The 117,140-nt window shown below is 40.1% G+C and overlaps 3 protein-coding genes across 3 annotated transcripts; all 3 read right to left on the bottom strand.

Annotated features, from left to right (window-relative positions):
* Positions 1-31,537: 31,537 nt before the first annotated feature.
* On the bottom strand, positions 31,538-55,723 carry LOC115196563 (mucin-5AC-like). The gene is made up of 29 exons (XM_029757398.1): positions 55,570-55,723; positions 55,376-55,438; positions 55,046-55,248; positions 54,778-54,845; positions 54,019-54,133; positions 50,851-50,941; positions 50,531-50,634; positions 50,149-50,365; positions 49,675-49,800; positions 48,338-48,455; positions 47,942-48,080; positions 46,270-46,377; positions 45,843-45,912; positions 45,441-45,578; positions 45,005-45,169; positions 43,336-43,430; positions 42,938-43,064; positions 42,286-42,389; positions 41,737-41,888; positions 41,511-41,560; positions 41,291-41,391; positions 39,030-39,181; positions 38,794-38,932; positions 38,529-38,636; positions 34,907-35,086; positions 34,528-34,767; positions 32,060-32,216; positions 31,773-31,901; positions 31,538-31,615 (listed from the first exon to the last, which is right to left on the bottom strand). The coding sequence occupies exons 1-29, from the start codon at positions 55,637-55,639 to the stop codon at positions 31,602-31,604; spliced, it is 3,543 nt and encodes a 1,180-aa protein (XP_029613258.1). The 5' UTR covers positions 55,640-55,723; the 3' UTR covers positions 31,538-31,601.
* Positions 55,724-71,778: 16,055 nt separating this feature from the next.
* On the bottom strand, positions 71,779-85,459 carry LOC115196556 (mucin-2-like). Its single transcript, XM_029757379.1, is given in 19 exon segments — positions 71,779-71,903; positions 72,226-72,265; positions 72,499-72,627; positions 72,938-73,036; positions 73,172-73,294; positions 73,517-73,557; positions 76,224-76,392; positions 76,824-76,855; positions 76,945-77,087; positions 77,336-77,405; positions 77,677-77,855; positions 78,191-78,398; positions 78,806-78,989; positions 79,661-79,905; positions 80,576-80,747; positions 81,332-81,573; positions 81,678-84,076; positions 84,078-84,795; positions 84,798-85,459. Coding segments are annotated over 19 exon segments (5,901 nt in total). The 5' UTR covers positions 85,381-85,459.
* A 3,618-nt stretch (positions 85,460-89,077) lies between these two features.
* LOC115196566 (mucin-5AC-like) lies at positions 89,078-113,784 on the bottom strand. Its single transcript, XM_029757402.1, has 29 exons — positions 113,658-113,784; positions 113,464-113,526; positions 113,134-113,336; positions 112,866-112,933; positions 112,108-112,222; positions 108,790-108,880; positions 108,470-108,573; positions 108,088-108,304; positions 107,614-107,739; positions 105,847-105,964; positions 105,451-105,589; positions 103,778-103,885; positions 103,351-103,420; positions 102,948-103,085; positions 102,512-102,676; positions 100,840-100,934; positions 100,442-100,568; positions 99,534-99,637; positions 99,005-99,156; positions 98,779-98,828; positions 98,559-98,659; positions 96,584-96,735; positions 96,348-96,486; positions 96,083-96,190; positions 92,451-92,630; positions 92,072-92,311; positions 89,600-89,756; positions 89,313-89,441; positions 89,078-89,155 (listed from the first exon to the last, which is right to left on the bottom strand). Exons 1-29 carry the CDS (start codon positions 113,725-113,727, stop codon positions 89,142-89,144), a joined length of 3,543 nt encoding a protein of 1,180 aa, XP_029613262.1. The 5' UTR covers positions 113,728-113,784; the 3' UTR covers positions 89,078-89,141.
* Between the last annotated feature and the right edge of the window lie 3,356 nt (positions 113,785-117,140).

Genomic DNA, 117,140 nt, shown 5'->3' with positions numbered 1-117,140 from the left:
CCACCACCCAAAGGACATCCAGCCAACTTGACACAACTGTGGGAAGCATTGGGGTCGACATGGGCCAGCATCCCTGTGGAACGCTTTCGACACCTTGTAGAGTACATGGCCTGACGATTTGAGGCTGTTCTGAAAGCAAAAAGGTGGTGTGCAACTATATATTAGGAATGTTTTGTACACTCAGTGTATAGTGCACTACCTTTGAACAGAGTCCTCGTGTATGGTATAGGGTATAGGGTGCCATTTGGGCCCATATTGATTACAGTTAACCCTTATCTAAACTGTGATGAATGGACAGACTCATCAACATTCTACAGAATCTTAGATTTTTTTTCATTAATCTTTAAAGGGCCAGTCTGTGATATTTACAGCCATTTATACCATAGACGTGGTTGAGTGGCAACATTTCTCCAGCCCTATCCCTCAGCTTTAATAGCACAGACTCATCAACATTCTACAGAATCTTAGATTTTTTTCATTAATCTTTAAAGGGCCAGTCTGTGATATTTACAGCCATTTATACCATAGACGTGGTTGAGCGGCTACATTTCTCCAGCCCCATCCCTCAGCTTTAATAGCAAACCAAGTGACGGGGCTGCCGTTTATTTAATTTTCAAATGAAGGAGTGGGCCTTTGTATGACTAATTGATGATGCGCTGTCCATCTGTTTATGCTGATTTTAAGGTTTTACCTGTTTTTTTAATATATTGTATGACATCACATTTTATGTATGTTCTGCATATGTACAAAGATGTTCAAATAAACCTTTAAAACTTCAATTGTGGTTTACTACTTGTCATGTTTCATGACCTGTTCTTGGAAAAAGAGGGATGAAAGTTTGTGTTAGTCTTATTAGGGACACAGCCTGCTTCACAGCCAAGCCTCACCACTGGACCACAAAGTTGTAGGATCAATCCCAAATAGCACCCTACTCACTAGCCCCCATAGTGTTCTGGTCAGAAGTAGTGCACCATATAGGGAAAAGGGTGTCACTTGGGACGCATCATAGATGTCCTACAGTTGTTCAAGCGTTGGGTTGTGTCTACAGATTATTTGTTTTTGGTTGGAGGAAACGTTGTAACATCAACTCAACCGCTCAGTCATTTCTAAGTTCTCAGATCGCTAATGAAGCATTAACAGGACATGACTAAATATTGACTTAGCAACTTATTTACAACTCATCATCAGCTCTTGGTGAACACACTACACAGTCACGCAGTAGAAGATGAGGTGTCAAGCTCAGCTCAATTATAATTCACTGACATATTTCAGAGCTATACTTGTACTAACAGGATGTCTGTTGTGTTAGAACACAGTAGTGATACTTCAGATAGAGCAGAGCAGTACTACTTCAGATAAAATATAGTAATGATACTTCAGATAGAGCAATGACACTTAAAAAAACAGAGTATTTCTACTTCAGATAGAACAGAGTAGTGATACTTCAGATAGAACAGTGATACTTAAAATAGAACAGAGTAGTGATTCTTCAGATATAACAGAGTAGGGGGTACATCTTTTTAAAACGATTCTTTTAAAGACGTTATTTGTGCACTTCTACAGTAAGCCAAACAAGGGGAATAGGTTTTTGAAAGTTGCATTTTAATTAAATAAGCAAGCACAAGTTTCTATATTTCTACATTTTAAATATCAGCCATTTAATCTGTTAGCTAAATAACAGCTCTTCGATGCAGGGTACCAACAACAATTGCTCCCCGGACGTCGATTAAGGACACCAACTCTTTGGTTCTGCATAACGTGCAGAAGACACTTTTTGGTTGAATCCATTCAGTTTTGCTATTGACTAGGTATCCCCTTCCCTTGCACACCCTTATTCATCATCATCACAAAATACCATAAAAAAAATCTGCTATTGTAGGGAAACACATCATTATACATACCATTGGTGTAAAGTACTTATGTAAAAATACTTTATAGTACTAAAGTATTTTGGGGGGGTATCTGTACTTTACTTTAGGATTTATATTTTTTGCAACTTTTGCTTTTACTTCTCTAAATTCTGAAATAAAATTATGTACTTTTTACTGCGTACATTTTCCATGACACCCAAAAGTACTCGTTACATTTTGACGGGAAAATTCTCCAATTCGCACACTTATCAAGAGAACATCCCTGGTCATCCCTACTGCATCTGATCTGGCAGACTCACTATCCACAAATGCTTCATTTGTAAATAATGTCTGAGTTTTGGAGAGTGCCCCTGGCTATCCGTAAATAAATAAAAAATAAAATTGTGCTGTCTGGTTTGCTTAAAATAAGGAATTTGATAAAATATTGTCACGGTTGTCGTCGGTGAATGAGGACCAAAATGCAGCAGGTACGTGTATGCTCATTTTTAGATTTATTAACTTTCAAAATAATACTCCAAAACAAACAAACCACGAAAACGAACGAACAACAAAACAGTCTGGCCAAGCTAAGCTTAACACAGAACAATCACCCACAAATCCCAAACACAAACACACCCTACTATATGAGACTCTCAATCAAAGGCAGATAGACAACACCTGCCTTCAACTGAGAGTCCCAACCCCAATTAACCAAACATAGACATACATTCACTAGACTCCCCATAGAAATACCTAAACATAAACCAACACCCGGAATTACTAAAACAAACACCCTTTTAACAAAACACACCACCCTGAACCACATAAAACAAATACCCTCTGTCACGCCCTGACCAAACTACAAAACAATTAACCTTATATACTGGCCAGGACGTGACAGATATTTTCTTTTAATTTTACTTTTGATACTTAAGTACATTTGAGCAATTACATTTACTTTTGATACTTAAATATTTTTAAAACCAAATACTTTTAGACTTTTACTCAAGCAGTATTTTACAAGGTGACTTTTACTTTTACTTGACTCATTTTCGTTTGAGGTATCTTTACTTTTACTCAAGTATGACAATTTAGTACTTTTTCTACCACTGCAGAAATCCTACCAGGGTAAACCTCCAGAGGGGGACCGCAACGATGATCCACAACCGGGACATCCCGTGGTCACTTTTATTGTGGGTTGCAACTTGCAGAATCCTTCCAAGGTTGAACCCACCAGAGGGGCACTGTCATGACTCTCCTGGGTGAGGATAAAAGGCCTCACATCGGGTTGGTAAAAAGCTGACAACTACCAGACCCTCTTAACAACAGAAGAGGAGAAGGATGGGGCGGTTTTGACACCTTAACCTCCCTGGGCAAGGTGGGACATTTGCGTCCCACCTAGTCAACAGCCAGTGGAATCATGTGGCGCGAAATACAAATACTTCATAAATGCTATAACTTCAATTTCTCAAACATATGACTATTTTACACCATTTTAAAGACAAGACTTTCGTTAATCTAACCACACTGTCCAATTTCAAAAAGGCTTTACAATGAAAGCAAAACATTAGATTATGTCAGGAGAGTACTCTGCCAAAAATAATCACACAGCCATTTTCAAAGCATGCATATATGTCACAAAAACCAAAACCACAGCTAAATTCAGCACTAACCTTTGATGATCTTCATCAGATGACACTCCTAGGACATTATGTTATACAATACATGCATGTTTTGTTCAATCAAGTTCATATTTATATCAAAAACCAGCTTTTTACATTAGCATGTGATGTTCAGAACTAGCATACCCACCGCAAACTTCCGGTGAATTTACTAAATTACTCACGATTAACGTTCACAAAATACATTACAATTATTTTAAGAATTATAGATACAGAACTCCTTTATGCAATCGCTATGTCAGATTTTAAAATAGCTTTTCAGCAAAAGCTCATTTTGCAATATTCTGAGTACATAGCTCAGCCATTACGGCTAGCTATTTTGACACCTGCCAAGTTCGGAGCACACTAAACTCAGAATTAGTATTAGACAAATTGTATTACCTTTGCTGATCTTCGCCAGAATGCATTCCCAGGACTCCTATTTCCACAAGAAATGTTGTTTATGTTCCAAATAATCCATAGTTATGTCCAAATACCTCCGTTTTGTATGTGCGTTCAGGTCAATATCCAAAGGGTAACGCGCGAGCGCATTTTGAGACAAAGAAATTCAAAATGATCCATTACCGTACTTAGAAGCATGTCAAACGCTGTTTAAGATCAATTTTTATGGTATTTTTCTTGTAAAATAGCAATAATATTCCAACCGGACAATAGTGTATTCATTCAAAGAGGAAAAGAAGAAACAGCGTGCTCATGTGACCGCGCATATCCAATCTCTTTGTCACCAGGCAGACCACTGAGAAACTGAGCTACCATACTCTGCCCAGAGACAGAAGATGCCTCATTCCACTTTCTGAAGGCTTTAGAGAGCCAATGGAAGCCTTAGAAACTGCAACGTAACCCCACAGATACTGTAGTTTCGATAGAGAATCAAAAGAAAAATACAAATTCTCAGACAGGCCACTTCCTGCTGGGAATTGTCTCAGGTTTTTGCCTGCCATATGAGTTCTGTTATACTCACAGACACCATTCAAACAGTTTTAGAAACTTCAGAGTGTTTTCTATCAAAATATACTAATATTATGCATATTCTCATTTCTGGGCAAGAGTAGTAAACAAATTAAATCGGGTACGTTTTTTATCCAGCTGTGAAAATACTGCCCCCTAGCCCAGACAGGTTAAAGCAGATAAGACACTTGACAGAGAATTGTTACAGGATAGCCGAGAACAAATGCCCCAGGAAGAATTGGGCATGTGGAAAATGAAAGTTGCAGTCCTACAAGATAAGGTCTGACATAAGGATAATTTACTAATATTATCAAAGACATTGTTTAGATATGCAGCAATATTGATACACAGGCATAGCCATGTATCAACAGGGGGGAATGATGGTAGAGCAGGTGATAGAACAGGTTAGGAAACACTGCAGGTTAGGAAAGAGTGGTGGCCTCGAGGTTAATGGCAGAGAGGATAATTACTTTTTTTTAATTGTAGAATATCCACTCCAACATTTGGAAATGGTCCTTATTGAACTACTCAAAAGAGAAGGGAAGAAGGGGTGTTTAACAATAATTGACTAGTATAGCAAATGGGTAGAAGCGTTCCCAACTTACTTGGTGGACATGATTATGGTAGCTAAAATATTAGGTCAAGATATTATCCCTGGAGTTGGTTTACTAGGATCTATCTCTTTAAATGATGGATGACATTTTAGCTAATCAGGTTGAACAAGTAGAATGCCAGAGTTAGAGAGACCAGAACAGGTAGACATAGAAGCTGAAGAAATACGAGCAGAGCACATGTGAAGACTGTTTGTTAACCAAACCCATATGTCCAAGATTGTGTGTACAACAGGTGAATTGCAGGAGAAGGTGATTCACTCAATCCAACCAGGAGACTGGGTGTGGATCCATTCCCTGAGGAGAAAAGACTGGAAGCAGCCCCATTGGGAAGGCCCATACCAGGTTCTGTTAAACCACTGCCTTTGCCATTAGAAAAGCTGAGAGAGTCACTTGGGTCCACGTTATCCACTGCAAGAAGGTATCTATACATATGAGCACTGCTGATCACACACAGAGTTAGGAGAAGAACCGAGTACTAACAGGGTCCGGGGGTTACCTCCTTAACAAAGAGTCCCTATCCCGACCGTTCATCACTGTGTGTGCTCCTAGAGGTGTGAGTATGGGGCAGTACCTAGTAGATCGACTAAGGGCAGGAGAGGGTTGGCGGTTTTTGGGAAGAGTAGGGACTCTGAGCAAAATCATAGTCTTGGTAACCTTTCTGATATATCCAGATCCACCACCTTCCGATACTAATTATATGACACCGTTGTCATTGAGAAGAAGTAAAAGATAAACTAAATAATACAATGATGAGTGACTTATAGAATAAAGTGTCAAAGAAGATAAGAAGATGTACATTGGGGGGAAAAAGTATTTGATCCCCTGCTGATTTTGTACGTTTGCCCACTGACAAAGAAAGGATCTGTCTATAATTTTAATGGTAGGTTTACTTGAACAGTGAGAGACAGAATAACAACAAAAATATTCAGAAAAACGCATGTCAGAAATGTTATAATTTGATTCACATTTTAATGAGGGAAATAAGTATTTGACCCCCTCTCAATCAGAAAGATTTCTGACTCCCAGGTGTCTTTTATACAGGTAACGAGCTGAGATTAGGAGCACACTCTTAAGACCATCGCCAAGCAAGGACATGCTTCTAAGTACGGTAATGGAATATTTTGATATTTTGTCACGAAATGCGCTGGCGCGTTACCCTTTGGATAGTGACCTGAACGCACGAACAAAACGGAGGTATTTGGATATAACTATGGATTACTTGGAACCAAAAGAACAGTTTTTGTTGAAGTAGAAGTCCTGGGAGTGGATTCTGACGAAGAACAGCAAAGGTAATCCAATTTTTCTAATAGCAATTCTGAGTTTAGGTTGCCCCGACATTGGCGGGTGTCTGAATAGGTAGCTTGTGATGGCTGAGCTATGTACTCAGAATATTGCAAAATGTGCTTTCGCTGAAAAGCTATTTTAAAATCTGACTTAGCGGTTACATAAAGGAGTTCAGTATCTATAGTTCTTAAAATAATTGTTATGTATTTTGGGTATGCTAGTTCTGAACGTCACATGCTAATGTAAAAAGCTGGTTTTTGATATAAATATGAACTTGATTGAACAAAACATGCATGTATTGTATAACATAATGTCCTAGGAGTGTCATCTGATGAAGATCATCAAAGGTTAGTTCTGCATTTAGCTGTGGTTTGGTTTTTGTGACATATATGCATGCTTTGAAAATGGCTGTGTGATTATTTTTGGCAGGGTACTCTCCTGACATAATCTAATGTTTTGCTTTCGCTGTAAAGCCTTTTTGAAATTGGACAATGTGGTTAGATTCATGAGAGTCTTGTCTTTAAAATGGTGTAAAATAGTCATATGTTTAAGAAAATGAAGTTATACCATTTTTGAGGTATTTGTATTTTGCGCCACACGATTCCACTGGCTGTTGAATAGAGTGGGACGCCCTGAGAGGTTAATTCCTGATGAGTACCAGTGTTATAAATACAAGAACGGCACCGAGATTTTAGATGATTTTAATGGCTATAATGCAATCGTTAATTATTCTCCACCTTGATCCTGGTCCTGGACCATTCTCACTGTCTACTGATTATGTTATAATACTGTAATTTCATCAAATGGTTGTTTAATGCAACAGAATAGAGGGTTCTTATAACTCTATTGTGTCTGTGTGAACTGAACGTGGGCCTCTGGGAGATTTAACACTGACAGGAGATTTACGATGTCTTTGGGTGATACCGCAATCCATAGCATCGGTTAATGTTTCTGTACTGGGGTACCAGGGGGAGATGGTTCCAGTATGGAGTTGGGGGGCCAGACCCTGGTCTCTACACAATGAGGAAAGTATTTACAGCAGATACTGTTTACTGTGAATTATTAGTAACCTTGTGGCCCATTCCATACATCTGTTGTTTGTCATGAACATCCAGGAGGATGGACTTTGCTATAAAAATGCTGTGGCAGTGATCACCTCCAGGGGTGATATAAAATTCTATGGCTCAAACCAGCTGGTTGAGTTCTCAGTGATCACCTCCAGGGGTGATATAAAATGCTGTGGCTCAAACCAGCTGGTTGAGTTCTCAGTGATCACCTCCAGGGGTGATATAAAATGCTGTGGCTCAAACCAGCTGATTGAGTTCTCAGTGATCACCTCCAGGGGTGATTACTGACCAGCTCCATTACTGCAGTAATACATAATAAAGTTTGATTGTTTTGAAGAATTCTAAAAGTCTCTTATTTTGTTTACAATAATTCCACCACATTTCTCTACCTTGATCTTGTATCTCCCTGGTCCTGGACCATTCTCACTGTCTTCTCTACCTTGATCCTGGATCTCCCTGGTCTTGGACCACCCTCACTGCCTCCACTCTCAGTTGTTGCACCTCCACTGTCTGCTTCATTGCCTCACACCCACCATACACCCTCCATACACTACACTGTGAACACCCAGACAACTCGACAACATGTTATACTACCCTGCTTGTTCAGGCACGCTTCTCAACACCTTATACCTCCCTATTTTCTTGGCTTCATCCCTCTGTACCATGTCCTTATAGAACACCAGCAAGCTCCCACCTTCCTGCTCCATGTCCTTACATACATCAAGCTCCCATCTCCTAACACTTTAGCATCAACCACTTCCCAATCAATTTTTTTTAGCAGACGTCAACCTAATTGGATTCACAGTTCCAACTGCTCCTACCTCGGTCAATCGTGACAGGGTCAACAGCTCAGCTCGCCTCCGTTAACCTGTTGGGTCTAGGGGGCAGTATTGAGCATTTTGAAAAAAATATGTGCCCATTTTTAACTGCCTCCTACACCAACTCAGAAGCTAGGATATGCATATTACTAGATTTGGATAGAAAACACTCAGAATTTTCTAAAACTGTTTGAATGGTGTCTGTAAGTATAACAGAACTCATATGGCAGTCAAAACCCTGAGACAAATTCTGACAGGAAGTGGATACCTGATTTGTTGAATTACATTTAAGCCTATGCCATTGAAACACACAGGGACTTATTAATCATTGAGCACTTCCTACGCCATCCACTAGATGTCACCAGTCTTTACAAAGTGGTTTGAGTCTTCTACTGTGAAAACTGACCGAACAAGAGACTTGGAACGTTGGTCATAAGCGGATGGCCAATACTACTCTGGCGCGCGAGTGCATGTTTGGTGAAGACAAGTCCAGCGGGCGACATTCATGTTTTTGAGTAGCCTACAGGACGCGCTAACAACACGGAGCTTTTTGGACATAAATTATGAGCTTTTTCGAACAAAACTATATTTGTTATGTACTTGGGATTCCTGGAAGTGCCTTCTGATGAAGATAATCAAAGGTAAGGGAATATTTACATAGTATTTTTGATTTTAGATCTCTCCAACGTGGCGCCTAGTCTGTATCGCCAAGCCTATTTTTCTGAGCGCAGTACTCAGATTATTGCAAAGTGTGATTTCCCAGTAAAGTTATTTTTAAATCTGGCAATGCGGTTGCGTTCACGAGATGTTAATCTATAATTCTTTGAATGACAATATAATATTTTACCAATGGTTTCGTATAGTAATTATTTAATTTGTTGTGCTAATTGACTGGCGGTATTGGAGGGAAAATATTTTCTCAACATCAACGCCATTGTAAAATGCTGTTTTGGATATAAATATGAACTTGATAGAACAAAATATGCATGTGTTGTCTAACATAATGTCCTAGGAGTGTCATCTGATGAAGATTGTCAAAGGTTAGTGCATAATTTTAGCTGGTTTTCTGCTTTTGGTGACGCCTGTCTTTGCATTGACAAAACATTACACACAGCTATTTTCAATGTACTTTCCTAACATAATCTAACTTTATGCTTTCGCCGTAAAGCCTTTTTGAAATCGGACAACGTGGTTAGATTAACCTGTTAGGGCTAGGGGGCAGTATTTACACGGCCGGATTAAAAACGTACCCGATTTAATCTGGTTACTACTCCTACCCAGTAACTAGAATATGCATATAATTATTGGCTTTGGATAGAAAACACCCTAAAGTTTCTAAAACTGTTTGAATGTTGTCTGTGAGTATAACAGAACTCATATGGCAGGCAAAAACCTGAGAAGATTCCTTAAAGGAAGTGCCCTCTCTGACAAGATCTTGTTGTTCTTGTCTCTGTTTATTGAAGACTGAGGATCTTTGCTGTAACGTGACACTTCCTACGGCTCCCATAGGCTCTCAGAGCCCGGGAAAAAGCTGAATGATGGCATTCCAGCCCCAGGCTGAAACACATTTGCGCTTTTGGCAAGTGGCCGATAGGATAATGGGCTTAGGCGCGTGCACAAGTCGATCCCGTGCTTTATTTTCTGTCGTCTATTTACCTAAACGCAGATTCCCGGTCAGAATACTATCACTTTTTTACGAGAAAAATTGCATAAAAATTTATTTTAAACAGCGGTTGACATGCTTCGAAGTACGGTAATGGAATATTTACAATTTTTTTGTCACGAAATGCGCCGTGCTCGTAACCCTTATTTACCATTCGGATAGTGTCTTGAACGCACGAACAAAACGCCTCTGTTTGAACATAACTATGGATTATTTGGGACCAAACCAACATTTGTTATTGAAGTAGAAGTCCTGGGAGTGCATTCTGCCGAAGAACACCAAAGGTAATCAAACTTTTCTAATAGTAAATCGGAGTTTGGTGAAGGCTAAACTTGTTGGGTGTCTAAATAGCTAGCCCTGTGATGCCGGGCTATCTACTTAGAATATTGCAAAATGTGCTTTCACCAAAAAGCTATTTTAAAATCGGACATATCGAGTGCATAGAGGAGTCCTGTATCTATAATTCTTAAAATAATTGTTATGCTTTTTGTGAACGTTTATCGTGAGTAATTTAGTAAATTGTTAGTAAATTCGCCGGAAGTTTGCGGGGGGTATGCTAGTTCTGAACGTCACATGCTAATGTAAAAAGCTGTTTTTTGATATAAATATGAACTTGATTGAACAAAACATGCATGTATTGTATAACATAATGTCCTAGGTGTGTCATCTGATCAAGATCATCAAAGGTTAGTGCTGCATTTAGGTGTCTTCTGGGTTTTTGTGACATTATATGCTAGCTTGAAAAACGGGTGTCTGATTATTTCTGGCTGGGTACTCTGCTTACATAGTCTAATGTTTTGCTTTCGTTGTAAAGCCTTTTTGAAATCGGACAGTGTGGTTAGACTAACGAGAGTCTTGTCTTTAAAATGCTGTAAAATAGTCATATGTTTGAGAAATTGAAGTAATAGCATTTCTAAGGTATTTGAATAACGCGCCACAGGATTCCACTGGCTGTTACGTAGGTGGGACGATTTGGTGCCACCTACCCTAGAGAGGTTAAGGAGATGTTTATCTTTCAAAGGGTGTAAGATAGTTGTATGTTTGAGAAATTTGAATTATGACATTTAATTGTTTTCAAATTTGGCGCCCTTGATTTTTCACCTGCTGTTGATAGGGTGTACCAGGGGTGGGACCATATAGGTTAAATCAAATGTTCAACTTGCTTTAAACTTTCTCTCTGGCTAAAAATATCATCTAAATGTCAATAAGTAAACAAATATTTATGTGAATATTAGCTACATCTTGAAATGACATATACATTCATTGAGATAGAATTAAAAAAGACAGATGTATGTTATTTCTATCAGTGAGAGGATCTCTGGAAATGACAGATAGGTAGCCAGTTTGTTACATTCAATCACATTCATTTAGAAAACAGCTCATGGTAAGTTGTCAGTGACTGCATGCATATTGTGTACCCTAATTGTTTTTCTAATAATATATTACCCACTGAGCACACACTGGTTAATTCAACATAGTTTCCACTATAATGTTGATATCATGGACGGTCAGTCCTTGCATCCATGGCCCTCTCTATGAATTTGAGAGTGGCTACATTTCTCCAGCCCCATCCTTCAGCTTTTTGCCAAAAAAGTGGCAGGTTGGCCACTTTGTTGTTGTTTGAATTGCAGATTGCCCCTTATAATAGTAACAGTTATGTAATGAATGTGTTCTTTATTAAATACTATGTGTACTTTTTACCTAGTCACACATTGATGCACTTGACAATATGAAATAAAACAAGATAATGACTTCATGCTTCTTCATCAGTTTAATAAGTTTGCATAATGTCTATGATAGTGTAGAGAGAAAGGACATACAGTTCATGAAAGTAGCCTATATGATAATTAGACAGCCCCTATTGGTTCCCTTTAGATAAAAGTATTTAATATTCCATGCAGTTAATGTAAATAAGAACAAATCAAAAGACTTCATTCTTCAAGGCCTAATCTACGTGGTTCTTCTTGTCACACTCAGAGTCATGGCAGCCGCACTTATCAATGTAAATGTAGTTCTGCATGATCTTCTTCCCGTCAGGGCAGAGCATCTGCACCTTCCTCTCACTGGTAGACATCTCCTGACAGCAGGAGCAGGAGTGCATCAAGGTGTTTTTCTCTGCAGAGTACCTAGCAAACAGGACACACAAACAACACTGTTAGAAACAGTATTACATTTATTCTGCTATAGGTCAGCTCCCACTGATTTCTCACCCTTCAATCCAATTCCCCAAGTACAAATTTATGCAAGACCCAAATGCATGTTGCATTTGTTTCTATGTGCTTTTTTGGCGTGTGTGTTCTTAGAGTTTATACTCACATAGAAGACGTTCCACAGGATCCCCCGCAGGCTGAGATTTCCACCGGCACAGTAGACCTGCAGTTATTCACCTCTAGGTAGGTGGTGGTGTTAGTCACATCACAGTGACTACGTAAAGTGCCTGTTTAGGTAGACAGAGTTAAGGAGGGAATTTTAAAGTGGTGAGTTTCCCCCTTACTATGTAAAGTGCACAGACTTTGAGCAACTTGAAAAAGTATATCACATCATAACTGTATTCAGTTTCATCGACAGAAACTGAACATTGATTTATTAAGTCATGAGAGGTTATGTTCATAAGAGGTTGTTCATAAGAGGTTATGTTCATAAGAGGTTATGTTCATAAGAGGTTCATAAGAGGTCAGGTTCATAAGAGGTTATATTTGACTAGTAGATCTGATGTATAAACAAAAAATACAACTTCACACAATCATGAATATTTATAAATGAATCAGTATATTGTTTTAACTTACAGGTTGTGCAACATCCATTTGCATCAGTTTTCTCAGTTCCCTGTCAAAAAGAATAGCGTTCAGCTCAATTTGGATATGACTAGTTACAGTCTACTGAGCTAGAGAACACAGTATAGATGTTATAATGGAAAACTATGATCATCTATGAATATGCTACTCGGGTGTAAATTCAATATAACTTAAAAGTTACTATCAAATGAAGCAACCAGTATATTTAGGTATAGTTACTTTACTTCAAACAAACACATTCAACCAGTTTCCTCATCTACTTACAGGGACGCAGTCCTCTGGACGGAACACTGGGCATTCCAATTTGGATTTCACAACGATGAGCTGTTTTTTTGTTTTTGAGCAGTCATACTTCACACAACGGTCACTAGGGGGCGACCAAAACTTCCCAAGCTGTCAAGTAGCAACAAAAGAAATGTTGGTAATTTAATACTGTACATTATAAAAACTTCAATAAATAAGCATTGATAAATCATTTATAAACTTTCAGAAATAATTTCTTCATTATTTGAAAATGTAAACAAGCAGTACAATTCTTAAGTATTTACACCTTTAACATTTATGATCATTTAAGAAGCATTTATGAACATTTGTAAGCATTTAAATGATCTCATTAGTGATATAATTCGTCCCTTTGAGATATCACAAAGATATCTGATATTAAAAATAATCTAATTTGGGTGCATTATCTAATCAACGTCACCTGAATGATGTGAGATGTGGCATCTGGGAGAACTACAACACAGTCCTTCTGGACACACGTTCCACAACATTTCTCAGGTACGACTTCATACTCATAACCCTGGAGGAGAATCAACAAGGTGACATCATTAGTGGATTTCCTTCATATATACCTGGAATATTATACTGTATAGCCTACCATGCAAAATGTTTCACTTATGTTAAACCGAGTTTGCAATTATCCCAAGTACAGTACCGTTTGGCAGGTGGTGGAACAGTTGATTTGGACACAGTCTACAACATACAGCTTGGAAACTGGATCCTTATTAGGGCCACACTTGCACTCCTCACAGGTGCCGCTGGGAACATTTTCACCAAGCTGGAGAGTGCAAGCAAGAGTTAGTATCATGTACTGAAGCAAAAATTAAGCTTGGGGCCACAGTGGCTCTCAGGATTACTTAAAGGGGCAATCTGTGATTGACACATCAATATTTAGGTTTATTTTATACACAATTTACAAATGATTTATTGTAATACTGCTCTGTTCTGCCTGCAAAAATATATTTGTGCAGAGTGATATCAAAAACGTGTTACTTCTCACCATGTATTCAGTATTATTGTAGACACAAACAGGTTTGGGTACTGAGAGAAGACACAATAAAAGAGTCAGACAATGGTTGAGACATAACAGTTGTTGAACAGTTAAGTTAGTCACAATTCCTGCACCACGTTACCATCACGACACCTGCACCATGTTACCATCATGACACCTGCACCACGTTACCATCATGACACCTGCACCATGAAATATTAAGTCACTGTTTTATCACTATACACAGTTTTGAAATTATGGTGCGTGATGGTCTAATGAGATGGTCCAATGACATGGTCCAATGACATGGTCCAATGACATGGTACAATGACATGGTACAATGACATGGTACAATGACATGGTCTAATAACATGGTCCAATAACATGGTCCAATGACATGGTCCAATGAAATGGTCCAATGACATGGTCCAATGACAGGGTCCAATATCATGGTCCAATGACAGGGTCCAATGACAGGGTCCAATGACAGGGTCCAATGACAGGGTCCAATGAAATGGTCCAATGAAATGGTCCAATGAAATGGTACAATGACATGGTACAATGACATGGTCCAATGACATGGTCCAATGACATGGTCCAATGACAGGGTCCAATATCAGGGTCCAATGACAGGGTCCAATGACAGGGTCCAATGACAGGGTCCAATGACATGGTCCAATATCATGGTCCAATGACAGGGTCCAATATCATGGTCCAATGAAATGGTCCAATGACATGGTCCAATGACAGGGTCCAATATCATGGTCCAATATCATGGTCCAATGACAGGGTCCAATGACATGGTCCAATGACATGGTCAGTATAAAGGCTTCATAAACACTACCGAAATGTGTTACAAATCATCTATAACCATATGTCATGCTTTATAAAGGGTTCATAAATGTGACATAACTGTATGACATAACCCACTGTGTCAAATTAGACAAACCTGTGCTTTCTAAACGGTGGCATCAACACTGCTTAATAAAGGCCTTATGAATAATTCAACTGACAACGTATTACCCTGTCATGCATCTAGATAGAGTATTGCAAAACCAGGATATTGTGCCCGATTCCCAGGACCACCCATACGTAAAAATGTATTCATGCTTTGGATAAAAGCATTTGCTAAATTGTATATATTATATTACTCTAAAACATTTCTAGGATGGCCCAAACTATTTCCCTCTTCGCATAGTCAGTATTGAACCTGACCTCAAATTCCCCCAAAATGCTATGCTGCAGTTTTTATTTTTTGCCTACTTCAGAAAAATGCTGTTGTTTTCTTGATTTTGTTTTTCCAGGTATCGGATTTCAATTTTTTTTCTGGTTTACATGAGTTTTTTTTCCTCACCATTTTAATAGAAACATGACTAAATGTGATTTTCTGTGTTCACAACAATGCTTAAACCAAATCAGGGGATGACTTTTGAGGTCTGGGAAAAATCTAAGAAGCTTCAATTTTTTAGCTTAGTTGCCCTTTAATTCAGTGAGCATGCCCTGCACTGTTGATTGGTTAGAGGGTTTTCTGTAGTGCAGTAAGGCACATGTGATGTGAGTCAGCCGCAATGAAATGGAGTAAAAGGCCAGCAATACTCTGAATTATTCAGAGCCCCATGAAATGACTCCATATTTTACGTTCTACATACACTACTGACCCTACTGAGTGTTCTCTACAATATTTTTACTGCTGCACCCAGATTAGTTCTTGCTTTAAGCCAATATATATTCCTTTGGGGGCATTTTCTTTCACCTTGGAAAATGTTTTAAAACCGACATTTTATACAAATGTTCTTAAAAATGTACAAATATGAATCAGTTCATGTTTAAAAAATAATGTATCATATATCATGAATGGTTATTGACCCTTTTCTACTATTAAGTAGGGGACTTTTAATTTGAAATGTATCAATATTGCTTGACCCGGAGGTACTTATTTTTAGTGATGCTGATGAGACGTACTACGCTGATTATGTAATGATTTCGCAAATCAAATTCTTAACTTGTGCTGCTACTGGAGATCGAAAAACAAGTTAGTTAACCTAGATTTATTGTATTATAGTAGTTAAGTGTTGAGTTAGATTTCATATTGTCGCTATCTCAATTGTTATTTCAAATAATTTGCACATCTTTACAACACTGTTCTGTATATAGGCACAATATGACATTTGAAAGGTCTTTATTCTTTTGGAACTTCTATGAGTGTAATGTTTACTGTTCATTTTTATAGTTAATTTCACTTTTGTTTATTATCTACTTCACTTGCTTTGGCAATGTTAACATATGTTTCCCATGCCAATAAAGCCCTTAAATTGAATTGAATTGGTGTGACAAAGGCATTTCCTAACACACCTGCTAAATTTCTTTGTTGTTACTTTTAAGGTTGGAATCAACATGCAGTACCTCCAGCAGAAAGAGAGGTAAGAAACCATTGGTCCACCAGCTCAGGGACAAGCTACACTATTCACAGTCTGGTGATTATGTCACAGAGTTATGCCACATTTATGAACCCTTTATAAAGCATGTTATAGATGCTTTGTAACACATTTATGTAGTGCTTATGAAGGCTTTATGAAGTAGCTAGAATGAAGACCTGTTTTGTGCAAACATTCCACTTCTTGTACTCCTTGTCATATGCCAAACATTTAGCACACACAGACTTGTACCCAGCTAAGCTGCTGGCACGTTAAGGTGCCTCTATCTGGTCTCAACTCAGATCCTGTCTCTACTCACCGCATTTATTTATCTGACAGCAGTCCACCGTCTCGTTGACCAACACCTCACCGTACTTCTTACAGGTAACAATTTCTTGTGGCGGACATTTCACTGGTTCACACTGGACACTCATTATGTCAGCATTACACGTGCACTTCTGGCAGTTACTGTACCACGTCTCACCAAACTGTGTTGGGACAAAAAAACAGTTAGCCTGTTAGGGTATAGGGGGCAGTATTTTCACGGCTGGATAATTTTTTTTACCCGATTTAATCTGGTTACTAATCCTACCCAGTAACTAGAATATGCATATACTTATTATATATGGATAGAAAACACCCTAAAGTTTCTAAAACTGTTTGAATGGTGTCTGTGAGTATAACAGAACTCATTTGGCAGCCAAAACCCTGAGACAGATTCTGACAGGAAGTGGATACCTGATGTGTTGAATTGACTTTAAGCCTATGCCATTGAAAAACAAAGGGGCTGAGGAATGTTTTGGCACTTCCTATGGCTTCCACTAGATGTCACCAGCATTTACAAAGTGTTTTGAGTCTTATACTGTGAGATCTGACCGAATAAGAGACTTGGAACGGTGATGGCCGATTAGACCCCTGGCGTGCGAGTTGATGGTGGGTACTCTCGTTCCGAAACGTTTTAAAAGAGATCCCAATCGTCCGCCTTGAATTTTATTCATGTTCTGGTTAAAAAAGGCACTAATGATTTAAGCTATACAACGTTTGACATGTTTGAACGAATGTAAATATATTTTTTCCGTTCGTGAAGTGAAGTCCGGCTGGCTTAGATCATGTGCTAACAACACAGAGGTTTTTGGACATAAATGATGAGCTTTTTTGAACAAAACTACATTCGTTATGGACCTGGGATTCTTTGGAAGTGACATCTGATGAAGAGAATCAAAGGTAATGGATTATTTACATAGTATTTTCGATTTTAGATCTCTCCAACATGGCGGTTAGTCTGTATCGCAATGCGTATTTTTCTGGGCGCAGTGCTCAGATTATTGCAAAGTGTGATTTCCCAGTAAGGTTAATTTTAAATCTGGCAAGTCGATTGCGTTCAAGAGATGTTAATCTATAATTCTTTGAATGACAATATAATATTTTACCAATGTTTTCTAATATTAATTAATTATTTTGTTGTCATGACTTGACTGCCGGTATTGGAGGGAAACGATTTCCTGAACATCAACGCCATAGTAAAATGCTGTTTTTAGATATAAATATGAACTTGATAGAACTAAAAATGCATGCATTGTCTAACATAATGTCCTAGGAGTGTCATCTGATGGAGATTGTAAAAGGTTAGTGCATAATTTTAGCTGATTGTATGGTTTTGGTGACGCCTGTCTTTGAATCGACAATACATTACACACAGCTATTGTCAATGTACTCTCCTAACATAACCTAACTTTATGCTTTCCCCGTAAAACCTTTTTGAAATCGGACAACGTGGTTAGATTAAGGAGATGTTTATCTTTCAAAGGGTGTAAGTTAGTTGTATGTTGAAGAAATTTGAATTTTGACATTTATTTGGTTTCAAATTTGCCGCTCTTGAAATGCACCTGTTGTTGATAGGGTGCGCCACGGGTGGCACGCTAACGTCCCACATAGCCCCAAGAAGTTAGCAGAAACTTTAAACTTATTTAGACGAGGACTGGCAACCCCTCAGAACCTGGTTCCTCTCTTGGTTTATTGCTAGGTTCCTTCCTTCTAAGGAGTTTTTCCTAGCCACTGTCTTTCTGCCTCTGCATTGCCAGCTCTTTTAGGTTTTAGGCTGGGTATCTGTAAGGCGCTTTGTGACCACTGCTTATGAAAAAGGGCTTTATCAAATACATTTGATTGATTAATAATAACAATAGGGCTCCAGCCTCTTCAGGGCTTGGACCACTAACAAGCCCCAATGAAACTAGTAAACTGCTTAAAATAATTGGGGTTCTATACAGAACCTTTTTGTGGGCTATATTGTGAAGTGAGCTGTTGAACCATTTCTTCTGACAGATTCATTGTGGTATACATCCACATTATTACCTGTTTGGGTTTTCCATCAGGTCCAGTACATCCTTGAATGGAAAATAAGATTTGAAGTCATACATGGTGGTACTTTGAGGCACAGTTAAACAATGTATTCCTCAAACTGACATATCCTTACCACAGTCACGAACACAGGTGTCAGAGAATGTGTTGAACAAGACGGTACCCTCAGGACAGAAACAGCCCTCCATGAATGAGTCACATACAAAGTCACGGGTCATTTGTGCTCCCTGACATGAATGCACATATTTGTCATTGTATCTATGACAAGAGAAAACAATTCATTACAGACTAGAAACGTTTAATATAATGGAAACCTTTAAGAATGTATGTCCATTAGGTCGTGTGGTAAAATAATGAGATGGGAATGAGATGAGATGGGAATGAGATGAGATGGGAATGAGATGAGATGGGAATGAGATGAGATGGGAATGAGATGGGAATGAGATGAGATGGGAATGAGATGGGAATGAGATGAGATGGGAATGAGATGAGATGGGAATGAGATGGGAATGAGATGAGATGAGATGGGAATGAGATGAGATGGGAATGAGATGAGATGAGAATGAGATGGGAATGAGATGAGATGGGAATGAGATGAGATGGGAATGAGATGAGATGAGAATGAGATGAGATGAGATGAGATGAGATGGGAATGAGATGAGAATGAGATGGGAATGAGATGGGAATGAGATGAGATGGGAATGAGATGAGAATGAGATGGGAATGAGATGGGAATGAGATGAGAATGAGATGGGAATGAGATGAGATGAGAATGAGATGAGATGGGAATGAAATGAGATGGGAATGAGATGAGATGGGAATGAAATGAGATGGGAATGAGATGGGAATGAGATGGGAATGAGATGGGAATGAGATGAGATGGGAATGAGATGAGATGAGATGGGAATGAGATGAGAATGAGATGGGAATGAGATGGGAATGAGATGAGATGAGATGGGAATGAGATGAGAATGAGATGGGAATGAGATGAGAATGAGATGAGATGGGAATGAGATGAGAATGAGATGGGAATGAGATGGGAATGAGATGGGAATGAGATGAGATGGGAATGAGAATGAAATGGGAATGAGATGGGAATTAAATGAGAATAAGATGAGATGGAAATGAGTTGAGAATGAGATGGGAATGAGATGGGAATGAGATGGGAATGAGATGAGATGAGAATGAGATGAGAATGAGATGAGATGGGAATGAGATGAGATTGGAATGAGATGGATACCTTGAATTGCATGTTGGCTGGATAGTAGAGCCACATGCCATATAGACTTTGGTCTTAGGGCATGTCAGTTCTGTAATATGGTCAAGATGGAATGAAAGACAAAACAGTAAGAACTCAATTTGTAAATGCAGGTTGACAAAATATAATAATAGAATAATTTAAAACCGTGTTAACATCTTGCCTGAATCCCAATTTGGATCCTATTCCCTACATAGATCACTACTTTTGGCCGCATTCTGGTCAAAAGCAGTGCACTATGTAGGGAATAGTATCCCATTTGGAATACAACCCTTATTTGATATGAAAGTCCTTCCCTACCACATTTTCCATTAGTTGAGTTCCTCCAGTCGATACAGACTCCAGCTGCTGCACACCTCACGGCGTAGGCTTCCAGGCTGGAGCAGCCGATTGAGATATTTGGCATGTGGCAGACATCAAACTTACAGGCCTCGAAGAAGGCTTGTGGTGGGATAGCGTCATGGCATTGCTTAAAGACCCTTCCAAAATAAAGAACCCATTTAAGTTATTATATAGGCCGAACCCAAATGGGGCATATAACATGGCACGACAGATCACTTACAAATATTGATTACTGTATGCCTTATTTGTGAAGCATCTATGAAGTTCTTATGAATATGACATATTTTATATGGCATAACAAGTCTGCAAGATAAGTTTGGTACTAAGTTTTGGAAAAACAACCCATGCCTTTACCGGAAAGTTTACAGACTTGCATGTATACAGTGTCATAGCAACCTCAATCAGACTCCCTTGGTAATATAGCTGTCTCTCTGTGTTATTACAAGGTTGCACGTCTTACGGGCTAAGTATGATGTCACAGATTGATGTCTTTCCTGACGGGCAGGGTGGAGGCGTAGGGGTAGGTGGGGTAGGGGGGGTAGGGCGTTGCAGATCACAGTAGGGTTTTTTATCATCAGGAATCTTCCATTCATGAGCCATCCCAGGACATGATGGATGAATCTGTCCATTCGGTAATCTGCAATCGTTTTTCCTGTTATTGTCACAGGTACCTTTATAAAGGTAAAATAAATATGGGAATGAGAATAAACACAAGTTCTTTGATGTTAGAAACGCTTATAACATTAAGCCTACCTACACTATATTTTAATTGGTTATGCTATCATTGTAACTGTACAGTGAACTCTTTAATGCCATGAAAATACAATAATATTCAACAAAATAACATCAAATCATTGCAACAAATGTTCAGTTTACTCACAGAGTACTACAAGCTGTTCTTCTGATTCATTCTTAAAGTGTTTATTGTCTACATTATGGGTGCATTCCAAATGGAACCCTATTCCCCCTGGTTAAAAGGAGTGCACTACAATGGAACCCTATTCCCCCTGGTTAAAAGGAGTGCACTACATTGGGAACAGCGTACCATTTGGGATGTAGACAATGCCTACATACTTACCACACTGCCCCTCTGTGTTGTTGTGGAATAGGGAGTTTGGCAGGGTTACACTGAACATAAGGGACTTAAACATCACTGTTGCTTTAATGGCAGGGATCTTCAACAGTAACTCTACCCCAGTGCTGGTGATCATGAGGTCTTCATTAGAAAAGGTCGGGAAGATCTGTTTTCCATTGATGTAAACCTTGTGAATGATAAGGAAAAACATGACATAACGAATGAGAATAGAGAACAGAATAACATTACAATACTGTAGATCAGATTTGAACGGTTTCCAGAACTAAATGAAGTCACAACAAGAGTTGGTAGTCAGTCAATCTTTTGTCAATAAAATGAAAATCTTTGAAATGTCATGGGACTGTTTCAGATACCTTGATGATGGTTTTTGAGTTAACGTGATGGCATCATCAAAGTGGTTAACCAATATTTAATGTTGTTAAATAACTATTTGTAACTACTGAAGTGTAGTACTGAAAATTACATTTGTCATAGTCGACAAGATCAGATATTCCTATTAATCAATACCCCCACGTTACAAAAAGTAAATAATACATTTCAAAATATGAAGCTAGATTATTTTAAGTCTTAAAGTGGTATGAGAACGTCTGTATCAAAGAATGTCTATCTCCAAGAATGTCCATCTCCAAGAATGTCTGTATCAAAGAATGTCTGTATCAAAGAATGTCTGTATCAAAGAATGTCTGTATCAAAGAATGTCTGTATCAAAGAATGTCTGTATCAAAGAATGTCTGTATCAAAGAACGTCTGTATCAAAGTGCACTTTTATAAAAGTGTATAAATGTGTACAATAGCACAGTTATAATTACCATATTTGTTGTCACGTTTAATCTCTTCGGAGTAAGAACAATTTTATAGGACTTGTAATAGACAATCAGAGACTGAGGGCAGGTCGCATGTCCAGACGGATCGCAGTTATAGTTGTTGATGTTGACACTGAAGTTCTGTCGAGGAACTATTTCTTTAATCAAAACGTAGGTGCAGTTTTCCTGGAAACTGTAATATTGGCCATCAAATGTGACGTAGTGAGGGTCTCCCCATCCATAGCATATACCTGAGAGATGGAACAGAAAAAGGTAGCAAATAGATAGATCACTCATCAATGCAAGAGTTTAAAGTCCTACTCCAGTCTCTTTTTCACCTCATTTAACACCTGATTTACTGAACACAACAGGTGGTCTAGGTATCCTCATGAAATGGCTCAAGCTGATATCACAATGTCACCATCAGATCAGACCAAGGGTGCAACGTTCACTGGGGATGGGGGGGACGGTGGGTTTACAGGGAGCATGTCGCCCCCACATTCTGAAATTGCATTTTTGTTCCACTCCAAGTTTTATCATTGGAATGTGTTTCAAAACAAGGCAACACTGTGCTTTAGGACCATGCGGATGCCTCTGAGTGGTCGAGTAGGCTGTTTGGTGTGTTTATCCAACTGGATGAAAATAATAATACTTATGTCCCCCCCACTTCTAAAACCAAAGTTGCGCGCCTGGATCAGACCAACTCCTTGAAATTTGCAGTTGTGTCCAAAAGAAAACACAATTTTGTTCAAAACATATTGTATTTCTTTACTGTATTTACACTTGGGATATCACTTTCCAACATGTGTTCAAAAATCACTGGAGGACGTCTTTAAAACAAGTAAACTTGGAGAAATAAGTATTTGTAGAAGGAGAGAAGATAAATAAAAACATTAAGTTTTGAACTTACATTCACATTTGTAGTGATAGCAGCAACCTGATTCGTCATAGACTTTAGCTGGTGGGAATCCATTTTCACACACAGGCTTTTCTGCAGACTCACAGACCACATACGTTGTGGTAATTACACCGCTGTGGCAAGTTTGAGTAGTGCAGTTGTCTGTCTTCCAAGTCTCACCATCCTAAAGTTGAAAATGTATGTTTTAGTCCTGAAAGTAAACACACTACGTACTACACAACACTATGAACTACACAACACTATGAACTACACAACACTATGAACTACACAACACTATGAACTACACAACACTATGAACTACACAACAATATGAACTAAGAAACACAAATATTCTGTTTAATTTATTTCATTACCTTTCTTGGTGGAATGGCATATTCACAGCCCATGTAAGGTGTAGTCGGGGACAATGTAGATGGTGTAGAATGTGTAGCTTCTGTTGTTGCTGAGACAGTGCTGACTGTAGTTGAGACAGTGCTGACTGTAGTTGGGGTCGTAGAGGGACATGGTCTGGCTTGTTTCTCAACAATACAACTTGAGTTACAGTAGGAGGTGAAACACCAGCCTGCCCCGTCAGTCTCATTATATATCAAGGAACCTAAACAAAAACATATTATTAGTAATGAATAGATATTAAATGAAGTGTATGAATGTATTATGTAGTCAGAATTTATCATTTTAATGAAGGAAACTATCACTTACCAGCAGGGAAATGTAGATTTTTGTATGTGCAAAAACATAATGTGGTAGGGGTAGGGGTAGTGGTAGGGGTTGTTGTTGGGGTAGTGGTAGGGGTTGTTGTTGGGGTAATGGTAGGGGTTGTGGCTGGGTTAATGGTAGGGGTTGTGGCTGGGGTAATGGTAGGGGTTGTTGTGGGTATTGTTGATTCAGGACCAGTTGTAATTTCCTCTGTTACTTTTATTGTTGTGGATGGAGTTGTTGACGTAGTTGTGGTTGTTGGACGTTCTGTTGTTTTTGTTGGACTTTCTGTTGTTGTTGTTGTTGTTGGGGTAGTTGTTGTTGTTGGACTTTCTGTTGTTGTTGCTGTTGTTGTTGTTGTTGTTGTTTGGGTAGTTGTTGTTGTGGTTGTTGGGGTAGTTGTTGTTGTTGGTGTTGTTGATTCAGGACCAGTTGTAATTTCCTCTGTTGTTTCACTTGTTGTGGAATATGTTGTTGTCTTAGACGTTACTGTGGTTGATGGACTTTCTGTGGTGGTTGTTGTTGTTGTGGTAGTGGAGGTAGGTGTTGTTGATTCTGGACCAGTTGTAACTTCCTCTGTTATTGTCGTTGTTGTGGATGGAGTTGTTGACATAGTTGTGGTTGTTGGACTTTCTGTTGTTGTTGTTGGACGTTCTGTTGTTGTGGTTGTTGTTGGGGTATTTGTTGTTGTTGGACTTTCTGTTGTTGTTATTGTTGTTGGGAGGGTTGTTGATGTTGGACTTTCTTTTGTTGTTGTTGTTGTTGGGATAGTTGTTGTTGTTGTTGTTGGGGTAGTTGTTGTTGTTGAACTTTCTGTTGTTGTTGTTGTTGTTGGGGTAGTTGTTGTTGTTGGACTTTCTGTTGTTGTTGTTGTTGTTGGGAGGGTTGTTGATGTTGGACTTTCTGTTGTTGTTGTTGTTGCTGTTGTTGGGGTAGTTGTTGTTGTTGAACTTTCTGTTGTTGTTGTTGTTGGTGGTGTAATGGTTGTTGTGGGTGTTGTTGATTCAGGACCAGTTGTAATTTCCTCTGTTGTTTCGCTTGTTGTGGAATATGTTGTTGTCTCAGACGTTACTGTGGTTGATGGACTTCCTGTGGTGGTTGTTGTTGTTGTGGTAGTGGTAGTAGGTGTTGTTGATTCTGGACCAGTTGTAACTTCCTCTGTTACTTGTGTTGTTGTGGATGGAGTTGTTGACTTAATTATGGTTGTTGGACTTTCTGTTGTTGTTGTGGATGGAGTTGTTGACTTAGTTGTGGTTGATGGACTTTCTGGTGTTGTTGTTGGACGTTCTGTTGTTGTTGTTGTTGTTGTTGTTGTTGTTGTTGTTGTTGGGGTAGTAGTTGTTGTTATTGGATGTTCTGTGGTTGTGGTTGTTGTTGTTGGGGTAGTAGTTGTTGTTGTTGGACTTTCTGTTGTTGTTGTTGTTGTTGTTGTTGGACTTTCTGTGGTGGTTGTTGTTGTTGTTGTTGGTGTAATGGTTGTTGTGGGTGTTGTTGATTCAGGACCAGTTGTAATTTCCTCTGTTGTTTCACTTGTTGTGGAATATGTTGTTGTCTTAGACGTTACTGTGGTTGATGGACTTCCTGTGGTGGTTGTTGTTGTTGTGGTAGTGGTAGTAGGTGTTGTTGATTCTGGACCAGTTGTAACTTCCTCTGTTACTTGTGTTGTTGTGGATGGAGTTGTTGACTTAATTATGGTTGTTGGACTTTCTGTTGTTGTTGTGGATGGAGTTGTTGACTTAGTTGTGGTTGATGGACTTTCTGGTGTTGTTGTTGGACGTTCTGTTGTTGTTGTTGTTGTTGTTGTTGTTGTAGTAGTTGTTGTTGGACGTTCTGTTGTTGTTGTTGGGGTAGTAGTTGTTGTTGTTGGATGTTCTGTGGTTGTGGTTGTTGTTGTTGGGGTAGTAGTTGTTGTTGTTGGACTTTCTGTTGTTGTTGTTGTTGTTGTTGGACTTTCTGTGGTGGTTGTTGTTGTTGTTGTTGGTGTAATGGTTGTTGTGGGTGTTGTTGATTCAGGACCAGTTGTAATTTCCTCTGTTGTTTCACTTGTTGTGGAATATGTTGTTGTCTTAGACGTTACTGTGGTTGATGGACTTTCTGTGGTTGTTGTTATTGTTGTTGTGGTAGTGGTGGTAGGTGTTGTTGATTCTGGACCAGTTGTAACTTCCTCTGTTACTTGTGTTGTTGTGGCTGGAGTTGTTGACATAGTTGTGGTTGTTGGACTTTCTGTTGTTGTTTTTGGACTTTCTTTTGTTGTTGTTGTTGTTGGGGTAGTTGTTGTTGTTGGACTTTCTGTTGTTGTTGTTTGGGTAGTAGGTGTTGTTGGACTTTCTGTTGTTGTTGTGGATGGAGTTGTTGACTTAGTTGTGGTTGATGGACTTTCTGGTGTTGTTGTTGGACTTTCTGTTGTTGTTGTTGTTGGGGTAGTAGTTGTTGTTGTTGGACTTTCTGTTGTTGTGGTAGTGGTAGTAGGTGTTGTTGATTCTGGACCAGTTGTAACTTCCTCTGTTACTTGTGTTGTTGTGGATGGAGTTGTTGACTTAATTATGGTTGTTGGACTTTCTGTTGTTGTTGTGGATGGAGTTGTTGACTTAGTTGTGGTTGATGGACTTTCTGGTGTTGTTGTTGGACGTTCTGTTGTTGTTGTTGTTGGGGTAGTTGTTGTTCTTGAACTTTCTGTTGTTGTTGAACTTTCTGTTGTTGGGGTAGTTGTTGTTGTTGGATGTTCTGTTGTTGTGGTTGTTGTTGTTGGGGTAGTAGTTGTTGTTGTTGGACTTTCTGTTGTTGTTGTGGATGGAGTTGTTGGGGTAGTTGTTGTTGTTGGACTTTCTGTTGTTGTGGTTGTTGTTGTTGGTGGTGTAATGGTTGTTGTGGGTGTTGTTGATTCAGGACCAGTTGTAACTTCCTCTGTTACTTGTGTTGTTGTGGATGGAGTTGTTGACGTAGTTGTGGTTGATGGACTTTCTGGTGTTGTTGTTGGACGTTCTGTTGTTGTTGTTGTTGGGGTAGTTGTTGTTCTTGAACTTTCTGTTGTTGTTGTTGTTGGGGTAGTTGTTGTTGTTGTTGGACTTTCTGTTGTTGTGGTTGTTGTTGTTGGGGTAGTTGTTGTTGTTGTTGGACTTTCTGTTGTTGTTGTTGTTGTTGTTGTTGTTGGGGTAGTTGTTGAACTTTCTGTTGTTGTTGTTGTGGTTGTTGTTGTTGGGGTAGTTGTAGTAGTTTTGGGCGTAGTAGTAGGAGTTATTGTTGGGGTAGTTGTAGTAGTTTTTGTGGTAGTGGTAAGTTTTGATGTTGGGGTAGTTGTCGTAGCTGTTGGGGTAGTTGTAGTAGTTTTTGTGGGGGTAGTGGTACGTGTTGTTGTTGGGGTAGTGGTATAAGTTGTAATGGTTGTTGTGGGCCTTTCTGAGGTGGTAGTTGTCTCATTGCTACAAACATCAACACAACATCTGACTCTGATCTCGTAGTTGTAGCATATTGGTGGGATGCCTTGATCCTTGTTGTGGCATATCAGTCCAACTGAGGGATTGCATTCAACATTTTGACCTAGTTCGGCCAAAGGAACATCGATGTTTTCTTTGGATCTGCATTCTACTTCCTTAGGTTGGCTACAAATATCAGTTCTATTTTTCCTTATATTTTCGATGGTTTCATAATCTCCTCCTGTTTCTATAGTAGGATAGTGACTGTCAATCCAGCCTGACCAATCACAGACAGTCTTGATCAGGCAGTGTGGAGTAGTAGTGGGTGAAGTGGTTGTTGGTGAAGTAGGAGTTGTTGTGGGGGTAGTGGTAGGAGTTGTTGTGGGGGTAGTGGTAGGGGTTGTTGTGGGGGTAGTGGTAGGAGTTGTTGTGGGGGTAGTGGTAGGAGTTGTTGTGGGGGTAGTGGTAGGAGTTGTTGTGGGGGTAGTGGTAGGAGTTGTTGTGGGGGTAGTGGTAGGGGTTGTTGTGGGGGTAGTGGTAGGGGTTGTTGTGGGGGTAGTGGTAGGGGTTGTTGTGGGGGTAGTGGTAGGGGTTGTTGTGGGGGTAGTGGTAGGGGTTGTTGTGGGGGGTAGTGGTAGGGGTTGTTGTGGGGGTAGTGGAAGGGGTTGTGGCTGGGGCAATGGTAGGGGTTGTTGTGGGGGTAGTGGTAGGGGTTGTTGTGGGGGTAGTGGTAGGGGTTGTTGTGGGGGTAGTGGTAGGGGTTGTTGTGGGGGTAGTGGTAGGGGTTGTTGTGGGGGTAGTGGTAGGGTTGTTGTGGGGGTAGTGGTAGGGGTTGTTGTGGGGGTAATGGTAGGGGTTGTTGTTGTGGTAGTAGTTGGGGTATTAGTAGGGGTTGTTGTGGGGGTAATGGTAGGGGTTGTTGTGGGGGTAGTGGTAGGGGTTGTTGTGGGGGTAGTAGTAGAGGTTGTTGTGGGGGTAGTGGTAGGGGTTGTTGTGGGGGTAGTGGTAGGGGTTGTTGTGGGGGTAGTGGTAGGGGTTGTTGTGGGGGTAGGGGTTGTTGTGGGGGTAGTGGTAGGAGTTGTTGTGGGTGTTGTTGGTTCTGGACCAGTTGTAATTTCCTCTGTTGTTTCACTTGTTGTGGAATATTTAGTTGACATAGTTGTTGTGGTTGTTGTTGGACTTTCTGTTGTTGTTGTTGTTGTTGAGGTAATGGTAGGGGTTGTTGTTGGGGTACTGGTACTGGTAGGGGTTGTGGTTGGGGTACTGGTACTGGTAGGGGTTGTGGTTGGGGTACTGGTACTGGTAGGGGTTGTGGTTGGGTTTGATGTAGTAGTTTCTTCTGTCTGTATTGTCAAAGTTGAGATTTGCTTTTCAGTTGCTTTTGTGTATGGTTGATTTGTGACAACAGTGAACTCTGTTGTTGTGGTAGATGATTTGGTGGTGGCTGTTGTCGTTTCCTCAGAGGTAGTCCTTGTCTGAGTCGTTGTTGTGGTAGTAGTTGGGGTAGTAGTAGAGGTTGTTGTGGGTATTGTTGATTCAGGACCAGTTGTAATTTCCTCCGTTGTTTCGCTTGTTGTGGAATATGTTGTTGTCTCAGACGTTACTGTGGTTGATGGACTTCCTGTGGTGGTTGTTGTTGTTGTGGTAGTGGTAGTAGGTGTTGTTGATTCTGGACCAGTTGTAACTTCCTCTGTTACTTGTGTTGTTGTGGATGGAGTTGTTGACTTAATTATGGTTGTTGGACTTTCTATTGTTGTTGTTGTTGTTGTTGGACTTTCTGTTGTTGTTGTCGTAGCTGTTGGGGTAGTGGTACGTGTTGTTGTTGGGGTAGTTGTAGTAGTTTTTGGGGTAGTAGTAGGAGTTGTTGTTGGGGTAGCTGTAGTAGTTTTTGTGGTAGTGGTAAGTTTTGATGTTGGGGTAGTTGTCGTAGCTGTTGGGGTAGTTGTAGTAGTTTTTGTGGGGGTAGTGGTACGTGTTGTTGTTGGGGTAGTGGTATAAGTTGTAATGGTTGTTGTGGGCCTTTCTGAGGTGGTAGTTGTCTCATTGCTACAAACATCAACACAACATCTGACTCTGATCTCGTAGTTGTAGCATATTGGTGGGATGCCTTGATCCTTGTTGTGGCATATCAGTCCAACTGAGGGATTGCATTCAACATTTTGACCTAGTTCGGCCAAAGGAACATTGATGTTTTCTTTGGATCTGCATTCTACTTCCTGAGGTTGGCTACAAATATCAATACCAGATTTCCTTATATTTTCTATGGTTTCATAATCTCCTCCTTTTTCTATAGTAGGATAGTAACTGTCAATCCAGTCTGACCAATCACAGACAGTCTTGATCAGGCAGTGTGGAGTAGTAGTGGGTAAAGTGGTTGTTGGTGAAGTAGGAGTTGTTGTGGGGGTAGTGGTAGGGGTTGTTGTGGGGGTAGTGGTAGGGGTTGTTGTGGGGGTAGTGGTAGGGGTTGTTGTGGGGGTAGTGGTAGGGGTTGTTGTGGGGGTAGTGGTAGGGGTTGTTGTGGGGGTAGTGGTAGGGGTTGTTGTGGGGGTAGGGGTTGTTGTGGGGGTAGTGGTAGGGGTTGTTGTGGGGGTAGGGGTAGGGGTTGTTGTGGGGGTAGTGGTAGGGGTTGTTGTGGGGGTAGTGGTAGGAGTTGTTGTGGGGGTAGTGGTAGGGGTTGTTGTGGGGGTAGTGGTAGGGGTTGTTGTGGGGGTAGTGGTAGTGGTTGTTGTGGGGGTAGTGGTAGGGGTTGTTGTGGGGGTAGTGGTAGGGGTTGTTGTGGGGGTAGTGGTAGGGGTTGTTGTGGGGGTAGTGGTAGGGGTTGTTGTGGGGGTAGTGGTAGGGGTTGTTGTGGGGGTAGTGGTAGGGGTTGTTGTGGGGGTAGTAGTAGAGGTTGTTGTGGGGGTAGTGGTAGGGGTTGTTGTGGGGGTAGTGGTAGGGGTTGTTGTGGGGGTAGGGGTTGTTGTGGGGGTAGTGGTAGGGGTTGTTGTGGGGGTAGTGGTTGTTGTGGGGGTAGTGGTAGGGGTTGTTGTGGGGGTAGTGGTTGTTGTGGGGGTAGTGGTAGGGGTTGTTGTGGGGGTAGTGGTTGTTGTGGGGGTAGTGGTAGGGGTTGTTGTGGGGGTAGGGGTAGTTGTTGTGTAGGTGGTAGGGGTTGTTGTGGGGGTAGTGGTAGGGGTTGTTGTGGGGGTAGTGGTAGGGGTTGTTGTGGGGGTAGTGGTAGGGGTTGTTGTGGGGGTAGGGGTTGTTGTGGGGGTAGTGGTAGGGGTTGTTGTGGGGGTAGTGGTAGGGGTTGTGTAGGTGGTAGGGGTTGTTTTGGGGGTAGTGGTAGGAGTTGAGAAAACAAATACTGTTGTGGTCGGTGCTTGAGTGGATATCTGTGTTGTTGTAACACTTGGTGTAGTTGGTGGAGTTGTGGTGCTGGGACAGTGGTTCATAATCCGGACAATGGTTCCGTTCTCTTTGCAGGTGGCAGTAATACAGGTCTCATCACCGTCAGATGTGTGATATATGGTCGCTCCATACGGGTATGTTCTGCCGTCGTATAAACAATAGCAAGCTGCAATAGGATTTTCACAGGGAACACAAGTTATTATCATGTAATCATCTTGTTATGTTACCTTCTTGGTAATAATGTAGGCTAATGTTTCAGTTTGTAGTGGTTTTCCTTACCTTGGACATCATAGCTGCATCTGACCTTAGTTGATGAGCAACGACTAGAAAAAGAAAGAAGGTTACAGTACCTTTCAAAGTCAAATAAAATATTAAGAGCTGTTTGTTATGAAGTACAAAACAATGTTATATGTTATATTCACAATAAGGAATAAACAGGAGAAATCACAACATGGTTTTAACAGGTCAAATCCCAAGAAGGTATTAACAGGTCAAAACACAATAAAGTTTTAACAGGTCAAAACACAATCTTTGAAAAGCAAAATCAATTGAATGGTAGGAAAACCTCTTTGTAGGGGGACTATTGACATTGCCTTATCTCACCAGAAATACAGGCTACCTTGAACTTATACCAACCATATTAAATCCTATGTAATGTAAATACAGTATCTATGTATATATCAAAATGTTGATCTGAAAACATACCATTTCTGACAATTCTCCTTGGAAGGTATAACCTCTCCCTCGCTGTAATGAGTTCCATCTCCATCGTAGCAACCACAGTCCACCATATGGACACACGTCATGGAACTTTCTTCCAAATAAGGCTTGGCCGAAGGACATTTTGGATAGCAACCTTTAAGATATAAACAGTCCATTTAATCCAGAACACCTGCACAGATTAGATCATCCTCATGGTATCTAGTTCACCAAAGCTGTAATGGATATGATATTTCAATATTTGTATTTCGTTTTCAGTATAAATGGACAAGGGAGGGAATTACATATTTTATACTGTACATTTGTTTAACAACTTGGAATGTAAATTGTCAAAATCAAACGACCAAGCTGTTATGAAGGGCTATTAGTTACCTTCCAGTGCAGGGATCTGACTGGAGCATGTTCCTGAGGGATTCTTGCAGGTCTTCATACATGGATATCCACACGGATTATAATGCCACTCACACTCACCAATAGGGTTGTAGAAATCACAGAACAGAGCTGGTGAAATTAAAAACATGTCACATTTTAACCAGGGTCCCAAAAGAGGATTGATTGAAAAGTTACACGTACAAATCATAAATTAGAATTTTGTCCCTATAGCAAAACAATCCCAGCTATCCATCAATCAATTGTCCCACTCAAAGCAAATGACTCACGGCAGATGTCTGGTGTTCTCCACTTGATACAAGCCCCTGCCTCATTACAGGCCTGGGCGTAGGCTGCTACAGCTGTACAGAAACACTCGCAGTCTCCCCCAGTGTCACAGGCACACGAGTCCCTCACACAGGCATCATGGAATGGCGTGGGGTCCACCTTTTAGGAAGATGCATTAAGCCACCATTTATTTATTCAATGCATTTCTCAGCTTGTTAAACAGACTACAGATGAACTATTGACGATGATTATTATTGGGTTGGATGGTTGACTTTATGTTTTGTTTTCTGTTTCAGTACTACTTTTGATGTTGGCTGTTGTCTTTTATGGTGACTGTGTGGACATTCACATGATAATTGACAAACCAATTTTATTAGAAAGATTGTAATTTTTCCATCATGCAACTCTGCTTGTCATTGTGTGGCCTTATAGAAAACCTGTTAGCCCAAGACTGTGCCACAAAATTATCGGTTGTTATAAATTCCACTGTTATTATGACCCTGAAGCTGTGAGGTAAATTAACTCTTGTTGCTGCCTTAACCAATATTCTTGTACTTGCGCACTTCCACTTTGGCTGCGTTTACACAGGCAGTCCAATTCAGATCTTTTACCAATAATTTTCATATTTAATACCTATCTGATCTTGTCCTTAATGTGTAAACAGCAAACAAAAAACACATGGAATCTGATCTTTTGAGGTCTGATTTATACCACTTCCATATGTGGATCTCAATCCTGATTCAAATCCTATTCTCCATGTGATCTCTGTCTGGATGCTCAGATCTGATGCTTTTGCTCTGTGTTTGTTTTGCACATGACCTGCCATTACCATGACAACCTGCCATTACCATGACAACCTGCCACTACCATGACAACCTGCCAGTACCATGACAACCACCCCAAAATGTAAAGGACAGGAAATGAGCATTGCATCGGTATGCTTCTTCAGAGCCTACAAGAGTGTGAATGAACCAATCTGATATGGGCCACATGTAAAACTAAGCGTGGACAGTCAGAAAAAAATATTGGCTATAAAAAGAAAATCAGTATTAGGTTGTTAGGAAATGTAAATAAGGCCTTTAAGGCCTAGATTCAATCCATGTTATAGTGCAATTGAGCCAACAAATGCAGCGTTTACCATGAATGTGGTCTCCACGAACACGGAAATATAGCTTTTTAAAGGTGGATAGCTGAAAAGGGAATCTAGCCCTTTTAGAGTTGAGCCCTCAGTCTCCTGACTCACATCTCAGGTCCATATTTATATTGCAGATGAACTTTTCTACTACCTATACTGCAGTAACGTGCAGAGAGGTCAGTGGCTGGGTAACAACTGGTTATTATCAAAGCCAGATTTACTCACAAATAAACCTTGATGAAGGCCAAGTTCCCCATACAACAGATAGCTCCAACAACCAGAGTGATTTAGGCTATTAATCCTTAAAAAGAGTATATTGACGCACCTGTGTGTCCATCTAATTAACATCATTAAAAAATCCAGATCACAATCTGTCAATTTAAGCTAGAGATATCAGGTTTTTGCCTGGCCTGCTTCTCAATCCTACATCGGCCTTCCACATCTGCGGTGAACGGTGGCTGAGCTATAGACCACGATACGTCCCAAAAATCTGTCTTTTCACAGAAACGTCTGTAGCGCCCAAATGGTTTGGCCTAGAAACTGTTATGAAAGGGGAGACTCCTGTGAACAAGATGGTGGAAGAAACCCATACAAACGAATGGAAGTATGGAGGTAGCTTTGTGGCAACAAAAATAAGGGGTTAAATATGTCCCCCCAAAAAAGTTTATTCCTGAGCTTTCTTAAATCTCCTAGATATACGACAGATACTTTAAAATCATATTCGTTATGATTTATTTTTGACTGTCTTTTTTGCCATTTATGAATGTGTTGTTACGGCCTGTAGTAGTAAATGCCAAATTCAATATTTTAAATGTTTTCTTTCTCATATATGTATTTTTGAAACATAAAGGGGTCCTAAAATTATAAATGAAATATTTAAATTATCAATGGTATCTTAAACAATTCCATATGTAATCCCCCCCAACTACTTAGACTTTTACGAGAAAATTACAATTTTCACCAAACGTAAATACCAATGTACCCAAGATACATAAGCGATAGCCTCTGTTCAGCTTGTTTTAACCTGCCGACTGCATGTATCTGCTGTACTGTCTATTGAATGAACCTGCTGTACTGTCTATTGAATGTATTGGCTGTAGTCTCTATTGAATGTTTCTGCTGTAGTCTCTATTGAATGTATCTGCTGTACTGTCTATTGAATGTATCTGCTCTACTCTCTATTGAATGTGTAGGTTACGCAAATGAAAGTATTTATACGTGTGTCTTTTTGTCTTGGTTTATATCAGCTGCACTACGTCAACTTCCTAACAACGTCGGTTGGTATGGCAATAAAGTATTGAATCTATATTGAATAGTATCTGCTGTGTACTGTACCTGTGAGTGGCAGGCTGAGAAAACCTTACTGGTGATGATGCTGCAGCGTTTCAGAGACCAGGACTGCCTGTATGATCTTAAAGTGCATGGGTTTTTTATGACATCAGCATTGGGGCAACTGGGTGACACTTTCCAGCTGTTCCCAAACTCCAGAGCTTCAACAACCACTTCCTGGTTTCTGGACGTGAAGTCATTCTTTCCATTACCGTCGTAGTTTCCACACAGACCACACACTCTGCCCTGGAAGAAAATTAAACATTTAAAAAGAATAACTTGAAGTAGCTAATAAAACAATTTAAAAAAATGGTATGCCAATGCAATTGCTAAACAAAGATACAGTGCAATCACTGGTTCAAAATGTCCTATTCTAGTCACTCACCTGGAAGGTAGAGCTGAGTTTGATGAACAGGCTATTCTTCTTATCCCACATGAGGATCAGGCCATTTTCAGCCTCAACAACAACATAGAGACCGATAGAGTGGACCTGGTATGGCACGTCTACCCCGTTCTCTTGTTTGATCACTTTTACAGATTCATCTGCTAGTATGATCTCATTTCTCTGAAAGAAAGATACAGAAAGTGTTCATTGCTAATGTAGACAGGTTTACACTGTGGTGGTGCTGGGTTTATACTGTGGTGGTGCTGGGTTTATACTGTGGTGGTGCTGGGTTTATACTGTGGTGGTGCTGGGTTTACACTGTGGTGGTGCTGGGTTTATACTGTGGTGGTGCTGGGTTTACACTGTGGTGGTGCTGGGTTTACACTGTGGTGGTGCTGGGTTTATACTGTGGTGGTGCTGGGTTTACACTGTGGTGGTGCTGGGTTTACACTGTGGTGGTGCTGGGTTTATACTGTGTTGGTGGTGCTGGGTTTACACTGTGGTGGTGCTGGGTTTACACTGTGGTGGTGCTGGGTTTATACTGTGGTGGTGCTGGGTTTACACTGTGGTGGTGCTGGGTTTACACTGTGGTGGTGCTGGGTTTATACTGTGGTGGTGCTGGGTTTATACTGTGGTGGTGCTGGGTTTACACTGTGGTGGTGCTGGGCTTATACTGTGGTGGTGCTGGGTTTATACTGTGGTGGTGCTGGGTTTATACTGTGGTGGTGCTGGGATTTACACTATCCAGGGTTACACTGTGGTGGTGCTGGGATTTACATTATCCAGGGTTACACTATGGTGGTGCTGGGCTTATACTGTTGTGGTGCTGGGTTTATACTGTGGTGGTGCTGGGATTTACACTATCCAGGGTTACACTGTGGTGGTGATGGGTTTTACACTATTCAGTTTGTACAGATACCACATGACGATTTGAAATTCTACTGTCCAAATACATAGCTAACCCTAACCCAAATACATAGCTAACCCTAACCCTAATACATAGCTAACCCTAACCCTAATACATAGCTAACCCTAACCCAAATACATAGCTAACCCTAACCCAAATACATAGCTAACCCTAACACTAATACATAGCTAACACTAACCCAAATACATAGCTAACCCTAACCCTAATACATAGCTAACCCTAACAATAACCCTAATACATAGCTAGCCCTAACCCTAATAAATAGCTAACATTAACCCACAATACATAGCTAACCCTAACCCTAATACATAGCTAACCCTAAACCAAATACATAGCTAACCCTAACCCTAATACATAGCTAACACTAGCCCAAAATACATAGCTAACCCTAACCCAAATACATAGCTAACCCTAACCCAAATACATAGCTAACCCTAACCCTAATACATAGCTAATACTAACCCTAATACATAGCTAACCTTAACCCAAATACATAGCTAACATTAACCCTAATACAAAGCTAACCCTAACCCTAACCCAAATACATAGCTAACCCTAACTCAGATACATAGCTAACCCTAACCCAGTTACATACCTAACCCTAACCCTAATACATAGCTAACCCTAACCCTAATACATAGCTAACCCTAACTCAAATACATAGCTAACCCTAACCCAGTTACATAGCTAACCCTAACCCAAATACATAGCTAACCCTAACACTAACCCAAATACATAGCTAACCCTAACTCAGATACATAGCTAACCCTAACCCTAATACATAGCTAACCCTAACCCTAACCCAAATACATAGCTAACCCTAACCCTAATACATAGCTAACACTAACCCTAATACATAGCTAATCCTAACCCGAATACATAGCTAACACTAACCCTAATACATAGCTAACCCTAGCCCTAATACATAGCTAACCCTAACCCTAACCCAAATACATAGCTAACCCTAACCCTAATACATAGCTAACCCTAAACCAAATACATAGCTAACCCTAACCCTAATACATAGCTAACACTAACCAAAAAACATAGCTCACCCTAATACATAGCTAACCCTAATACATAGCTAACCCTAAGCCTAACCCAAATACATAGCTAACCCTAACCCTAATACATAGCTAACCCTAACCCTAATACATAGCTAACACTAACCCTAATACATAGCTAACCCGAAGCTTATACATAGCCAAACCTAACCCAAATACATAGCTAACACTAACCCAAATACATAGTTAACCCTAACGCTAATATATAGCTAACCCTAACCCTAATACATAGCTAACCCTAACCCAAATACATAGCTAACCATAACCCAAATACATAGCTAACACTAACCCTAATACATAGCTAACACTAACCCAAATACATAGCTAACCCTAACCCTAATACATAGCTAACCCTAACAATAACCCTGATACATAGCTAACCCTAACCCTAATACATAGCTAACACTAACCCACAATACATAGCTAACCCTAACCCTAATACATAGCTAACCCTAACCCAAATACATAGCTAACCCTAACCCTAATACATAGCTAACACTAGCCCAAATTACATAGCTAACCCTAACCCAAATACATATCTAACCCTAACACAAATACATAGCTAACCCTAACCCTAATACAAAGCTAATACTAACCCTAATACATAGCTAACCTTAACCCAAATACATAGCTAACATTAACCCTAATACAAAAATAACCCTAACCCTAACCCAAATACATAGCTAACACTAACCCAAATACATAGCTAACCCTAACCCTAATACATAGCTAACCCTAACAATAACCCTGATACATAGCTAACCCTAACCCTAATACATAGCTAACACTAACCCACAATACATAGCTAACCCTAACCCTAATACATAGCTAACCCTAACCCTAATACATAGCTAACCCTAACTCAAATACATAGCTAACCCTAACCCAGTTACATAGCTAACCCTAACCCAAATACATAGCTAACCCTAACCCTAACCCAAATACATAGCTAACCCTAACTCAGATACATAGCTAACCCTAACCCTAATACATAGCTAACCCTAACCCTAACACATCGCTAACCCTAACCCTAATACATAGCTAACCCTAACCCTAACCCAAATACATAGCTAACCCTAACCCTAATACATAGCTAACCGTTACCCAAATACATAGCTAACCCTAACCCTAATACAGAGCTAACCCTAATACATAGCTAACCCTAATACATAGCTAACCCTAACCCTAATACATAGCTAACCCTAATACATAGCTAACCCTAACCCAAATACATAGCTAACCCTAATACATAGCTAACCCTAACCCAAATACATAGCTAACCCTAATACATAGCTAACCCTAATACATAGCTAACCCTAGCCCTAATACATAGCTAACCCTAACCCTAATACATAGCTAACCCTAACCCTAATACATAGCTAACCCTAATACATAGGGGTGATGTTTGTGCTGCTATTAAATCTGCCCGACAATAATTCTAAGCAGACACTCCGTCAGACAGCCCTGTCAATCTGCTAACAAAACGTATGGGGGGACGAGATAAGTGCATCCAGAGTTCAGCATGCAATTCCCATCACAGTCACCGGTGTCGACATTGTATCAAATGTCCAGACTTGTCCATTGTACCTTTAATGTATTTATGAAGCCGTTTATAACCAGTAGTTCCTACCCCCAAGAAGAGCTTGATGGTCTTGGAACAGGTGGTGCCGGTGGTTCCACAGGGAATGTTCTCTGTGATCACTCTAAAGGTACCGTTTGGATTGTTGCTGCAGTAGTCCTGCAGGATGTATTAAAATACACAGTCAGAAAACCTTGTCCTCTTAGTTGTCTTTACTTCATCTTAATCATAAATAGAAAATTTGTGCATCATACATAAAGTAGGGGTTTTATTAAAATACAAATAAAATCAGAAATACAAATGATTAATGCCCTACCTGAGTAAGAGTGTATTCACAATCTCCATTGAAAGTGAACCTTTTCTCATCAAAAGTGATGAAATGCCCATCTCCATATATGGCACACATCCCATCACACTCCTTATTGGTACACTGCCATTTTCTGCCTTCGCAGGTGCTACAATGATGCAAACATAATCACATGGCAAGATTTTAGAGGGAAGCATTTGACATATCCAAAGAAGAAGAAGAAGAGTGATAGAAGTTGATTTTACCAGGTATTGCAGTCTACTTTGAGCACATGTCCAGGTTGGTAGTAGACTCCATTGTGAGAACAGGGACATAGGTCTTCCTTGATGCATCCTCCGTTTCCATCAGACAGCAGACCATCAGGACATACACAGCCCGACACACACTCTGAACTGATCTATAACACACAATGAAATAGGGAAGGACTGACATGAATTTAAGTTGGGCATTATGTGCCTGTATGTCCCTCCACCCTCCAGGGTATAATATGTGGACATTATGTGCCTGTATGTCCCTCCACCCTCCAGGGTATAAGATGTAGATATTATGTGTCTGTATGTCCCTCCACCCTCCAGGGTATAAGATGTGGATATTATGTGCCTGTATGTCCCTCCACCCTCCAAGGCATAAGATGAAAGTTTGGATCCTGGGCATAGCTATGTCTAAGGTAATAAATCATTTGATCAATCTGACACTGTGTAAAAATAACATTGTCCTTGTATGTTTTTATTGACGTGTTGTAAGGTATGTTTTTATTAAAATGTTGTAAGGCATGTTTTTATTAACGTGTTGTAAGGCATGTTTTTATTGACGTGTTGTAAGGCATGTTTTTATTAACGTGTTGTAAGGCATGTTTTTATTAAAATGTTGTAAGGCATGTTTTTATTAACGTGTTGTAATGCATGTTTTTATTGACGTGTTGTAAGGCATGTTTTTATTAACGTGTTGTAAGGCATGTTTTTATTGACGTGTTGTAAGGCATGTTTTTATTAACGTGTTGTAAGGCATGTTTTTATTAACATGTTGTAAGGCATGTTTTTATTAACGTGTTGTAAGGCATGTTTTTATTAACGTGTTGTAAGGCATGTTTTTATTAACGTGTTGTAATGCATGTTATTATTAACGTGTTGTAAGGCATGTTTTTATTAACGTGTTGTAAGGCATGTTTTTATTAACCTGTCTGGGCTAGGTGGCAGTATTTTCACGGCCGGATGGAAAACGTACGCAATTTAAACAGGTTAGTACTCTGGCCCAGGAACTAGAATATGCATATTATTAGTAGATTTGGATAGAAAACACTCTGAAGTTTCTAAAACTGTTTGAATGGTGTCTGTGAGTATAACAGAACGCATATGGCAGGCAAAAACCTGAGAATAATTCAAGCAGGAAGTGGAAAGTCTGAGAATTGTAGATCTTCTTTTGATTCTCTATCAACACCCCACAGGCATGTTTTAATTAACGTGTTGTAAGGCATGTTTTAATTAACATGAAGTAAGGCATGTTTTTATTAACGTGTTGTAAGGCATGTTTTTATTAACGTGTTGTAAGGCATGTTTTTATTGACGTGTTGTAAGGCATGTTTTTATTGACGTGTTGTAAGGCATGTTTTTATTAACGTGTTGTAAGGCATGTTTTTATTAACGTGTTGTAAGGCATGTTTTTATTAACGTGTTGTAAGGCATGTTTTTATTAACGTGTTGTAATGTATGTTTTTATTAACGTGTTGTAAGGCATGTTTTTATTAACGTGTTGTAAGGCATGTTTTTATTGACGTGTTGTAAGGCATGTTTTTATTAATGTGTTGTAAGGCATGTTTTAATTAACATGTAGTAAGGCATGTTTTTATTAACGTGTTGTAAGGCATGTTTTTATTAACGTGTTGTAAGGCATGTTTTTATTGACGTGTTGTAAGGCATGTTTTTATTGACGTGTTGTAAGGCATGTTTTTATTAACGCGTTGTAAGGCATGTTTTTATTAACGTGTTGTAAGGCATGTTTTTATTAACGTGTTGTAAGGCATGTTTTTATTAACGTGTTGTAATGCATGTTTTTATTAACGTGTTGTAAGGCATGTTTTTATTAGCATGTTGTAAGGCATGTTTTTATTGACGTGTTGTAAGGCATGTTTTTATTAACGTGTTGTAAGGCATGTTTTCATTGACGTGTTGTAAGGCATGTTTTTATTAAAACGTGTTGTAAGGCATGTTTTTATTAGCATGTTGTAAGGCATGTTTTTATTAACGTGTTGTAAGGCATGTTTTCATTAACGTGTTGTAAGGCATGTTTTAATTAACGTGTTGTAAGGCATGTTTTTATTAGCATGTTGTAAGGCATGTTTTTATTAACGTGTTGTAAGGCATGTTTTCATTAACGTGTTGTAAGGCATGTTTTTATTGACGTGTTGTAAGGAATGTTTTTATTAACGTGTTGTAAGGCATGTTTTTATTAGCATGTTGTAAGGCATGTTTTTAACGTGTTGTAAGGCATGTCCCATTTGTAGACTTACACAGTGACTGTCTAGTGTTTGACAGCTCTTCTGACACTCTGAGCCCTTGGCTCCGGGCCCTGCACTTGAACAGTTGAAGAAACCCATTGGTTCTTCACAGGCTGTAGGGAACAAAAGTAGGCTTTATAGGTTTGTAGGGACTAAAGTACAGAGTCTTGGTTGTGAAGTGATTTGCTGTATTTGGCAAATAAAGATGTGTTCTGAATTTCAGAGTACTCACATAATTGTTTTGGTTCTCCAGCACAGCTTAATTTCCCTTGTCTGCAAGAGCTGGGTGGTTAAGAGGGATACAAGAGGAGGGGGTTAAGCATGGTTTAACATGCCTCTTGAAGTAAACCAAGACTTCAGAAGAAGACAGTCGATTTCTAAATATTTTAGTAGACCCACAACAGAGAAAACCATCAGAGTTTCAGAGATTTTCTTTCACATGCCAACCAAGTCCTCACCAAGTAACCCCATAGATCCTTGTGATCTCTCCAGGGGGTACTACTGTGCCTCCATGGTAGCAGGAGCAGCGTGAGGCAGGGACACACTCTCCCTGGTCGTTCAGGTAGGTTCCCTCGGCACAGCCACAGCCGTCCACAGACACATGGTCTAACTGTTCAATTAAATTAAAAATGTTTTATCCATGATGGGAAATTACTTTGGGCTTGCCTCCAACAACAACATCCACAACAACAAGAAGATAAAAGACAACAACAACAACAACAACAACAACAAAGACAACAACAACATCCACAACAACAAGAAGATACAAGACAACAACAACAACAATAACAAAGACAACAACAACATCCACAACAACAAGAAGATACAAGACAACAACAACTACAACATACACAACAGCAACAACAAGACAACAACAACATACGCAACAACAACAAAACAGCAACAACAAGAAAACGACAACAAGACATTAATAAAATGAATAATAATAACAATAATAATATTAAATAAATAATATTAATAGAAATGAGATGTCCATGTAAATGTACCTGGCAGGTAAAGTCTGGCTGGCTCAGTGAACGACAGGTGCGGTCACAGCTGGTCATGGTGTAGTCATAGACCATCGTGTCAGGGCAGCTAGAGGAGTACTTCCCTGTGGAAAACAGTATGGTGATTCAACATTTAATTTACATGTTTGGGGTTTTTTGTTTTTAAATAAGAGGGTAAACCCTGAACACCGTGGGTAAATAGGAGGGTAAACCCTGAACACCATGGGTAAATAGGAGGGTAAACCCTGAACACCGTGGGTAAATAGGAGGGTAAACCCTGGACACCGTGGGTAAATAGGAGGGTAAACCCTGGGCACTGTGGGTAAATAGGAGGGTAAACCCTGGACACCGTGGGTAAATAGGAGGGCAAACCCTGGACACCGTGGGTAAATAGGAGGGTAAACCCTGGATACCGTGGGTTAATAGGAGGGTAAACCCTGGACACCGTGGGTTAATAGGAGGGTAAACCCTGGACACCGTGGGTTAATAGGAGGGTAAACCCTGAACACCGTGGGTTAATAGGAGGGGAAACCCTGGACACCGTAGGTAAATAGGAGGGTAAACCCTGGAGACTGTGGGTTAATAGAAGGGGAAACCCTTCTTTAATTAATAAATAAATAATTAAATTCAGTGTCTCTGATGTTTATCTTACCACAGGTGGTGTTTCTCCATCCACTGAGCAGGACGCCTGCAGCAGCACATGCATGGACGTAGGAGGAGACCGCAGCACACATGCACTCCTCACTCCTCTCACAGTTACAGCTGTCATATAGGCAGATCTATAGGGAGAGAAGAAGAAACAGAAGAAGAAGAAGGTTCAGTTATGAGATGTGTTAATGAAGAAAACTACTGTTTTCTGAAATCACACACAAGCACAGGACAATAGTATTATAGAAATCTGATTAGATGTTTTGAGATAAATTAAATTAATATTATATCATTTTGATATAGAACTTCTTAAATGATTGTTTAAAAATATATATATTCTTAGAGCTTTGGGATAACTCTGTAGTTAAAGAGCATTTGACAAATTAAAATCATCATACTTACTTCCTTGTAGTAATTTGGGTCGATCTCAGTGTGGCATTGGGAAAATATTCCTGCACGATCTGACAGCATCGAGCACCAGTGCTTGGCATATCTCTCTGTAAAACATTTTAGCAACATTTCACAAAGTACAAAGAGTTTTTATCTAGGCTTTACTGTGCATCTCAGTAGACATACGCAAGTGTAATCCCCAATAAGTATTCCAAGGCTCTGATAAAGGCTCTCTATGCCGAAACATTATGAAACAATTTAAATGGTTAGTTAGAAAATAAACTCAGATCTATGAACAGAGTGATCCTTTTTCTATGACTATTTGGATAGAAAACACTGACGTTTCTAAAACTGTTTGAATGATGTCTGTGAGTATAACAGAACTCATATAGCAGGCAAAAACCTGAGAAAAATCCAACCAGGAAGTGTGGAAATCTGAGGCTTGTGGTTTTTCAAGTGATTCCCTATCCAGTACACAGTGACTTAGGGTTCATTTTGTACTTCCTAAGGCTTCCACTAGATGTCAACAGTCTTTAGAACGTTGTTTCATGCTTCTACTGTGAATATGGAGCGAACAAGAGGGCCTGGAGTCAGATGAGCGAGAAATGACATGAGCTCAGAGGTGCACGCTCACGTGAGTGTGAGCTGTGTTCCTTTTCTTTTCTGAAGACATTGGAATTGTCCGGTTGTAATATTACTAAAGATTTATGTTAAAAACGTCCTAAAGATTGATGCTATACATCGTTTGACATATTTCTACGAATGTAAATAGAACTTTTTTGGACTTTTCGTCGTAACATTATCGCGCGCTTCCTGCATTTGGAGTAGTGGACTGAACACGCGAACAAAAAAGAGGGATTTGGACATAAATGATGGACTTTATTGAACAAAACAAACATTTATTGTGGACATGGGATTCCTGAGTGCATTCTGATGAAGATCATCAAAGGTAAGTGAATATTTATAATATTTATAAGTTTTATTGACTCCACAAAATGACGAGTTTGGTTTTGTGTCTGAACGCTGTACTCAGATTATTGCAAAGTGTGCTTTTGCTGTAAAGTTTTTTTGAAATCTGACACAGCGGTTGCATTAAGGAGAAGTGTATCTATAATTCTTTGAATGACAGTTTAATATTTTATCAACGTTTATGATGAGTATTTCTGTAAATTGATGTGCTCATTCATCGGAAGTTTTGGGAGGCAAAACATTTCTGAACATTACACGCCAATGTAAAATGGGGTTTTTGGATATAAATATGAACTTTATCGAGCAAAACATACATGTATTGTGTAACATGAAGTCCTATAAGTGCCATCTGATGAAGATCATCAAAGGTTAGTGATTAATTTTAGCTGTATTTCTGGTTTTTGTGACGCCTCTCCTTGCTTGGAAAATGGCTGTGTGGTTTTTCTTGTCAAGGTGATGTCCTAACATAATCTAATGCTATGCTTTCGCCGTAAAGCCTTTTTGAAATCAGACACTGTGGTTGGATTAACGAGAACATTATCTTTAAAATGGTGTATAGTACTTGTATGTGTGAGAAAATTGAATGATGAGATTTTTGTTGTTTTGAATTTGGCGCCCTGCTATTTCACTGGCTGTTGAATAGTGTGTCCCGCAGGTGGGACGGTCACGTCCCACATACCCCAGAGAGGTTATAAAGAGGTTGAAGGAGTACCATTCTCTACACTCAGACTGCATGGGATCTCAAAGCTCTGTGCCACATCAGGACAGCTTGCTTTGTTCTTCCACGTGTTGGCGAATGTCACAGCGGTTCCTTCCACAAGTCCATTGATGGTTCTGAAGTCATCAGCTTGGACGCTGTTAAAGTCTCCGCAAAGACCTGGATAAGAGATACAAAACATTATAACAGGTGGTTTGAACTAACATTGACTGAAGATGCAATGCATCAAGTATCATTAGTTTATTAATAATTGTTTCAGGTGAGGTCTGACCGAACCCCTCAAACAAGTGGTATAGTGACACACGTTACAATAACAATAGTTTGATAACCAATCAGCTTTTATAATAATAATAATGCATGAGATTATTATTATAGACCCAAAAACGCTTATCTTTTCACAAAGACGTTAAATGAACAGAGAGAAACATACCCTGGGTTTTTTCTTTGTGTGAACTGCTAGCTACGATGTAGACCTGCATTATAGGTGTTATCTGCACCTCTAGTCGGAGCCCATAAGAGGTATGCACGACGATGTAGAACGTAGAGGGCTGAAAGATCTTTACATCCGCTGTGGAAAATATACACAAGTTCTAGTCACAATCTGGTTTAGCATGAACTTTTAGCTCCCACTTCCCTATTGTGGGATGCTTATGGTGTTACATGCTGCTAGACAAGGAAAGAAAGACGATAAAAAGAGACAACTTCTGGTACAGTACGTTCTGCACGGAAGGGTTACAAACATACGTTTATACTGATTATTAACTACCAAAAAATAGACAGATATCACATTTCTGTATCTCTTTTCTCAAGCAGCCATCAATCAGTCACTCACCCATGAAAAGCGGCAACTGAGAAAACATCTTGTCGACAAAAACCCTTCCACTGGCCTCGATGACGATAATCTGCAAGTGACAAATTACAACTTGAATAAAAACGACTCCCCAGGTGATAAGGAGTGTGGAACACGGTTGGAGTCAATTCCAGTCAATTCAGAGAGTAAACCTAATTCCAATTCCAAATGTTCCTCACTGAAAAAACAATGAAGAGCATTGGAATTGGAATTTCAGTGGACTGCCTGAACTGACTGGAATTTAAATGGAATTTACTCCAACCCTGAAGTGGTGATACGAGTCACTGACAGCAGCAGAAGTCTCAACATTGAGTTTTTTTCCCCTGAACATATACAACATGGTTTGATGTTGATATATTTTAATATGACACTATCAGGTGGGTGTGTCACTGCAGAAAGGCTAACTTACCATGGACTCTGGAGTCACCAGGGTTACAGATCTTAGGCAGGTCTCAATGTCTGTCTTCCCACATTTCACTATGTCACCCAGGACTGTGAAAGCAGTCTTGTTGGTTTGCTGGGGACAATTGGTACACGGTATGACAGAAAAAGTTATGGAATGATAGTAAAGTTAAGGCATGACAGTAAGGATAAGGGAACACGTTTTTTGTAACACACTACTTACTACTTGCCTACTTTCGGTTCTAGGGAATTACAGTTCCTTCAGGAAGTATTCACACCCCTTGACTTATTCCACATGTTGTTGTGTTACAGCCTGAATTTAAAATGTATTAAATATATGTTTTTTCACACAATACCCAATAATGACAAAGTGAAAACATGTTTTTAGAAACTTTTGCTAATTTATTGAAAATGAAATACAGAAATATCTTATTTACATTAGTATTCATCCCCTGAGTCAATACATGTTAGAATCACCTTTGGCGGTGATTACAGCTGTGTGTGTTTCTGGGTAAGTTTCTAAGAGATTTGCACTCCTGGATTGTACACTATTTGCAATTATTTATTTTTGTACATTCTTCAAGCTCTGTCAAGTTGGATGTTGATCATTGATAGACAGCGATTTTCAAGTCTTGCCATAGATTTTAAAACTGATTTATGTTCAAACTGTAACTAGGCCACTCAGGAACATTCAATATCATCTTGGTAAGCAACTCCAGTGTATACTTGGCCTTGTGTTTTAGGTTATCGTCCAACTGAATGGTGAATTTGTCTCCCAGTGTCTGATGGAAAGCAGACTGAACTAGGTTTCCTCTAGGATTTTGTCTGTGCTTAACTCCATTCTGTTTATCTTTTATCCTGAAAAGCTCCCCAGTCTTTAACGATTACAAGCATACTCATAACATGAAGCAGCCATAACATGATGCAGCCACCACAATGCTTGAAAATATGAAGAGTGGTACTCAGTAATGTCTTGTATTGTATTTGTGTCACGTCCTGACCAGTATAAGGGGTTATTTGTTAATGTAGTTTGGTCAGGACGTGGCAGGGGTGTTTGTTTAGAGTGTTTCGGGGTTTGTTGGGCTATGTTCATATTTAAGAGGGGTGTTTGTTTAGAGTGTTTCCGGGTTTGTTGGGCTATGTTCTTTGTTAGTCTATTTCTATGTTAGTTCTAGTATGTCTATTTCTATGTGATGTTTATTGGGTGGACCTTCAATAGGAGGCAGCTGCTCCTCGTTGCTTCTAATTGAAGGTCCTATTTAAGAGGGGTGTGGGTAGTTGTTCCTTGTTTAGTGTTTGTTACACAACAAAATGTGGAAAATTTCAAGGGGTGTAAATACCTTCTGAAGGCACTGTACATTATGATTGAACTTGATTGAAAAGTCTGATGTTATTTATGAGATTAATATGGATAGTGATAGCAATGGTATCTATAAGCACCTCCAATGCAAGTGGCTGCCAGCTGTCAGCCGCAACCGATGCTTGATGTGGCCCGTTCGTGGGCCAGTACATGTTCGCTAGCGAGTTAGGAGTTAAGTCTACTAAACATACAGTACGTGTCAGCATGGAGTCATATTACTGCCAACTGACATGGAATCTGAATTGAATCACTGTGAATTTGTATGAAAAAAATCACACTTTTATTCAGTATTTCTCCATACAGTAGGTTAGATCCCTACCTTGGACAGGACATATGAGCAGTCTCCATGGAAGGTGTAGGTTTTCCCATCGTAGGTGGTGATGTGGGAACCTCCCACTATGGAGCAGGTAGCTGGGCAATCTAGATCCACACAACTCCACTGGCCTTGGATACAGGTACTAACGGAGAGAGACAGTCAGTTTAGCTTCAACACACCTGGCTCAACACATCCAGTTTAGCCTCAACACATCCAGCTCAACACAGCCAGTTTAGCCTCAACACATCCAGCTCAACACAGTCAGTTTAGCTTCAACACATCCAGCTCATCACAATGCAGCTCTCAACACATCCAGTTTAGCTTCAACACATCCAGCTCAACACATCCACCTCAACACACACAATAATTCAGTGTATATAAACACAATGCAGCTCTTACCATTCATGGCATGTTCTTGAGAATGATTGTCCAGGCTGGTAAGATTGTCCGTTGTGGAGACAAGAGCACTGGTTCACAGCTACACAGCCTTTATGAGTGATGTCATCAAACACAGTTCCTATGAGAAAGGCATTCAACACATTTAGTCACCTGATCCCGTAAATTACATTCAATACATTACATTTAGTCACCTGATCCCATGAATTACAATTAATACATTACATTTAGTCATCTGATCCCATAAATTACATTAAATATATTTAGTCACCTGATCCCATAAATGACATTCAATGAATTTAGTACTTCCTTATCTCATAAAATACATTGATCCATGTAGTTCAGTATATTAATTACTACGGGACATCTGTTGCAGAACTTTTGTCAAATAATGAAATCTCCAGTCCTACAATAAGGCTACTCTTCCAATCTATGTAACCTTTAACCTGTTACTGGTTTAAAGAGCCACATAACTGATATCAGGGTTTATACAGCCTTCCTGGTTTAAATAGCCACATAACTGATATCAGGGTTTTATACAGCCTTCCTGGTTTAAAGAGCCACATAAGTGATATCAGGGTTTTATACAGTCTTCCTGGTTTAAATAGCCACATAACTGATATCAGGGTTTTATACAGCCTTCCTGGTTTAAACGGCCACATAACTGATATCAGGGTTTTATACAGCCTTCCTGGTTTAAACGGCCACATAACTGATATCAGGGTTTTATACAGTCTTCCTGATTTAAATAGCCACATAACCATTATGAGTTTTAATACAGTCTTCCTGGTTTAAAATCCAGGGATGTGGACTCCAGTCATGTTGCAACTTGAGACTTGACAAAAAGTAAAACACTTCCCACTATACTTTGACTTGAGCATCTATGACTCGTAATTTAACTTGGACTTGAGCTGTATGACTCGATTTGTCATCTTGCGCATGTAAACCTGTCTGGGGGAGGGGGGGGGGGTGCAGTTTGTAAAATGTGGGGCCAAAATCACTGAACTTTACTTGGTACTTACCCACTATTACTTGGGACTTGACTCTTAACTCGAAAAATAAGACTTGAGACTTGCTTAGGACTTGAAAAATTGAGACTTGGTTTCATCTCTGTTAAAATCAGTGAGTGTGCAGTACCGGCAGAGCAGAAGCATCCGTCGGTGAGATTGCATTTGTTTATTTTTAATGCTACTTTAAAATAGTTATATAGCTGACATATGATGTTGTATTCAGCTACTTTAAAATAGTTACACAGCTGACATATGATGTTGTAGTCGGCTACTTTAAAATAGTTACATAGCTGACATATAATGTTGTATTCAGTAAATGAGTACATGTACCAGCAGGGCAGAAGCATCCGTCAGTGCAGTGTTCCTCACAATGCTGGTTCCTCTTTGGGTTGGTGCAGGTATCAGTGCAGGGACTACCACACTCCTGGTACTGCATGCTTAAAGGACACGTCTTCACTGCTCAACACAGACAAATAACCCTGGTCACAAATCTGTTTCTGAGTCTTCATTAGTTCACATTTTCACATATTCTTCTATTGAAATCATTGGAAGACTAAGTGAAAATTGGGATTTGCTCCTCAGTTTTCAGTCACATAAATGTAAATACTAGCATGTCAAAGAAGAAAACACAATAGGTTACCTAAGGCAAAGCATTATTGCATGTCAAAAGTGTTTACTTTGAGTTACAACAAAGCTCTGGCTGAGGATTTTTTTCCCCTCCCACATCAAAACTACCAACAGAGAAATACAAACAAACAATCCAAAATAAAAACAAAAAGGATTAAAAAAAAAAGATTCCCTTACTGCAGAACTGGTCGGTCTTCCACTCTTGGGGTTTCCCCCCTGCGTGAGCACACTGGCGGGAGTACTCTGACATGGTGGGGCAGGCGCAGGCACTGCTGCTGCTGTTGCCACAGTGACACATGTCTTCTGCACAGGCCTTGATGAAGGAGTCTGTGGCAATCAGGTCCTTACAGCTACTGAAGGCAAGACTGGTGAGAAGCTGCTCACAAAGTTCGGTCTGAAAGGATGAAGAACAAGAAGAATTACTAAAGACAACATAGAGGGATTATGTATTGATCAAATGTCAGCCATGATGATGTTGATATTTTAAACTAACAGTCATGTTTAAATGTAATGAATTAGAAATCTTAAATGTTCAGCTCAGATCTAGGCTTGTAAATACCTGTTCTTCACACTGCTCAGTGTGACCAGGGATTTCTGTACAGGTCTCTGTTGGGCCATTCATCTTCCAAATATCACCATAGTCGATTGTCTTCAGATGATCATCTGTAGGAAAATAAACATAGTTTTATCTTACCTGTTATTTCCCCTAACAAACAGTCTCTGTCATCATGTGTTTTGTGTTTTTGATAACCCTTTCTTAAAATGGTACCTTGAAAAATACTTTATAACCCCTTCCTAACCCATAGATTGAACCTATACATTCATAAACAGAACAGGAGCGTAATCCGCCCCTCTAAGACATTTGGTGATTTTGTTTACCATTCCTAATGAACTCGTTGTAAATCTGGACTCCGTTGAAGTCTCCACACAGCCCACAAGTCTGATTCTGGAACTTTGAGTCCAGCTCCACCTATAAAACCAATGGAAGATAACTGAGGGTTAATGCATCGCAAATATGTACATTTCACATACAGCTAGCTGGCCATGCAGCTACAGCAGTTTATATGTACTGAAATTTCACATGCTTCATCTGTTCTAGCCTGGGTACCAGTCTGTTTATGCTAACATTCCAATCCTGGTTCTAGCCTGGGTACCAGTCTGTTTATGCTAACATTCCACTACTTGTTCTAGCCTGGGAACCAGTCTGTTTATGCTAACATTCCACTCCTTGTTCTAGCCTGGGTACCAGTCTGTTTATGCTAACATTCCACTCCTTGTTCTAGCCTGGGTACCAGTCTGTTTATGCTAACATTCCACTACTTGTACCTGTGTTACAAGCATTTCGCTACTTCCACAATAATATCTGTTAAATATGTGTATGCGACCAGTAGGATTTGATTTGATATACCTATGTTTGGCATATGATGCTGAGTACAAGGAGTGGGATGTGAGCACAAAACAGGCATTGTGTTTCAGGTTAGGTATGTACAGATAGAATCAACACAGAGCATTAGGCTACCTAAAACAAATACAAATGTGTGCCCAGGACTTTGCTAATATTGTTTAATGTTTAATGTATTGTATACCCAAGTGGTTATTCATTAAAGTGAATTATGTGGATTAGGGATCATGTCTACAATATATCTACAATAGGAAACCTGTTTCACTGTAGTTTTATTCTGGTCTGACATGAAACGGATAGGATCTAACAACAATACCAAATACATTCACTGTATGAATCTTCCCAACTATTTGTTTCTCCGTTTTAATAATCAGGATTCTACTTTTTGTTGGTTTGTGTTCTATAAACATCTGAAAGGGGAGGTGTCTTACAATCCCCTCTGTTTTTACCTCTCCTGTACATGCACTCTTCCCTTTAAAACCTTTTAAACTCTCATCATGTTGTTAAAACCTTTTAAACTCTCATCATGTTGTTAAAACCTTTTAAACTCTCATCATGTTGTTAAAACCTTTTAAACTCTCATCATGTTGTTAAAACCTTTTAAACTCTCATCATTTGTTAAAACCTTTTAAACTCTCATCATGTTTTGTATTTTCTTGCGTGCATTTAGAATAATAATAAAATGAAGCATCATATTCATGATGTTTTCCTCATTAAATTGAATGTGAGTTGTCTGAAAACTGGTCTGTCTGCTGTGCAAATATGTTTCAGTCTGAGGTTATGATGTTTGAGTACACTGGGATTATTTACATACACACGAAGGGGAACGATGATACCTACAGTATTTACTCACAACAATGTCAATAGATATTGAGACAATATCGTGACTTCTGATCTAATCACACTCTGGAACTGATTAAACTAATACGTTCTTCCATACTGTCCCCACCAAATGGCACCCTATACCCTATATAGTACACGACTTTCAACAAGAGCCTTATGGGCCCTAATCCAAAGTAGTGCACTGTAAAGGGAATAGGGTGCCATTTAGGACAACGCTTTTCTGAGTTTTTTCACTGAAGCCTAGATGATGAAAGGGGTTGGTGGAGGAAGTACATTGTTCCACATCTTTGATTGGAGCAAAGACTATTCTAATATCACTTTACCTGCCAATCTGTGGCCCTACTAAAGAGACCACAACTGTTGGAATGATCATTGATGTTCCCAACAGTTCCTCTAACACTGATGTTCCCAACAGTTCCTCTAACACTGATATTCCCAACAGTTCCTCTAACACTGATGTTCCCAACAGTTCCTCTAACACTGATGTTCCCAACAGTTCCTCTAACACTGATGTTCCCAACAGTTCCTCTATCACTGATGTTCCCAACAGTTCCTCTAACACTGATGTTCCCAACAGTTCCTCTATCACTGATGTTCCCAACAGTTCCTCTAACGCTGATGTTCCCAACAGTTCCTCTATCACTGATGTTCCCAACAGTTCCTCTAACACTGATGTTCCCAACAGTTCCTCTAACACTGATGTTCCCAACAGTTCCTCTAACACTGATGTTCCCAACAGTTCCTCTAACACTGATGTTCCCAACAGTTCCTCTAAAACTGATGTTCCCAACAGTTCCTCTAACACTGATGTTCCCAACAGTTCCTCTAACACTGATATTCCCAACAGTTCCTCTAACACTGATGTTCCCAACAGTTCCTCTAACACTGATGTTCCCAACAGTTCCTCTAACACTGATGTTCCCAACAGTTCCTCTAACACGGATGTTCCCAACAGTTCCTCTATCACTGATGTTCCCAACAGTTCCTCTAACACTGATGTTCCCAACAGTTCCTCTAACACTGATGTTCCCAACAGTTCCTCTAACACTGATGTTCCCAACAGTTCCTCTAACACTGATGTTCCCAACAGTTCCTCTAACACTGATATTCCCAACAGTTCCTCTAACACTGATGTTCCCAACAGTTCCTCTAACACTGATGTTCCCAACAGTTCCTCTAACACTGATGTTCCCAACAGTTCCTCTAACACTGATGTTCCCAACAGTTCCTCTATCACTGATGTTCCCAACAGTTCCTCTAACACTGATGTTCCCAACAGTTCCTCTAACACTGATGTTCCCAACAGTTCCTCTAACACTGATGTTCCCAACAGTTCCTCTAACACTGATGTTCCCAACAGTTCCTCTATCACTGATGTTCCCAACAGTTCCTCTAACACTGATGTTCCCATCAGTTCCACTAACACTGATGTTCCCAACAGTTCCTCTAACACGGATGTTCCCAACAGTTCCTCTAACACTGATGTTCCCAACAGTTCCTCTAACACTGATGTTCCCAACAGTTCCTCTAACACTGATGTTCCCAACAGTTCCTCTAACACTGATGTTCCCAACAGTTCCTCTAACACTGATGTTCTCAACAGTCACTAGCTAACTACAGACCGTTTTCATCAGGACCAGAATATTGCAGAAAAGCATCACATTTACATTTGACATTTAGCAGACACTCTCATCCAGACCGATTTAAAATCAGTGTATTGAACCAAAGCAGGTGAAACAACCACATATCACTGTAGTGTAACAGAAGACATTTGGAAATGAGAAAGCATACTGAACACATACCCAGAGGGAATCATCTTCATTCCACATGACGACTAACCCCAGCTTGGCTGTGATCTTCACATACGAAACAGTCCTCTCAATGAAGATGTTAAACTGACCAAATGGTATGGTGACCCTAGGGGGACAAAACAAAACAATCAGAGAGGAGAGTCGGTATTTCAACAAGGGTCGAAATTGTCCTTTAAAGTATTTTCTTTGTATTTTTCTTCCTCCCCTATTGAGACTGTACTAGGTAAACATGTCTGTATACATTAGGATTTCATCAAATGGAATTTCAGTTTGATAACGTTCATCTGTAAATGCACATCAACTAAACTTCAGAATATGAGTTTTACCTCTGAATGCTGTACAATGAATTATTTTAGATCGCTGATGAACTCACTGTTGCTCGTTGAAACTGACATTATGTAGATTATGTTAAAACAGCAAAAAGTTGATCTCAAGATGAGTTAAATGATGATGCAGCACTGCATCCATTTTTTTTTAATTCTGAATTTTACCTCAAGTCTTCATACAAAAGTAGCAACTGAAGTGAAAAATAAAATACTTTCCATTCTTTTTTCCCCTTACATTTGATAAATGCAAGTGGACAAAACTAAAAAAAGATTGATCTCTGAATAAAATGAATCCCATTGGATGTAGTAAAGTGATAACAAACCCCCGTATCATTTGCTTTCTGTATTACTATTTATTGTACACATCTAAGAGCCAATGGTTTTACACATCTGAGATCCATTGTTGACTAGACTGGGAACTCACTTTAATCCGTTGACGCTGATGTTACCGTTGGCCAGCTCCACGAAGGTTCCATCCAGCTTCAAAGAAACCTTAATAATAACAACAGTAGGACATTTTATTTGACAGACGCCTTTCAGGACCCTCAAGGTCACCTTACATTAAGATCATAGAGCATTAAACACAATTAATCAATAGTGAAATTTAAAACAATTAATCAATAGTGAAATTTAAAAACAATTAATCAACAGTGAAATTTTAAAATAATAAACGACTGATCACAAAGGAATACCTTGGTGATGGTGGGCAGCCCATCTACCTCCCCGCGCTGCAGCTGAATGTTAAAGGCCTCGTAGCCACTGCTGCTCTTACACAACGACGACAGCACGTAGTTACAGGTGTAGGGCAGCTGGAAGAAGTCTCCATCGTAGGTTTTGTAGTGGTAGTTACCCCATGTGCTGCAGACCTGCCCATTATGAGCTGGACTCACTCCTGCTGCATGGGGGGAAATGTACAGTATAGTTGCACCATCCATCTCTGAATATAAGATGTATAATATAACAGCACAGTAGAATATAGATATTTGAATATTAGGTGACATATATTCAACAACACAAATTACCTGATAAGATTTGCAGTTTGGCATCATATAGACTCCCAATGGAAGTCCTATCTGGAATCATAACTGGAAATAGACAGGGAACAAGTCTTATTTTGCTTCTAATCCAGCTCTTCTTTAGTTCCTAAACTATGCTACATGGGTTATCCTAAAGTGATAAATTGTATTTCATCATATCTTGTCTTGTCTTTTTTTACCAGTGTTAGAATGTGCAGCAGATAGTCCGAAGACGAGAGCGATCCACGGCTTCACCCATTGGAGTGCCATGATGGTTCTTCTAACGAGTCCTCCTGGTCCACCTGAACAGGTACTCTTCCTGTTCCTACTGATACTGTGAGGCACCAGTTGCCTGCTTTTAAACTACTACACTCAAGGAAGTACCTTGATGATGCTGGGATAGTTGATTCTGTATCTAAGGAGGGGACTGATCAAACTTTAGGTGTTAGCATTGTTCTGTTTGTCTGTCTGTCAGTGGTAGGATTACCTGTAATTGACATTGTGTAATGTATTAATCATAATAATCCCTAGGTAACTATCGATATTCCTGATAAGTAGGGTACATCCCAAAAGTGTTCCCTATACAATGAGTGTACAGAATATTAAGACTCCTTGTGAAAGCTATGATCCCTGATTGATGTCACCTGTTAAATCCTCTTCCACCAGTGTAGATGAAGGGAAGGAGACAGGTTAAAGAAAGATTTTTAAGCCTTGAGACAATTGAGACATGGATTGTGTATGTGTGCCATTCCGAGGATGAATGGGCAAGACAAAAGATTTAAGTGCCTTTGAACGGGGTATGGTAGTAGGTGCCAGGGCACCGGCTTGTGTCAAGAACTGCAACGCTGCTGGGTTTTTCACACTCAACAGTTTCCCGTGTGTATCAAGAATAATCCACCACCCAAAGGACATCCAGCCAACTTGACACAACTGTGGGAAGCATTGGGGTCGACATGGGCCAGCATCCCTGTGGAACGCTTTCGACACCTTGTAGAGTACATGGCCTGACGATTTGAGGCTGTTCTGAAAGCAAAAAGGTGGTGTGCAACTATATATTAGGAATGTTTTGTACACTCAGTGTATAGTGCACTACCTTTGAACAGAGTCCTCGTGTATGGTATAGGGTATAGGGTGCCATTTGGGCCCATATTGATTACAGTTAACCCTTATCTAAACTGTGATGAATGGACAGACTCATCAACATTCTACAGAATCTTAGATTTTTTTTCATTAATCTTTAAAGGGCCAGTCTGTGATATTTACAGCCATTTATACCATAGACGTGGTTGAGCTGCTACATTTCTCCAGCCCCATCCCTCAGCTTTAATAGCAAACCAAGTGACGGGGCTGCCGTTTATTTAATTTTCAAATGAAGGAGTGGGCCTTTGTATGACTAATTGATGATGCGCTGTCCATCTGTTTATGCTGATTTTAAGGTTTTACCTGTTTTTTTAATATATTGTATGACATCACATTTTATGTATGTTCTGCATATGTACAAAGATGTTCAAATAAACCTTTAAAACTTCAATTGTGGTTTACTACTTGTCATGTTTCATGACCTGTTCTTGGAAAAAGAGGGATGAAAGTTTGTGTTAGTCTTATTAGGGACACAGCCTGCTTCACAGCCAAGCCTCACCACTGGACCACAAAGTTGTAGGATCAATCCCAAATAGCACCCTACTCACTAGCCCCCATAGTGTTCTGGTCAGAAGTAGTGCACCATATAGGGAAAAGGGTGTCACTTGGGACGCATCATAGATGTCCTACAGTTGTTCAAGCGTTGGGTTGTGTCTACAGATTATTTGTTTTTGGTTGGAGGAAACGTTGTAACATCAACTCAACCGCTCAGTCATTTCTAAGTTCTCAGATCGCTAATGAAGCATTAACAGGACATGACTAAATATTGACTTAGCAACTTATTTACAACTCATCATCAGCTCTTGGTGAACACACTACACAGTCACGCAGTAGAAGATGAGGTGTCAAGCTCAGCTCAATTATAATTCACTGACATATTTCAGAGCTATACTTGTACTAACAGGATGTCTGTTGTGTTAGAACACAGTAGTGATACTTCAGATAGAGCAGAGCAGTACTACTTCAGATAAAATATAGTAATGATACTTCAGATAGAGCAATGACACTTAAAAAAACAGAGTATTTCTACTTCAGATAGAACAGAGTAGTGATACTTCAGATAGAACAGTGATACTTAAAATAGAACAGAGTAGTGATTCTTCAGATATAACAGAGTAGGGGGTACATCTTTTTAAAACGATTCTTTTAAAGACGTTATTTGTGCACTTCTACAGTAAGCCAAACAAGGGGAATAGGTTTTTGAAAGTTGCATTTTAATTAAATAAGCAAGCACAAGTTTCTATATTTCTACATTTTAAATATCAGCCATTCAATCTGTTAGCTAAATAACAGCTCTTCGATGCAGGGTACCAACAACAATTGCTCCCCGGACGTCGATTAAGGACACCAACTCTTTGGTTCTGCATAACGTGCAGAAGACACTTTTTGGTTGAATCCATTCAGTTTTGCTATTGACTAGGTATCCCTTTCCCTTGCACACCCTTATTCATCATCATCACAAAATACCATTAAAAAAATCTGCTATTGTAGGGAAACACACCATTATACATACCATTGGTGTAAAGTACTTATGTAAAAATACTTTATAGTACTAAAGTATTTTGGGGGGGTATCTGTACTTTACTTTAGGATTTATATTTTTTGCAACTTTTGCTTTTACTTCTCTACATTCTGAAATAAAATTATGTACTTTTTACTGCGTACATTTTCCCTGACACCCAAAAGTACTCGTTACATTTTGACGGGAAAATTCTCCAATTCGCACACTTATCAAGAGAACATCCCTGGTCATCCCTACTGCATCTGATCTGGCAGACTCACTATCCACAAATGCTTCATTTGTAAATAATGTCTGAGTTTTGGAGAGTGCCCCTGGCTATCCGTAAATAAATAAAAAATAAAATTGTGCTGTCTGGTTTGCTTAAAATAAGGAATTTGATAAGATATTGTCACGGTTGTCGTCGGTGAATGAGGACCAAAATGCAGCAGGTACGTGTATGCTCATTTTTAGATTTATTAACTTTCAAAATAATACTCCAAAACAAACAAACCACGAAAACGAACGAACAACAAAACAGTCTGGCCAAGCTAAGCTTAACACAGAACAATCACCCACAAATCCCAAACACAAACACACCCTACTATATGAGACTCTCAATCAAAGGCAGATAGACAACACCTGCCTTCAACTGAGAGTCCCAACCCCAATTAACCAAACATAGACATACATTCACTAGACTCCCCATAGAAATACCTAAACATAAACCAACACCCGGAATAACTAAAACAAACACCCTTTTAACAAAACACACCACCCTGAACCACATAAAACAAATACCCTCTGTCACGCCCTGACCAAACTACAAAACAATTAACCTTATATACTGGCCAGGACGTGACAGTACCCCCCCCTTAAAGGTGCTACCCCGGAAGCACCTTAAACAAACAAAAAAAAAAAATACCCCCAAACAATACCCAAAAGAAAATTTCCCCCTTACTAAAGGGAGGGAAGGGAGGGTGGCTGCCGTCAACGACGGCACTGTGCTACACCCCCTCTCCCCAACCCACCTATTTTTTGGAGGTGGCTCCGGCTTAGGCCGTTCCAGGCTGTCTGGGCAGTCTGGCAGCTCGGGACAGTCTGGGCAGTCTGGCAACTCGGGACAGTCTGGGCAGTCTGGCAACTCGGGACAGTCTGGGCAGTCTGACCACTCCGGCAGGTCAGGGCAGTCTGGCCACTCCGGCAGGTCAGGGCAGTCTGGCCACTCCGGCAGGTCAGGGCCGTCTGGCCACTCCGGCAGTTCAGGGCCGTCTGGCCACTCCGGCAGTTCAGGGCCGTCTGGCCACTCCGGCAGTTCAGGGCCGTCTGGCCACTCCGGCAGTTCAGGGCAGTCTGGCCACTCCGGCAGTTCAGCGCAGTCTGGCCACTCCGGCAGTTCAGCGCAGTCTGGCCACTCCGGCAGTTCAGCGCAGTCTGGCCACTCCGGCAGTTCAGCGCAGTCTGGCCACTCCGGCAGTTCAGCGCAGTCTGGCCACTCCGGCAGTTCAGCGCAGTCTGACCACTCCGGCGACTGTTGACTGGCGGGCAGCTCCGACGACTGTTGACTGGCGGGCAGCTCCGACGACTGTTGACTGGCGGGCAGCTCCGACGACTGTTGACTGGCGAGGCTGGGTTTACGCACTTGCCGTTTAGTGCGGGGAGCGGGAACAGGACGAGTCGGACTGGGTGGACGCACTTCCAGGTCCGCACGAGAGACAGGAGCTGGAAACCCAGGGCTATGGAGGCGCACAGCCGGTCTAGATCTTACCTCCTGCACAACCCGCCTTGGCTGGATGGAACTAGTAGCCCTGTACGAGCGGAGTGCTCGTACAGGGCAGACGGATGTGCAGGGGCCTGATGGTAGCCGTGCGTAGAGCGGGAGTTGGGTAGCCTGGTCCTCGGAGGCGTACCGGCGACCAGATGCGCTGCGCAGGCATCCTCCTACCAGGCTGGATGCCCGCTCTAGCACGGCACCTGCGAGGGGCTGGAATAACTCGCACCGGACTGTGCGTGCGTATGGGTGAGATAGTGCGCTTCTCAGCAAAACATGGCGCTCCCCACCTCATACGCTCCTCCATATAACCACGGGTAGCTGGCTTCCGGCTCTTCCTTCGCCTAGCCAAACTACCCGTGTGCCCCCCCAAAACAATTTCTTGGGGGTGCCTCTCGTGCTTCTCCCTCAGCGCGTCTCTGGCCTCGTACCACCGCCTCTCTGCCTTGGCTGCTTCTATTTCCCACTGCGGGCGGCGATACTCCCCAGCCTGATGCCAAGGTCCGGCCCCGTCCAGAACTTCTTCCCAAGTCCACTTCTCCCGCCAGTCCAACTCGAACGCCGTCTGCTCCTTCCTCTGCTGCTTGGTCCTTGATTGGTGGGTGATTCTGTCACGGTTGTCGTCGGTGAATGAGGACCAAAATGCAGCAGGTACGTGTATGCTCATTTTTAGATTTATTAACTTTCAAAATAATACTCCAAAACAAACAAACCACGAAAACGAACGAACAACAAAACAGTCTGGCCAAGCTAAGCTTAACACAGAACAATCACCCACAAATCCCAAACACAAACACACCCTACTATATGAGACTCTCAATCAAAGGCAGATAGACAACACCTGCCTTCAACTGAGAGTCCCAACCCCAATTAACCAAACATAGACATACATTCACTAGACTCCCCATAGAAATACCTAAACATAAACCAACACCCGGAATTACTAAAACAAACACCCTTTTAACAAAACACACCACCCTGAACCACATAAAACAAATACCCTCTGTCACACCCTGACCAAACTACAAAACAATTAACCTTATATACTGGCCAGGACGTGACAGATATTTTCTTTTAATTTTACTTTTGATACTTAAGTACATTTGAGCAATTACATTTACTTTTGATACTTAAATATTTTTAAAACCAAATACTTTTAGACTTTTACTCAAGCAGTATTTTACAAGGTGACTTTTACTTTTACTTGACTCATTTTCGTTTGAGGTATCTTTACTTTTACTCAAGTATGACAATTTAGTACTTTTTCTACCACTGCAGAAATCCTACCAGGGTAAACCTCCAGAGGGGGACCGCAACGATGATCCACAACCGGGACATCCCGTGGTCACTTTTATTGTGGGTTGCAACTTGCAGAATCCTTCCAAGGTTGAACCCACCAGAGGGGCACTGTCATGACTCTCCTGGGTGAGGATAAAAGGCCTCACATCGGGTTGGTAAAAAGCTGACAACTACCAGACCCTCTTAACAACAGAAGAGGAGAAGGATGGGGCGGTTTTGACACCTTAACCTCCCTGGGCAAGGTGGGACATTTGCGTCCCACCTAGTCAACAGCCAGTGGAATCATGTGGCGCGAAATACAAATACTTCATAAATGCTATAACTTCAATTTCTCAAACATATGACTATTTTACACCATTTTAAAGACAAGACTTTCGTTAATCTAACCACACTGTCCAATTTCAAAAAGGCTTTACAATGAAAGCAAAACATTAGATTATGTCAGGAGAGTACTCTGCCAAAAATAATCACACAGCCATTTTCAAAGCATGCATATATGTCACAAAAACCAAAACCACAGCTAAATTCAGCACTAACCTTTGATGATCTTCATCAGATGACACTCCTAGGACATTATGTTATACAATACATGCATGTTTTGTTCAATCAAGTTCATATTTATATCAAAAACCAGCTTTTTACATTAGCATGTGATGTTCAGAACTAGCATACCCACCGCAAACTTCCGGTGAATTTACTAAATTACTCACGATTAACGTTCACAAAATACATTACAATTATTTTAAGAATTATAGATACAGAACTCCTTTATGCAATCGCTATGTCAGATTTTAAAATAGCTTTTCAGCAAAAGCTCATTTTGCAATATTCTGAGTACATAGCTCAGCCATTACGGCTAGCTATTTTGACACCTGCCAAGTTCGGAGCACACTAAACTCAGAATTAGTATTAGACAAATTGTATTACCTTTGCTGATCTTCGCCAGAATGCATTCCCAGGACTCCTATTTCCACAAGAAATGTTGTTTATGTTCCAAATAATCCATAGTTATGTCCAAATACCTCCGTTTTGTATGTGCGTTCAGGTCAATATCCAAAGGGTAACGCGCGAGCGCATTTTGAGACAAAGAAATTCAAAATGATCCATTACCGTACTTAGAAGCATGTCAAACGCTGTTTAAGATCAATTTTTATGGTATTTTTCTTGTAAAATAGCAATAATATTCCAACCGGACAATAGTGTATTCATTCAAAGAGGAAAAGAAGAAACAGCGTGCTCATGTGACCGCGCATATCCAATCTCTTTGTCACCAGGCAGACCACTGAGAAACTGAGCTACCATACTCTGCCCAGAGACAGAAGATGCCTCATTCCACTTTCTGAAGGCTTTAGAGAGCCAATGGAAGCCTTAGAAACTGCAACGTAACCCCACAGATACTGTAGTTTCGATAGAGAATCAAAAGAAAAATACAAATTCTCAGACAGGCCACTTCCTGCTGGGAATTGTCTCAGGTTTTTGCCTGCCATATGAGTTCTGTTATACTCACAGACACCATTCAAACAGTTTTAGAAACTTCAGAGTGTTTTCTATCAAAATATACTAATATTATGCATATTCTCTGGGCAAGAGTAGTAAACAAATTAAATCGGGTACGTTTTTTATCCAGCTGTGAAAATACTGCCCCCTAGCCCAGACAGGTTAAAGCAGATAAGACACTTGACAGAGAATTGTTACAGGATAGCCGAGAACAAATGCCCCAGGAAGAATTGGGCATGTGGAAAATGAAAGTTGCAGTCCTACAAGATAAGGTCTGACATAAGGATAATTTACTAATATTATCAAAGACATTGTTTAGATATGCAGCAATATTGATACACAGGCATAGCCATGTATCAACAGGGGGGAATGATGGTAGAGCAGGTGATAGAACAGGTTAGGAAACACTGCAGGTTAGGAAAGAGTGGTGGCCTCGAGGTTAATGGCAGAGAGGATAATTACTTTTTTTTAATTGTAGAATATCCACTCCAACATTTGGAAATGGTCCTTATTGAACTACTCAAAAGAGAAGGGAAGAAGGGGTGTTTAACAATAATTGACTAGTATAGCAAATGGGTAGAAGCGTTCCCAACTTACTTGGTGGACATGATTATGGTAGCTAAAATATTAGGTCAAGATATTATCCCTGGAGTTGGTTTACTAGGATCTATCTCTTTAAATGATGGATGACATTTTAGCTAATCAGGTTGAACAAGTAGAATGCCAGAGTTAGAGAGACCAGAACAGGTAGACATAGAAGCTGAAGAAATACGAGCAGAGCACATGTGAAGACTGTTTGTTAACCAAACCCATATGTCCAAGATTGTGTGTACAACAGGTGAATTGCAGGAGAAGGTGATTCACTCAATCCAACCAGGAGACTGGGTGTGGATCCATTCCCTGAGGAGAAAAGACTGGAAGCAGCCCCATTGGGAAGGCCCATACCAGGTTCTGTTAACCTGTTACATCTAGGGGGCAGTAATTTCACGGCTGGATAAAAAACGTACCCGATTTAATCTGATTATTAGTCCTGCCCAGAAACTGGAATATGCATATAATTATTAGCTTTGGAGAGAAAACACTCCAAAGTTTCTGAAACTGTTTGAATGGTGTCTGTGAGTATAACAGAACTCCTATGGCAGGCAAAAACCTGAGATGCTTCTGTTCAGGAAGTACCCTGTCTGAACATTTCTTGCCCTTCTTTATTATCTCTGTCGTTTACAAAGGATCTCTGCTCTTACGTGACACTTCTCACGTCAACAATGGAGTCTCACAGCCCGGGAAAAACAGGAATGATGTCATTCAAAGCCCTGGCTGAAGCACACGAGAGCAAATGCTGAGTGGTCAGTCAATGGACTAAGCCTTAGGCGCGTGACACGCCCCGCCCCCGGCTTTCGGTTTTTTCCTCAGTTTACAGACAGGCAGATTCCCGGTCGGAATATTATCGCTTCTCTACGAGATAAATTGCATAAATATTGGTTTTAAACAGCGGTTGACATGCTTCGAAGTACGGTAATGGAATATTTCGAAATTTTTTGTCATATTTTGCGTCATGCTCGTGGCCGAGATTTAGCGTTGGGATAGTGTCTAGAACGCACGAACAAAACGTCGCTGTTTGGATATAACGATGGATTATTTGGGACCAAACCTACATTTGTTATTGAAGTAGAAGTCCTGGCAGTGTATTCTGATGAAGAACAAGCAAGGTAAGAACATTTTTCTTATAGGAAATGTGATTTTGGTGAAGGCTACACTGGGTGGGTGTCTAAATAGCTAGCCCTGTAACGCCGGGCTATGTACTTACATTATTGCAAAATGTGCTTCATCCGAAAAGCTATTTTAAAATCGGACATATCGAGTGCATAGAGGAGTTCTGTATCTATAATTCTTAAAATAATTGTTATGCTTTTTGTGAACGTTTATCGTGAGTAATTTAGTAAAATCACCGGAAGTGTTCGGTGGGAATGCTAGTTCTGAACGTCACATGCTAATGTAAAAAGCTGGTTTTTGATATAAATATGAACTTGATTGAACAGACATGCATGTATTGTATAACACAATGTCCTAGGTGTGTCATCTGATGAAGATCATCAAAGGTTAGTGCTGCATTTAGATATGGTTTGGGTTTATGTGACATGATATGCTAGCTTGAAAAATGGCTGTGTGATTATTCCTGGCTGGGTACTCTGCTGACATAATCTAATGTTTTGCTTTCGCTGTAAAGCCTTTTTGAAATCGGACAGTTTGGTTAGATAAAGGAGAGTCTTGTCTTTAAATAGCTGTAACATAGTCATATGTTTGAAAAGTGTAAGTTTTCGGATTTAGAGGAGTTTGAATTTCGCGCCCCGCCCATCATTGGATATTGGAGCAGACGTTCCGCTAGCGGAACGTGTAGATGTAAGAGGTTAAACCACTGCCTTTGCCATTAGAAAAGCTGAGAGAGTCACTTGGGTCCACGTTATCCACTGCAAGAAGGTATCTATACATATGAGCACTGCTGATCACACACAGAGTTAGGAGAAGAACCGAGTACTAACAGGGTCCGGGGGTTACCTCCTTAACAAAGAGTCCCTATCCCGACCGTTCATCACTGTGTGTGCTCCTAGAGGTGTGAGTATGGGGCAGTACCTAGTAGATCGACTAAGGGCAGGAGAGGGTTGGCGGTTTTTGGGAAGAGTAGGGACTCTGAGCAAAATCATAGTCTTGGTAACCTTTCTGATATATCCAGATCCACCACCTTCCGATACTAATTATATGACACCGTTGTCATTGAGAAGAAGTAAAAGATAAACTAAATAATACAATGATGAGTGACTTATAGAATAAAGTGTCAAAGAAGATAAGAAGATGTACATTGGGGGGAAAAAGTATTTGATCCCCTGCTGATTTTGTACGTTTGCCCACTGACAAAGAAAGGATCTGTCTATAATTTTAATGGTAGGTTTACTTGAACAGTGAGAGACAGAATAACAACAAAAATATTCAGAAAAACGCATGTCAGAAATGTTATAATTTGATTTGCATTTTAATGAGGGAAATAAGTATTTGACCCCCTCTCAATCAGAAAGATTTCTGACTCCCAGGTGTCTTTTATACAGGTAACGAGCTGAGATTAGGAGCACACTCTTAAGACCATCGCCAAGCAAGGACATGCTTCTAAGTACGGTAATGGAATATTTTGATATTTTGTCACGAAATGCGCTGGCGCGTTACCCTTTGGATAGTGACCTGAACGCACGAACAAAACGGAGGTATTTGGATATAACTATGGATTACTTGGAACCAAAAGAACAGTTTATGTTGAAGTAGAAGTCCTGGGAGTGGATTCTGACGAAGAACAGCAAAGGTAATCCAATTTTTCTAATAGCAATTCTGAGTTTAGGTTGCCCCGACATTGGCGGGTGTCTGAATAGGTAGCTTGTGATGGCTGAGCTATGTACTCAGAATATTGCAAAATGTGCTTTCGCTGAAAAGCTATTTTAAAATCTGACTTAGCGGTTACATAAAGGAGTTCAGTATCTATAGTTCTTAAAATAATTGTTATGTATTTTGGGTATGCTAGTTCTGAACGTCACATGCTAATGTAAAAAGCTGGTTTTTGATATAAATATGAACTTGATTGAACAAAACATGCATGTATTGTATAACATAATGTCCTAGGAGTGTCATCTGATGAAGATCATCAAAGGTTAGTTCTGCATTTAGCTGTGGTTTGGTTTTTGTGACATATATGCATGCTTTGAAAATGGCTGTGTGATTATTTTTGGCAGGGTACTCTCCTGACATAATCTAATGTTTTGCTTTCGCTGTAAAGCCTTTTTGAAATTGGACAATGTGGTTAGATTCATGAGAGTCTTGTCTTTAAAATGGTGTAAAATAGTCATATGTTTAAGAAAATGAAGTTATACCATTTTTGAGGTATTTGTATTTTGCGCCACACGATTCCACTGGCTGTTGAATAGAGTGGGAAGCCCTGAGAGGTTAATTCCTGATGAGTACCAGTGTTATAAATACAAGAACGGCACCGAGATTTTAGATGATTTTAATGGCTATAATGCAATCGTTAATTATTCTCCACCTTGATCCTGGTCCTGGACCATTCTCACTGTCTACTGATTATGTTATAATACTGTAATTTCATCAAATGGTTGTTTAATGCAACAGAATAGAGGGTTCTTATAACTCTATTGTGTCTGTGTGAACTGAACGTGGGCCTCTGGGAGATTTAACACTGACAGGAGATTTACGATGTCTTTGGGTGATACCGCAATCCATAGCATCGGTTAATGTTTCTGTACTGGGGTACCAGGGGGAGATGGTTCCAGTATGGAGTTGGGGGGCCAGACCCTGGTCTCTACACAATGAGGAAAGTATTTACAGCAGATACTGTTTACTGTGAATTATTAGTAACCTTGTGGCCCATTCCATACATCTGTTGTTTGTCATGAACATCCAGGAGGATGGACTTTGCTATAAAAATGCTGTGGCAGTGATCACCTCCAGGGGTGATATAAAATTATATGGCTCAAACCAGCTGGTTGAGTTCTCAGTGATCACCTCCAGGGGTGATATAAAATGCTGTGGCTCAAACCAGCTGGTTGAGTTCTCAGTGATCACCTCCAGGGGTGATATAAAATGCTGTGGCTCAAACCAGCTGATTGAGTTCTCAGTGATCACCTCCAGGGGTGATTACTGACCAGCTCCATTACTGCAGTAATACATAATAAAGTTTGATTGTTTTGAAGAATTCTAAAAGTCTCTTATTTTGTTTACAATAATTCCACCACATTTCTCTACCTTGATCTTGTATCTCCCTGGTCCTGGACCATTCTCACTGTCTTCTCTACCTTGATCCTGGATCTCCCTGGTCTTGGACCACCCTCACTGCCTCCACTCTCAGTTGTTGCACCTCCACTGTCTGCTTCATTGCCTCACACCCACCATACACCCTCCATACACTACACTGTGAACACCCAGACAACTCGACAACATGTTATACTACCCTGTTTGTTCAGGCACGCTTCTCAACACCTTATACCTCCCTATTTTCTTGGCTTCATCCCTCTGTACCATGTCCTTATAGAACACCAGCAAGCTCCCACCTTCCTGCTCCATGTCCTTACATACATCAAGCTCCCATCTCCTAACACTTTAGCATCAACCACTTCCCAATCAATTTTTTTTAGCAGACGTCAACCTAATTGGATTCACAGTTCCAACTGCTCCTACCTCGGTCAATCGTGACAGGGTCAACAGCTCAGCTCGCCTCCGTTAACCTGTTGGGTCTAGGGGGCAGTATTGAGCATTTTGAAAAAAATATGTGCCCATTTTTAACTGCCTCCTACACCAACTCAGAAGCTAGGATATGCATATTACTAACAGATTTGGATAGAAAACACTCAGAATTTTCTAAAACTGTTTGAATGGTGTCTGTAAGTATAACAGAACTCATATGGCAGTCAAAACCCTGAGACAAATTCTGACAGGAAGTGGATACCTGATTTGTTGAATTACATTTAAGCCTATGCCATTGAAACACACAGGGACTTATTAATCATTGAGCACTTCCTACGCCATCCACTAGATGTCACCAGTCTTTACAAAGTGGTTTGAGTCTTCTACTGTGAAAACTGACCGAACAAGAGACTTGGAACGTTGGTCATAAGCGGATGGCCAATACTACTCTGGCGCGCGAGTGCATGTTTGGTGAAGACAAGTCCAGCGGGCGACATTCATGTTTTTGAGTAGCCTACAGGACGCGCTAACAACACGGAGCTTTTTGGACATAAATTATGAGCTTTTTCGAACAAAACTACATTTGTTATGGACTTGGGATTCCTGGAAGTGCCTTCTGATGAAGATAATCAAAGGTAAGGGAATATTTACATAGTATTTTTGATTTTAGATCTCTCCAACGTGGCGCCTAGTCTGTATCGCCAAGCCTATTTTTCTGAGCGCAGTACTCAGATTATTGCAAAGTGTGATTTCCCAGTAAAGTTATTTTTAAATCTGGCAATGCGGTTGCGTTCACGAGATGTTAATCTATAATTCTTTGAATGACAATATAATATTTTACCAATGGTTTCGTATAGTAATTATTTAATTTGTTGTGCTGATTGACTGGCGGTATTGGAGGGAAAATATTTTCTCAACATCAACGCCATTGTAAAATGCTGTTTTGGATATAAATATGAACTTGATAGAACAAAATATGCATGTGTTGTCTAACATAATGTCCTAGGAGTGTCATCTGATGAAGATTGTCAAAGGTTAGTGCATAATTTTAGCTGGTTTTCTGCTTTTGGTGACGCCTGTCTTTGCATTGACAAAACATTACACACAGCTATTTTCAATGTACTTTCCTAACATAATCTAACTTTATGCTTTCGCCGTAAAGCCTTTTTGAAATCGGACAACGTGGTTAGATTAACCTGTTAGGGCTAGGGGGCAGTATTTACACGGCCGGATTAAAAACGTACCCGATTTAATCTGGTTACTACTCCTACCCAGTAACTAGAATATGCATATAATTATTGGCTTTGGATAGAAAACACCCTAAAGTTTCTAAAACTGTTTGAATGTTGTCTGTGAGTATAACAGAACTCATATGGCAGGCAAAAACCTGAGAAGATTCCTTAAAGGAAGTGCCCTCTCTGACAAAATCTTGTTGTTCTTGTCTCTGTTTATTGAAGACTGAGGATCTTTGCTGTAACGTGACACTTCCTACGGCTCCCATAGGCTCTCAGAGCCCGGGAAAAAGCTGAATGATGGCATTCCAGCCCCAGGCTGAAACACATTTGCGCTTTTGGCAAGTGGCCGATAGGATAATGGGCTTAGGCGCGTGCACAAGTCGATCCCGTGCTTTATTTTCTGTCGTCTATTTACCTAAACGCAGATTCCCGGTCAGAATACTATCACTTTTTTACGAGAAAAATTGCATAAAAATTTATTTTAAACAGCGGTTGACATGCTTCGAAGTACGGTAATGGAATATTTACAATTTTTTTGTCACGAAATGCGCCGTGCTCGTAACCCTTATTTACCATTCGGATAGTGTCTTGAACGCACGAACAAAACGCCTCTGTTTGAACATAACTATGGATTATTTGGGACCAAACCAACATTTGTTATTGAAGTAGAAGTCCTGGGAGTGCATTCTGCCGAAGAACACCAAAGGTAATCAAACTTTTCTAATAGTAAATCGGAGTTTGGTGAAGGCTAAACTTGTTGGGTGTCTAAATAGCTAGCCCTGTGATGCCGGGCTATCTACTTAGAATATTGCAAAATGTGCTTTCACCAAAAAGCTATTTTAAAATCGGACATATCGAGTGCATAGAGGAGTCCTGTATCTATAATTCTTAAAATAATTGTTATGCTTTTTGTGAACGTTTATCGTGAGTAATTTAGTAAATTGTTAGTAAATTCGCCGGAAGTTTGCGGGGGGTATGCTAGTTCTGAACGTCACATGCTAATGTAAAAAGCTGTTTTTTGATATAAATATGAACTTGATTGAACAAAACATGCATGTATTGTATAACATAATGTCCTAGGTGTGTCATCTGATCAAGATCATCAAAGGTTAGTGCTGCATTTAGGTGTCTTCTGGGTTTTTGTGACATTATATGCTAGCTTGAAAAACGGGTGTCTGATTATTTCTGGCTGGGTACTCTGCTTACATAGTCTAATGTTTTGCTTTCGTTGTAAAGCCTTTTTGAAATCGGACAGTGTGGTTAGACTAACGAGAGTCTTGTCTTTAAAATGCTGTAAAATAGTCATATGTTTGAGAAATTGAAGTAATAGCATTTCTAAGGTATTTGAATAACGCGCCACAGGATTCCACTGGCTGTTACGTAGGTGGGACGATTTGGTGCCACCTACCCTAGAGAGGTTAAGGAGATGTTTATCTTTCAAAGGGTGTAAGATAGTTGTATGTTTGAGAAATTTGAATTATGACATTTAATTGTTTTCAAATTTGGCGCCCTTGATTTTTCACCTGCTGTTGATAGGGTGTACCAGGGGTGGGACCATATAGGTTAAATCAAATGTTCAACTTGCTTTAAACTTTCTCTCTGGCTAAAAATATCATCTAAATGTCAATAAGTAAACAAATATTTATGTGAATATTAGCTACATCTTGAAATGACATATACATTCATTGAGATAGAATTAAAAAAGACAGATGTATGTTATTTCTATCAGTGAGAGGATCTCTGGAAATGACAGATAGGTAGCCAGTTTGTTACATTCAATCACATTCATTTAGAAAACAGCTCATGGTAAGTTGTCAGTGACTGCATGCATATTGTGTACCCTAATTGTTTTTCTAATAATATATTACCCACTGAGCACACACTGGTTAATTCAACATAGTTTCCACTATAATGTTGATATCATGGACGGTCAGTCCTTGCATCCATGGCCCTCTCTATGAATTTGAGAGTGGCTACATTTCTCCAGCCCCATCCTTCAGCTTTTTGCCAAAAAAGTGGCAGGTTGGCCACTTTGTTGTTGTTTGAATTGCAGATTGCCCCTTATAATAGTAACAGTTATGTAATGAATGTGTTCTTTATTAAATACTATGTGTACTTTTTACCTAGTCACACATTGATGCACTTGACAATATGAAATAAAACAAGATAATGACTTCATGCTTCTTCATCAGTTTAATAAGTTTGCATAATGTCTATGATAGTGTAGAGAGAAAGGACATACAGTTCATGAAAGTAGCCTATATGATAATTAGACAGCCCCTATTGGTTCCCTTTAGATAAAAGTATTTAATATTCCATGCAGTTAATGTAAATAAGAACAAATCAAAAGACTTCATTCTTCAAGGCCTAATCTACGTGGTTCTTCTTGTCACACTCAGAGTCATGGCAGCCGCACTTATCAATGTAAATGTAGTTCTGCATGATCTTCTTCCCGTCAGGGCAGAGCATCTGCACCTTCCTCTCACTGGTAGACATCTCCTGACAGCAGGAGCAGGAGTGCATCAAGGTGTTTTTCTCTGCAGAGTACCTAGCAAACAGGACACACAAACAACACTGTTAGAAACAGTATTACATTTATTCTGCTATAGGTCAGCTCCCACTGATTTCTCACCCTTCAATCCAATTCCCCAAGTACAAATTTATGCAAGACCCAAATGCATGTTGCATTTGTTTCTATGTGCTTTTTTGGCGTGTGTGTTCTTAGAGTTTATACTCACATAGAAGACGTTCCACAGGATCCCCCGCAGGCTGAGATTTCCACCGGCACAGTAGACCTGCAGTTATTCACCTCTAGGTAGGTGGTGGTGTTAGTCACATCACAGTGACTACGTAAAGTGCCTGTTTAGGTAGACAGAGTTAAGGAGGGAATTTTAAAGTGGTGAGTTTCCCCCTTACTATGTAAAGTGCACAGACTTTGAGCAACTTGAAAAAGTATATCACATCATAACTGTATTCAGTTTCATCGACAGAAACTGAACATTGATTTATTAAGTCATGAGAGGTTATGTTCATAAGAGGTTGTTCATAAGAGGTTATGTTCATAAGAGGTTATGTTCATAAGAGGTTATATTTGACTAGTAGATCTGATGTATAAACAAAAAATACAACTTCACACAATCATGAATATTTATAAATGAATCAGTATATTGTTTTAACTTACAGGTTGTGCAACATCCATTTGCATCAGTTTTCTCAGTTCCCTGTCAAAAAGAATAGCGTTCAGCTCAATTTGGATATGACTAGTTACAGTCTACTGAGCTAGAGAACACAGTATAGATGTTATAATGGAAAACTATGATCATCTATGAATATGCTACTCGGGTGTAAATTCAATATAACTTAAAAGTTACTATCAAATGAAGCAACCAGTATATTTAGGTATAGTTACTTTACTTCAAACAAACACATTCAACCAGTTTCCTCATCTACTTACAGGGACGCAGTCCTCTGGACGGAACACTGGGCATTCCAATTTGGATTTCACAACGATGAGCTGTTTTTTTGTTTTTGAGCAGTCATACTTCACACAACGGTCACTAGGGGGCGACCAAAACTTCCCAAGCTGTCAAGTAGCAACAAAAGAAATGTTGGTAATTTAATACTGTACATTATAAAAACTTCAATAAATAAGCATTGATAAATCATTTATAAACTTTCAGAAATAATTTCTTCATTATTTGAAAATGTAAACAAGCAGTACAATTCTTAAGTATTTACACCTTTAACATTTATGATCATTTAAGAAGCATTTATGAACATTTGTAAGCATTTAAATGATCTCATTAGTGATATAATTCGTCCCTTTGAGATATCACAAAGATATCTGATATTAAAAATAATCTAATTTGGGTGCATTATCTAATCAACGTCACCTGAATGATGTGAGATGTGGCATCTGGGAGAACTACAACACAGTCCTTCTGGACACACGTTCCACAACATTTCTCAGGTACGACTTCATACTCATAACCCTGGAGGAGAATCAACAAGGTGACATCATTAGTGGATTTCCTTCATATATACCTGGAATATTATACTGTATAGCCTACCATGCAAAATGTTTCACTTATGTTAAACCGAGTTTGCAATTATCCCAAGTACAGTACCGTTTGGCAGGTGGTGGAACAGTTGATTTGGACACAGTCTACAACATACAGCTTGGAAACTGGATCCTTATTAGGGCCACACTTGCACTCCTCACAGGTGCCGCTGGGAACATTTTCACCAAGCTGGAGAGTGCAAGCAAGAGTTAGTATCATGTACTGAAGCAAAAATTAAGCTTGGGGCCACAGTGGCTCTCAGGATTACTTAAAGGGGCAATCTGTGATTGACACATCAATATTTAGGTTTATTTTATACACAATTTACAAATGATTTATTGTAATACTGCTCTGTTCTGCCTGCAAAAATATATTTGTGCAGAGTGATATCAAAAACGTGTTACTTCTCACCATGTATTCAGTATTATTGTAGACACAAACAGGTTTGGGTACTGAGAGAAGACACAATAAAAGAGTCAGACAATGGTTGAGACATAACAGTTGTTGAACAGTTAAGTTAGTCACAATTCCTGCACCACGTTACCATCACGACACCTGCACCATGTTACCATCATGACACCTGCACCACGTTACCATCATGACACCTGCACCATGAAATATTAAGTCACTGTTTTATCACTATACACAGTTTTGAAATTATGGTGCGTGATGGTCTAATGAGATGGTCCAATGACATGGTCCAATGACATGGTCCAATGACATGGTACAATGACATGGTACAATGACATGGTACAATGACATGGTCTAATAACATGGTCCAATAACATGGTCCAATGACATGGTCCAATGAAATGGTCCAATGACATGGTCCAATGACAGGGTCCAATATCATGGTCCAATGACAGGGTCCAATGACATGGTCCAATGACAGGGTCCAATGAAATGGTCCAATGAAATGGTCCAATGAAATGGTCCAATGAAATGGTACAATGACATGGTACAATGACATGGTCCAATGACATGGTCCAATGACATGGTCCAATGACAGGGTCCAATATCAGGGTCCAATGACAGGGTCCAATGACAGGGTCCAATGACAGGGTCCAATGACATGGTCCAATATCATGGTCCAATGACAGGGTCCAATATCATGGTCCAATGAAATGGTCCAATGACATGGTCCAATGACATGGTCCAATGACAGGGTCCAATATCATGGTCCAATATCATGGTCCAATGACAGGGTCCAATGACATGGTCCAATGACATGGTCAGTATAAAGGCTTCATAAACACTACCGAAATGTGTTACAAATCATCTATAACCATATGTCATGCTTTATAAAGGGTTCATAAATGTGACATAACTGTATGACATAACCCACTGTGTCAAATTAGACAAACCTGTGCTTTCTAAACGGTGGCATCAACACTGCTTAATAAAGGCCTTATGAATAATTCAACTGACAACGTATTACCCTGTCATGCATCTAGATAGAGTATTGCAAAACCAGGATATTGTGCCCGATTCCCAGGACCACCCATACGTAAAAATGTATTCATGCTTTGGATAAAAGCATTTGCTAAATTGTATATATTATATTACTCTAAAACATTTCTAGGATGGCCCAAACTATTTCCCTCTTCGCATAGTCAGTATTGAACCTGACCTCAAATTCCCCCAAAATGCTATGCTGCAGTTTTTATTTTTTGCCTACTTCAGAAAAATGCTGTTGTTTTCTTGATTTTGTTTTTCCAGGTATCGGATTTCAATTTTTTTTCTGGTTTACATGAGTTTTTTTTCCTCACCATTTTAATAGAAACATGACTAAATGTGATTTTCTGTGTTCACAACAATGCTTAAACCAAATCAGGGGATGACTTTTGAGGTCTGGGAAAAATCTAAGAAACTTCAATTTTTTAGCTTAGTTGCCCTTTAATTCAGTGAGCATGCCCTGCACTGATGATTGGTTAGAGGGTTTTCTGTAGTGCAGTAAGGCACATGTGATGTGAGTCAGCCGCAATGAAATGGATTAAAAGGCCAGCAATACTCTGAATTATTCAGAGCCCCATGAAATGACTCCATATTTTACGTTCTACATACACTACTGACCCTACTGAGTGTTCTCTACAATATTTTTACTGCTGCACCCAGATTAGTTCTTGCTTTAAGCCAATATATATTCCTTTGGGGGCATTTTCTTTCACCTTGGAAAATGTTTTAAAACCGACATTTTATACAAATGTTCTTAAAAATGTACAAATATGAATCAGTTCATGTTTAAAAAATAATGTATCATATATCATGAATGGTATTGACCCTTTTCCACTATTAAGTAGGGGACTTTTAATTTGAAATGTATCAATATTGCTTGACCCGGAGGTACTTATTTTTAGTGATGCTGATGAGACGTACTACGCTGATTATGTAATGATTTCGCAAATCTAATTCTTAACTTGTGCTGCTACTGGAGATCGAAAAACAAGTTAGTTAACCTAGATTTATTGTATTATAGTAGTTAAGTGTTGAGTTAGATTTCATATTGTCGCTATCTCAATTGTTATTTCAAATAATTTGCACATCTTTACAACACTGTTCTGTATATAGGCACAATATGACATTTGAAAGGTCTTTATTCTTTTGGAACTTCTATGAGTGTAATGTTTACTGTTCATTTTTATAGTTAATTTCACTTTTGTTTATTATCTACTTCACTTGCTTTGGCAATGTTAACATTTGTTTCCCATGCCAATAAAGCCCTTAAATTTAATTGAATTGGTGTGACAAAGGCATTTCCTAACACACCTGCTAAATTTCTTTGGAATCAACATGCAGTACCTCCAGCAGAAAGAGAGGTAAGAAACCAGCTCAGGGACAAGCTACACTATTCACAGTCAGGTGATTATGTCACAGAGTTATGCCACATTTATGAACCCTTTATAAAGCATGTTATAGATGCTTTGTAACACATTTATGTAGTGCTTATGAAGGCTTTATGAAGTAGCTAGAATGAAGACCTGTTTTGTGCAAACATTCCACTCCTTGTACTCCTTGTCATATGCCAAACATTTAGCACACACAGACTTGTACCCAGCTAAGCTGCTGGCACGTTAAGGTGCCTCTATCTGGTCTAAACTCAAATCCTGTCTCTACTCACCGCATTTATTTATCTGACAGCAGTCCACCGTCTCGTTGACCAACACCTCACCGTACTTCTTACAGGTAACAATTTCTTGTGGCGGACATTTCACTGATTCACACTGGACACTCATTATGTCAGCATTACACGTGCACTTCTGGCAGTTACTGTACCAAGTCTCACCAAACTGTGTTGGGACAAAAAACACTGTTAGCAGAAACTTCAAACTTATTAAGACGAGGACTGGCAACCCCTCAGAACCTGGTTCCTCTCTTGGTTTATTCCTACGATTCTGCATTCTAGGGAGTTTTTCCTAGCCACTGTCTTTCTGCCTCTGCATTGCCTGCTCTTTGAGGTTTTAGGCTGGGTATCTGTAAAGCGCTTTGTGACCACTGCTGATGAAAAAAGGGCTTTATCAAATACATTTGATTGATTGATAATAACAATAGGGCTCCAGCCTCTTCAGGGCTTGGACCACTAACAAGCCCCAATGAAACTAGTAAACTGCTTAAAATAATTGGGGTTCTATACAGAATGTTTTTGTGGGCTATAATGTGAAGTGAGCTGTTGAACTATTTATTCTGACAGATTCATTGTAGTATACATCCACATTATTACCTGTTTGGGTTTTCCATCAGGTCCAGTACATCCTTGAAGGGAAAATAAGATTTGAAGTCATACATGGTAGTACTTTGAGACACAATTAAACAATGTATTCCTCAAACTGACATATCCTTACCACAGTCACGAACACAGGTGTCAGAGAATGTGTTGAACAAGACGGTACCCTCAGGGCAGAAACAGCCCTCCATGAATGAGTCACATACAAAGTCACGGGTCATTTGTGCTCCCTGACATGAATGCACATATTTGTCATTGTATCTATGACAAGAGAAAACAATTCATTACAGACTAGAAACTTTTAATATAATGGAAACCTTTAAGAATGTATGTCCATTAGGTTGTGTGGTAAAATAATGAGATGGGAATGAGATGAGATGGGAATGAGATGAGTTTGGAATGAGATGAGATGGGAATGAGATGGGAATGAGATGAGAATGAGATGGGAATGAGATGAGATGAGAATGAGATGGGAATGAGATGAGATGAGATGAGAATGAGATGGATACCTTGAATTGCATGTTGGCTGGATAGTAGAGCCACATGCCTTATACACTTTGGTCTTAGGGCATGTCAGTTCTGTAATATGGTCAAGATGGAATGAAAGACAAAACAGTAAGAACTCAATTTGTAAATGCAGGTTGCCAAAATACAATTAATTTTGATCAATCTTAAAGTTATTAGAATTATTTAAAACCGTGTTATGATCTTGTCTGCATCCCAAATGGGATCCTATTCCCTACATAGATCACTACTTTTGGCCGCTTTCTGGTCAAAAGCAGTGCACTATGTAGGGAATAGGATCCCATTTGTGACACAACCTTTATTTGATATGAAAGTCCTTCCCTACCACATTTTCCATTAGTTGAGTTCCTCCAGTCGATACAGACTCCAGCTGCTGCACACCTCACGGCGTAGGCTTCCAGGCTGGAGCAGCCGATTGAGATATTTGGCATGTGGCAGACATCAAATTTACAGGCCTCGAAGAAGGGTTGTGGTGGGATAACGTCATGGCATTGCTTAAAGACCCTTCCAAAATAAAGAACACATTTAAGTTATTATATAGGCCGAACCCAAATGGGGCATATAAGATGTCACAACAGATCTCTTACAAATATTGATTACTGTATGCCTTACACGTTAAATTATTTGTGAAGCATCTATGAAGTTCTTAAGAATATGACATATTTTATATGGAATAACAAGTCTGCAAGATAAGTTTGGTACTAAGTTTTGGAAAAACAACCCATGCCTTTACCGGAAAGTTTACAGACTTGCATGTATACAGTGTCATAGCAACCTCAATCAGACTCCCTTTGTAATATAGCTGTCTCTCTGTGTTATTACAAGGTTGCACGTCTTACGAGCTAAGTATGATGTCACAGATTGATGTCTTTCCTGACGGGCAGGGTGGAGGCGTAGGCGTAGGGGTAGGTGGGGTAGGGCGTTGCAGATCACAGTAGGGTTTTTTATCATCAGGAATCTTCCATTCATGAGCCATCCCAGGACATGATGGATGAATCTGTGCATTCGGTAATCTGCAATCGTTTTTCCTGTTATTGTCACAGGTACCTTTATAAAGGTAAAATAAATATGGGAATGAGAATAAACACAAGTTCTTTGATGTTAGAAACGCTTATAACATTAAGCCTACCTACACTATATTTTAACTGGTTATGCTATCATTCTAACTGTACAGTGAACTTTTTAATGCCATGGAAAAGCAATAACATGCAACAAAATAACATCAAATCATTGCAACAAATGTTCAGTTTACTCACAGAGTACTACAAGCTGTTCTTCTGATTCATTCTTAAAGTGTTTATTGTCTACATTATGGGTGCATTCCAAATGGAACCCTATTCCCCCTGGTTAAAAGGAGTGCACTACAATGGAACCCTATTCCCCCTGGTTAAAAGGAGTGCACTACATTGGGAACAGCGTACCATTTGGGATGTAGACAATGCCTACATACTTACCACACTGCCCCTCTGTGTTGTTGTGGAATAGGGAGTTTGGCAGGGTTACACTGAACATAAGGGACTTAAACATCACTGTTGCTTTAATGGCAGGGATCTTCAACAGTAACTCTACCCCAGTGCTGGTGATCATGAGGTCTTCATTAGAAAAGGTCGGGAAGATCTGTTTTCCATTGATGTAAACCTTGTGAATGATGAGGAAAAACATGACATAATGAATGAGAATAGAGAACAGAATAACATTACAATACTGTAGATAAGATATGGTTTCCAGAACTAAATGAAGTCACAACAAGAGTTGGTAGTCAGTCAATCTTTTGTCAATAAAATGAAAATCTTTGAAATGTCATGGGACTGTTTCAGATACCTTGATGATGGTTTTTGAGTTAACGTGATGGCATCATCAAAGTGGTTAACCAATATGTAATGTTGTTAAATAACTATTTGTAACTACTGAAGTGTAGTACTGAAAATTACATTTGTCATAGTCGACAAGATCAGATATTCCTATTAATCAATACCCCCACGTTACAAAAAGTAAATAATACATTTCAAAATATGAAGATAGATTATTGTAAGTCTTAAAGTGGTATGAGAACGTCTCTCTCAAAGAATGTCTGTATCAAAGAATGTCTGTATCAAAGAATGTCTGTATCAAAGAATGTCTATCTCCAAGAATGTCTATCTCCAAGAATGTCTATCTCCAAGAATGTCTATCTCAAAGAATGTCTATCTCAAAGAATGTCTGTATCAAAGAATGTCTGTATCAAAGAATGTCTATATCAAAGAATGTCTGTATCAAAGTGCACTTTTATAAAAGTGTATAAATGTGTACAAAAGCACAGTTATAATTACCATATTTGTTGTCACGTTTAATCTCTTCGGAGTAAGAACAATTTTATAGGACTTGTAATAGACAATCAGAGACTGAGGGCAGGTCGCATGTCCAGACGGATCGCAGTTATAGTTGTCGATGTTGACACTGAAGTTCTGTCGAGGAACTATTTCTTTAATCAAAACGTAGGTGCAGTTTTCCTGGAAACTGTAATATTGGCCATCAAATGTGACGTAATGAGGGTCTCCCCATCCATAGCATATACCTGAGAGATGGAACAGAAAAAGGTAGCAAATAGATAGATCACTCATCAATACAAGAGTTTAATGTCCTACCCCAGTCTCCTTTTCACCTCATTTAACACCTGATTTACTGAACACAACAGGTGGTCTAGGTATCCTCATGAAATGGCTCAAGCTGATAACATCACAATGTCACCATCAGATCAGACCAAGGGTGCAACGTTCACTGGGGATGGGGGGACGGTGGGTTTACAGGGAGCATGTCGCCCCCACATTCTGAAATTGCATTTTTGTTCCACTCCAAGTTTTATCATTGGAATGTGTTTCAAAACAAGGCAACACTGTGCTTTAGGACCATGAGGATGCCTCTGAGTGGTCGAGTAGGCTGTTTGGTGTGTTTATCCAACTGGATGAAAATAATAATAATAATACTTATGTCCCCCCCACTTCTAAAACCAAAGTTGCGCGCCTGGATCAGACCAACTCCTTGAAGTTTGCAGTTGTGTCCAAAAAAAAACACAATTTTGTTCAAAACATATTGTATTTCTTTACTGTATTTACACTTGGGATATCACTTTCCAACAGGAAATGTTCAAAAATCACTGGAGGACGTCTTTAAAACAAGTAAACTTGGAGAAATAAGTATTTGTAGAAGGAGAGAAGATAAATAAAAACATTAAGTTTTGAACTTACATTCACATTCATAGTGATAGCAGCAACCTGATTCGTCATAGACTTTAGCTGGTGGGAATCCATTTTCACACACAGGCTTTTCTGCAGACTCACAGACCACATACGTTGTGGTAATTACACCGCTGTGGCAAGTTTGAGTAGTGCAGTTGTCTGTCTTCCAAGTCTCACCATCCTAAAGTTGAAAATGTATGTTTTAGTCCTGAAAGTAAACACACTACGTACTACACAACACTATGAACTACACAACACTATGAACTGCACAACACTATAACTACACAACACTATAACTACACAACACTATAACTACACAACACTATGAGCTACACAACACTATGAGCTACACAACACTATGAACTACACAACACTATGAACTACACAACACTATGAACTACACAACACTATGAACTAAGAAACAAACTATGAACTACACAACATTATGAACTACACAACACTACGAACTAAGAAACAAACTATGAACTACACAACATTATGAACTGCACAACACTACGAACTAAGAAACAAACTATGAACTACACAACACTATGAACTACACAACACTATGAACTACGCAACACTATGAACTACACAACACTATGAACTACGCAACACTATGAACTACGCAACACTATGAACTACACAACACTATGAACTACACAACACTATGAACTACACAACACTATGAACTACACAACACTATGAACTACACAACAATATGAACTAAGAAACACAAATATTCTGTTTAATTTATTTCATTACCTTTCTTGGTGGAATGGCATATTCACAGCCCATGTAAGGTGTAGTCGGGGACAATGTAGATGGTGTAGAATGTGTAGCTTCTGTTGTTGCTGAGACAGTGCTGACTGTAGTTGAGACAGTGCTGACTGTAGCTGGGGTCGTAGAGGGACATGGTCTGGCTTGTTTCTCAACAATACAACTTGAGTTACAGTAGGAGGTGAAACACCAGCCTGCCCCGTCAGTCTCATTATATATCAAGGAACCTAAACAAAAACATATTATTAGTAATGAATAGATATTAAATGAAGTGAATGAATGCATTATGTAGTCAGAATTTATCATTTTAATGAAGGAAACTATCACTTACCAGCAGGGAAATGTAGATTTTTGTATGTGCAAAAACATAATGTGGTAGGGGTAGGGGTAGTGGTAGGGGTTGTTGTTGGGGTAGTGGTAGGGGTAGTGGTAGGGGTTGTTGTTGGGGTAATGGTAGGGGTTGTGGCTGGGGTAATGGTAGGGGTTGTGGCTGGGGTAATGGTAGGGGTTGTTGTGGGTATCGTTGATTCAGGACCAGTTGTAATTTCCTCTGTTACTTTTATTGTTGTGGATGCAGTTGTTGACGTAGTTGTGGTTGTTGGACTTTCTGTTGTTGTTGTTTGCGTAGTTGTTGTTGGACTTTCTGTTGTTGTTGTTGTTGTTTGGGTAGTTGTTGTTGTTGTTGTTGGGGTAGTTGTTGTTGTTGTTGGGGTAGTTGTTGTTGCTGTTGTTGGGGTAGTTGTTGTTGGACTTTCTGTTGTTGTTGTTGTTGTTGTTGTTGTTTGGGTAGTTGTTGTTGTTGTTGTTGGGGTAGTTGTTGTTGTTGGTGTTGTTGATTCAGGACCAGTTGTAATTTCCTCTGTTGTTTCACTTGTTGTGGAATATGTTGTTGTCTTAGACGTTACTGTGGTTGATGGACTTCCTGTGGTGGTTGTTGTTGTTGTGGTAGTGGTGGTAGGTGTTGTTGATTCTGGACCAGTTGTAACTTCCTCTGTTATTGTCGTTGTTGTGGATGGAGTTGTTGACATAGTTGTGGTTGTTGGACTTTCTGTTGTTGTTGTTGGACGTTCTGTTGTTGTGGTTGTTGTTGGGGTATTTGTTGTTGTTGGACTTTCTGTTGTTGTTATTGTTGTTGGGAGGGTTGTTGATGTTGGACTTTCTTTTGTTGTTGTTGTTGTTGTGATAGTTGTTGTTGTTGTTGTTGGGGTAGTTGTTGTTGTTGAACTTTCTGTTGTTGTTGTTGTTGTTGTTGGGGTAGTTGTTGTTGTTGGACTTTCTGTTGTTGTTGTTGTTGTTGGGAGGGTTGTTGATGTTGGACTTTCTGTTGTTGTTGTTGTTGTTGGGAGGGTTGTTGTTGTTGGACTTTCTGTTGTTGTTGTTGTTGTTGTTGTTGGGGTAGTTGTTGTTGTTGGACTTTCTGTTGTTGTTGTTGTTGTTGTTGGTGGTGGTGTAATGGTTGTTGTGGGTGTTGTTGATTCAGGACCAGTTGTAATTTCCTCTGTTGTTTCGCTTGTTGTGGAATATGTTGTTGTCTCAGACGTTACTGTGGTTGATGGACTTCCTGTGGTGGTTGTTGTTGTTGTGGTAGTGGTAGTAGGTGTTGTTGATTCTGGACCAGTTGTAACTTCCTCTGTTACTTGTGTTGTTGTGGATGGAGTTGTTGACTTAGTTGTGGTTGACGGACTTTCTGGTGTTGTTGTTGGACGTTCTGTTGTTGTTGTTGGGGTAGTAGGTGTTGTTGATTCTGGACCAGTTGTAACTTCCTCTGTTACTTGTGTTGTTGTGGATGGAGTTGTTGACTTAATTATGGTTGTTGGACTTTCTGTTGTTGTTGTGGATGGAGTTGTTGACTTAGTTGTGGTTGATGGACTTTCTGGTGTTGTTGTTGGACTTTCTGTTGTTGTTGTTGTTGGGGTAGTTGTTGTTGGACTTTCTGTGGTGGTTGTTGTTGTTGTTGTTGTTGTTGTAGTAGTTGTTGTTGGGGTAGTGGTACGTGTTGTTGTTGGGGTAGTGGTAGAAGTTGTAATGGTTGTTGTGGGCCATTCTGAGGTGGTAGTTGTCTCATTGCTACAAACATCAACACAACATCTGACTCTGATCTCGTAGTTGTAGCATATTGGTGGGATGCCTTGATCCTTGTTGTGGCATATCAGTCCAACTGAGGGATTGCATTCAACATTTTGACCTAGTTCGGCCAAAGGAACATCGATGTTTTCTTTGGATCTGCATTCTACTTCCTTAGGTTGGCTACAAATATCAATACCAGATTTCCTTATATTTTCTATGGTTTCATAATCTCCTCCTTTTTCTATAGTAGGATAGTGACTGTCAATCCAGCCTGACCAATCACAGACAGTCTTGATCAGGCAGTGTGGAGTAGTAGTGGGTGAAGTGGTTGTTGGTGAAGTAGGAGTTGTTGTGGGGGTAGTGGTAGGGGTTGTTGTGGGGGTAGTGGTAGTGGTTGTTGTGGGGGTAGGGGTAGGGGTTGTTGTGGGGGTAGTGGTAGGGGTTGTTGTGGGGGTAGTGGTAGGGGTTGTTGTGGGGGTAGGAGTTGTTGTGGGGGTAGTGGTAGGAGTTGTTGTGGGGGTAGTGGTAGGAGTTGTTGTGGGGGTAGTGGTAGGGGTTGTTGTGGGGGTAGTGGTAGGGGTTGTTGTGGGGGTAGTGGTAGGGGTTGTTGTGGGGGTAGTGGTAGGGGTTGTTGTGGGGGTAGTGGTAGGAGTTGTTGTGGGGGGTAGTGGTAGGGGTTGTTGTGGGGGTAGGGGTAGTGGTTGTTGTGGGGGTAGTGGTAGGAGTTGTTGTGGGGGTAGTGGTAGGGGTTGTTGTGGGGGTAGGGGTTGTTGTGGGGGTAGTGGTAGGAGTTGTTGTGGGGGTAGTGGTAGGAGTTGTTGTGGGGGTAGGAGTTGTTGTGGGGGTAGTGGTAGGAGTTGTTGTGGGGGTAGTGGTAGGAGTTGTTGTGGGGGTAGTGGTAGGGGTTGTTGTGGGGGTAGTGGTAGGGGTTGTTGTGGGGGTAGGAGTTGTTGTGGGGGTAGTGGTAGGAGTTGTTGTGGGGGTAGTGGTAGGAGTTGTTGTGGGGGTAGTGGTAGGGGTTGTTGTGGGGGTAGTGGTAGGGGTTGTTGTGGGGGTAGTGGTAGGGGTTGTTGTGGGGGTAGTGGTAGGGGTTGTTGTGGGGGTAGTGGTAGGAGTTGTTGTGGGGGTAGTGGTAGGGGTTGTTGTGGGGGTAGGGGTAGTGGTTGTTGTGGGGGTAGTGGTAGGAGTTGTTGTGGGGGTAGTGGTAGGGGTTGTTGTGGGGGTAGGGGTTGTTGTGGGGGTAGTGGTAGGAGTTGTTGTGGGGGTAGTGGTAGGAGTTGTTGTGGGGGTAGTGGTAGGGGTTGTTGTGGGGGTAGTGGTAGGGGTTGTTGTGGGGGTAGTGGTAGGGGTTGTTGTGGGGGTAGTGGTAGGGGTTGTTGTGGGGTAGTGGTAGGAGTTGTTGTGGGGGTAGTGGTAGGGGTTGTTGTGGGGGTAGTGGTAGGGGTTGTTGTGGGGGTAGTGGTAGGGGTTGTTGTGGGGGTAGTGGTAGGAGTTGTTGTGGGGGTAGTGGTAGGGGTTGTTGTGGGGGTAGTGGTAGGAGTTGTTGTGGGGGTAGGGGTTGTTGTGGGGGTAGTGGTAGGAGTTGTTGTGGGGGTAGTGGTAGGGGTTGTTGTGGGGGTAGTGGTAGGGGTTGTTGTGGGGGTAGTGGTAGGGGTTGTTGTGGGGGTAGTGGTAGGGGTTGTTGTGGGGGTAGTGGTAGGAGTTGTTGTGGGGGTAGTGGTAGGGGTTGTCGTGGGGGTAGTGGTAGGGGTTGTTGTGGGGGTAGTGGTAGGGGTTGTTGTGGGGGTAGTGGAAGGGGTTGTGGCTGGGGCAATGGTAGGGGTTGTTGTGGGGGTAGTGGTAGGGGTTGTTGTGGGGGTAGTGGAAGGGGTTGTTGAGGGTGTAATGGTTGTTGTCGTTGTTGTTGATTCTGGACCAGTTGTAATTTCCTCTGTTGTTTCTCTTGTTGTGGAATATTTAGTTGACATAGTTGTTGTGGTTGATGTTGGACTTTCTGTTGTTATTGTTGGACTTTCTGTTGTTGTTGTTGTTGTTGAGGTAATGGTAGGGGTTGTTGTTGGTGTAATGGTAGGGGTTGTTGTTGGGGTAATGGTAGGGGTTGTTGTTGGGGTAATGGTAGGGGTTGTTGTTGGGGTAATGGTAGGGGTTGTGGTTGGGTTTGATGTAGTAGTTTCTTCTGTCTGTATTGTCAAAGTTGAGATTTGCTTTTCAGTTGCTTTTGTGTATGGTGGATTTGTGACAACAGTGAACTCTGTTGTTGTGATAGATGATTTGGTGGTGGCTGTTGTCGTTTCCTCAGAGGTAGTCCTTGTCTGAGTCGTTGTTGTGGTAGTAGTTGGGGTAGTAGTAGAGGTTGTTGTGGGTATTGTTGATTCTGGACCAGTTGTAATTTCCCCTGTTGTTTCGCTTGTTGTGGAATATGTTGTTGTCTCAGACGTTACTGTGGTTGATGGACTTCCTGTGGTGGTTGTTGTTGTTTTGGTAGTGGTAGTAGGTGTTGTTGATTCTGGACCAGTTGTAACTTCCTCTGTTACTTGTGTTGTTGTGGATGGAGTTGTTGACTTAATTATGGTTGTTGGACTTTCTGTTGTTGTTGTGGATGGAGTTGTTGACTTAGTTGTGGTTGATGGACTTTCTGATGTTGTTGTTGAACTTTCTGTTGTTGTGGTTGTTGTTGTTGGGGTAGTTGTTGATGTTGGACTTTCTGTTGTTGTTGTTGTTGTTGTTGGGAGGGTTGTTGATGTTGGACTTTCTGTTGTTGTTGGTGGTGTAATGGTTGTTGTGGGTGTTGTTGATTCAGGACCAGTTGTAATTTCCTCTGTTGTTTCGCTTGTTGTGGAATATGTTGTTGTCTCAGACGTTACTGTGGTTGATGGACTTCCTGTGGTGGTTGTTGTTGTTGTGGTAGTGGTAGTAGGTGTTGTTGATTCTGGACCAGTTGTAACTTCCTCTGTTACTTGTGTTGTTGTGGATGGAGTTGTTGACTTAATTATGGTTGTTGGACTTTCTGTTGTTGTTGTGGATGGAGTTGTTGACTTAGTTGTGGTTGATGGACTTTCTGATGTTGTTGTTGGACGTTCTGTTGTTGTTGTTGGGGTAGTAGGTGTTGTTGATTCTGGACCAGTTGTAACTTCCTCTGTTACTTGTGTTGTTGTGGATGGAGTTGTTGACTTAATTATGGTTGTTGGACTTTCTGTTGTTGTTGTGGATGGAGTTGTTGACTTAGTTGTGGTTGATGGACTTTCTGGTGTTGTTGTTGGACTTTCTGTTGTTGTTGTTGGGGTAGTTGTTGTTGTTGTTGGACTTTCTGTGGTGGTTGTTGTTGTTGTTGTTGTTGTTGTTGTTGTTGGGGTAGTAGTTGTTGGACTTTCTGTTGTTGTTGTTGTTGCTGTTGGGGTAGTTGTCGTAGCTGTTGGGGTAGTTGTAGTAGTTTTTGTGGGGGTAGTGGTACGTGTTGTTGTTGGGGTAGTGGTAGAAGTTGTAATGGTTGTTGTGGGCCGTTCTGAGGTGGTAGTTGTCTCATTGCTACAAACATCAACACAACATCTGACTCTGATCTCGTAGTTGTAGCATATTGGTGGGATGCCTTGATCCTTGTTGTGGCATATCAGTCCAACTGAGGGATTGCATTCAACATTTTGACCTAGTTCGGCCAAAGGAACATCGATGTTTTCTTTGGATCTGCATTCTACTTCCTTAGGTTGGCTACAAATATCAATACCAGATTTCCTTATATTTTCTATGGTTTCATAATCTCCTCCTTTTTCTATAGTAGGATAGTGACTGTCAATCCAGCCTGACCAATCACAGACAGTCTTGATCAGGCAGGGTGGAGTAGTAGTGGGTGAAGTGGTTGTTGGTGAAGTAGGAGTTGTTGTGGGGGTAGTGGTAGGGGTTGTTGTGGGGGTAGTGGTAGGGGTTGTTGTGGGGGTAGTGGTAGGGGTTGTTGTGGGGGTAGTGGTAGGGGTTGTTGTGGGGGTAGTGGTAGGGGTTGTTGTGGGGGTAGTGGTAGGGGTTGTTGTGGGGGTAGTGGTAGGGGTTGTTGTGGGGGTAGTGGTAGGAGTTGTTGTGGGGGTAGTGGTAGGGGTTCTTGTGGGGGTAGTGGTAGGGGTTGTTGTGGGGGTAGTGGTAGGGGTTGTTGTGGGGGTAGTGGTAGGGGTTGTTGTGGGGGTAGTGGTAGGGGTTGTTGTGGGGGTAGTGGTAGGGGTTGTTGTGGGGGTAGGGGTAGGGGTTGTTGTGGGGGTAGTGGTAGGGGTTGTTGTGGGGGTAGTGGTAGGAGTTGTTGTGGGGGTAGTGGTAGGGGTTGTTGTGGGGGGTAGTGGTAGGAGTTGTTGTGGGGGTAGTGGTAGGGGTTGTTGTGGGGGTAGTGGTAGGAGTTGTTGTGGGGGTAGTGGTAGGAGTTGTTGTGGGGGTAGTGGTAGGGGTTGTTGTGGGGGTAGTGGTAGGGGTTGTTGTGGGGGTAGTGGTAGGGGTTGTTGTGGGGGTAGTGGTTGTTGTGGGGGTAGTGGTAGGGGTTGTTGTGGGGGTAGTGGTTGTTGTGGGGGTAGTGGTTGTTGTGGGGGTAGTGGTAGTGGTTGTTGTGGGGGTAGGGGTTGTTGTGGGGGTAGTGGTAGGGGTTGTTGTGGGGGTAGTGGTAGGGGTTGTTGTGGGGGTAGTGGTTGTTGTGGGGGTAGTGGTAGGGGTTGTTGTGGGGGTAGTGGTAGGGGTTGTGTAGGTGGTAGGGGTTGTTGTGGGGGTAGTGGTAGGAGTTGAGAAAACAAATACTGTTGTGCTCGGTGCTTGGGTGGATATCTGTTTTGTTGTAACACTTGGTGTAGTTGGTGGAGTTGTGGTGCTGGGACAGTGGTTCATAATCCGGACAATGGTTCCGTTCTCTTTGCAGGTGGCAGTAATACAGGTCTCATCACCGTCAGATGTGTGATATATGGTCGCTCCATACGGGTATGTTCTGCCGTCGTATAAACAATAGCAAGCTGCAATAGGATTTTCACAGGGAACACAAGTTATTATCATGTAATCATCTTGTTATGTTACCTTCTTGGTAATAATGTAGGCTAATGTTTCAGTTTGTAGTGGTTTTCCTTACCTTGGACATCATAGCTGCATCTGACCTTAGTTGATGAGCAACGACTAGAAAAAGAAAGAAGGTTACAGTACCTTTCAAAGTCAAATAAAATATTAAGAGCTGTTTGTTATGAAGTACAAAACAATGTTATATGTTATATTCACAATAAGGAATAAACAGGAGAAATCACAACATGGTTTTAACAGGTCAAATCCCAAGAAGGTATTAACAGGTCAAAACACAATAAAGTTTTAACAGGTCAAAACACAATCTTTGAAAAGCAAAATCAATTGAATGGTAGGAAAACCTCTTTGTAGGGGGACTATTGACATTGCCTTATCTCACCAGAAATACAGGCTACCTTGAACTTATACCAACCATATTAAATCCTATGTAATGTAAATACAGTATCTATGTATATATCAAAATGTTGATCTGAAAACATACCATTTCTGACAATTCTCCTTGGAAGGTATAACCTCTCCCTCGCTGTAATGAGTTCCATCTCCATCGTAGCAACCACAGTCCACGATATGGACACACGTCATGGAACTTTCTTCCAAATAAGGCTTGGCCGAAGGACATTTTGGATAGCAACCTTTAAGATATAAACAGTCCATTTAATCCAGAACACCTGCACAGATTAGATCATCCTCATGGTATCTAGTTCACCAAAGCTGTAATGGATATGATATTTCAATATTTGTATTTCGTTTTCAGTATAAATGGACAAGGGAGGGAATTACATATTTTATACTGTACATTTGTTTAACAACTTGGAATGTAAATTGTCAAAATCAAACGACCAAGCTGTTATGAAGGGCTATTAGTTACCTTCCAGTGCAGGGATCTGACTGGAGCATGTTCCTGAGGGATTCTTGCAGGTCTTCATACATGGATATCCACACGGATTATAATGCCACTCACACTCACCAATAGGGTTGTAGAAATCACAGAACAGAGCTGGTGAAATTAAAAACATGTCACATTTTAACCAGGGTCCCAAAAGAGGATTGATTGAAAAGTTACACGTACAAATCATAAATTAGAATTTTGTCCCTATAGCAAAACAATCCCAGCTATCCATCAATCAATTGTCCCACTCAAAGCAAATGACTCACGGCAGATGTCTGGTGTTCTCCACTTGATACAAGCCCCTGCCTCATTACAGGCCTGGGCGTAGGCTGCTACAGCTGTACAGAAACACTCGCAGTCTCCCCCAGTGTCACAGGCACACGAGTCCCTCACACAGGCATCATGGAATGGCGTGGGGTCCACCTTTTAGGAAGATGCATTAAGCCACCATTTATTTATTCAATGCATTTCTCAGCTTGTTAAACAGACTACAGATGAACTATTGACGATGATTATTATTGGGTTGGATGGTTGACTTTATGTTTTGTTTTCTGTTTCAGTACTACTTTTGATGTTGGCTGTTGTCTTTTATGGTGACTGTGTGGACATTCACATGATAATTGACAAACCAATTTTATTAGAAAGATTGTAATTTTTCCATCATGCAACTCTGCTTGTCATTGTGTGGCCTTATAGAAAACCTGTTAGCCCAAGACTGTGCCACAAAATTATCGGTTGTTATAAATTCCACTGTTATTATGACCCTGAAGCTGTGAGGTAAATTAACTCTTGTTGCTGCCTTAACCAATATTCTTGTACTTGCGCACTTCCACTTTGGCTGCGTTTACACAGGCAGTCCAATTCAGATCTTTTACCAATAATTTTCATATTTAATACCTATCTGATCTTGTCCTTAATGTGTAAACAGCAAACAAAAAACACATGGAATCTGATCTTTTGAGGTCTGATTTATACCACTTCCATATGTGGATCTCAATCCTGATTCAAATCCTATTCTCCATGTGATCTCTGTCTGGATGCTCAGATCTGATGCTTTTGCTCTGTGTTTGTTTTGCACATGACCTGCCATTACCATGACAACCTGCCATTACCATGACAACCTGCCACTACCATGACAACCTGCCAGTACCATGACAACCACCCCAAAATGTAAAGGACAGGAAATGAGCATTGCATCGGTATGCTTCTTCAGAGCCTACAAGAGTGTGAATGAACCAATCTGATATGGGCCACATGTAAAACTAAGCGTGGACAGTCAGAAAAAAATATTGGCTATAAAAAGAAAATCAGTATTAGGTTGTTAGGAAATGTAAATAAGGCCTTTAAGGCCTAGATTCAATCCATGTTATAGTGCGATTGAGCCAACAAATGCAGCGTTTACCATGAATGTGGTCTCCACGAACACGGAAATATAGCTTTTTAAAGGTGGATAGCTGAAAAGGGAATCTAGCCCTTTTAGAGTTGAGCCCTCAGTCTCCTGACTCACATCTCAGGTCCATATTTATATTGCAGATGAACTTTTCTACTACCTATACTGCAGTAACGTGCAGAGAGGTCAGTGGCTGGGTAACAACTGGTTATTATCAAAGCCAGATTTACTCACAAATAAACCTTGATGAAGGCCAAGTTCCTCATACAACAGATAGCTCCAACAACCAGAGTGATTTAGGCTATTAATCCTTAAAAAGAGTATATTGACGCACCTGTGTGTCCATCTAATTAACATCATTAAAAAATCCAGATCACAATCTGTCAATTTAAGCTAGAGATATCAGGTTTTTGCCTGGCCTGCTTCTCAATCCTACATCGGCCTTCCACATCTGCGGTGAACGGTGGCTGAGCTATAGACCACGAGACGTCCCAAAAATCTGTCTTTTCACAGAAACGTCTGTAGCGCCCAAATGGTTTGGCCTAGAAACTGTTATGAAAGGGGAGACTCCTGTGAACAAGATGGTGGAAGAAACCCATACAAACGAATGGAAGTATGGAGGTAGCTTTGTGGCAACAAAAATAAGGGGTTAAATATGTCCCCCCCCAAAAAAAGTTTATTCCTGAGCTTTCTTAAATCTCCTAGATATACGACAGATACTTTAAAATCATATTCGTTATGATTTATTTTTGACTGTCTTTTTTGCCATTTATGAATGTGTTGTTACGGCCTGTAGTAGTAAATGCCAAATTCAATATTTTAAATGTTTTTCTTTCTCATATATGTATTTTTGAAACATAAAGGGGTCCTAAAATTATAAATGAAATATTTAAATTATCAATGGTATCTTAAACAATTCCATATGTAATCCCCCCCAACTACTTAGACTTTTACGAGAAAATTACAATTTTCACCAAACGTAAATACCAATGTACCCAAGATACATAAGCGATAGCCTCTGTTCAGCTTGTTTTAACCTGCCGACTGCATGTATCTGCTGTACTGTCTATTGAATGAACCTGCTGTACTGTCTATTGAATGTATTGGCTGTAGTCTCTATTGAATGTTTCTGCTGTAGTCTCTATTGAATGTATCTGCTGTACTGTCTATTGAATGTATCTGCTCTACTCTCTATTGAATGTGTAGGTTACGCAAATGAAAGTATTTATACGTGTGTCTTTTTGTCTTGGTTTATATCAGCTGCACTACGTCAACTTCCTAACAACGTCGGTTGGTATGGCAATAAAGTATTGAATCTATATTGAATAGTATCTGCTGTGTACTGTACCTGTGAGTGGCAGGCTGAGAAAACCTTACTGGTGATGATGCTGCAGCGTTTCAGAGACCAGGACTGCCTGTATGATCTTAAAGTGCATGGGTTTTTTATGACATCAGCATTGGGGCAACTGGGTGACACTTTCCAGCTGTTCCCAAACTCCAGAGCTTCAACAACCACTTCCTGGTTTCTGGACGTGAAGTCATTCTTTCCATTACCGTCGTAGTTTCCACACAGACCACACACTCTGCCCTGGAAGAAAATTAAACATTTAAAAAGAATAACTTGAAGTAGCTAATAAAACAATTTTAAAAAATGGTATGCCAATGCAATTGCTAAACAAAGATACAGTGCAATCACTGGTTCAAAATGTCCTATTCTAGTCACTCACCTGGAAGGTAGAGCTGAGTTTGATGAACAGGCTATTCTTCTTATCCCACATGAGGATCAGGCCATTTTCAGCCTCAACAACAACATAGAGACCGATAGAGTGGACCTGGTATGGCACGTCTACCCCGTTCTCTTGTTTGATCACTTTTACAGATTCATCTGCTAGTATGATCTCATTTCTCTGAAAGAAAGATACAGAAAGTGTTCATTGCTAATGTAGACAGGTTTACACTGTGGTGGTGCTGGGTTTATACTGTGGTGGTGCTGGGTTTATACTGTGGTGGTGCTGGGTTTATACTGTGGTGGTGCTGGGTTTACACTGTGGTGGTGCTGGGTTTATACTGTGGTGGTGCTGGGTTTACACTGTGGTGGTGCTGGGTTTACACTGTGGTGGTGCTGGGTTTATACTGTGGTGGTGCTGGGTTTACACTGTGGTGGTGCTGGGTTTACACTGTGGTGGTGCTGGGTTTATACTATGGTGGTGCTGGGTTTATACTGTGGTGGTGCTGGGTTAATACTGTGGTGGTGCTGGGTTTATACTGTGGTGGTGCTGGGTTTACACTGTGGTGGTGCTGGGTTTACACTGTGGTGGTGCTGGGTTTACACTGTGGTGGTGCTGGGCTTATACTGTGGTGGTGCTGGGTTTATACTGTGGTGGTGCTGGGTTTATACTGTAGTGGTGCTGGGTTTATACTGTGGTGGTGCTGGGATTTACACTATCCAGGGTTACACTGTGGTTGTGCTGGGATTTACATTATCCAGGGTTACACTACGGTGGTGCTGGGCTTATACTGTGGTGGTGCTGGGTTTATACTGTGGTGGTGCTGGGATTTACACTATCCAGGGTTACACTGTGGTGGTGATGGGTTTTACACTATTCAGTTTGTACAGATACCACATGACGATTTGAAATTCTACTGTCCAAATACATAGCTAACCCTAACCCAAATACATAGCTAACCCTAACCCTAATACATAGCTAACCCTAACCCTAATACATAGCTAACCCTAACCCTAATACATAGCTAACACTAACTCAAATACCTAGCTAACCCTAACCCAAATACATAGCTAACACTAACCCAAATACCTAGCTAACCCTAACCCTAATACATAGCTAACCCTAACCCAAATACATAGCTAAGCCTAACCCTAATACATAGCTAACACTAGCCCAAAATACATAGCTAACCCTAACCCAAATACATAGCTAACCCTAACCCAAATACATAGCTAACCCTAACCCTGATACATAGCTAATACTAACCCTAATATATAGATAAGCCTAACCCTAATACATAGCTAACACTAACCCACAATACATAGCTAACCCTAACCCTAATACATAGCTAACCCTAACCCAAATACATAGCTAAGCCTAACCCTTATACATAGCTAACACTAGCCCAAAATACATTGCTAACCCTAACCCAAATACATAGCTAACATTAACCCTAATACAAAGCTAACCCTAACCCTAACCCAAATACATAGCTAACCCTAACTCAGATACATAGCTAACCCTAACCCAGTTACATACCTAACCCTAACCCTAATACATAGCTAACCCTAACCCTAATACATAGCTAACCCTAACTCAAATATATAGCTAACCCTAACCCAGTTACATAGCTAACCCTAACCCAAATACATAGCTAACCCTAACCCTAACCCAAATACATAGCTAACCCTAACTCAGATACATAGCTAACCCTAACCCTAATACATAGCTAACCCTAACCCTAACCCAAATACATAGCTAACCCTAACCCTAATACATAGCTAACACTAACCCTAATACATAGCTAATCCTAACCCGAATACATAGCTAACACTAACCCTAATACATAGCTAACCCTAGCCCTAATACATAGCTAACCCTAACCCTAACCCAAATACATAGCTAACCCTAACCCTAATACATAGCTAACCCTAAACCAAATACATAGCTAACCCTAACCCTAATACATAGCTAACACTAACCAAAAAACATAGCTCACCCTAATACATAGCTAACCCTAACCCTAATACATAGCTAACCCTAAGCCTAACCCAAATACATAGCTAACCCTAACCCTAATACATAGCTAACCCTAACCCTAATACATAGCTAACACTAACCCTAATACATAGCTAACCCGAAGCTTATACATAGCCAAACCTAACCCAAATACATAGCTAACACTAACCCAAATACATAGTTAACCCTAACGCTAATACATAGCTAACCCTAACCCTAATACATAGCTAACCCTAACCCAAATACATAGCTAACCATAACCCAAATACATAGCTAACACTAACCCTAATACATAGCTAACACTAACCCAAATACATAGCTAACCCTAACCCTAATACATAGCTAACCCTAACAATAACCCTGATACATAGCTAACCCTAACCCTAATACATAGCTAACACTAACCCACAATACATAGCTAACCCTAACCCTAATACATAGCTAACCCTAACCCAAATACATAGCTAACCCTAACCCTAATACATAGCTAACACTAGCCCAAATTACATAGCTAACCCTAACCCAAATACATATCTAACCCTAACACAAATACATAGCTAACCCTAACCCTAATACAAAGCTAATACTAACCCTAATACATAGCTAACCTTAACCCAAATACATAGCTAACATTAACCCTAATACAAAAATAACCCTAACCCTAACCCAAATACATAGCTAACACTAACCCAAATACATAGCTAACCCTAATACATAGCTAACCCTAACAATAACCCTGATACATAGCTAACCCTAACCCTAATACATAGCTAACACTAACCCACAATACATAGCTAACCCTAACCCTAATACATAGCTAACCCTAACCCTAATACATAGCTAACCCTAACCCAGTTACATAGCTAACCCTAACCCAAATACATAGCTAACCCTAACCCTAACCCAAATACATAGCTAACCCTAACTCAGATACATAGCTAACCCTAACCCTAATACATAGCTAACCCTAACCCTAACACATCGCTAACCCTAACCCTAATACATAGCTAACCCTAACCCTAACCCAAATACATAGCTAACCCTAACCCTAATACATAGCTAACCGTTACCCAAATACATAGCTAACCCTAACCCTAATACAGAGCTAACCCTAATACATAGCTAACCCTAATACATAGCTAACCCTAACCCTAATACATAGCTAACCCTAATACATAGCTAACCCTAATACATAGCTAACCCTAACCCAAATACATAGCTAACCCTAATACATAGCTAACCCTAACCCAAATACATAGCTAACCCTAATACATAGCTAACCCTAATACATAGCTAACCCTAGCCCTAATACATAGCTAACCCTAACCCTAATACATAGCTAACCCTAACCCTAATACATAGCTAACCCTAATACATAGGGGTGATGTTTGTGCTGCTATTAAATCTGCCCGACAATAATTCTAAGCAGACACTCCGTCAGACAGCCCTGTCAATCTGCTAACAAAACGTATGGGGGGACGAGATAAGTGCATCCAGAGTTCAGCATGCAATTCCCATCACAGTCACCGGTGTCGACATTGTATCAAATGTCCAGACTTGTCCATTGTACCTTTAATGTATTTATGAAGCCGTTTATAAACAGTAGTTCCTACCCCCAAGAAGAGCTTGATGGTCTTGGAACAGGTGGTGCCGGTGGTTCCACAGGGAATGTTCTCTGTGATCACTCTAAAGGTACCGTTTGGATTGTTGCTGCAGTAGTCCTGCAGGATGTATTAAAATACACAGTCAGAAAACCTTGGCCTCTTAGTTGTCTTTACTTCATCTTAATCATAAATAGAAAATTTGTGCATCATACATAAAGTAGGGGTTTTATTAAAATACAAATAAAATCAGAAATACAAATGATTAATGCCCTACCTGAGTAAGAGTGTATTCACAATCTCCATTGAAAGTGAACCTTTTCTCATCAAAAGTGATGAAATGCCCATCTCCATATATGGCACACATCCCATCACACTCCTTATTGGTACACTGCCATTTTCTGCCTTCGCAGGTGCTACAATGATGCAAACATAATCACATGGCAAGATTTTAGAGGGAAGCATTTGACATATCCAAAGAAGAAGAAGAAGAGTGATAGAAGTTGATTTTACCAGGTGTTGCAGTCTACTTTGAGCACATGTCCAGGTTGGTAGTAGACTCCATTGTGAGAACAGGGACATAGGTCTTCCTTGATGCATCCTCCGTTTCCATCAGACAGCAGACCATCAGGACATACACAGCCCGACACACACTCTGAACTGATCTATAACACACAATGAAATAGGGAAGGACTGACATGAATTTAAGTTGGGCATTATGTGCCTGTATGTCCCTCCACCCTCCAGGGTATAATATGTGGACATTATGTGCCTGTATGTCCCTCCACCCTCCAGGGTATAATATGTGGACATTATGTGCCTGTATGTCCCTCCACCCTCCAGGGTATAAGATGTGGATATTATGTGTCTGTATGTCCCTCCACCCTCCAGGGTATAAGATGAAAGTTTGGATCCTGGGCATAGCTATGTCTAAGGTAATAAATCATTTGATCAATCTGACACTGTGTAAAAATAACATTGTCCTTGTATGTTTTTATTGACGTGTTGTAAGGTATGTTTTTATTAACATGTTGTAAGGCATGTTTTTATTAACGTGTTGTAAGGCATGTTTTTATTGACATGTTGTAAGGCATGTTTTTATTAACGTGTTGTAAGGCATGTTTTTATTAACGTGTTGTAAGGCATGTTTTTATTAACGTGTTGTAAGGCATGTTTTTATTAACGTGTTGTAATGCATGTTTTTATTAACGTGTTGTAATGCATGTTATTATTAACGTGTTGTAAGGCATGTTTTTATTAGCGTGTTGTAAGGCATGTTTTTATTGACATGTTGTAAGGCATGTTTTTATTAACGTGTTGTAAGGCATGTTTTTATTAACGTGTTGTAAGGCATGTTTTTATTAACGTGTTGTAAGGCATGTTTTTATTAACCTGTCTGGGCTAGGTGGCAGTATTTTCACGGCCGGATGAAAAACGTACGCAATTTAAACAGGTTAGTACTCTGGCCCAGGAACTAGAATATGCATATTATTAGTAGATTTGGATAGAAAACACTCTGAAGTTTCTAAAACTGTTTGAATGGTGTCTGTGAGTATAACAGAACGCATATGGCAGGCAAAAACCTGAGAAAAATTCAAGCAGGAAGTGGAAAGTCTGAGAATTGTAGATCTTCTTTTGATTCTCTATCAACACCCCACAGGCATGTTTTAATTAACGTGTTGTAAGGCATGTTTTAATTAACATGAAGTAAGGCATGTTTTTATTGACGTGTTGTAAGGCATGTTTTTATTAATGTGTTGTAAGGCATGTTTTAATTAACATGTAGTAAGGCATGTTTTTATTGACGTGTTGTAAGGCATGTTTTTATTAACGTGTTGTAAGGCATGTTTTTATTGACGTGTTGTAAGGCATGTTTTTATTAACGTGTTGTAAGGCATGTTTTTATTAACGTGTTGTAAGGCATGTTTTTATTAACGTGTTGTAATGCATGTTTTTATTAACGTGTTGTAAGGCATGTTTTTATTAACGTGTTGTAAGGCATGTTTTTATTGACGTGTTGTAAGGCATGTTTTCATTGACGTGTTGTAAGGCATGTTTTTATTAACGTGTTGTAAGGCATGTTTTTATTAACGTGTTGTAATGCATGTTTTTATTAAAATGTTGTAAGGCATGTTTTTATTAACGTGTTGTAAGGCCTGTTTTTATTAAAACGTGTTGTAAGGCATGTTTTTATTAGCATGTTGTAAGGCATGTTTTTATTAACGTGTTGTAAGGCATGTTTTCATTAACGTGTTGTAAGGCATGTTTTTATTAACATGTAGTAAGGCATGTTTTTATTAGCATGTTGTAAGGCATGTTTTTATTAACGTGTTGTAAGGCATGTTTTCATTAACGTGTTGTAAGGCATGTTTTTATTGACGTGTTGTAAGGAATGTTTTTATTAACGTGTTGTAAGGCATGTTTTTATTAGCATGTTGTAAGGCATGTTTTTAACGTGTTGTAAGGCATGTCCCATTTGTAGACTTACACAGTGACTGTCTAGTGTTTGACAGCTCTTCTGACACTCTGAGCCCTTGGCTCCGGGCCCTGCACTTGAACAGTTGAAGAAACCCATTGGTTCTTCACAGGCTGTAGGGAACAAAAGTAGGCTTTATAGGTTTGTAGGGACTAAAGTACAGAGTCTTGGTTGTGAAGTGATTTGCTGTATTTGGCAAATAAAGATGTTTTCTGAATTTCAGAGTACTCACATAATTGTTTTGGTTCTCCAGCACAGCTTAATTTCCCTTGTCTGCAAGAGCTGGGTGGTTAAGAGGGATACAAGAGGAGGGGGTTAAGCATGGTTTAACATGCCTCTTGAAGTAAACCAAGACTTCAGAAGAAGACAGTCGATTTCTAAATATTTTAGTAGATCCACAACAGAGAAAACCATCAGAGTTTCAGAGATTTTCTTTCACATGCCAACCAAGTCCTCACCAAGTAACCCCATAGATCCTTGTGACCTCTCCAGGGGGTACTACTGTGCCTCCATGGTAGCAGGAGCAGCGTGAGGCAGGGACACACTCTCCCTGGTCGTTCAGGTAGGTTCCCTCGGCACAGCCACAGCCGTCCACAGACACATGGTCTAACTGTTCAATTAAATTAAAAATGTTTTATCCATGATGGGAAATTACTTTGGGCTTGCCTCCAACAACAACATCCACAACAACAAGAAGATAAAAGACAACAACAACAACAACAACAACAACAAAGACAACAACAACATCCACAACAACAAGAAGATACAAGACAACAACAACAACAACAAAGACAACAACAACATCCACAACAACAAGAAGATACAAGACAACAACAACAACAACAAAGACAACTACAACATACGCAACAACAACAAAACAGCAACAACAAGAAAACGACAACAAGACATTAATAAAATGAATAATAATAACAATAATAATATTAAATAAATAATATTAATAGAAATGAGATGTCCATGTAAATGTACCTGGCAGGTAAAGTCTGGCTGGCTCAGTGAACGACAGGTGCGGTCACAGCTGGTCATGGTGTAGTCATAGACCATCGTGTCAGGGCAGCTAGAGGAGTACTTCCCTGTGGAAAACAGTATGGTGATTCAACATTTAATTTACATGTTTGGGGTTTCTTGTTTTTAAATAAGAGGGTAAACCCTGAACACCGTGGGTTAATAGGAGGGTAAACCCTGAACACCATGGGTAAATAGGAGGGTAAACCCTGAACACCGTGGGTAAATAGGAGGGTAGACCCTGGACACCATGGGTAAATAGGAGGGTAAACCCTGGACACCGTGGGTAAATAGGAGGGTAAACCCTGGACACCGTGGGTAAATAGGAGGGTAAACCCTGAACACCATGGGTAAATAGGAGGGTAAACCCTGAACACCGTGGGTAAATAGGAGGGTAAACCCTGAACACCATGGGTTAATAGGAGGGTAAACCCTGGACACCGTGGGTAAATAGGAGGGAAAACCCTGGACACTGTGGGTAAATAGGAGGGTAAACCCTGGACACCGTGGGTAAATAGGAGGGTAAACCCTGGGCACTGTGGGTAAATAGGAGGGTAAACCCTGGACACCGTGGGTAAATAGGAGGGCAAACCCTGGACACCGTGGGTAAATAGGAGGGTAAACCCTGGATACCGTGGGTTAATAGGAGGGTAAACCCTGGACACCGTGGGTTAATAGGAGGGTAAACCCTGGACACCGTGGGTTAATAGGAGGGTAAACCCTGAACACCGTGGGTTAATAGGAGGGGAAACCCTGGACACCGTGGGTAAATAGGAGGGTAAACCCTGGAGACTGTGGGTTAATAGAAGGGGAAACCCTTCTTTAATTAATAAATAAATAATTAAATTCAGTGTCTCTGATGTTTATCTTACCACAGGTGGTGTTTCTCCATCCACTGAGCAGGACGCCTGCAGCAGCACATGCATGGACGTAGGAGGAGACCGCAGCACACATGCACTCCTCACTCCTCTCACAGTTACAGCTGTCATATAGGCAGATCTATAGGGAGAGAAGAAGAAACAGAAGAAGAAGAAGGTTCAGTTATGAGATGTGTTAATGAAGAAAACTACTGTTTTCTGAAATCACACACAAGCACAGGACAATAGTATTATAGAAATCTGATTAGATGTTTTGAGATAAATTAAATTAATATTATATCATTTTGATATAGAACTTCTTAAATGATTGTTTAAAAATATATATATTCTTAGAGCTTTGGGATAACTCTGTAGTTAAAGAGCATTTGACAAATTAAAATCATCATACTTACTTCCTTGTAGTAATTTGGGTCGATCTCAGTGTGGCATTGGGAAAATATTCCTGCACGATCTGACAGCATCGAGCACCAGTGCTTGGCATATCTCTCTGTAAAACATTTTAGCAACATTTCACAAAGTACAAAGAGTTTTTATCTAGGCTTTACTGTGCATCTCAGTAGACATACGCAAGTGTAATCTCCAATAAGTATTCCAAGGCTCTGATAAAGGCTCTCTATGCCGAAACATTATGAAACAATTTAAATGGTTAGTTAGAAAATAAACTCAGATCTATGAACAGAGTGATCCTTTTTCTGTGACTATTTGGATAGAAAACACTGACGTTTCTAAAACTGTTTGAATGATGTCTGTGAGTATAACAGAACTCATATAGCAGGCAAAAACCTGAGAAAAATCCAACCAGGAAGTGTGGAAATCTGAGGCTTGTGGTTTTTCAAGTGATTCCCTATCCAGTACACAGTGACTTAGGGTTCATTTTGTACTTCCTAAGGCTTCCACTAGATGTCAACAGTCTTTAGAACGTTGTTTCATGCTTCTACTGTGAATATGGAGCGAACAAGAGGGCCTGGAGTCAGATGAGCGAGAAATGACATGAGCTCAGAGGTGCACGCTCACGTGAGTGTGAGCTGTGTTCCTTTTCTTTTCTGAAGACATTGGAATTGTCCGGTTGTAATATTACTAAAGATTTATGTTAAAAACGTCCTAAAGATTGATGCTATACATCGTTTGACATATTTCTACAAATGTAAATAGAACTTTTTTTGACTTTTCGTCGTAACATTATCGCGCGCTTCCTGCATTTGGAGTAGTGGACTGAACACGCGAACAAAAAAGAGGGATTTGGACATAAATGATGGACTTTATTGAACAAAACAAACATTTATTGTGGACATGGGATTCCTGAGTGCATTCTGATGAAGATCATCAAAGGTAAGTGAATATTTATAATATTATTTCTGAGTTTTATTGACTCCACAAAATGACGAGTTTGGTTTTGTGTCTGAACGCTGTACTCAGATTATTGCAAAGTGTGCTTTTGCTGTAAAGTTTTTTTGAAATCTGACACAGCGGTTGCATTAAGGAGAAGTGTATCTATAATTCTTTGAATGACAGTTTAATATTTTATCAACGTTTATGATGAGTATTTCTGTAAATTGATGTGCTCATTCATCGGAAGTTTTGGGAGGCAAAACATTTCTGAACATTACACGCCAATGTAAAATGGGGTTTTTGGATATAAATATGAACTTTATCGAGCAAAACATACATGTATTGTGTAACATGAAGTCCTATAAGTGCCATCTGATGAAGATCATCAAAGGTTAGTGATTAATTTTAGCTGTATTTCTGGTTTTTGTGACGCCTCTCCTTGCTTGGAAAATGGCTGTGTGGTTTTTCTTGTCAAGGTGATGTCCTAACATAATCTAATGCTATGCTTTCGCCGTAAAGCCTTTTTGAAATCAGACACTGTGGTTGGATTAACGAGAACATTATCTTTAAAATGGTGTATAGTACTTGTATGTGTGAGAAAATTGAATGATGAGATTTTTGTTGTTTTGAATTTGGCGCCCTGCTATTTCACTGGCTGTTGAATAGTGTGTCCCGCAGGTGGGACGGTCACGTCCCACATACCCCAGAGAGGTTATAAAGAGGTTGAAGGAGTACCATTCTCTACACTCAGACTGCATGGGATCTCGAAGCTCTGTGCCACATCAGGACAGCTTGCTTTGTTCTTCCACGTGTTGGCGAATGTCACAGCGGTTCCTTCCACCAGTCCATTGATGGTTCTGAAGTCATCAGCTTGGACGCTGTTAAAGTCTCCGCAAAGACCTGGATAAGAGATACAAAACATTATAACAGGTGGTTTGAACTAACATTGACTGAAGATGCAATGCATCAAGTATCATTAGTTTATTAATAATTGTTTCAGGTGAGGTCTGACCGAACCCCTCAAACAAGTGGTATAGTGACACACGTTACAATAACAATAGTTTGATAACCAATCAGCTTTTATAATAATAATAATGCATGAGATTATTATTATAGACCCAAAAACGCTTATCTTTTCACAAAGACGTTAAATGAACAGAGAGAAACATACCCTGGGTTTTTTCTTTGTGTGAACTGCTAGCTACGATGTAGACCTGCATTATAGGTGTTATCTGCACCTCTAGTCGGAGCCCATAAGAGGTATGCACGACGATGTAGAACGTAGAGGGCTGAAAGATCTTTACATCCGCTGTGGAAAATATACACAAGTTCTAGTCACAATCTAGTTTAGCATGAACTTTTAGCTCCCACTTCCCTATTGTGGGATGCTTATGGTGTTACATGCTGCTAGACAAGGAAAGAAAGACGATAAAAAGAGACAACTTCTGGTACAGTACGTTCTACACGGGAAGGGTTACAAACATACGTTTATACTGATTAATAACTACAAAAAAATAGACAGATATCACATTTCTGTATCCCTTTTCTCAAGCAGCCATCAATCAGTCACTCACCCATGAAAAGCGGCAACTGAGAAAACATCTTGTCGACAAAAACCCTTCCACTGGCCTCGATGACGATAATCTGCAAGTGACAAATTACAACTTGAATAAAAACGACTCCCCAGGTGATAAGGAGTGTGGAACACGGTTGGAGTCAATTCCAGTCAATTCAGAGAGTAAACCTAATTCCAATTCCAAATGTTCCTCACTGAAAAAACAATGAAGAGCATTGGAATTGGAATTTCAGTGGACTGCCTGAACTGACTGGAATTTAAATGGAATTTACTCCAACCCTGAAGTGGTGATACGAGTCACTGACAGCAGCAGAAGTCTCAACATTGAGTTTTTTTCCCCTGAACATATACAACATGGTTTGATGTTGATATATTTTAATATGACACTATCAGGTGGGTGTGTCACTGCAGAAAGGCTAACTTACCATGGACTCTGGAGTCACCAGGGTTACAGATCTTAGGCAGGTCTCAATGTCTGTCTTCCCACATTTCACTATGTCACCCAGGACTGTGAAAGCAGTCTTGTTGGTTTGCTGGGGACAATTGGTACACGGTATGACAGAAAAAGTTATGGAATGATAGTAAAGTTAAGGCATGACAGTAAGGATAAGGGAACACGTTTTTTGTAACACACTACTTACTACTTGCCTACTTTCGGTTCTAGGGAATTACAGTTCCTTCAGGAAGTATTCACACCCCTTTACTTATTCCACATGTTGTTGTGTTACAGCCTGAATTTAAAATGTATTAAATATATGTTTTTTCACACAATACCCAATAATGACAAAGTGAAAACATGTTTTTAGAAACTTTTGCTAATTTATTGAAAATGAAATACAGAAATATCTTATTTACATTAGTATTCATCCCCTGAGTCAATACATGTTAGAATCACCTTTGGCGGTGATTACAGCTGTGTGTGTTTCTGGGTAAGTTTCTAAGAGATTTGCACTCCTGGATTGTACACTATTTGCAATTATTTATTTTTGTACATTCTTCAAGCTCTGTCAAGTTGGATGTTGATCATTGATAGACAGCGATTTTCAAGTCTTGCCATAGATTTTAAAACTGATTTATGTTCAAACTGTAACTAGGCCACTCAGGAACATTCAATATCATCTTGGTAAGCAACTCCAGTGTATACTTGGCCTTGTGTTTTAGGTTATCGTCCAACTGAATGGTGAATTTGTCTCCCAGTGTCTGATGGAAAGCAGACTGAACTAGGTTTCCTCTAGGATTTTGTCTGTGCTTAACTCCATTCTGTTTATCTTTTATCCTGAAAAACTCCCCAGTCTTTAACGATTACAAGCATACTCATAACATGAAGCAGCCATAACATGATGCAGCCACCACAATGCTTGAAAATATGAAGAGTGGTACTCAGTAATGTCTTGTATTGTATTTGTGTCACGTCCTGACCAGTATAAGGGGTTATTTGTTAATGTAGTTTGGTCAGGACGTGGCAGGGGGTGTTTGTTTAGAGTGTTTCGGGGTTTGTTGGGCTATGTTCATATTTAAGAGGGGTGTTTGTTTAGAGTGTTTCTGGGTTTGTTGGGCTATGTTCTTTGTTAGTCTATTTCTATGTTAGTTCTAGTATGTCTATTTCTATGTGATGTTTATTGGGTGGACCTTCAATAGGAGGCAGCTGCTCCTCGTTGCTTCTAATTGAAGGTCCTATTTAAGAGGGGTGTGGGTAGTTGTTCCTTGTTTAGTGTTTGTTACACAACAAAATGTGGAAAATTTCAAGGAGTGTAAATACCTTCTGAAGGCACTGTACATTATGATTGAACTTGATTGAAAAGTCTGATGTTATTTATGAGATTAATATGGATAGTGATAGCAATGGTATCTATAAGCACCTCCAATGCAAGTGGCTGCCAGCTGTCAGCCGCAACCGATGCTTGATGTGGCCCGTTCGTGGGCCAGTACATGTTCGCTAGCGAGTTAGGAGTTAAGTCTACTAAACATACAGTACGTGTCAGCATGGAGTCATATTACTGCCAACTGACATGGAATCTGAATTGAATCACTGTGAATTTGTATGAAAAAAATCACATTTTTATTCAGTATTTCTCCATACAGTAGGTTAGATCCCTACCTTGGACAGGACATATGAGCAGTCTCCATGGAAGGTGTAGGTTTTCCCATCGTAGGTGGTGATGTGGGAACCTCCCACTATGGAGCAGGTAGCTGGGCAATCTAGATCCACACAACTCCACTGGCCTTGGATACAGGTACTAACGGAGAGAGACAGTCAGTTTAGCTTCAACACACCTGGCTCAACACATCCAGTTTAGCCTCAACACATCCAGCTCAACACAGCCAGTTTAGCCTCAACACATCCAGCTCAACACAGTCAGTTTAGCTTCAACACATCCAGCTCATCACAATGCAGCTCTCAACACATCCAGTTTAGCTTCAACACATCCAGCTCAACACATCCACCTCAACACACACAATCATTCAGTGTATATAAACACAATGCAGCTCTTACCATTCATGGCATGTTCTTGAGAATGATTGTCCAGGCTGGTAAGATTGTCCGTTGTGGAGACAAGAGCACTGGTTCACAGCTACACAGCCTTTATGAGTGATGTCATCAAACACAGTTCCTATGAGAAAGGCATTCAACACATTTAGTCACCTGATCCCGTAAATTACATTCAATACATTACATTTAGTCACCTGATCCCATGAATTACATTTAATACATTACATTTAGTCATCTGATCCCATAAATTACATTAAATATATTTAGTCACCTGATCCCATAAATGACATTCAATGAATTTAGTACTTCCTTATCTCATAAAATACATTGATCCATGTAGTTCAGTATATTAATTACTACGGGACATCTGTTGCAGAACTTTTGTCAAATAATGAAATCTCCAGTCCTACAATAAGGCTACTCTTCCAATCTATGTAACCTTTAACCTGTTACTGGTTTAAATGGCCACAAACTGATATCAGGGTTTTATACAGCCTTCCTGGTTTAAATAGCCACATAACTGATATCAGGGTTTTATACAGCCTTCCTGGTTTAAAGAGCCACATAAGTGATATCAGGGTTTTATACAGTCTTCCTGGTTTAAATAGCCACATAAGTGATATCAGGGTTTATACAGCCTTCCTGGTTTAAATAGCCACATAACCATTATGAGTTTTAATACAGTCTTCCTGGTTTAAAATCCAGGGATGTGGACTCCAGTCATGTTGCAACTTGAGACTTGACAAAAAGTAAAACACTTCCCACTATACTTTGACTTGAGCTAATTTAACTTGGACTTGAGCTGTATGACTCGATTTGTCATCTTGCACATGTAAACCTGTCTGGGGGGGGGGGGGGGGGTGCAGTTTGTAAAATGTGGGGCCAAAATCACTGAACTTTACTTGGTACTTACCCACTATTACTTGGGACTTGACTCTTAACTCGAAAAATAAGACTTGAGACTTGCTTAGGACTTGAAAAATTGAGACTTGGTTTCATCTCTGTTAAAATCAGTGAGTGTGCAGTACCGGCAGAGCAGAACCTCCGTCGGTGAGATTGCATTTGTTTATTTTTAATGCAACTTTAAAATAGTTACACAGCTGACATATGATGTTGTACTCAGCTACTTTAAAACAGTTACACAGCTGACATTTAATGTTGTACTCAGCTACTTTAAAATAGTTACACAGCTGACATATGATGTTGTACTCAGCTACTTTAAAATAGTTACACAGCTGATATTTAATGTTGTACTCAGCTACTTTAAAATAGTTACATAGCTGACATATAATGTTGTACTCAGCTACTTTAAAATAGTTACATAGCTGACATTTAATGTTGTACTCAGCTACTTTAAAATAGTTACACAGCTGACATTTAATGTTGTACTCAGCTACTTTAAAATAGTTACATAGCTGACATATAATGTTGTACTCAGCTACTTTAAAATAGTTACATAGCTGACATTTAATGTTGTACTCAGCTACTTTAAAATAGTTACACAGCTGACATATAATGTTGTACTCAGCTACTTTAAAATAGTTACACAGCTGACATTTAATGTTGTGTTCAGCTACTTTAAAATAGTTACACAGCTGACATATAATGTTGAATTCAGCTACTTTAAAATAGTTACATAGCTGACATATGATGTTGTACTCAGCTACTTTAAAATAGTTACACAACTGACATATAATGTTGTGTCCAGCTACTTTAAAATAGTTACATAGCTGACATATAATGTTGTATTCAGTAAATTAGTGCATGTACCAGCAGGGCAGAAGCATCCGTCGGTGCAGTGTTCCTCACAATGCTGGTTCCTCTTTGGGTTGGAGCAGGTATCAGTGCAGGGACTACCACACTCCTGGTACTGCATGCTTAAAGGACACGTCTTCACTGCTCAACACAGACAAATAACCCTGGTCACAAATCTGTTTCTGAGTCTTCATTATTTCACATTTTCACATATTCTTCTATTGAAATCATTGGAAGACTAAGTGAAAATTAGAATTTGCTCCTCAGTTTTCAGTCACATAAATGTAAATACTAGCATGTCAAAGAAGAAGACACTATAGGTTACCTAAGGCAAAGCATTATTGCATGTCAAAAGTGTTTACTTTGAGTTACAACAAAGCTCTGGCTGAGGATTTTTTTCCCCTCCCACATCAAAACTACCAACAGAGAAATACAAACAAACAATCCAAAATAAAAACAAAAAGGATTAAAAAAAAAAGATTCCCTTACTGCAGAACTGGTCGGTCTTCCACTCTTGGGGTTTCCCCCCTGCGTGAGCACACTGGCGGGAGTACTCTGACATGGTGGGGCAGGCGCAGGCACTGCTGCTGCTGTTGCCACAGTGACACATGTCTTCTGCACAGGCCTTGATGAAGGAGTCTGTGGCAATCAGGTCCTTACAGCTACTGAAGGCAAGACTGGTGAGAAGCTGCTCACAAAGTTCGGTCTGAAAGGATGAAGAACAAGAAGAATTACTAAAGACAACATAGAGGGATTATGTATTGATCAAATGTCAGCCATGATGATGTTGATATTTTAAACTAACAGTCATGTTTAAATGTAATGAATTAGAAATCTTAAATGTTCAGCTCAGATCTAGGCTTGTAAATACCTGTTCTTCACACTGCTCAGTGTGACCAGGGATTTCTGTACAGGTCTCTGTTGGGCCATTCATCTTCCAAATATCACCATAGTCGATTGTCTTCAGATGATCATCTGTAAGAAAATAAACATAGTTTTATCTTACCTGTTATTTCCCCTAACAAACAGTCTCTGTCATCATGTGTTTTGTGTTTTTGATAACCCTTTCTTAAAATGGTACCTTGAAAAATACTTTATAACCCCTTCCTAACCCATAGATTGAACCTATACATTCATAAACAGAACAGGAGCGTAATCCGCCCCTCTAAGACATTTGGTGATTTTGTTTACCATTCCTAATGAACTCGTTGTAAATCTGGACTCCGTTGAAGTCTCCACACAGCCCACAAGTCTGATTCTGGAACTTTGAGTCCAGCTCCACCTATAAAACCAATGGAAGATAACTGAGGGTTAATGCATCGCAAATATGTACATTTCACATACAGCTAGCTGGCCATGCAGCTACAGCAGTTTATATGTACTGAAATTTCACATGCTTCATCTGTTCTAGCCTGGGTACCAGTCTGTTTATGCTAACATTCCAATCCTGGTTCTAGCCTGGGTACCAGTCTGTTTATGCTAACATTCCACTACTTGTTCTAGCCTGGGTACCATTCTGTTTATGCTAACATTCCACTCCTTGTTCTAGCCTGGGTACCAGTCTGTTTATGCTAACATTCCACTACTTGTTCTAGCCTGGGTACCAGTCTCTTTATGCTAACATTCCAATCCTGGTTCTAGCCTGGGTACCAGTCTGTTTATGCTAACATTCCACTACTTGTTCTAGCCTGGGTACCATTCTGTTTATGCTAACATTCCACTCCTTGTTCTAGCCTGGGTACCAGTCTGTTTATGCTAACATTCCACTCCTTGTTCTAGCCTGGGTACCAGTCTCTTTATGCTAACATTCCACTCCTTGTTCTAGCCTGGGTACCAGTCTGTTTATGCTAACATTCCACTCCTTGTTCTAGCCTGGGTACCAGTCTGTTTATGCTAACATTCCACTTCTTGTTCTAGCCTGGGTACCAGTCTGTTTATGCTAACATTCCACTCCTTGTTCTAGCCTGGGTACCAGTCTGTTTATGCTAACATTCCACTACTTGTACCTGTGTTACAAGCATTTCGCTACTTCCACAATAATATCTGTTAAATATGTGTATGCGACCAGTAGGATTTGATTTGATATACCTATGTTTGGCATATGATGCTGAGTACAAGGAGTGGGATGTGAGCACAAAACAGGCATTGTGTTTCAGGTTAGGTATGTACAGATAGAATCAACACAGAGCATTAGGCTACCTAAAACAAATACAAATGTGTGCCCAGGACTTTGCTAATATTGTTTAATGTTTAATGTATTGTATACCCAAGTGGTTATTCATTAAAGTGAATTATGTGGATTAGGGATCATGTCTACAATATATCTACAATAGGAAACCTGTTTCACTGTAGTTTTATTCTGGTCTGACATGAAACGGATAGGATCTAACAACAATACCAAATACATTCACTGTATGAATCTTCCCAACTATTTGTTTCTCCGTTTAATAATCAGGATTCTACTTTTTGTTGGTTTGTGTTCTATAAACATCTGAAAGGGGAGGTGTCTTACAATCCCCTCTGTTTTTACCTCTCCTGTACATGCACTCTTCCCTTTAAAACCTTTTAAACTCTCATCATGTTGTTAAAACCTTTTAAACTCTCATCATGTTGTTAAAACCTTTTAAACTCTCATCATGTTGTTAAAACCTTTTAAACTCTCATCATTTGTTAAAACCTTTTAAACTCTCATCATTTGTTAAAACCTTTTAAACTCTCATCATGTTTTGTATTTTCTTGCGTGCATTTAGAATAATAATAAAATGAAGCATCATATTCATGATGTTTTCCTCATTAAATTGAATGTGAGTTGTCTGAAAACTGGTCTGTCTGCTGTGCAAATATGTTTCAGTCTGAGGTTATGATGTTTGAGTACACTGGGATTATTTACATACACACGAAGGGGAACGATGATACCTACAGTATTTACTCACAACAATGTCAATAGATATTGAGACAATATCGTGACTTCTGATCTAATCACACTCTGGAACTGATTAAACTAATACGTTCTTCCATACTGTTCCCACCAAATGGCACCCTATACCCTATATAGTACACGACTTTCAACAAGAGCCTTATGTGCCCTAATCCAAAGTAGTGCACTATAAAGGGAATAGGGTGCCATTTAGGACAACGCTTTTCTGAGTTTTTTCACTGAAGCCTAGATGATGAAAGGGGTTGGTGGAGGAAGTACATTGTTCCACATCCTTGATTGGAGCAAAGACTATTCTAATATCACTTTACCTGCCAATCTGTGGCCCTACTAAAGAGACCACAACTGTTGGAATGATCATTGATGTTCCCAACAGTTCCTCTAACACTGATGTTCCCAACAGTTCCTCTATCACTGATGTTCCCAACAGTTCCTCTAACACTGATGTTCCCAACAGTTCCTCTATCACTGATGTTCCCAACAGTTCCTCTAACGCTGATGTTCCCAACAGTTCCTCTAACACTGATGTTCCCAACAGTTCCTCTATCACTGATGTTCCCAACAGTTCCTCTAACACTGATGTTCCCAACAGTTCCTCTAACACTGATGTTCCCAACAGTTCCTCTAACACTGATGTTCCCAACAGTTCCTCTAACACTGATGTTCCCAACAGTTCCTCTAACACTGATGTTCCCAACAGTTCCTCTAACACTGATGTTCCCAACAGTTCCTCTAACACTGATATTCCCAACAGTTCCTCTAACACTGATGTTCCCAACAGTTCCTCTAACACTGATGTTCCCAACAGTTCCTCTAACACTGATGTTCCCAACAGTTCCTCTAACACGGATGTTCCCAACAGTTCCTCTATCACTGATGTTCCCAACAGTTCCTCTAACACTGATGTTCCCAACAGTTCCTCTAACACTGATGTTCCCAACAGTTCCTCTAACACTGATGTTCCCAACAGTTCCTCTAACACTGATGTTCCCAACAGTTCCTCTAACACTGATGTTCCCAACAGTTCTTCTAACACTGATGTTCCCAACAGTTCCTCTAACACTGATGTTCCCAACAGTTCCTCTAACACTGATGTTCCCAACAGTTCCTCTAACACTGATGTTCCCAACAGTTCCTCTATCACTGATGTTCCCAACAGTTCCTCTAACACTGATGTTCCCATCAGTTCCACTAACACTGATGTTCCCAACAGTTCCTCTAACACGGATGTTCCCAACAGTTCCTCTAACACTGATGTTCCCAACAGTTCCTCTAACACTGATGTTCCCAACAGTTCCTCTAACACTGATGTTCCCAACAGTTCCTCTAACACTGATGTTCCCAACAGTTCCTCTAACACTGATGTTCTCAACAGTCACTAGCTAACTACAGACCGTTTTCATCAGGACCAGAATATTGCAGAAAAGCATCACATTTACATTTGACATTTAGCAGACACTCTCATCCAGACCGATTTAAAATCAGTGTATTGAACCAAAGCAGGTGAAACAACCACATATCACTGTAGTGTAACAGAAGACATTTGGAAATGAGAAAGCATACTGAACACATACCCAGAGGGAATCATCTTCATTCCACATGACGACTAACCCCAGCTTGGCTGTGATCTTCACATACGAAACAGTCCTCTCAATGAAGATGTTAAACTGACCAAATGGTATGGTGACCCTAGGGGGATAAAACAAAACAATCAGAGAGGAGAGTCGGTATTTCAACAAGGGTCGAAATTGTCCTTTAAAGTATTTTCTTTGTATTTTTCTTCCTCCCCTATTGAGACTGTACTAGGTAAACATGTCTGTATACATTAGGATTTCATCAAATGGAATTTCAGTTTGATAACGTTCATCTGTAAATGCACATCAACTAAACTTCAGAATATGAGTTTTACCTTTGAATGCTGTACAATGAATTATTTTAGATCGCTGATGAACTCACTGTTGCTCGTTGAAACTGACATTATGTAGATTATGTTAAAACAGCAAAAAGTTGATCTCAAGATGAGTTAAATGATGATGCAGCACTGCATCCATTTTTTTTAATTCTGAATTTTACCTCAAGTCTTCATACAAAAGTAGCAACTGAAGTGAAAAATAAATTACTTTCCATTCTTTTTTCCCCTTACATTTGATAAATGCAAGTGGACAAAACTAAAAAAAGATTGATCTCTGAATAAAATGAATCCCATTGGATGTAGTTAAGTGATAACAAACCCCCATATAATTTACTTCCTGTATTACAATTTATTTTACACATCTAAGAGCCAATGGTTTTACACATCTGAGATCCATTGTTGACTAGACTGGGAACTCACTTTAATCCGTTGACGCTGATGTTACCGTTGGCCAGCTCCACGAAGGTTCCATCCAGCTTCAAAGAAACCTTAATAATAACAACAGTAGGACATTTTATTTGACAGACGCCTTTCAGGACCCTCAAGGTCACCTTACATTAAGATCATAGAGCATTAAACACAATTAATCAATAGTGAAATTTAAAACAATTAATCAATAGTGAAATTTAAAAACAATTAATCAACAGTGAAATTTTAAAATAATAAACGACTGATCACAAAGGAATACCTTGGTGATGGTGGGCAGCCCATCTATCTCCCCGCGCTGCAGCTGAATGTTAAAGGCCTCGTAGCCGCTGCTGCTCTTACACAACGACGACAGCACGTAGTTACAGGTGTAGGGCAGCTGGAAGAAGTCTCCATCGTAGGTTTTGTAGTGGTAGTTACCCCATGTGCTGCAGACCTGCCCGTTATGAGCTGGACTCACTCCTGCTGCATGGGGGGAAATGTACAGTATAGTTGCACCATCCATCTCTGAATATAAGATGTATAGTATAACAGCACAGTAGAATATAGATATTTGAATATTAGGTGACATATATTCAACAACACAAATTACCTGATAAGATTTGCAGTTTGGCATCATATAGACTCCCAATGGAAGTCATATCTGGAATCATAACTGGAAATAGACAGGGAACAAGTCTTATTTTGCTTCTAATCCAGCTCTTCTTTAGTTCCTAAACTATGCTACATGGGTTATCCTAAAGTGATAAATTGTATTTCATCATATCTTGTCTTGTCTTTTCTTACCAGTGTTAGAATGTGCAGCAGATAGTCCGAAGACGAGAGCGATCCACGGCTTCACCCATTGGAGTGCCATGATGGTTCTTCTAACGAGTCCTCCTGGTCCACCTGAACAGGTACTCTTCCTGTTCCTACTGATACTGTGAAGCACCAGTTGCCTGCTTTTAAACTACTACACTCAAGGAAGTACCTTGATGATGCTGGGATAGTTGATTCTGTATCTAAGGAGGGGACTGATCAAACTTTAGGTGTTAGCATTGTTCTGTTTGTCTGTCTGTCAGTGGTAGGATTACCTGTAATTGACATTGTGTAATGTATTAATCATAATAATCCCTAGGTAACTATCGATATTCCTGATAAGTAGGGTACATCCCAAAAGTGTTCCCTATACAATGAGTGTACAGAATATTAAGACTCCTTGTGAAAGCTATGATCCCTGATTGATGTCACCTGTTAAATCCTCTTCCACCAGTGTAGATGAAGGGAAGGAGACAGGTTAAAGAAAGATTTTTAAGCCTTGAGACAATTGAGACATGGGTTGTGTATGTGTGCCATTCCGAGGATGAATGGGCAAGACAAAAGATTTAAGTGCCTTTGAACGGGGTATGGTAGTAGGTGCCAGGGCACCGGCTTGTGTCAAGAACTGCAACGCTGCTGGGTTTTTCACACTCAACAGTTTCCCGTGTGTATCAAGAATAATCCACCACCCAAAGGACATCCAGCCAACTTGACACAACTGTGGGAAGCATTGGGGTCGACATGGGCCAGCATCCCTGTGGAACGCTTTCGACACCTTGTAGAGTACATGGCCTGACGATTTGAGGCTGTTCTGAAAGCAAAAAGGTGGTGTGCAACTATATATTAGGAATGTTTTGTACACTCAGTGTATAGTGCACTACCTTTGAACAGAGTCCTCGTGTATGGTATAGGGTATAGGGTGCCATTTGGGCCCATATTGATTACAGTTAACCCTTATCTAAACTGTGATGAATGGACAGACTCATCAACATTCTACAGAATCTTAGATTTTTTTCATTAATCTTTAAAGGGCCAGTCTGTGATATTTACAGCCATTTATACCATAGACGTGGTTGAGTGGCTACATTTCTCCAGCCCTATCCCTCAGCTTTAATAGCACAGACTCATCAACATTCTACAGAATCTTTGATTTTTTTCATTAATCTTTAAAGGACCAGTCTGTGATATTTACAGCCATTTATACCATAGACGTGGTTGAGCGGCTACATTTCTCCAGCCCCATCCCTCAGCTTTAATAGCAAACCAAGTGACGGGGCTGCCGTTTATTTAATTTTCAAATGAAGGAGTGGGCCTTTGTATGACTAATTGATGATGCGCTGTCCATCTGTTTATGCTGATTTTAAGGTTTTACCTGTTTTTTTAATATATTGTATGACATCACATTTTATGTATGTTCTGCATATGTACAAAGATGTTCAAATAAACCTTTAAAACTTCAATTGTGGTTTACTACTTGTCATGTTTCATGACCTGTTCTTGGAAAAAGAGGGATGAAAGTTTGTGTTAGTCTTATTAGGGACACAGCCTGCTTCACAGCCAAGCCTCACCACTGGACCACAAAGTTGTAGGATCAATCCCAAATAGCACCCTACTCACTAGCCCCCATAGTGTTCTGGTCAGAAGTAGTGCACCATATAGGGAAAAGGGTGTCACTTGGGACGCATCATAGATGTCCTACAGTTGTTCAAGCGTTGGGTTATGTCTACAGATTATTTGTTTTTGGTTGGAGGAAACGTTGTAACATCAACTCAACCGCTCAGTCATTTCTAAGTTCTCAGATCGCTAATGAAGCATTAACAGGACATGACTAAATATTGACTTAGCAACTTATTTACAATTCATCATCAGCTCTTGGTGAACACACTACACAGTCACGCAGTAGAAGATGAGGTGTCAAGCTCAGCTCAATTATAATTCACTGACATATTTCAGAGCTATACTTGTACTAACAGGATGTCTGTTGTGTTAGAACACAGTAGTGATACTTCAGATAGAGCAGAGCAGTACTACTTCAGATAAAATATAGTAATGATACTTCAGATAGAGCAATGACACTTAAAAAAACAGAGTATTTCTACTTCAGATAGAACAGAGTAGTGATACTTCAGATAGAACAGTGATACTTAAAATAGAACAGAGTAGTGATACTTCAGATAGAGTAGCGATACTTCAGATAGAACAGTGATACTTAAAATAGAACAGAGTAGTGATTCTTCAGATATAACAGAGTAGGGGGGTACATCTTTTTAAAACAAATCTTTTAAAGATGTTATTTGTGCACTTCTACAGTAAGCCAAACAAGGGGAATATGTTTTTGAAAGTTGCATTTTAATTAAATAAGCAAGCACAAGTTTCTATATTTCTACATTTTAAATATCAGCCATTTAATCTGTTAGCTAAATAACAGCTCTTCGATGCAGGGTACCAACAACAATTGCTCCCCGGACGCCGATTAAGGACACCAACTCTTTGGTTCTGCATAACGTGCAGAAGACACTTTTTGGTTGAATCCATTCAGTTTTGCTATTGGCTAGGTATCCCCTTCCCTTGCACACCATTATTCATCATCATCACAAAATACCATAAAAAAATCTGCTATTGTAGGGAAACACACCATTATACATACCATTGGTGTAAAGTACTTATGTAAAAATACTTTATAGTACTAAAGTATTTTGGGGGGTAATCTGTACTTTACTTTAGGATTTATATTTTTTGCAACTTTTGCTTTTACTTCTCTACATTCTGAAATAAAATTATGTACTTTTTACTGCGTACATTTTCCCTGACACCCAAAAGTACTCGTTACATTTTGACGGGAAAATTCTCCAATTCCGCACACTTATCAAGAGAACATCCCTGGTCATCCCTACTGCATCTGATCTGGCAGACTCAATATCCACAAATGCTTCATTTGTAAATAATGTCTGAGTTTTGGAGAGTGCCCTGGCTATCCGTAATAAATAAAAAATAAAATTGTGCTGTCTGGTTTGCTTAAAATAAGGAATTTGATAAGATATTGTCACGGTTGTCGTCGGTGAATGAGGACCAAAATGCAGCAGGTACGTGTATGCTCATTTTTAGATTTATTAACTTTCAAAATAACTACTCCAAAACAAACAAACCATGAAAACGAACGAACAACAAACAGTCTGGCCAAGCTAAGCTTAACACAGAACAATCACCCACAAATCCCAAACACAAACACACCCTACTATATGAGACTCTCAATCAAAGGCAGATAGACAACACCTGCCTTCAACTGAGAGTCCCAACCCCAATTAACCAAACATAGACATACATTCACTAGACTCCCCATAGAAATACCTAAACATAAACCAACACCCGGAATTACTAAAACAAACACCCCTTTTAACAAAAACACACCACCCTGAACCACATAAAACAAATACCCTCTGTCACGCCCTGACCAAACTACAAAACAATTAA

The sequence above is a fragment of the Salmo trutta genome, chromosome 7, assembly GCF_901001165.1.
Source record: "Salmo trutta chromosome 7, fSalTru1.1, whole genome shotgun sequence".
Taxonomy (NCBI): domain Eukaryota; kingdom Metazoa; phylum Chordata; class Actinopteri; order Salmoniformes; family Salmonidae; genus Salmo; species Salmo trutta.
This window is presented reverse-complemented; position numbering and strand designations above follow the sequence as displayed.

What these genes read in the sequence shown, in the direction of transcription:
- LOC115196566 (XM_029757402.1), bottom strand. Translation starts at nt 113,727, where the DNA reads ATGGCACTCCAATGGGTGAAGCCGTGGATCGCTCTCGTCTTCGGACTA. An exon ending in GCTCATATGTCCTGTCCAAG is followed by an intron (nt 103,886 to 105,450) that starts GTAGGGATCTAA and finishes AATTGTCCCCAG; the next exon opens with CAAACCAACAAGACTGCTTT. An exon ending in AACTCAGCTCTACCTTCCAG is followed by an intron (nt 92,312 to 92,450) that starts GTGAGTGACTAG and finishes ATTTTCTTCCAG; the next exon opens with GGCAGAGTGTGTGGTCTGTG.
- LOC115196563 (XM_029757398.1), bottom strand. Translation starts at nt 55,639, where the DNA reads ATGGCACTCCAATGGGTGAAGCCGTGGATCGCTCTCGTCTTCGGACTA. An exon ending in CAAACTGCAAATCTTATCAG is followed by an intron (nt 55,249 to 55,375) that starts GTAATTTGTGTT and finishes CCCCCCATGCAG; the next exon opens with CAGGAGTGAGTCCAGCTCAT. An exon ending in CAACGAGTTCATTAGGAATG is followed by an intron (nt 50,635 to 50,850) that starts GTAAACAAAATC and finishes ATTTTCCTACAG; the next exon opens with ATGATCATCTGAAGACAATC.